The sequence below is a fragment of the Thalassophryne amazonica genome, chromosome 23 (genome assembly GCF_902500255.1).
Source record: "Thalassophryne amazonica chromosome 23, fThaAma1.1, whole genome shotgun sequence".
Taxonomy (NCBI): domain Eukaryota; kingdom Metazoa; phylum Chordata; class Actinopteri; order Batrachoidiformes; family Batrachoididae; genus Thalassophryne; species Thalassophryne amazonica.
The window spans coordinates 19528474-19632457 of record NC_047125.1 but is presented as its reverse complement, the minus strand read 5'-3'; the positions used below and the strand labels follow the sequence as shown (position 1 = coordinate 19632457).

Here is a 103984-nt window from a genome sequence, read left to right as displayed (position 1 = left end):
TTCCAGCTTCACATGCACAAGGAACATTGTAGCATAGGCCATAAAATAATAGCGTAATTAATCCAGCCCCTGGGTTAGCAAATTTGAGATGAGATTAAGTTAATATAAGTGATTGACGGCTCTTCTCATTTTTCAAAGGTGGTTCAATCTATTGCTGATAAAGCAGGCATTAAGATCAAGCAGTTATCAGGAGACTAGTTGCATTAAATTTCCCCCTCGGTGGCCGGACGTTACACAGCAGGCTTTGGAAGCCACTGTATTTTGATCCGTGTATTAAGACATTGGGCTTGTCCATGTAATGTTATCTGAGTGCCAGTTGAAAAGATCTTTTTTTCCTTCCACCATTCCGATCCTCCTTGCTGAGGCCGCTCACGGCCAGCTGGATTTCCCCACAGGACGGTGGGTGGACCTTAGCCACTATGCTAATGCCTAGCATAGAAAGACAAGCATTTCATTGAGCATACAGTCAAGTCCATAAGTACTTGAACAGTGACACATTTTTTATTATTTTATCTCTGTACACCACCACAATGGAACTGAAAAGAAACTGCATTTCACAAGCCAAAAGGTTACTGTAGCAGGTTAATGTACGTAGCTAGCTAACTTGCTGAATACACTTTACCATCAGAGGTTCTGAATTAGATTGTATCAAGTGTTGACAGATGAATAGTGATGGCTAATTTCCACCTTTGGCCTTTAAGTTACAGTTTAAATAACTAATTTATCTAGTGAAAGCTAACATTTACCTTACCTAATATTAGTTAGCTAATAATTAAGACTACAAAGGTAAGAACAGAGATTGTCATTACATAAATCACTTTCTGCTTCATACCAGATTGTAGTTGTAAATGACAGGGCCATGGATTGGACAATTTATTGTTGTTCTTGAATAATTTGTATGGCCACACACATTTTTCACCTTGTTTTGTCTAATAATGTGGTTTATTTGATCAATATCACTTGTTTGTTGTAGTGTTATTTTGTGAAATCTTTCAAACGTAAAAATACGACACAGAACTGTTGCCTACAACGTTCTGGGAAACCTCGGAAGAACTCCAACAGAGGTCTATTACTCCTATTGGGAGAATATCAGCGGAAGGACTCAAATTTATTTTAAGTATTTTTGAGGCTTTTTGACCAGTTTATACTCCAGTGTTGTTTTCCACCATTCTTGACAAATTATCCCAACATTTTCAGCATTTTGTTTAATTTACTCAACTTGGTTATCGGCCTTTACAAAGTGTGGATTTAAAATACAGTCCAGGCGCATTTTTATCTCTGTGTTTCACGCTTTGGGAGAAAGGAAAAAGGGCCAAGGTCATATGACATGCAACTTATTGATTTTAAGGGCAAAATCGATATATTTCTTCATCTTGATTGGATTAACAGTTTCAAGTTCAACTTTTAATTGGATTTCTGCTGTCTATAACAACAGCTTCTTTGAAAATCAATAACCCAATCAATACTTCCATGTTCATAAAGTACAGCTGTTAAAAATTAAGGGAGCAGACATATCCCCTGTTCTGAGTACGAAAAACGCAACATTAAAAAACTACAAATACAAAGTTTGCAAAGAATCTTCAATGAATCAACACTTTTATCTCTGAAAAGTAGTTACTTAAATATTGGGAATGGTTAATCACCCAGTCATGTGCTGAAGACTGAAGATAACATCTACCCCATATGGACAGAAACCTTAAAATAAAATCTGTGCTCCATTTCTAAGACTTAATCCTTGTCTACGCTTTGCAAAAGACAGCAGAACACGCCAAGCCGCTAACTCCAGTCCTAGACAGGTAGACGGCCTGTATCTGAGCAATGACTGCACCCAGCATTGTTTATATCTATCAAGAACATGACTAATTATTTCTTTTGTTGGGCCAGATGTCATAGATTGCAAAAGTAGCAGGTGGTCAATTATTTAATTAGTCCACTTGACCAACCACTACTAGAGATAAGAGCACATTGAACTCAGGCTGCTGTATAGAGTGGTCTTTTTAAACTTAGCCCAAATACCCACACAGACTAATTAGATTTTACCCCCAAGTACAGGCTCAATAAGACATGTCGGTTGTATTGGTCTTGCAAATGTATTTGGTCCCTTGGTACTTCTCGCATTTTAATTTGTTTATACCATTTCAAATACAAAAAGTAAATCAGACTCCTCAATATAAAAATTTCTAAAATTATCTTCCTTAAACACAAACTCAAAGCAAATCTCTGCAATTTGATATAAATTAATTAAAAATCTAAAGGCCAAGATGATGGGTTGCATAAGTAATGAGCCCCTTTGGTATAATACCTGTAAATAAGTTTTATTTCCAGTTTTCTTCAGAAAAGTCAAGGATTGGGACATGAACATTTCCAAGTTACTGAATATGTCTTGGACTTTACATCAATTATGAAGAAATACAAACAGTATGGCACTCTATGGTAAATCAGTGTGGAGTAGACAGTTCTCAAAAACTGAGTGACTGTACATGAAGGAGAAGAGTGAGGAAAGCCACCAAACACCCAGACAACCCAGAAGAAGTTATAGGCTTCTGGGCTGTGATTGGAAAATTGTGCAAAGTGAATGTTTTGCATTTTGCTTCATCAGTTATAGAGCTTCATGATGAAGTGGTACAGAGAAGGATTTTCTAAAGTGTAAGAACCTGCACTCAAAAAGGCTGTGGATGCAATTGTGATACTCACACAGAGGAGCAAAGTGTAAAACTGATTTACTGAAAAATCAGGCAGTGATCGGTATACGGCAAGGCAAGCTAAAAAAATAGCAAAGGTATCCAAATCATGAGACAAAGGTGTGGTCAATAAACAGGCAAAAAGGTTCAGTACAAGGCGATCAAGAACTGGAAACAAAGAACTGGCAAAGAGATGGAGGAAAACAAAGGGTTTAAACAACAGGTGTGATTAGAGACAATGAGACACGTGTGGGAGAGCAGCCAGGAAGAAGGCGTGGCAAATAAAAAACAAGACACACCCAGACCAAGCCCCAAGCACAAGACAAGAGCGTGCAGTCCGACAAACACAAAGCAGACAGAACCTGAATAAAAGATAAATCCAAACATGAATACAAAGAAATGCAAAGATCCACACATGAAATACTCTCCCCGGCCCCCAAACAGAGACAAAAGAGGACCTGAAAGTTCAGCTCCAATTTGCCAGAAGGTACATCTGAGATGCAAAGCTAGATTTGCAAGCCTTAACACCATATTATCATCATACTATAAATATTGTGTCAATAAAATGGGAATATTAGAATGATGATGTTAAAACAATCACAACCATGATTTATGTCAACAAATTAGAATATGGGAACTATGGTGTTGGAAAAAAGAGTCATTGTTCCATCTTAGTAAGCGTACAGTAGTTTCCTGTAAAATGTTAGCCAAGGAATCTATTACTCATTTAATAAAAATAGAACACATTACAACACATAAGCTTTCAAAGTCATTGCAAAGCCCTACAAATAATACGTACATTAAAAAAAAAAGTTTTCCTAAATTTTCTCTGTGAATGAAAAGTACTTCAAGCCTTAAAATCATTGGGTTGCAACAAAGGCGTTACTGAAAAAGAAGCTATGGGCCCAGTCTTTTCCAGAATACACTTTATTAGAATATGAATATCTGCAACTATAACCTCTATGGTCACAACAAATACAATTTTATGTGTTCAAGAAGCGATATATGTAATGCACTTCCTTAACAGAAATAAATTAGCTAACCTATTTAGTACAACATTACTTTATTTCACAAATGTTCCAGTGCATGATATTTCAATGTAAAAGTTAAACTAAACTTATAGTCCCATTTGAATGTGTACCAAAAGCACAACTGAGGTGGCACAAGGGATATATATATATAAATAAAAGATCAAAACAGACACAAAAATTGCTGTAAAGAAGTGCGCACAGCTTTTGTTCAACTCTTGATTAAATGCTAAAAGAGAACATATGGTGAAAAAAGCAAATATAGGAGTATCATGTCTGGCTGAAGTTACTGAGGTTCTTCCAAGTGTTTACTCCAGTCATATCCATAGCAAGAAATGGATGAAATGCAAACATCCGGGGTTTATATTCTCTACGAAACATATCTGATTTGAACTATGCTGAAACATAATGGTTGCATGATGTACAATGATTACTGCTTTTATAAATGCAGATTGTGAATGCAACTTAACTGTAATCCATCTTTTTGTGCCAGTGACATCGGGATATATCATTAATCATGACACAAAACATATCATATAAAGGACCATCAAGAAACCTTAACCAGTTATAAAATCAAATGAGCAATATTACTCGTGCCCACCTATGAATTTTAGCAAGCTTATAAAAAAAACCCCAAACATATCAATTACCTGTATTTTCCAGAGTGTAAGTCGCAGTTTTTTTTTTTTGTTTTTTAAGCATTTGGGAGGCCCTGCTACTTATATTAAAAGAACTGAATTTGTTATTGATGATAATTACAGTCACTATTTAAACAGGTCTTGCGTAGGAATCAAAGCACTAAACAAAATAAACCCCAATAATAAATGAAGAAATACCAACAATGACAAGTACACAATGCACAGAAATCCCAAATTAATGAGCTGGTAATACAGAAAAAGGTGCAACTTACACTCCAGATAACAATAAAAATATCAAGTTCAACAAATATTTACTTGGTTGAAAGAGATTTTGTGCTAATGAAGTCCTCCAATACCAAATCAGTGTGTAAATGCGACCAATCTGGTTTGATAAAGTACAAATTTAAAGGGGTGAAACAAAGATTTAAAAAATTATTGCAACATTTTTGATTCTTTGGCTAGTATTAAAATGAATATTGCGAGACCGAAAAAAAAAAAAAAAAAAAAAAAATCCTTAGGCACTTACATCTACTTGGATATTGTGATATTCCCAACTGGAGTTGCTGACATATTGGTTCAGCAAACCAAAATGACAATCATGTTGAGATCTGATCAAGTAATTCGATAAAAACAAACAAAACAAAATAATTTCAAGTTCACCATTATTCACAATGTTACAAGCCATTTGTTCATGAATCGCGACCTAACTAAAGACAGTGGAAGCACAAAATTTCATAGAAGAGATCTTAACACCATATTATTAAGGACATAAAATGTTGTCAGAATCGACTAAACATAAATTGTAAAGTGACACTCAATATTCTGTATTACTGCTAAAGTTGTATATAGACCTTACAAGAGGATAGAGTAGCTTGAAATTTATTCTCCAGCAACTGGACTTCTTGATGGGCTTCAAGATGTTTCTTCACTCATCCAAGTGACTTCTTTAGTTCTTCTTTAGACACCTTCAAGAACTGAAGAAGTCACTTAAGACCAACAAAAGGCTAGCTGTTGTAAACGTCTTGCCATCATCTATCTGGATGACTAACAACCTTCATCTACAAGTTGTGGTAACTGTAATGTTTGAATGAAAATAATTTGATCAAAAAGCTGCATGTACAGCCCAACTGATCATTTTAATTTCTATTAGATGGCAAAGTCATAAAGGTATCATCCGCAAACATTCGACTAAGTTTTCATAAAACTCTGCAGATTTGATTTTCATAGAGCAGTGCAAAAATAGGAATAGTAACAAAAACAATTAAACATTCATTGATCATCAAATGATTATCAGAGATAACAGATTGGGGTGTCTAAAGCCAGTGCAGAGGATCAAGACCAGGATCAGTTGGGGCAATTGGACCAGAGAACACAGGATCAGATGGTGGCTTCGTAAGACCCAATCGATTGCCAATGCTTTGTTGACTCCATTGATTACAAATAGCAAGCCACCTCAGTAGGCAATAGCATTTGTATTTTCATCTTTCCCTAATTAAAGTACTGCAGCTGCAATTTACACAAGTGGGCTGTTCAATAAACGAAGGGTTGCTGGGTTTGAGCCATAATTGTGGGCAAGTCTTGACATCGAACACCTACACTACTCATGTAGACAAAAATGGTCATATTGGACTCTGACGGGAAGATACCCAACGCTAAAAGACTGACTGCGTTGTAGACCACAATGGGGACCTGCCTATTAGGGGGTGCCTGACCCCGCCCCTAAACAACAGGTATGTCCACATTCAACTTCCCTTTGACAATGTTAAAATTAACCAGACAACATATAACAAAAAAAGCAGCTGCTTAACAAATAAAAACAGCAACATTTAAAAGAAAGAAGGCAACAAACTTCATACAAAACACACAAAAAATGCCTTTCTATTCGACACACCAACATGATCCTTGTTCTGTCTGTAGCGGTTTAAAGGTCAGTAGTAAAAGCTCTTTATTAAAGAAACCTGAGAGGGGTCCATTTCAGTAGCTGCTTTTGAATGAGGTGAAGACTTCCATCCGTCTGACGCAATTAGCCACGAAACGTGCTTCCCAGATGCTAAAAGTAGCAATCACAGTGAGTTTAAAATAAATCATATCATTCCCAATAGGTCTTGAGCTTTTTTAGTGCCAGTCTCGGTTTTGCTGAGAGAAACCGTTTGGGTGTCCACTGACAAACGAGGGATGCTGCAGCACAGAAGAGGACGGTGAAGGCGAGCAGGTGTATGTACAGCGCTGACCGCTACAGCTCAGCTACACATGGGTGCGAAACTGCTGGCCGACTTGGAGCGACTGTCTGCTACGTAGCGGGATGAACCACAGGAGTTTCCAGCGGGTGCCGCACACTTCAGCCAAAGCCCACTGCCATGATCTCTTTGAGCCGTATCTGGAAAGAAACGGGAATCTATTGCCTTTGAAACACACACGTGGGAGAAATATGTTCTGGAGCGAACTCAGACTTAAGAAGACTCACATTTCATTTGAGAACAAGGCCATTTTTTCAATGGTTGTCGTGTCCTGTGACATGGAAACAATAGATAAAGGTCAACGCAGAACAAGTGGACATTATGAAAGAAGGTCCAACAAGAAGAACCCAGGCCACCAGGAATCTTTATATATGTATCTTATACAACCCCTGGCAAAAATTATGGAATCACCGGCCTCGGAGGATGTTCATTCAGTTGTTTAATTTTGTAGAAAAAAAGCAGATCACAGACATGACACAAAACTAAAGTCATTTCAAATGGCAACTTTCTGGCTTTAAGAAACACTATAAGAAATCAAGAAAAAAATATTATGGCAGTCAGTAACAGTTACATTTTTAGACCAAGCAGAGGAAAAAAATATGGAATCACTCAATTCTGAGGAAAAAATTATGGAATCACCCTGTAAATTTTCATCTCCAAAATTAACACCTGCATCAAATCACATCTGCTCGTTGACATTGACCCTGTGCCATGACATTGACCCTACGTGTCTTCTTGCAAGGAATGTTTTTGCAGTTTTTGCTCTATGGCAAGATGCATTATCATCTTGAAAAATGATTTCATCATCCCCAAACATCCTTTCAATTGTCCAAAATATCAACGTAAACTTGTGCATTTATTGATGATGTAATGACAGCCATCTCCCCAGTGCCTTTACCTGACATGCAACCCCATATCATCAATGACTGTGGAAATTTACATGTTCTCTTCAGGCAGTCATCTTTATAAATCTCATTGAAACGGCACCAAACAAAAGTTCCAGCATCATCACCTTGCCCAATGCAGATTCGAGATTCATCACTGAATATGACTTTCATCCAGTCATCCACGATTGCTTTTCTTTAGCTCATTGTAACCTTGTTTTTTCTGTTTAGGTGTTAATGATGCCTTTCGTTTAGCTTTTCTGTATGTAAATCCCATTTCCATTAGGCGGTTTCTTACAGTTCGGTCACAGACGTTGACTCCAGTTTCCTCCCATTCATTCCTCATTTGTTTTGTTGTGCATTTTTCGATTTTTGAGACATATTGCTTTAAGTTTTCTGTCTTGACGCTTTGATGTCTTCCTAGGTCTACCAGTATGTTTGCCTTTAACAACCTTCTCATGTTGTTTGTATTTGGTCCAGAGTTTAGACACAGCTGACTGTGAACAACCAACATCTTTTGCAGCATTGCATGATGATTTACTCTCTTTTAAGAGTTTGATAATCCTCTCCTTTGTTTCAATTGACATATCTTGTGTTGGAGCCATGATTCATGTCAGTCCACTTGGTGCAACAGCTCTCCAAGGTGTGTTCACTCCTTTTTAGATGCAGACTAACGAGCAGATCTGATTTGATGCAGGTGTTACTTTTGGGGATGAAATTTACAGGGTGATTCCATAATTTTTCCTCAGAATTGAGTGATTCCATATTTTTTTCCTCTGCTTGGTCTAAAAAAGTAACCATTACTGACTGCCACAATCTTTTTCTTGATTTCTTATAGTGTTTCTTAAAGCCAGAAAGCTGCCATTTGAAATGACTTTAGTTTTGTGTCATGTCTGTGATCTGCTTTTTTTCTACAAAATTAAACAACTGAATGAACATCCTCCGAGGCCGGTGATTCCATAATTTTTGCCAGGGGTTGTATAATGTATCTTTAACATACAAAATAAAAAGGAGACCGGCCCATCAAGTTGCATGGGAAGGCCACTAGAGGCCACTGTTGCTTTTTTAATGCAAATCCATTTTATAGAATGCCGAACACAATTCATAATCAAGACTTTCCATTATTAATATGTTGCATTTATTTGTTACTTTTGTTTTTTTGTTCATTTTTAATGGCTTGATTTTAAATGTGTGACACATTCACTTTCAAAAATCACAGACTGTAAATGAGATAAGATTAAGTGGTACACCCGCCACAAAATCCGGAACCAAAGCCAAAATAAATATAGAAATATTTTTTTCTAAAATTTTTTTGTAATACTGGTGCAACACTCTTTCATTGATCTTGACATTTAGGTATTCTGACAAAATTTTTCAGGCTACATTTACAGTCCACGATTCACAAATTCCTGACCATTTCTTTCTTGTTTTTTCCATTTTATTTTTATATAAATTGTACATAGGTCTGGGGTGTATTAAAGGCACTAGTTTTCTTGCAAACTTAAATGTCATAGCATTTATCATATTCTTTGTTAGTGACTATGTGCACAATCATACATGCTTAAGTTTCCTGGCACTTCCATTATTTTTAAGCTACCATCAAAATCATACTATATTTTGAAATTGCTTGATAAATCCTTCTTGAAGAGACATTTTTAGCAGAATAAACATTATGCTTTAATTCCTCGATCAGACAGAATATGTACGTACATATATATACACACACATATATACATACATACACACACACAGTCATCTTGTGTTTCTTACATTTTCTAATAATTACATCAACGGTGTTGGCCTTCTCACCAGGCTGCTTGCCTGTTGTCCTGTAGTCCATCCCAACCTTGTGCAGGTCTACAGTTTTGTCCCTGGTGTTCTTAGACAGCTCTATGATTTTGGCCATGGTGGACAGGTTGGAGTGTGATTGACAGAGTGTGTGAACAGGTGTCTTTTATACAGGTAACAAGTTCAAACAGGTGAAATTAACATAGGTAAAGAGTGCAGAATAAGAGGGCTTCTTAAAGAAAAATTAACAGGTCTGTGAGAGTGAGAATTCTTGCTGTTGGTAGGTGATCAAATACTTATTTCATGCAATAAAATGCAAATTAATTATTTAAAAATCATACAATGTGATTTTTTTTAATTTTATTTTAGATTCTGTCTCTCAAGATGAACTGTACCTATGATAAAAATTACAGACCTCTCCATTTTTTTGTAGGTAGGAAACATGCAAAATCAAGTCGATCAAATACTTATTTGCCTCAATGTATGTACAGTAAAACTCGCCTAAACCGTCATCGTATAAACTGGATATTTGCACTCACTGGACAAAAGCAAAAGTCTCAATGCTTTTGTATGGCTTTCCATGTAATAAACACCGTATATAACGGATTTTGTATAACAGATTTTCACTCACATCGGATGAAATGTCCTGTCCGACTTCAATGCATTTCCATTAAAAACCCCTTGCATGTACCAGACAGAGCAGTCTGGATGTGCTCAGGAACAGAGGTACAAAATTAAAGTTCAGCACTGACACTCGATTTTTTTTTTCTCCCCCCAAACTGATGGGACCCGTAGTCTGATGTGCACCTGCTACATCGGACACCGCAAAAGGCTGTGATCACTTTTACATTTCACTCTCTTTTTCAAAGTTTTTGCAGCGTGCAGCTGATTACACCAGCAATTCATGGAGTTAATTATACACCTTACCTTTGATTTGGAGGTTGTAGAAAGAAGAGCTCATTGAGGGACAAATTTTCCAGAAAAAAAAAAACCCAGAAAAATTACATAAAGACGCAACAGAGAACTTTACAACTGTCACGTATGTCGACGTCACTGCACGGCCACGGAGTTACAGAGGATCTGCAGAGGATTTTAAAGTACACTTTGCAATGGACTTCAAAAAAAAGAGTGACTCGACCAAATGTAATATTTTTAATGCATATAATGTCCGCAGGCATTTATTTTTTTCCAGAGGAAGTTTTGACCCAGTCATTAAATGAGGCAGGTCCCAACTCAGGATTCCCCGTAGATCATTCGGGGCCTCCTGACTGTAACTAATCCATTAAATAAACATAATAGATTTTGTCCGTTTTATAAATGTAATGGATTTCGGTTACAACGGACAAAATTCGCCACCTGAGATACATTATATGCAAGTTTTACTGTATGTATCATAAAAATGTCCTTGTCCTGCTCCCAGTGGGCAGCGCAGCTGAGCGGTTTGCATGGCAACACTCTGACATCTGTGTGTGGGTGTAGATAATGCTTTTAAAATTTTACTTCTTGACATGAATTAGTCACATTACCATAAGTACATTTTGCACACCATTGACACGCTCGCATTTAAATGATGACAACAAATGTAGCAGTAAGCAACATGTCATTGGACAGTAAATAATGCCGCAAAAGAAATGGATAATGAATATAATAATGTCATTACTCACAGACAGGATGCCCGTCAATTGAGTGTAAAACAAACTGCTCATGCCACCGAACATGATCACTCCCATGACCGCTGAAATCCGCAGCAGAGCCAGTTCATGGCGAGTTGTAAACTTGGCCTGTCAGGTGCAAACAGAATGGAAACCCATTGGTGTTGGAATCACCACATTTGTATAATTTTTTCATAAATTAATATTTTTAGCTGACTTTTCAATGTCACCAATTCTGTCAGAAGTGCTTCAATGCTACATAATCCATTTAAAGGATAATATTTTGACAAATCACATTTTTTTCTTCATGAGTTTTGGAAAAGCTGAGGTAGGTACCCAGCAAAATGCTCCAAACATGAAAACAATGAATTCTACCATTTTGCAACTCACCAAATTAAAATGGCCATACCATGCAGATGAAGTGAGTAGACTTTGCTTAACTTTGATGCACCAATTCAATAGTAATCCAAGATAATCCAAGTTTGTTTTGTTTATGCAATGCGCCACCTGCTGGCCACGTCTGGGATTGTTGTAGACTTCTCAGGCCTTTTAGATAGCGGCAGAAATGGGTGACAGTAATAATAATTGTTTTCACAATGGGCAAATCAGTTATTGTTTGCATTTAGTCGGTTAGTCTCCAATAAACAAATACATAAGCAAATAAACTAATAGTGGAAAATGTCAATCATAATGTCAACACAGTACGATTGACAATTTGCCCAACAAGAAGTCATAAACCCAAATGCAAACGTGTTTGTTAAGCAGTCGGTAAACTGCACAAACGACTGACTTGTGGTCATTTAAAACACACCTGATCGAGTAGCGTCAGTGGCTGGAAGTAGTAGTACTGACAGAAGTCCAGCGCAAGAGTGAACAAACTGAGCACCTGAGTGTAGAAACAGAGCTGCAGGAAGAGCCAGTGGTTGTCTTCTCCCACGCAGTTATTGATCCTGAAAGGAAAACATCATCCAGCTTCAGTCATTAATGTTTTCCAGATACAAATAAATCTACAGGTTGGGATTTTTCAACTTTACGTGGATATTTTTGTATAACGAAGCTCCAAAGGTCTGCTGTGGGTTTGGAGTTTTACCAAGGACAGTGGTGGTCCATTCTGCGCACACAGTGGCCACAGCGACTGCAGTGGTGGGACCTCTTAGGTCTCATTAAGTTGCACTTGTTGCACAACTCCCAATGCTCTCTCTCTGCAATATACCGTAGATAAATGGGGGGGGGGGGGGGGATCACAGTCAAACATACAAATAAATGGAGAAGTGGTCAAGTCAAAGAGAAGTGATAGTGGCGAGGTGTTTCTCCGTACCAGAGTGAGGTATGTGAGGGTCCACGGGAAGACGGCCGGGATCTGCTGTGGAAGCTCTGAAAAGTGCCACTATGCATAGTGCTGATGCTATGTAATAACCTGAGGGTAGAAAAGATGATGAATTGACTTTCAAACACCTGAAGCACAATCTTGAACACAAATTTCCAAAAACAAGTGAAGTGTAACGATGTATAGTTCTATGTGGACTTGTTGTTTGATCAAGTCTGTCCAAAACTGAACCACTTTATCCTTGACTAATTCATTTTATCCATATGGGTTCCCAACTGTTATGACCCGAGGTCATGTGACCAATAGAAAGATGTATGTTTTCACATTCATGGGTGAATCTTTAACTGATTCCTTAATAATAACCATTCTGAAACACCCTCGCCATATAAGAACTGAACATTTTGATCTGAGTCCATGACCTTGACTTTGACCTGAGTAACAATAATAGTCAGTCTAGTTTTTCCAGTTGTTGTCGTCACATGACCACATGTTCAGTGGTCAATTCCCTATTCACACCTGATCAAACTACCGAACCTCAACAATTACGCAGTGTGATGCCACTGCATCAACTGGCAGCTGGAATAATAGCCACTAGGTTGCCCCAATTTTTCCCCAAATTTACTCTCTGGCCTTGGCCGACTCTCAATTATTCCACCAACAGTGATCCATTTTCGGCCTAAACTGTTTGAGGAACAATACGCTCCATACACTAATACAATACGTACCGGCAACTGTAACCCAGCAGATGTGTCCTTCATTATAATGCGGAAGCAGAATCAGTTTTGGTACAAAGAGGGTGTTGTAGAGCCAGATCGCAAATACCGCGCTTACGCACAGCCAGCCCGTGGGGTCCACCACGAAGTGCAATCGAAACTTCATGGCTCCCGGGTATCTGAAAAGACCAACCGCATACAAACAGAAACATATCTCAACTTGTTGCTTGTATTTGTTGTTTAATTTCTAACACAAATGCCATCAGTTTGCAGTGAAAACAAATTAAATGGTGGAGCTGTTCCAATAAGTTCAGAGAAGACTGTTTGATAATGTGCATTGATGTCATCAAGACACTATGCCTCAGGTTTGACTCAAGTATCAAGACTGAGTCGAGTTCCCATTACTGTACTAAAATTAATAGAGATATCAATATCTTTTACCAAATCACAGTGTTATAGTGTATTATCAAAAAATAAATAAATAAATAAATAATAAAGAAATCAGAGTCCAGTCCTCGAATCTGAGTCTTCAGTACTCCATTCCATGTCAAGGGTACAGAAAATGACAACTTGAGTCAGACTGTAGTCTGAGTTCTGGGCACAAGTACTACAAGTCTGGTTTGAGCTACAAAACTGAAAAAGATCTGGTAGGGCTTTCTTGTTGTAATTGATTTTCCTCAGTAGATGTCACTAAACTAGCTATTAAAGGATGCTTTGCATAAAGCTCCATTTAAAAAAAAACAACAAAAAAAAAACAACAGTTTGTCATCCTTAACATCAGATAAAAGTGATGCGGGAGGGCAGATTTTTATTTATTTTTTTTTTTTTCTTAGAAACAGGTGCATACAACATCATTTCAAACCTGAAAAATGACACATACAGCACCTGCATACCAAGTGAGGCACTGGAAATATCTATTTTTAAAATAAATCTTGCTTCCACATTGAATACAGTCACTGTACTGCACGCTAGTAGTGTGATAAACATGCGTACTGTGTATGAGTGAGACGGAAAACTTGAATGTGTGGCTGTCAATCACAACAAGCAGCAAATTCTGGGCCCAGTTCGGTAAACTTTGGCTGTCTTCGGCTAAAGCATACTCACCACCTAGCGGACGTGAAGGGTCTTGCACCAGCTGTACCGCCAGCAATGAAATTCACCAAAATAATAATAATAATAAAAACAACAAATTGATGCAGGCCGATTTCGGCATGCGGGCGGGGATGATAAACTAATGTTTTTTTTTTTTTTAATGGAGCATAATGGGGTAAAAAAAAAAAAAAAAAAGGCCGTGGCTATTCGCACTGCGGCCGTGTCCATAACTCATTTGGCTATTCGCACGGCAAGACTCTGGTACGTATATTCGCACAGCAAGACTGGTGGCAAAACTTGGAACTACTTGTATAGACACTCATACTGCATTCAAAATGTCATAACTCCTTTAATATTTTTCAATTTTTATTTATTTATTTATTTTTTTTATTCGGCCGTGTCCATAACTCTTATTTCGCTATTCACACGGCAAAGACTCTGGTGGCAAAACGTGGAACTACTTGTATAAACAAACATACTGCATTCAAGATGTCTTAACTCCTTTAATATTTTTCAATTTTTGATTATTTTTTTTTATTCGGCTGTGTCCATAACACTCATTTCACTATTCGCACGGCAAGACTCTGGTGGCAAAATGCAGAAAGTTTGTGTGACCGTAGGACCTTCGTGGCTGGGACAGCGGTGGGATCGAACCCGGACGGTTCGCACTAAAGACCATTCCTCGACCAGGTCAGCCAAAGGGGCCAAGCAGGAACGTCTTTTCAATCAGGACCCGAGACCCTGAGAGTTATGGACACGGCGGTCGTGCAAATAGCCACTTCCAAAAAAAAAAAAAAAAACTACAGACAAGATTGAAACAAAACCTTAATGGCAAATGGAGGATTCCAGTTTACTCTATTCATACACATGCATGGAATTCAATCACGTGTGACACCACCCCCACCCACCGATCCACAAAATGTTAGAACCGCCCCTGTTTACTAGCATTAAATAAGGTGTGGATCTCCTTTCTAGATAACAAAAAAACCACAACACAGGCCTTCGGTCCGACATGGTACATAGCCGTACACAAACCCTTATTAAATGACATTTACAGCCCGAACACGCGCATTCTTTACGAGAACAGGTCGAACAGCACATGTTCGTCCATCATTCTGACTGATTGACAGCCCTAATGGGCGGCTTTACTCTGTTAGCTCAATGCTACAACCCTCATTATAGGCTTAAAGAAAACCCTAATTCCCTCATGTAATTGTACAGGCGAATTTATCACTTGTAAGATTGAAACAAACACCTACTTTTGACGGTGTTATTCAGCCGCCTTTCAATTCACTTCCTCATCTGGCAGGACCAGTCTGTCCACCAACCGCAATACAAGCATCCTTCCGGCAGCTTGCATTTCAAAATAAGTCACGAAGAAAATACAAGCGGAAGTTTGAAGGAAAACAGCAATATGCTTTTCAGCCCAGCCCGCGTTCATAAATAACAAGGAGACGTGAATACTACATAGTTAAATGTATAACTTGAGGCTGTTTTTTTTAATGATATTCAGGAAACACATCAACATATGTAAAAATCTGCAACATGTACAGCACTGTGTCAAAGTTTTAAAAAAAATTAACATTCCTAAGACTTTTAAATATGAAGAAAACGGATATATATATATGTAACGGGGTTGAATTGTACCTGTTAAATTATGGCAAAAAGGTGCAACACCGCCATCTAGTGGCGCAGTGGTGGACTTGGGTAAAGCACAGAAAAAAAGAGGACTTCACTGTGGTAAGACGTTTTTTCTACGGTCCGGGATACTTAATTATTTTCTTTACATTTCAAATGTTTATATTTAACATTTTGCCGCGGCATGTACTCACTGTGACTTAAGCTAACTGCTTTGAGCACTTTCTGTGAGTTATTGGACCAAAAAAAAAAAAAGATGTTTAGAGACGTATTAATGATGCTAAACTAGCTTAAATGTTTTCCCTCGTGGCAGGTGTGTTCAGATTGTCCCGACACTGACGCAATCTTTCCCACACCACTGCGGTGCTATATGCTGTGTTGCAGGTAATATTTTTCGTGCATTTTTTCCTGTAAATGTAACTTTCCCTGATGTTTTATTTTGTTATCAGCCTGTGTGAGCAGCTTTTGTTTGTTCAGTTAAAGGGCTCGCATTTGTTCACATAGTTCTGTATTTAATGTTAATGAGTCACTAGTAAAATATCTCATAGTAGATGTTTATTGTGTTCTTCAAAGATGCTTCATGTCATATAATGATTATGTAAGGATTGTTAATTTAGAATGTTAGAACAACAAAATAATACACTATACGATCACATTAGAATGTATTTTTCTTTTCTTTTGTTTTATGTGAACAGATTTCTGTATTTAATTGCAACAATTGACTTAATTACTGTCCGGCACAGAAAAAAGAGGACTTCACTGTGGTGTGTTCAGATTGTCCCGACACTGACGCAATCTTTCCCACACCACTGCGGTGCTATATGCTGTGTTGCAGCTGTGTTGCAGAGGTGTTGTAATAAAGTACCCCCATAATCCACCTGGTCGTCATCTCTGGAGGCAACAGCAGTGTGGTAGCCTGCGACCCGTCACATTGGTGCCGTGACCTGTCGATCTGTTGCTGGTTCTTCATCCTGGACCGGGATTACCTTGCTGGAGAGCTTCACCTTGCACTTCCAGGTGGACAGAGTATCTGCCAGTCTATAGCATATCTGGTTGTTGCTCCACCAGTTCTTTTGTCTTATTATATTCTTTTCAGTTTTTATTGTGTTTTATGAGATCCTTTTTGAGTGGAGATTTGAATATGCGCTACGTACAAGGGAATGCTAGTACGCCTCCTTTTATTGGTAGAGGTAGGGGTAGGGGTATGGTGTTGCAGTTTGATAGCCCTGTTCAGGGGGGTGGTGTTCATGTGATGGGGGGTGAGCACGTGCTGTCTGGAACCTCTTCAGTCAGTGGGGATGGGGTTCCTTCTCGGAGCTGTCATGCTGTGCCTACACAGAGCACACCGGTTACTGCTACATTCACGCAAAACCCTGCTTCACCTTCTCCTGATGTAGTCATTCAATTGGGCGACATTATCAGGCAGGTTGGACAACAGCTGGCGGATAGCGTAGTTGCACGCCTCAGCCCAATGCATAGTACACCTACACCAAGCCCCCCAAATGTACACGATGCCCCCACTAACTTGTATACACATAGTCAGAATTTGTCACAAGTTCAACTACTGTCTCCTAGGAAGGTGAAAGAGCCTCCAACCTTCACAGGAGATAACTCTGACTCTGTGGATGTGCACGAGTGGGAAGACCTGATGAAGGGTTACATACAGAGGACAAATGTCAAGCCAGAGCAGTGGGAAGACCTGATGAAGGGTTACATACAGAGGACAAATGTCAAGCCAGAGCAGCAGGCTGAGGAGATTCTCATCCACCTCAGAGGTCGAGCTAAAGATGTTGTGAAGTTTGGAATGAGGAACAGCGGCATCGACGTGACTCTAAACCCAGATGCCATTTATGCCCTGCTCCGGAAACATTTTGCTGCTGTCCCCTGTTCCCCTCTTCCTCTGGCAGACTTTTACGCTACACTCCCAAAGAGTAACGAGGATGCGTATGACTACTGGCTGAGGCTCAACCAAGCTGCAGATGTCGCTGCTGACCGCCTCAAAGAACAGGGCAAGGAACTACATTGCCCCAGTCTGGAAGTTACGCGTATGTTTATAAAGAATTGTCCTTGCAAAGAGCTTACTATGACTTTCAGGTCAAAGACAATTGATAAGTGGACTGCGGTGGAGGTTCAGGATGTGTTGGAGGAGTACCATGCTGAGAGAGGTTTGAGAGGTGCTACTGCTGCTGCGAGTGGGAAGCCCAGTGAGAATGTGTATGTGAACAATGTTGAGGTGCTTCACACTGCGGTACCTCCACCTGACTTAACAGACCCTCACACACCCAAGTCATCAGACCTGGCGTCTCTTGAACGTGTCATCAGTATGCTGGAGAAAGTTCTGCTGGGGGGATCTACTCCAACCCAAGCTAATACCACCAGGCAGCCTAGAGTGAGAGCCCCCAGGATTGAGGGTCTGAATGAACTACCTTGTGCTGTCTGTGGCGATGCTAACCATTCTGCACTCACTCATTGCCGTGACAACCTCTGCTTTAAATGTTTCTCAGCCGGTCACTCCAGACGCAGCTGCTCCGGGCAGATGGCATCTGCACAGTTGGGAAACTAGAGGATTTGCATCAAGGGGAGGACGGTGCGGATCCTACTGGTGTTCCTCCCTCAGTTAATATTGAAGACTTTGAGTTAGTCTTTGAGTCGGTCTATTCCAGTGTGCCCTCAAGCAAAACTGTCATATTTCAAGGCACACACAGAATTCAGAAGTCAGACAGCTTGTTCTACACCACCGTCACTGCAGCAGGTGTCTCTCTGAAGGCAATGATGGACAGTGGATCGACAGGGTGCTACTTGCCAATCGGGGAGATAAAGGCAAGAGGAAGGTTGCAGACCGGTGGGATTCAACCCCTTTTGAGGTGGTGTCTGTGAGATCTGGCATTAACGTCTACAGGGTCCGCGATAATGCTACTGGAAAGGTGAAGGTTGTGCACAGAAACTTGCTGCTCCCAGTTGATTTCCTGACATTTCCTGAGCAAGATGGGCCTCAGGCAGTGTCTGGAGAGTCGCAGTCATTTGTGTCAGGTGCCAGTGGCCAAAGCTCTGTTGTTGATGATCAAGAGGACGCTCAATCACGCACTATGTATTGGCTCTTGCAGTCGCCTGTCCGGGCTGAAGCTGGGAGTGGGAGTGTTTCGGAAGGGAGTGACGTTGGTGACACCTCTCTTGTGCACGCATTGGAGACAGGCCAGTCAGGGAAGCTGCCAGACTGTGCACGTGATGGCTTTGAGCATGACCACATCCGTTGTGCACATCTTTCCTCATCCTCAGTCTCGGTGCATGTTACAGGACACACACCTACTGATACGTCTGTTGTCTTGAGTGACTTTCTCTTTCCAGATGGGGTTGAGTTGGAAGAGGTAGTTTGCACACATCCGCTATCCACACCGGCCCCTTCAGTTTTTACGAGATGTGGGCGAGTCAGCAGACGCCCAAATAGGCTTATTTGTGAGATGTTGGACCAGAGATTTGTGCAGAAAACTGAACCTGTGTTGGGGTCCATGTTCGGTCCCGTTGCATCTAATGTGCACATGTCAGTTTGTGTGTAGACCAACTAATGTGACTTTTGTAGCAGGCGATCACTTTTTTTTTTTTTTCTTCTTCTTCTCCTGCTCTTTTCTTTTGGCTAGTGTAGTTGACTTTAGAATTGGGTGTATGTGATTCCTTACACTGTAAGAGCAAAGGTATGTCCATGTTTATGAGATGTAGAAGGCATCTCTGTTAGTCTGTGTTAAGTACAGGTTTTGGTGCCACCCTGTCCTTGCACACTTCTTAGGGAAGAATTTCTGACATTGACTTTTTCGTGCATCACTGCTCGATACCCACAACCCTCTTGTCTCTCTCTCTCTCTCCTTTATTTTTGCTGGATCCATTTTTTTTTCTTCTTTTTTTGTATGTCAGTATTTTGTTTTGTTGTTGTTGGCTTTTATGTTGGAGGTTTGATTGGCGTTGCCCCTATTTAGCATAATTTAAGGGGGGTGTATGTAACGGGGTTGAATTGTACCTGTTAAAAGGTGCAACACCGCCATCTAGTGGCGCAGTGGTGGACTTGGGTAAAGTACAGGAAAAAAGAGGACTTCACTGTGGTAAGACGTCCTTTTCTACGGTCCGGGATACTTAATTATTTTCTTTACATTTCAAATGGTTATATTTAACATTTTGCCGCGGCATGTACTCACTGTGACTTAAGCTAACTGCTTTGAGCACTTTCTGTGAGTTATTGGACCAAAAAAAAAAAGATGTTTAGAGACGTATTAATGATGCTAAACTAGCTTAAATGTTTTCCCTCGTGGCAGGTGTGTTCAGATTGTCCCGACACTGACGCAATCTTTCCCACACCACTGCGGTGCTATATGCTGTGTTGCAGGTAATATTTTTCGTGCATTTTTTCCTGTAAATGTAACTTTCCCTGATGTTTTATTTTGTTATCAGCCTGTGTGAGCAGCTTTTGTTTGTTCAGTTAAAGGGCTCGCATTTGTTCACATAGTTCTGTATTTAATGTTAATGAGTCACTAGTAAAATATCTCATAGTAGATGTTTATTGTGTTCTTCAAAGATGCTTCATGTCATATAATGATTATGTAAGGATTGTTAATTTAGAATGTTAGAACAACAAAATAATACACTATACGATCACAGAATGTAGTTTTCTTTTGTTTTGTTTTATATGAACAGATTTCTGTATTTAATTGCAACAACTGACTTAATTACTGTCCGGCACAGAAAAAAGAGGACTTCACTGTGGTGTGTTCAGATTGTCCCGACACTGACGCAATCTTTCCCACACCACTGCGGTGCTATATGCTGTGTTGTAATAAAGTACCCCCATAATCCACCTGGTCGTCATCTCTGGAGGCAACAGCAGTGTGGTAGCCTGCGACCCGTCACATATATGAATAAGCAATATGTGCGATCACTCTTTAATCTTTAAAAAACTAAAAAGGTCATTTATTTTATGTGATAAAATTACGTTATTTCTTTGAGGTGGTGTCTTCAAAATAAAAAAGGAAACTGGATGAAACTTCAGTAATCTCATTATTGACCAATCAGCAGCCGTTTTGCTGCCACGTACTGGGCAGAACGACAACAATTATTATATTTTAATTTGGTATACAAAATGATTGTTTTCTTAAATAAAAAAAGACAATTTTAATGGTTAAAAATAAAAAAAAAAGTCAAAAATAAAAGTCGTCTCCTCAAAATTAACGGGTTACAGGATTTTTTTGTAACTGGTTACAAAAAATACAGTGTGTCTGTAACCACAGACTGTACCTAAGTTACGATTGCAGTAACTATGGTTACAACATATACAGTGTAACTGCAGGCTGTGCCACAAACAAGGTTCTCTGCTGCCACCTTCTGGTGAAATATAAATGTGTTAATATCTAAAAACTTATTATTTTAGGAATAAAATTAATTTTGTTCATAACTTTTACTTTACAACCAAGCAGCAACTTTTTTCTCCAAGCGGAAACTCAAACGCCAGTAATTTTTCTTGAAATTCCTGAACTGGCCCCAAAACAGCATATTACATTTTTACATTGACATACAAAAATGGAACACAATGCTAAAATACCCTCTGCCATACGAGCATAAAAATAGGAAACAGAATGAGACCTTTTGACTTCTTAAAATAGGTCAAGGTGAGCCGTCTGTTAACTTGTCCAAGGTCTGTGTCCCAATAATGCTCCCTGTGAATTTGAAGACCCTGGAAGTAATAGGAATATAGTTATGCTGAGCACAGAAAAACGGATGGACGGATGCCAAGTCTTTGCAATACCCGATGGCCATATGTTGGCCTCAAGTAATAACAAACAGAGCTACATTTTTAACATCTTTTGGTTACAGTTAGTTATACAACAGTTACAAAAAAGGAAAAAAAAAAAATATGCAAGGGGATCACATTACATATTCAGAATGATGAATCTCCCGGAATGTCATTCATAAAACAATAGTTTCTGTCCTTTAGGTGCTTTCACAAATTTTAAGGATTTCTTGTATAATTCAAAATTTTTAAAGAAAATAAAATTGGTGGGACATGGCTCCTGTGAGTGTGCTGTATGACGCATACTCAAATGTCCTCAAACAACTTAATGTTACGAACTGGATTTGACCTGACTGCTTTACATACAGTCATGATGCACACCCACATCATCATTTGTGTGCAATCTAAACTGATAAACCAAGTGCTACATATCTGCCTGGGACTAACCAGGGCACCTGATGGAATGTTCCATGACTGCTTATCATGCTGATACAAACAAGTTCTCATCACAAATTTTTGATATGACACATGCTGCTTGAACAAACAACACGATCACATCACCCACTTACCACGTCCACACACCAGTATTTGTAACCAATCACATAGCTCCACTGATACACACGGCAGGGCAGAGACCGCTCACCTGGGGGCAGGTCGATTGGAGGAATAAGAACAGCTCAGACCTAATGTCGGGTCTCTCTGTTGCAATGGTGCATGTGACGTTTTGCTTCTGGAAGACCCCAGTGCTGTCTTAGTGACTGTTCTCAGTGCAGGCCTCTCCTACAACATCTGTTTTTTGAAGTCCTCCTCCTGTCAGTTATTGAGTTTGATCACCACATAAAACTACCAGGTGGGGTTCAGGCAAGCAGAAAACCCCCAGCACTCCCATCAACCACATAACTTCCTGCCATCTCTGCTCCACCAACTTCAACCCCACCCACACAGGGAGCCACCCATGCTCCATCCCTTTATGCATTAATTAGTCCATTGTGAATTAGTGCAAGCGGGGCTCTCAACAGTGTTTTTTTTTTTGTTTTTGTTTTTTTGCATTAAAAATATTCCAGTTCACAATCTTTAGTGCAACAGCATTAACAAAGTTTACAATTACACAAAACATAATGATCATTAACAGTAATAACAGAAAAGTTATACATACATATATAAAAACTAATGATACAGCAGACTCCTTAGTAAATGAAAATTATAACCCTTCGGGGAATAATCATTGATATACATTTCTGATTTGGAATTAAGTAAAGAGACTTAAAATAATAAACCTCAATCAGGAACAACTTGAATAATTGAGTTTTGAAATTTCCATTTATGAATATGAAACTTCCCTCATCACCGAGACTTGACAATAGATGTTTCTTTCCATGGAATTCAAAATAAGTAATAATATTCTTTCCTTCAATATTTATTGTATGTTGTTTTGCATAGAATATAATTCTCAAATTCTTTCCAAAATGTACTTGTTGAACTTCGCATTAATTTTTATATTTCAAATGATATTTTAAGACCAACACAAAGCCACAAAAACACAGGAAAGACTTTAAAGAAATCACACTCGACAGGTTTAATCAGGTCACACGCTCATTTATTGCAACTCAGTTACGTGCAGACATTCAATTCCTTTCCACAGGACGGTTAGAGAGCTTTAAACTACATATTTTCTGTACATTCTCTGAGATAAGCTCAATTTACAAAGTCAGTTCATGCTGGAATCCCTGAACAGATTTAGAATGATGGGGGAGGCTGGAAATTCATACAAAAACAGGCAACTATACCATCTGCAATCCAAATGTCAATAATAGAAAAATAAATAAGTAATTTCTGTTTTGAAGGACAAATATTAATGGGGTCATTGTGGCTTTGCACAAACCTCCTGCAATAAGGTCACAAGCTTCCCTTTATTGCATGTTGTTTTACATTAGCGTCACTCACCCGAGTCTCAAAAAGGACGTCCCATTTCTGAACAAGACAAGGCGGCAGAACTGTCACAGTATTTTTCCATTTCAGCATTTAGTGGAATGTCACAGTGTCCGGTTCTTTCTTCCTTGATACAGTGTTAGCGGTACCAAAAAAAAAAAAAGCCCTTTACAAAATTGTGTGTAAACTTGAAAAGTGATCCTGCAAACCAATTTTAATCAGACTCGCTGAACTGTCTAAAGTTACTTTTTTACCCAAAAAGTGATAGTTTATGTAAATAAGTTATAACCTAAGTATGTGAGATACTGTTCTAATCTCTAATAAGGCGTACATTAGTGCTGCTGTTAAAATAACATTAAAAAACACAAACTGGACAACTTCCTGCAATCAGAGACCTTGCAAACATCTACTTGTTTCTCGAGTTGAAGGAATGGAAACCTTCTCTATCTGGTCGCTTCCCAATTCATTGTTTGTTTTTCCCTAAAGCATTGGTTTGAGTGTACAGTGTTCTCTCAAAGTATTTGGCTCCTTGATATTTCACACATTTTAATTTGTTTGCCATTTCCAATATCTATTTCTATTTGTATTCCTTCATAATTGATGTAAATAAAGTCCAAGACACATTCAGTGACTTGGAAATGTTTATGTATCCATCACCTGACTTGTCTGAAGAAAACTGGCAATAAAACTGATTTACAGGTATGATACCAAAGGGGTCCATTACTTATGCAACCCATCATCTTGGCTTTTGTATCTTTATTTAGATCAAGTTGCAGATATTTGCTCTGAGCTTGAATTTAAGGAAGATCATTTTGGAAACATCTATACTAAGTTGCCTGATTTACTTTTTGTATTTGAAATGGCATAAACAAATTCAAATGTGTGTAATACCAAGGGGCCGAATACTTTTGGAGGGCACTGTATATATTAAAGCCTGTTCGTGAAAATCGGTTGCTTTAAGCAACTTTCACACCCCATCACGTTTGGTGCCAAACTGAGCCGAATTCCCCAAGCAAATCTCACACTTGGCCAAGGCTTGCAAAGATTCTTCCCAAGCCGCAACTTGCCACAAGTCGTAGGGAGAGTAGTTAGTCTGCATAGGTCGGTACCCAGTTTGAACTTTTTTCCCCCAAAGTTATCAGGACCTCTGAAATTCCAAAGTAACTCGGATTACTGCATAACCAACTCAGGATAACTGCCAAATGCTGCGTACACTTCGAGTGAACGCATACACAACTTGGGGTAACACTGCCTGTGCACTGTGAAAATTTGACCTGGAGCTAATTTGGAGTGTGTCCAACTTCACTAAAATTGGGAATATGTGCAAACTTGGTTCAAGGTTTTCAGATTTTTGCTAACCTATGTATGTTGTGGAGTTTGCCATGTTTCTCCCCTTCAGTTTATTGGATTTATGCCAGGTCACGGCTTGGGACAACTCAGTGCCAAATTCAGCCAAGTTTAAGACTTCCAACAGCCTCTGAAGACCAGAGCTTTGATTTTGTATGCATTCTGTCGCACAGGAACAATTACAAATACAGCGTATACATCTTCGACATACGAGTATGTCACGGAAGTCTAATACCAGACGTGTGAGGCTTAAATTTGTCTAATAAAGTAATTTCAACAGTTGCAGACAGAACTAAAGGACACTGAGGACTTTTAACATTAAATTCCAAATATACTTAACTTTAAAAAGTCGAAGACAGACAATTTTGCACAATATAACCCCTTTAACGGGCACCTGGAATGTTGTGAAAGAGTTTTCAGTGATTGTCGGCCATCTCCGTCTGCTTCCATTTACACTTGTGCTATGAACACATATTTACACAAAACAGCTCCAAACAAAACCTGTACATTTTCTAATAACTTTAACAAGACATTCATTAAGATCTGGATCACAGAAACAGTCAAAGCTTCAAGAGGAAACCCAGGTTTAAGATTAACCACCAAGTAAAAAAACAAAACAAGATATACATATATGTACACAAAGCAGGTGAACTTGCGTTATCATTTTTAAAAAGTGCACAAAAGAACAGTCAGTCAACACACTCAACAAATTACTCAACTTAGTTAAGAGCAGGCAAGTTAGGGGAGGTGAAAGAGTGGACACGAGTTGACATCTGAGCGACTGATGATACATTCTGTACATCCTCTGTCAAGAAGAAGAAAAAAAAAAAAAAAGCACAGCTAGTCCTAAAATATTCACTGCAGCATTCAACATGCCGTAGCTGCGTCAAAAACCTAAGGACAAAACTAGACTTCAAAAAGAAGGCGTTGTTGGAGTAATATCAGTCAGCAGAGGGGGGCGTTTGCATGCAAAATAGTTTTGCACCACCACCTGACCTCCCCTTCCGTCGCCCTCCTGCGATCAGACAGTATTTGTGTTTTGTCAGACGTTAGATGAATGGGGCTCCAAAGCATTTAAGGCACCACTGGACGCTGGAGGTTGGTGGTCGATCAATGCGTTGCAAAGACTTGAGCTGCTCTGAGCTCAAAGCATCATACGCCGCTTGGTACTCTCTGTCGAAGGCCTCTGGGGACACAAATGTAAAGGTTAGGAAGAAAACTAAGTTGACATCTCCACTGACAGCTGTGCTGACATCATGATGGGTCATTGGAAGGATCCTAACTTTGATCCTTATTCCTTTGATCCTCAAATAAGGATTGCTAATTATTTCAGCTATGAGGATCCAATGACACATTCACCCTTTGATCATCTTTCCTTTAATGCTGACTACAGGATAAAAGCAATGATGAAGACATGACCTCTGATCCTAATTCTCTACTCCAGACTGATGATTTGTTTCAGTGCTGTGGATCAAAAGTCAGGATTCACCCCTTGACTGTTATTCCTTTGATCCTGACTACAGGAAAAGCGTAACCTCCTTGGGGAGTTCAAGTTTGCTCAACAAATACGGCACGCAGAGGACGGGAATCTGAACCCATTTTCAGACCTTTTACCGCTGTCTGAGAAATCCTATATTCACTTACCCACATCGATATTTTCCCTTCCCAGCGCCACCAGCGACAGAAATAATATCTCTCTGTAGATACTCCTGCGAAATACAAAAAGCATTTTCATTCCTCATTCAATTTTTTTTACTCAAACAGAAGCATAAACGATTTTAGGGAAAGCTGAGTTGGACAAGTGTGAGGACCAAGAACTCGGCTGACCTCTGCCGTTTGACATCTTCTGGACGTCTTTTGATCTCTCGGATCAAAAGGTTGATTGGCCCGTAGACGTCATTGGTTTGGATGTTGCGAACAATCGTGTTCAGGAGGGTGCGAATCTCTTGGTGGTCCGTTGGAGCCAGAGTCCCCTTCTTCTCCACTGGAAAGTAACAACACAAGCACCATCAGAAAACCTCTGACACTTTTGAAAACGGTGACCTCCTGTGGCTGACAGCAACATTACAACAAAGAAGTGGCATGTGACTTATTTGTTAAAATGGAAAGTAGCTGCTCTGGTTGGGCGCAAGATGTCTGTAGACTTTTTTCTCCCCAAGACATTGCATAGGAATGACACATGATTAACAAAATCCAACAGCTACTGCCTCAAGTCTTGAGGACATACACTTAAAGAGCTTGAGTGTGTGTGTGCATGGTCTTACACAAAGTCCTCCAGAGCAGGTATAAAGGATCGCCAGGTTCCTGGTGCAGGTTAATGTTGTCCCACAGCAGCTGGACATATACTTGCTTACTGTCCTGTGACAACAGCGTGAGGGGCAGCTGCAAAGACAAACTCTTAACCTTTAAGAACTTTTACAAGAAAACTTTAAATCGAGACAGAAAAGAATGATCAAGGAGGAGTTATCGACTCGTGCCTGTACGCCGTTGTTACAGTGTTCGGAATTAAGAATGAGACCAGGGAGGTGAGTCGGCAGCTCGAGGCGGCGGAAATACCAGACCAGGTTCCAGAAGATGATTGGGTGCTGACTGAGAAACTTGTGGGTGTAGATCACCTGGAGAAAAGGGGTAGAATTAGATTTGAAGCACAAAAATCTGGATTTTGCTTCATGTTTGTCCGTCATATGTGCGCTTTACCTGATCGCCCTCATTCTCCAATAGTGTCTCCAGCTCCTTACGTAGTACTAAGGGGCTGAGGTACGGCACAGAAATGGGTTTGGGATTTGGCCTTTTTGTCCCCATGCCATTCTGACAAACATAAAGGCACAAACGTAAGAAACGTTTTCACTATTTAGTAACAGAAGGCTTAATCTGGACCAGTAGGGGGCACTAACAGACACTTCCAGCAGGCTGCAGGGTAGGCTGGTAGTTGAGACGCCATGCCCAGGGCTCTGCATCCAGTCGAGGCTCTGAAGCGGGCCACCAACACTGTTACTGCGTGTCAGTGATGTCCTCGTACACCTCTGCTGACTCCCTGCTGCCTGGTGCTCAAGGAGGCCCAGTGGGTCGGACTGGACCGGCTCTGGAATCAGGCTGTTGAGAAGACACCCATGAATGACTCATGTTTGGCAGATTTTAGTTGTTGAAGTTGAAAAGAGAAGATCAGACATTATGGTGACAACTGTGTTGGCTGGCAGAGCTTGAACCTGTGTCTCCAGACGTATGTCAGCATTTTCCATTAAAGCACGTGGACTGTTACCTCTTCTGCGCTGTGGGCCGATTATATGAGATCTCACTTTGCTCCTCTTCAGATGACAGTGGGAAAGAGAGGAGGTCCTGGGTCTTAATGTCAGTGGAGCTGCCTGCTGCACCCTGGCCACTGGTGCTGTGTATGCTGTCTCCTGAAGCACTGGGATTCATGTAGAACCTGCAACGGCAAAGGACCTGGTCACCGCTGCAGGATACGAACTATTCCATTCAGTCTCAATAGTTTCAGTAGCCTTTTTTTTTTTAAAATACATTTGTATGAAAAGCCTCTTTGCTTCGGCTGATTCCAATGAAGTGTAGATGCTCAGTCTGGTTATGCAGCATGACATGCACAAATGGAAAAACGAGAAGGCCTAATAGCCTACCAGCACTAATTCAGCCTGGATGGTGGAGAGTTCCAGAAGTATTCAAGGACAAAGTCGGGGTCAATTTGACTAAAAAGATTCTTGACACTAAGCCAACAGCTTATTTAATCTGCCAAATGAATCAATGTCAAAAGTCGCAAATCGACTCAAATATTTGTGGGCACAACTAAGAGACTAAAGGATTCTGAAAATGTTGATGAATTGTGTTATTTTTGGTGCCATGTGCCCTGAGAAATTAAGTCAAAAACATGGAGAATTTAAACTGATTTCACCTGCTGCTGATATCAACTCTCAGAAACATGAACCTGTGAGGAATGTGGACTTTGATGACATCATGTAGGGTAACGCCGCTCCAGGCTCTTTATTGAAATGAATGGGAAAACCAAATTTTTTTACAGTGAGAAATCAGTGTTTTTTGTGGACTTTGATTCCAAAGATAATATTTTGAGGAGGAAAGTCTGAGATTTTTTTATTTTTATTAATTTTTTTTTTTTTTTTTTTTTGAGTGCCTCTGGGACAGACTGCAGAAGTGAAGCCCAGCACAGCGTGAGAATGGTTTTTAAAACACGGACCTAACCACGAATTCTAATCTTTCCATTTGTGGACACAGGTGGAGTGACTCTCAGACAGGTAACAGCCTGTGACTGACGTTACATCATGATTATGAATCAAAATAGCTGTCAATCTGTTGTGCATTTTGCAGATGCACTCTGGCTTATTTTACTTTTATCAGTTTTATCAGGACACGCACAAGTTAATCCTCTCCCTCACAACTCTTCTGTACTTTGCTGCACGGTGAAACCATCTGATAAGACCGATAATTAAGTTGTGCACATATTCATCACAGAACCTACTGTGGACAAACTGTATCTGCATGAATTACCGACCAATTCCCATTTAAGTCAAAATGAGAGCCTTGCTACTGTCAAGACATGAAGTTTGTAAAATGTGTAAGGAAAATTATAATTTTGCCCGGGAGGAAAATGATTAAAGAGTTGCAAGTAATGATTTATAACCTGGTATATAATTTTTTAAAAGATAGTGTTGACTGGAGTGAGATATGCCCTTTAAACTGCTCGTCCTTATACTCCACAAGAACTGTAACTGCAAGCTTGAAAAGTCACTGCCAAACAGTATTTTTGGAAATCCTAAGACACTGGACACCTACGCAGCTGTTGTGCGCAAGTCATGAAACTCTATGTGCAACAATGGGAGAAAGGCTGTGCGGCAAAATGGGCAGTTGGTGTTGAGGTTGGAGTCATCAGCTGTCCAGCCTGACATGATCTCCTCATCATACACCAGGGCTTCACAGGAGCGGCACTGGGAGCAACTGGACATCAGCACCTATCAGCAGAAACGTATATCAAACCAGCTGCACCCCAAAATACGTCAGAAGTAAACAGGTATTATTTGTAGGCTTCAATCTCACCTCCAGAGCACAGTTCTGATAGATGCTGGAGGTGGAAGCATGATGGAAAGAGTTCTGCTCAGAGTCCAGACCTCTTCCTGCTCGTCCCACAGTTAGATCTGCAAATAGAAATGAGATGAAATTATGCATGGCATCGCAGCAGGGTGCAGTCAAGGATCGAATAAATTTTTTTTTTTAAACCAAGCAGAATTGTTAAAAATAAAATTACAGATTACTCAACAAAGAAAAATTGTTTGCATCTTCTTGTCCTCAGGTTGATTAATGACAAGGACAGGCAAGTTTTGTCTTCAATGTGAGGCCCAACTTCTAAATACAAGGTGACGTATGTTGGTATATGGCACACCATTATCCCAGGAATTGTCGTATTTTATAATTTATAATTAATACTTTTAAAATACATGCATGACAAGGAAGTGAAAGCACTTATTTCCATTGTGATCCATTTAAAATCAAATGACAAAATAAAAGTATTAATAAAATAATAATAATACTGATGATAATAATATTAAAAGTGTATATGATAACAAGACCCTAAACAATTTATAAACACATTAAGACAGTAAATTAACATAAAAACATCACTTAATTAACAGGAAAATAAGGGTCGAGTTCTTCTAAACACTGCTGAGGTCTAAGGTTCTAAAAACATTCTGGACTCACACACCATTTCAACTCATTATAGAAACGTTGCATAATTTATAACCACGCTAGAAAAATGTCAGTGACCTATTTTATAAACACTACTCAACCTAGAGCCTGCAATCCAAAGAGAGAGCAGATATTGCAGCACACAAAGTTCTTCTCATTTTAGGCTTTGGCTGCTGATGTCTCTTACTTTGATATTAATAATTGTATGAATGTTATAGAATTTAGAATAGAACAGAATGCCCATTATTGTCATTATACAAAATGTACAATAAGATTGGAGAGAGCTTCTCCTTTGTCAGTGCAAACAGATAAAGTAAAAACAAACAAACAAACCAAAATGCATAAATTGCTATAACATCCGACGGGACAGTGCAATGAAAAGTTCTATGTACAAATATAAGATAAAAATATATCATAATATATATGAGTACAAATATGTATTTACATGCAATTTACATTTTTCCTCATAACCAGGTATAGCAATGTTGTGATGACCTTCATCTCAGGCATTACTACATTGTTGGCAGTTTCCTCGCTTGCGAGGATAGTGGGAAGGCCTTTTTTTTTTTCTTCTTTCTTTTTTAGTTTATTTTCTACAAGCCCTCTGGTGGCTGAAAAGTCTGACGCGGGATGCACAAGACCTGTTACACTTGGGGCAAATGAACACTTGAGTAGGCTGGGCTTGTGCTGCTGCCCGCTCTGTCTGACGCTTCTGGCGTGAGGCCTCACTTCTTTCTGCCTCAAACTTCAGGCTGGCGGATTTGATGCTGGAACGCCAGCTGAGTCTATCTGTAGCTAGATGCTGCCATGACTGATGCTGAATGCCTGCAATGGAGAGCTGTTTCTTCACCTGGTCCTTATAGCGCTTTTTGGGGGCCCCTTGGTTTCGTCTCCCTTCCTTGAGCTCGCCAAAGAGAATTAATTTCGGCATGCGTGTATCATCCATCCTGGCTACGTGACCTGCCCAACGAAGCTGTTGTTCGAGTATAATAGACTCCATGCTGGGCAATTTGGCTCTGGTAAGGATGTCCTCATTTGAGATGGAGTCCTGCCACTTGATCCCGAAGATGTTTCGGAGACAACGCTGATGTAAGCGTTCCAGTAATCTGATCTGCTGGTGATATAGAACCCAGGTTTCAGCTCCATACAGGAGGGTAGGGACCACAATGGCTCTGTAGACCTGCACTTTTGTGGAAAGGCACAGTGCATGATTCTGCCAGACTTTCTTTGAGAGTCGACCAAAAGAACTGCTGGCCTTGGCAAGGCGACTGTCTAGGTCCTTGGCAACAGATGCGTCATTTGAGATAACACTACCGAGATACGTGAAGTGCTCTACTGCATTCAGGCTGGTACCCTCGATGTTGATTTGGGGTGGGGTATATGCTGTATGGGGGACCAGTTGATATAGCACTTCTGTCTTTCTCAGGCTGATGGTGAGGCCGAAGGCTCTTGCTGCTTCAGCAAAACAGTTGACAATGTGCTGTAAGGCTTGCTCCATATGGGCGACGAGGGCACAGTCATCTGCAAAGAGCAGCTCCATGATTAGCTGTTCTGTGAACTTAGTGTGGGACAGAAGGCGCCGCAAGTTAAACAGACTTCCGTCGGTTCTGAAGCGGATATAGATGCCGTCTGTCAAGTCTTCTTTGGCCTCACGAAGCATCATGCTGAAGAAGATGGAGAACAGAATGGGTGCGAGGATGCAACCTTGTTTGACGCCATTTGAGATGGGGAAGCTGCCGGACAGAATCCCGTTGTACTTCACTTGTCCCATCTGGCCTTCATGCAGCTGGCGGATGATGGTGAGGAGCTTTGGAGGGCAGCCAAGGCGTGCAAGAATCTTCCACAAACCCTCACGACTGACTGACCATGTCAAAAGCCTTGGTTAGGTCTATGAAGGCTGCATAAAGGGCCATGTTCTGTTCTCTGCACTTCTCCTGGATCTGTCTCAGGACGAAGATCATGTCGGTGGTTCCCCTGTTGGCCCGAAATCCGCACTGACTCTCGGGAGTATTTTCATGCGCTATGGTAGGGGTAAGCCTGTTGAGCAGCACTCGAGCCAAAATCTTACCTGCTACTGAGAGGAGAGTGATGCCCCAGTAATTAGAACAGTCAGACTTGTTGCCCTTGTTCTTGTACAGGGAGACAATGACCGCATCCCAAAGGTCATGTGGAACCATTTCCTTTTCCCAGCAACTGGAGAAGAGAATCTGAAGCTTGTCGAGGACTGCCTCACCTCCATTTTGGTAAACCTCTGCTGGGATGCCATCTATGGCAGGAGACATCCCTGGATTCAGCTGCGTGGTGGCCTTTCGGATCTCTAAGTGTTGGGGGGTCATCAAGTTCCCATTTCACCTCCACCTGGGGAATCTTCTCGATTGATGACTCTTGCACAGTGCACTTGTCACTGAAGAGGTTTTCAAAGTGTTCTGACCAACGCTGCATAATGGTTTCCTTGTCCGTCAGAAGGGTGGAGCCGTCTGAGGAGCGCAGGGGTGCTTGCACTTGATGTGCTGGCCCATGGATGGTCTTAAGGGCTTCATAAAAGGAGCGCATGTCTCTGGTATCGGCATGTTGTTGTGTCTTTTCCGCAAAAGCTAGCCACCAGTCATTCTGCAGTATGTGGAGCTTGCTTTGCAGTGTGGAGGAGGGATTTCTGTAAGCTGTCTTGGCAGAGTGGTCATCAGGTTTAACTAAAAGAGTCTTGTGGCATGCACGTTTCTTTTCTAGTAGTTCCTGTCTATTTTTCCTGGCTGAGAAGCCCACTACTTCTGCTGCCGTCTCCTGAAGGATGGTCTTTAATCTCATCCACTGTTGTTCAGGGTTGTCAGGCAGGCCTTCTTCTCCACCCAGTCTCTCCTCTAGTTTGGCCTGGAACTCCATTTTTGTGTCTATGTCTTGCAGCTTGTGGACTTGTAGCTTCTTAAACTGTGGGCCTTTCTTCTAGGAGGGGGCTTGAAAGTGAAAGCAATCTTGGAACGGACCAAGCGATGATCCGTATAGCAATCCGCGCTAGGCATCACCCTGGTATGTAGTACGTCTCTTCTATCACGCTGTCGCGTCAGAACGTAGTCCAGAAGGTGCCAGTGTTTGGAGCGTGGGTGTCTCCAGGTTGCTTTGAATCTCTCTTTCTGTTGGAACAGGCTGTTGGTGATCGTCAAGTCATGTGCAGAGCAGAACTCCAGCAGCAGGTGGCCATTGTCGTTACAGTTGCCTATGCCATGTTTCCCTAGCACGTCCTTCCATACATCAGAGTCGCGGCCCACTCTGGCGTTGAAATCTCCCATGATGAGGAGCTTGTCCTGGGTGTCGACACGCTGTAGAAGGTTGTGCAGATCACTATAGAAAGCCTCCTTAACTCCGATGTCGGCCTGCATGGTTGGGGCATACACACTAACAATAGTGGCAAAATCCTTGTTGATGGGGAGCCGGAGTGACATGAGTCGGTCAGAATGTCCAACTGGCAAACTGTGTAACCTATGTGCTATGGCGCTCTTAATCATGAACCTGACCCCTGAGAGTCGACGATCTTCTTTAGCCTTCCCTGACCAGAACAGTGTGTAGCCTGTGCCTTCCTCGGTGAGTGACCCTTGGTCTGCAAAGCGCACCTCGCTGAGTGCAGCAATGTCTATGTCAAGCTTTGCTAGCTCTTTGGCGGCTAAGGCTGAGCGTCTTCGAGGATGATCGCTATTGTCTGAGTCCATCATTGTGCGTACATTCCAGCACGCAATTTTCAGGTTCTTTGTTTTTCTTTTCGCACCGCGTGTAGTGATGCCCGTTGGCAGCGGTGAGCCAACCGGGTCTTGTGAGACAAGCCATGTTTAGACCACCTTTTCTAGGTCTGTCTCCATGTGGAGCAAGCAGGGCTATCCCTAAACAGGGCTGCTTGGTCACCCAGGGCTCTGCCGGATGATGCTGTTGTCTCGGGTCAGCAATCAAACGACCATAGTTACTGAGCCGCCTGCATGCAGGATCGAGACTGCAGCTCCCAGTGCCATCATGCACCTGCTGTTTTCGCCTCTTCCCATCGCTGCAGGGCTTTCCTTCCCGCCTGCGCTCGTTGCTTAAAGTGGGGATCAGCTCGCGCACACCAATTCCACTCTTTAGGCAAGGTGGCACTCCACAGTGGCACAGACAAGCTGAGATGGCTGTGGCGACCACCAGGCTGTAGGTTTTACATCAGAGTGACCTTCTCCTAGCCTCTGGCAAAAGAACCTTCCTCGGAGGCACGGGGGCAGTAACCCAGGCTGGGGGTTTAACATCAGGGTTTTCCTTCCCCTAGGTGGACCGCCTTAACAGGGCTAATGAGTCCCATCTACCCACTGCTATAACCCAGTCAGCTGGGAGGCTCGTGATGGCGGGAGCGCCTAGATCCCGTATAAGTCATGGACCTACCACTGCCATACTTGAATAAACAATATCTGTGTTGTAAAACAACAACAAAAAAAAACACAAAGCCAACCTAGTCAAAACCAAAGTGAGTGCAGCTCCAGGAAAACCTACCTGAAACAATCTAAAACTGACTGAAAATAAATCTGACTCGATCTAAACCGAAAACAATTCATCTAGCGCAATGTAACTATAGCTTGTAAGCTAACAAACGGAATATCAAATCAAATTTATTTATTTATTTATATAGCGCCAAGTCACAACAAACAGTCGCCCCAAGGCGCTTTATACTGTAAGGCAAGAGGCATACAACAATTACAGAAAAACCCCAACGGTCAAAATGAAATGTAGTAACGGTCAAACTACGCTGGGTAAGCGCATTTATGATGACGTCAACCATAAACATTATCCCTGCACCATCAAGCCGATAGTGTTTCTACATACAGAAAACATCTCTACTTCCTCTCCGTCTTTTCCGCCATCTTGCCTGCTTAAGACACGCTTGGCCATCTTAAAAGTCCTCCTCCCTACTCTCAACGGTTTGGCACAATGACCAACTTTCATCTTACCAAGGGAAAATTCTAAGAAATGTCTAAGAATTGTCGGAATTCTAAGATTTTTCTTTGAATAATGTCACTGGGAGCTACTTTTAGCCTTAGGATGCTTCGTGGATATGGGCCCTGATCACCAATGAAATCACCAGCTAAAGTGATTGGTAATGAGGAAAACCTGCACGGTCTTGGCCCTTCATGGCACAACTGCCCCCCTCCTATGGTGTCAGAAAAAAAGACCTTGACATTTTTAAAAGGGGGGTGGGAGACAAAACTCAAATGGACTGTATATTCCCCCTGGTGTTTGACTGGGGATATTAAAGCAAAGAGCTGATGTTGCCATTGTTTTTCCCCTTTTTGATTCTCTAAAATAAGAAAGAATTGCTTGCATGCTTACGTGTCTGGTGGGTGGCTCGGCCTATGTCACTGCTGCCGCTGCTGCTACCCAGGCTGGTGCAGCTTTGATTTAGACCATTGGCCACCAAACCTGGGATGGTCCGCCTCTCAGTCGGACTCTCATTTCCATCACGCTCAGCCAACAAGTGCTCATCCAGATGGGCTGGAAAGCCACCGCCGCCACCGCCCCCCGCACCACTACCCTGAGCCGGTTCCTCCTGCAGGAAGATTTTTAACAAAAAAAAATTCTCACTATTGCATCTGCAACGACCCAATCTGGTATTAGAAAATAAATAAGGATGTTCACCTCGTCATCCGAATAGGTATAAGCTGAAGCAACTGCTCCCCACACTTTGCTTGCAACATTTGCCGCCTGCTTCATACTTGACTTGAATACATCCAGTTTTGGACCTGAGAGGAGGGTGTCCATCTTGATTCCTGAAATGGTGTTTATGACTGAACCCAAAGACCCTCCCTGGGAGGACTTGACCAAAGCCGTCAGTGAGGATGATCTGGGACCTGGACTTGTAGTACTACCAGAGCCTCTCGTCTTTGCAGCAAAGGTTTTGGAACGTGCCACAGTATTAGGGCTGCATTTAGGTGTATTGTCTGGGGAGATGGTAGGTGTTTTAACAGGAGGCACAGGAAGGCTGGACCTCCGCTCCAGAGGCTGTTTAGCCTGTGGGGCACTGGTGTTGTCTACCTTACCCTGCTGGAGTTCCATACTGGAGGACTTAACTCCCAGAGGGCTTTGCTGGTTCATGTACATTTCTATTTCCTCAGCCAGGTTTCGCGACACCACAGTAGGCAATGAGCGAGACTGGTCCTGACTGTTAACAGAAGCAGATTCTTCGCTTTCTGACACCAAACGAGAGAGTGGATCTGCACCCACCTCTACATCCGCCCTCTCCAGGCTCATTATCCTTAGCCCAACCTCCTCGTCTTGTGCTTCAGTGTGCTCCTGGTCCTGTTCCTCCAATCCGATGTCAGTCCCCTCCACCTCTTTACCAAGTCCTTTCTCTTCTTCAGGTGACTGGATATTGACGCTCAACCCCTCTTCTTGTGGTCGGTTTCCAAGTGTCGAGTCCCGATCCCCTTCAGGCTCTTCCTTCAGGTCTTTGAAAAGTGCTTTGGGAACACTGTCAGGAGGTGGGCTTCTGCTTGCACACAAAGCTGCAGCCAGGATACGGGCATCAGCACCCATTTGGCTTGCCATGTGATCCACACCTTGTTCCAAGAGCATTCCGGCACGGGTTTCAGCGCTGAAGCTACAGCTACGTTCAGAAAAGGCTTTCTGCCGTTGTTGAGACAGAGAAGCGGCATTTTCAGTTTTGCTGTGCCGCCTGAACAGTTTCCCACCACCTGTAGCAGAGATACAAATTTATTTTTACTCAGTCAAGTTCAAGATGGTGTTCAAGAGTTTCTTAGCTTTTGGTGCACCTTCAAAAACATAGAACGCTACAGCTCCCCTGCATTTTAGGGTTATCTAACGAAACGAGTGCTTCAATACCAAATAAGAACTATGGACTAGCAAGGGAAACATCATGTGGTGTTAGAGTTCAGAGCAGATTTAAAAAGGCTTATGACAGAACCTCGTTGTGTTGGCATCTAACTACCGTATTTTCCGCACCATAAGGCGCACCTAAAAGCCTTAAATTTTCACAAAAATCGGCCGTGCACCCTATAATCCAGTGCGCCTTATGTGCGCACTGAATTCCAAAATCTGTAAAAACGACCAACGTTGTCTTTGACCATCGGATTATCGGACCATTTCCCGCTGACACAAGGACGTAATACATGAAGTATGTACGCTAACGGCAGCGATAAACCAATTGGAGAACATTACATAATACGTAAAGTATGTACGCTGGTAGCGTAGAGTACGTACGCTGCCAGTGATAAATCAGTCAGAGAACAGTCCGTGAGTCCGTGGTACGTAACTTACCTCCGCCACTCCTTCGGTAGTTACTGTATACTACAGGTATCCTGCAAAACAACATTTGTTTGTCTAAGGACCCCCGAAAATGGCGCCAGCGAAGAGACATGCTTACGAGGCAAACTGCAGGCTATCAGTTACGCGGTTGTTCATGGGAATAGAGCAGCTGCGAGAGGAAACAAGAAAATGAACTGCGCCAAGTTAAAAAGACGGAGTTTCCGCAGAAACAAAGCGAGGTGGCCACAGCTAGAAGACCAGCTGTTCAATTCAGACACAGAAGATGAAGACTTCGATGGATTTGTGACAGAACCATAATAAAAAATAATGTGAGTACCATATTGTTAAATACCGGCAGTTCAAAGTTATTAAAAAGTTCAAATAAACTCATCGTTTTGCTTCCGTGACCTTTTTTTTGTTGTTGTTTGTTTGTTTGTAGACTATATGTTTTAGCGTGCGCCTTTTGTAAGGGTTAAGTACCCGCTAATTGAGGCCGCGCCTTATAATCCGGTCGGTGCGCCTTATGGTGCAGAAAATACGGTACATCACTACCTCATCACCCTCCTCACCTGTGTCCATCTCAGTGGTCAAACCTCCTGTTGATGGCTTCACAATACTATGGACAGGCAACGACAGGTCAACAGATCTTGGGGGCTCTGCTACTGCGCTATCCACTGAGCCGGCCATGTCGCTCCCTGGTGATGAATCAAAAAATACACAGCAAGGACTCCGTGAAATCCTCTGGCACAGGCAGCTCCTTTTAGTCAAAGTAGGTTTTCTTACCAGCATGCTGTGCTTCGACACCGCTTCCATTTTCGGCAGAAAGAACAGTTGAATGTGAGGATTCTGAAAGTTCCCGATGCAACTCATCTTTGGAGCCATAGCCTTGATCAGACTGCTGTCCTGTGGATCCCAGTAAAACACAGCGATAACTCCACACCTACACCTTGAAAAATTGATTTATTTTCATCATGAGGGGGGCTTAGATGGAAATCAGTACCTGTACTACAGTGGTTGTCTGTCGAGTCTCCCATGTTCTCGCTGTGGGCAAACAAACCGCGATCCTCACCGTTGACTTCACTTGAGCTATCGCCACTTCCGTGACTCAAACGGTCAGTGTCTTTGAGAGCTGACCCACCAACTGATGCAGCGAAACAAAGACAAGACGAGAATAAATCCATTAATTAATTAATTAAGAAACATCGGGGGGGAAAAAAGCCCCATCTTCCACCTGGGCACAAACCAGCACACCTCTAAATAGCATAGTAATGTTGGACACACCCCAAAATCTGCTTGAGGTGGATTGTTCAAAGGTGACCCCACATTGGTGCATTTATCGACAAAAATTACCCTGTTTAATTTAGCAATGTAAAGACACCACAGCTGTTTTAGCCCCACCTGGGGTTGTCACTGTGGATTCCTTCTTCGATGATGTACGGTGCAGCGCTTGCTTGAACTGAGCCACTCCGCGAAGCACATTGCGCAGTTTGGTCCACATAAAGAGCCCGCTGTAGTTTCGGCTCGGCCACGGGCTCTCCAAGACTGCCTGCAGAAAGAACAGAAAGCAAGCATACAAACTGTTGCTACCACAAACCCATAAATTAGTTGATTAAAAAAAAAAAAATAAAAAAAAAGTGCAAAAGGTTTCTGCTGCCAGCAGGCTGGAATATGACCTTGTTGTAGTAGCCATATGTGATGGCGTTCGGAAGTACTCCAGCTTTCTTCATCTCAACAAGGACTCGCACAGCCACAACAGGAAGACCCCACACACCACAGAGCTGCATCACCACTCGGTAACACACCTGGAAGCCATAAATAACTTGTTAAAAGCATCCTCACACTGTGTTAATGAAAACCCCAAATGTAGCAATGCGACCCAAACTATAAAGTACATGGTGATATAATAAAAATGAACCAAAGATGAGCTAAAGTTCAGTAAACTTCTAGATCTCTCCAAGCTCAATGACTGCGATCCTGCATTGACACACAGACTTTACTCTGTTCTTTGACACTTGGAGCTACACCTCGTTGTTATTTATATAATTATGTTATTCTGCATTTGTGCACGATGGCCTGTGTCTGGTCATCTCTGTTGCAAATCCATATCAGTTTTGTTTTGTGCACTGTGTTCGGTCAAGATGGAATGGCCACAGCAGATGGTCACCCCACTGAGTTTGCACTGTGTTCAGTCAAGATGGAATGGCCACAGCAGATGGTCACCCCACTGAGTTTGGTCTGCTAGAAGTTTCTTCCTGTAAAGTAACTACACTGCATAAAGAAATTCAAATAACTTGCTGAACTTATGGGCAAAACTGGCTGAAATCCCCTGCAACCACCACCATCGCCAACTCCAAACATAAACCAAAATGAATAGGCTCTAGGACAGCACCTTGGATAACGCCTGTGTGGGAGCTTGACAGGGGGGGGAAAAAAAAAAAAAAAAAAAATTGCTGCTCGACATCTACATCAGCAAATAAATTAACTCATATGCATCATGTGACTGTACCTCATCCAACACCTCCACTTCAGTGGTCTTCATCTTCAGGAGGATGTTGTATGCTTGCTGCATGGCGCAGTCTTTTGATTTCGCCAAACGCACCGCTGCTGGCAGACAGATGAACCACAAGCTATAGCAGTGACTGAACAGACAGCGGGCCCACAGCGGTGGATTGGAGTAGAAACGCTTGGCCATTTTGTATGCCAGCTTAACCTCCTGCAGGATTAAACAAAAACACTTTGATGAACTTCAAGACCTTCAGCACACTGAGTGTTTTACAAACCATTGAAGCAGAGATACTCTGCACACGCCTCGATGTGCAGCAGGCGTGGCCGGAACGTGTCTCTCATTGTTCTAAAACCAAAATGCAACGTGTGTAACGGCTAATTATGCAAAGTTGAGTCTGTGTGTGCACCTGTTTGGTCCTCTTGGCGAGTAGTGCGGGGCTGTTGGACAGACTGCCCCCTACTGCTCGGCTGTTAAGTGCAGGACGTAACTCCCTGGGACGGTCAAACAGCTCCAGCCTGAGTCTGGGAAAACCTTTATAGCTGCAGGATGACAAACAAGAATCAGCAGCTATAGGTCAGAAAAAAAAAAAAAATACAGCTTTTTTTCACACAAAAAAAAACAAAAACAAAAAAAAACCCACCTGTATCGGGGGGAGGGTTCAGGCCCGTCGTCAGGTGGCGGTTCGGGAGGCATGACAAAGACAGTGTGCTCGCTCTTCTGGGACTCATCCAGCTCCAACAGTCTCGTGTCCTCTGATGACTCGCCTTCAACCTGCAGCGAGGATCACGAAACAATGCTGCATTTTTTTTTTTTTTTTTTTAAACATTCTGGTGCCGTCTGCACACTGCAGGCTGTTATTTCAGGCAGTTACACTTTTTAAACAATAAGCAGATCTGATCAGGTTCTTTTCTGAATGGTGATCAGAATTTCAGGATCAAAAAGCAAGAATGTTTACTCCCCTTGGCATTATCAAGTGAGGGAAATGTTTCCTTAATTTGTGTGGTATTGTTCAGCACACACAACAAAACGAGGTGAAATCTGATTACAGTGTCAGTGATTACCTTCGTGCTTTTGTCGGTGATTTTATCAGAGGGAAAAAGCTGCAAGAAGAGGAAAGAGAGCAACGGGAAGAGAATGAATCATAGGAAATTTTAGCCTTCCTTCATCTCCCAGCAGATGAATGTCATTTTGCCAATAAAACTACATAACACAAAGGCCTTTTCACAGATGGAAGGTTCCATGTGGGGAAAAAAACAAACAAAAACAAAACAATGATTGCTGTGCAGATCTGAGAGCGGAATAAAGCTGACGTGCCAGTCACCTTCTCGATGCAGTCGTCAAAAAAGGCCAGTCCAGTGTCCTTGTCACTGACAAAGGAGCATTCCTCAATGAAGCGGATGAATATCTGCGTCTTGGTGAGCTGTGAGTAGAACTTCTGGTGGGTGCGGTCTCGACTTTTTAGGAAGGCTGCAAAGAAGGGTTTGACGTTTAAGATTGACCAAAAATGCACATTTCTATCGGATTTCTAGGCAAGAATCTTCTCAAAAGGTTTTTAAATATGAACTCAAATTGTGATTGATGAGATATTTGTCAGTTTACAGTATATATAGTGTCTTTGTATATCAGCAAAAGTATAATGTAATCAGTTAATCTAGACCTATGATCTAAAGATCAAGCATTTACCTTGTGTTTTTACCATGTTATTGAATTTACAACACACAGAGACTCAAAAATATTACAAAATGCCCCACATACTGCACATAATGTGGCATAACACAACTGTCCAAATATGATCAAGACTTTCTTTGCCCTTCACTCTATTTGTATCAACATTGATCTGCGAGACTGAACTCAAAGTGTATGTAGCCACTTTCCCAGAAACAGGCATTAGCCCACTCTTTTTATAGCTGCTGTCAAAGGTGATTGATTTTGAGCGTTAGCTCGGGCGACAGCTCAGGCGGCCCAGCAAACAAAAGTGCCAATAAAAAGAAGCCCTTGATGAAGCAGTGCTGAGTTAAGGCTGTAAATTATGGATGGGCTGCACAGTCATGAAGAGGATGGACACTGGTCAGCAACAAATTCACATTGAGATGCATTAGGCGTCCACGAAACAATCATTACCTCCAAATCAATTCCGACACCTTATCACTTCACTCTCTCGTCTTTAATTGCAAATTCATTCTCTGTGTTCTGCTTTTGGAAAGTGAAGGTAAATGGTGGATAACAGGTCCCTCCCTACCTTGCAAATCATAGAGTGAGTCTGCAGCTGTAGCCTTCTCAGACGGGGCCTGGGTGATGGGTTTGAGGTAGGAGCGGTAACCCTTCAGTATGGAGGCCATAAAGCGGAGGAACGACTCCTGGACTTCCATCTCCAGGGCCGTCTTCTTCTTGTGCCACGTGAAGTCAGCCTCAATTGGGGTCATCTGCACTGCCGAGCCTTGCTGTTCTGCTGCTGTTTGACGCACTAGAACTAAAACAAAAACAAATTAATTGTCAAAAACACCATCAAATGTTACTCACGCTAGGCCCTTAATAATAAAACGAGAGTGCCAAGGACTCTCTGGGTTACCAGCTCAATTAAAGCCCAAGGCAAAATGGCCATTTCTGGCATAAAAATGGCCGCCATTTCCAAATCAACGAATCTACACAAATACTTTTGGGATGGGAACAATGTCAATGACCAATATCGTGCGCTGTTGTTAAATTAAAAGAAAAATTATTGGACAGTTTTTGAGAAAATTGGGTCCAAAAACCCAAATTGGCTGGTTTTGGCATAAAAATGGCCACCATTTCCAAATGAACGAATCTATGATTATAATTTTTTGACGTGAAATATGTCAACAACCAATATTTCGACCCTGAAAAAAGTTAGTTTTTGAGAATTGCCTTTAAGTGCTCAAAATGACTATTCTTGGCATAAAAATGGCCACCATTCCTAAATGAACAAATCTACAAATATAGATGGGAACAATGTCAATGACCCATATGACGGCCTTGCCAAATTAGAACAAAAAAAAAAAAAAAAAAAGGTTTTGAGATATTGCAATACACAGATGAAGATGCCAATGACTACAACAGACGCCGTGCCACAACATAGGGTTAGCAGCCTATCGGCCGGTAAACTTACTCCCCCCCAAAAAAAGTTCTTTAAGATACACGCTCTCAGCATAAAGCCTTCTTGGGTTACAGATGTTGGAATTATTTATGCAAAGCCCAGTTCCCACATTTTATGTGCCATCTTGTATACCACAACATATTTTGAATATAATGTCTTGATCTTAAAACATTCAAGAAATGTTGGTTCACAAAAAAGAATCACTAAACTATATCAGGGAACATGTTCACTTGATTATCCTTATAAGCATGTAAATATATGCACCAAACAACCCAAAACTACACTCACCTGATGTACTCTGCAGAGGGTATAGCTATACTATAATCAATTAATCCTGATTAACGCGGAAATATCTGTACCAAACAACCCTAAAATCTAATTGGCTCATTTATAGTATAAGCATCAAGGAGTCTAATTTATATTGTCAGAGTTATCCACACACAAAGTTTTTTTTTGGTTAACAGTTGGCGTAGCAGTCGATGTGAAAATTCCGTGCCATCTTAAATTAATCTACTTTACATTATCGGAACAGAAGTTTACGAAATGTCATTTTGCTATCAGAGTATTTAATCATGTTGTATTTGACATGTTGTATTTGTTCCTAATATTTTGTCATTGTGATGCAGCAACAAACTGAGTTGCAGTTCGTACCGGTGGCCAGCTGGTGGTGCAAGTTGCTCAGTGAGTTAATGAGACTCTTGCAGGGTTTCTTCGGGAGGTTTCTTCCAGTTGCTGTGCCGCTTCTCGTCAGACCTGAAGCACATAATATCACAGGTTGAAGGGTTGCAGATGCAGGACAAGTAGGTAGTGAGTCAGTAGATTTTAAAGTATCTGAAGCGCAGCATACAGGTAGATGGTGTTGGTGTCGAGATCCACACACACAACATCAGGCGGCGGGTCGTAAAGGTCAAAGTAGCGCGAGTCCACCCCGACTATAAACGGTAACGGTGCATTGAGGACGCCCGCGAGTGAGAGAGGACACAAGGGGATGTATGGACACTGCCACTGAAAAGGGAAGATCATCTGTGGAAGGACGGGAGAAAAACAACTGTCACAGCAAATTGAGCAAACAAGAACAGACGTAACGTCAGGACGTTTAGTGATGCCAAAGGTCTTTGTGCCTGGAATGGTGCATCCCTCTTTATACACCGATCTCACTCCACATGCTGCAAGGCATGCAGGGAGTTTTCAAGTCCCAAGTATACCTCACTGCCTTGACCTCGTGAGCAGCCTGAACAGTTCCAGAAAGTGGTTGCTCATCTCTCAGGATGAAACATTTTCACAACTTGACCGATAGCTGACATTGCCAACGGCAACAGCAATGTGGACATTGAGCAAGAGGACAAATATTTATAAACTGATTTCCTGACAATGTGACAAGGCTTCATGTTTGAAGCAATCCCAGCAAAAATGGCTTCTACAAAAAAAAAAATAAATAAATAAATAATAATAATAAAAAATTCAGAGGTGAAGCTTTTATAAAGATCTTCACGAGAAATCATCACAGATTTAGTGCTCATCACCAGCTCTACTTACCATCATCGTAAAAATGAATGAAAGACTTGTGTTAGATAGCTTGTTATCGTTTATCTATTTTCGAGACTACAAGTTTGTTTTTTGTTGTTTTACTGGTTTCAGTTTTCCGGCAGCTTAAATACTGAAAATGTGTTTGTTAATAACAAAAATTCCAAAAATAAAAGGTGCACTACAACAATGCACAAACACCCAAAATGAAAGAGCTGATTAAAAACAATAAATAATCAAGTGGACTTACTTTTTTTTGCAGTGTTTCTAATGCTGTGGTTCAGCAAGCTGTTTTCATCTGCGTCAAATAACATTCAGTGTTGTCCATCACATGTTTATTTGCCCATTTTGCTTTTTTTTTTTTGGAATTTAAAAGTCCTTCTGTTAAGTGACAGCACATCATGTGGTGTGCACAAGTGCTACTGTCCGTTGTTCAACTCAGCCCTCAGGGAAGCACAGCGCTAAAAGGGGAGTTCCGCATACAGAAAAAAAGATGCAACTTACACTCCAGAAAATAAATGACAATCACGTGGCTTGAAAAATAAGCCTTGGTTCAAATGCACCAACAAGACTATAGTCATTTATATTTTAAATGATGCATGCTTGATGGGTATTTGTACTATTTAAATTTTTTGCAATTTGAAGACGCCAGCTTAGGCAACCTAGACAATTATTGTTCATTCCCACACGAGCCGCACACTGAGGTCATTTGTTTCATTTCCACAGTTTCGCTTAAGGACATCTCAAGACAGACAGAGATATCCACACGTGCACCCAAGGAGGATTCCATCTTGCCTGCTAAACTGAACTATGGCAAAGCCTACTCACAGCCACCACAGCCTCGGCCACTCCCGTGAGCACAGCGGGCCGGAGCGAGTGCAGCAGGATCTTGCTCTCCAGTAGAAGAAAATGTAGCAGTGTGGCGCAGTTTTCAGAGCCCAGATTCATCAGCAGAGTAGCGTAGTCGGCACCACTGAGAGGGAGGGACAGCAGAGAGGAAATCAAAAAAAGAGTTAGAAACAAAACTAGAGTGACAAGAGTCCTGTGGATTACCGGTTTAATTAAAGTCCAAGGCAAAATGGCTATTTTCTGCATAAAAATTGGTGCCATTTCCAAGTGAATGAATCTACGTAAATAATTTTGGAACAGGAAAAATGTCAATGACCGATGTTGTCCCATTGTTAAATTAAAAGAAAAGTTACTGGACAGTTTTGGAGAAAATTGGCTCCAAATTTCCTAACTGACTGTGTCCGGCATAAAAATGGCCGCCATTTCCAAACAAACGAATCCATGAACTATATCAACAACCATATTATGCCCTTGACCAATTAGGAAAAAAAAAGAAAAAAAAAAAAAGACAGTTTTTGAGTAAACTGCCTTTTCGGCATAAAAATGTCCGTTGTTTCCAGACGATCAAATCTACAAATATGATTTTTAGACGGGAACAAAGTCAATGACCCATATTACACCCTTGCTAAATTAGAAAAAAGTTAGACAGTTTTTGAGATATAAATGGATGGAAACCTAAAGGGAGGAGAGGAGCACCATAGTAAAGTGAGGGAATCGTTGGGCTGAAGGAGGAAGATTTGAAAAACTAATGCAATAACTTAAAAAGAAGAAAAAAAATCTACATCAAGACCAAGGTATATACACTCTATAAGAAATGAAAACACCAAAGGTATATTTGAAGAAGTATTATGTTGGGTTTGGCAACACTAAACCCACTGTACCTGAGGGGTAAGGGTGTGCACACAGGCTGGGACAGGATCAAGGTGTCATGTGCCGAAAGCTGAAAGACAAATTTGATAAAGTCAATAAAATGAAGGCACCAAAAAAAGAAAGAACTGATACAGAACTGAAATGAAGTCCCACCTGGACTAAAATTCTGGGTCTTTGAGGAGAAGGAAAAGACACACTGTGCATGAAGTGTGAAATGTGCCTGTTAGGAGAATTATACAAAATTAATAATAAACCTGCTGATCAACCTGCTCCCAAAATGTTTAATGCTTATAACATGAATTCAGCCAAACAAGAGCACTTTGAGGTTTGTAGCAACTCAAACGAATGCACCTCATGCAGTGATGTGTTTCGAGGTGGCTCTTACTTTTCAATGGGCAGCGGGTGTGGCCCTGAGACGGACAGCTTGTAGAGGAACATCAGGAACTTGCGGAAGGACTCGAAGAACGGCCAGCGGGAGAGCAGACAGATACACTTGTTGGTGTTCACGGGGCGGTTGGTGATCATCTTCTTCTCCACAGTGGTCAGCAACCCCAACTGGACCTTCTGCTTCTCACTCAGCAGGTCCACAGGATAAGGCTCGTAGAACTGGATGGCTGATCCGTACACCTGACGTCGGGGTCGGACAAACGCAGCGAGTCAGACTTCGGCAAACGGGTGATGCTGGTTTTTCAAAAACCTGGTTCAGAAATCACTGTAGCACAGATGGATTCAGAGAAACTGAACCAAACTGTTAACGTTCCTACACTACGGGGTAGACATTTTAGCACTGGTACATCTACGTTGTTGGGAATTTGGGGCAATGAAGTTGATAATTCACTGGACCAGTGGGTCAACAGAGTTTTACGATGCCACTTTGGGACTGTGACAGTCAAAACAATTAATGGCAAAAGACACGACTTTATTTGCTTAGGCAAAATCGTGTTTTTTTGAATGCTTGGACGTAACGCAATTTGGATACATATGAAGGCAGTTTAAAGCAACTGTTGTCCTAGTAGATAAAGTGCATACCACAACGTGTGCTCTGGAACATGCCTGGTTTGATTCCTGAGCCTCATAATATCTACCTTTGGTAACAATTCGGAGCAGGTTGTCTGTAAAAGGAACCTCCCTTAATGCGTCAATATCAGGTGTTTGGTTGCTGAGGCTCACCTTTTCGCCTGAGGATATGGTTAAAACAAACGTGGAGAAGACTGGTAGAGGATCACGTGTGTCTGGTGCCCAACACTCTATCTTCGCCCCCATGGGCAAACAAAAGAGAGGAACAGACTCCGACAGGGGAAACGACTCATAGTCGTCTTCTGGGTAACGAAATATAAGGCCTGGAAAAGCAAGAAAATTTAATCACAAATGAACCAATACATTTACATCCAAATCAGTCTGCAGACACACAAATAATGACAGAAGCAGGAAGTGATATCGTCAAAGATGAACATGGAACCACCTCACAGGAAGAATGCCGGACCAGAGATAACCAGACTGCATGTGTGTCTACACGGGTGTGTGCGTGGACATTTAAGTGAATCATGTGTGTGTTATAAGGAAGTGCCCCAAAGGCCACACCATTACAGAAGCATTAACGAGAGGAAATGTCACACACACACAACACTTTGTGACTACAAAATCTAAGATCCTTTGGTATCATCACAAAGTTTATCGCTCTTCGTTTCGAGTGGTCACCGCGACTGATTGCAGCACATTGCGTTGTATAACACGGCTGCAGAGTTACGCAAGCAAACACTTCTGATTGGTATTATTTCCTTAACTACCGTTTGTTTCCGGAGACAAATTGTACTCGGCACGCAAAATATTGTTTGCTTTTCCTAGTTTGGGTACTGAAGCCTCTCTGCATCACATTTACAAAAGATCTGGGTTTGATTTTTTTCTGGTCATGTTTAAAAATTTCAAATATCTATCCCACCGCGTAATAACGTATTAACAGTATGTCAATGTTATGCCATAAAAACAAAATTCAATGAAGAATGTACTGTAAAATTTGATAAATGTCATTTTTGCAAATCATCAATTAGCATACCCAAGTCCGTCAAAACTACACATGCTGAATGTTTGTCTGTTTTCAAGAATTCCACAGTTATGGCTGTTGAACCAATTTATACTCATTAAAACACCCAAATTCCTATATTTGTATGTTTTCCCCTTTGCATTTCCATAATATTCACCCAAATTCCTATATTTGTATGTTTTCCCCTTTGCATTTCCATAATATTCACCCAAATTCCTATATTTGTATGTTTTCCCCTTTGCATTTCCATAATATTCACACTCGGAAAAACAAAGTACAAATAACATTCTTGGGTAACAGTATTAAAAAAATAAATAAAAAATAACACTTCGTCCTCGCCAACATATAAATATGTGGACCAAACTACCATAAATTAAACCAGCTCATTTATTTACTAAGGGATACGTATGGTATAAGTATCAAGTGTTTATCACATATGGTAATGAGTGACAATCTGTTGGGGAAACCTATTGTGTAAGTATTAAGTGTCTACCACAAGACAAATCGCTTAACCTCCATTAGCACGTACATATACATCAAAAAACTAAAAAATGAAATTAAGCATTTTAAATGTGAAGGAATCAAGAAAAATAAGACTGTTGGGCAATATAATTTTTTTCAATTTTCTTTTAATAACTTTTAAGTCTGTTGCTATTCTCTGATTAATTTTGATTTTGCAATGTTCTGCAAAATACATCCATAGAAGTGAGACAAAAGAATAATCAATAAAGTTGGAAAAGGAGTTGAAAATGATCAAAGCACACTCAAGTGAAAGAAAAAGATGATTTTGGTTGGAAATGTGCTGGGAGTGGGACACTAACTCACCAGCATTATAACTGATCGAATTTGATGAAGACACTGATTTCTTGTAACAAAAGAAGACGTTGGAGCCCCACTGAAAATTCAAAACAAAGATAAATTACAACACTGCTCCTGATGATGTTGGATCCTTAAGACTGGAAGGTGAAATGCTGCAGTAGAAATGGTGGGAAACCAGACTTGCCATTCCACAGTTGAGGTTCTTATCCACCTTACAGAAGGTGTGAGGCGGTGTCTCGCCCTTGCTGGTAATAATGACGCAGATATCGGTCACAGCCAAGGAATTCTGAGGCTGGATGAGCGGTGCGCGGCGGAAGGTGATGAAGATCCGCTGGGATGCAGCGGAGCTGTTGTTGACGTTGGCGCAGCGGCCATACGGTGTCGCCTGGATGACCTCACAGCCCTGGATCAGGCGCTCCTTGCCCTCATACAGCACACTGGGAATCAACACCAACAACAAAATGCATTTGACTGGTTTTCATTCAATGCTTTTTTGACAAAAATTAAGAGTGTGATTGTTTAGAATTGTGTAGGAATTAAGATGGCAGCTGTGCACATATGAATGACAAAGCACTTGAAGTGAGTGCTGGATGCCGGGGTGTTTCATACCTGGCTTTTATTTCTCAAACATGATACAACAGTTTGCACTGAAGGGGGGTGGAGGGGGGGAACTGGGAACCAAATTTCCAGCAATTCATGTCAAGAAAATAAATAAATAAATAAAAAGGAAGAAGAACAGAGCATTATTTAAAAAGAACATGGAACCTGATTCATCAGTCATCTAATGCAGCTATGCTTTACTCACATTTTCTGACAGATATGGTGCATCCGGATTCACAGTGCTTCACTTTTTCCACATTTTATGTTATAGCCTTATTCCAAAATGGATGAAATTCATTTTTCCTCAAAATTCTACACACAACACCCCATAATGACAACATGAAAAAAGGTTGTTTTCTTTTGCATGTTTAGTAGAAATAAAAAACTAAGAAACCCCAAGTTTTTAGTTTTTTTTTTATTGTTAATAATTTTGCAAACATCCCCCCCCCAAAAAAAAAAAATTCATGTTGTCATTATGGGGTGTTGTGTGTAGTACTTATAATAATAATGATAATAATAATAATAATTTATATAGCACCAAATCATGACTAATCGCCTCAAGGCGCTTCACAAACATAATTTAAAAAAAAAGAATAAAATTAAATAAGCTTAAAACACAATTTAAAAAAATAACAGAGGAAAAAATTAATTTCATCCATTTTGTTATGAATAAGGCTGTAATATGACAAAATGTGGAAAAAGTGAAGTGCTGCAAAAACTTTCTGGATGCACTGTATGTAAAAACCTGAGGGCCGCCTTCAGCAAGCTGACACAGGTGACGCAACCAGAAATAAACCTGCTTTCAAATCTGAAAGAAAAGGACCTGGTGAAGAGTATACAAGTGCCTTTGTGAGTTTTCTCCCAAACACACACACACCCCTGTTGTAATTCATACATATTTGCCCTGTGACTCATGAAATCCCAGACAGCAAAGGGAAATTTCACCCCCCACCCCTTGAAGCATCTTGTATCCAAGGTAGCACAAAATACTGTAATTTAAAATAATAATGCCATGTTTTGTGTAATTTGCAGGCAGGAAAGCAGTTGCACTTTTGACTACAGGGCTTGCTGGATGCCCTCCTTTCCTATCTGGATAACAGCATCAGGGAGGCTGAAGGATTTTATTGGTGCCTTCTTTAAAAAAAAAAAAAAAGATAAGCCGTGCATTTTTTTTTATTTTTTATTTTTAATAAGTAATCCTGTCTCGGCCACAGAACAGACAGCCAAGGAATCATCGATGGAAGAATGAACGATTGACAATTTGCTAGTTTTCACACATTCATTCAGAAGGCCTCACCTGACTTGGGGGACAGCAATGAGAAACCTAATTATCTCAAACTATAAAACCGACCAAGTGCATCAACCATATAGGATTTTTCTACACTCCTGTCTGCTTGCATGGATTGAATAACTTCTTGAGGAAAAAAAACAAGACCTGACATCCAATGTTTAGTTTCTGCCTGCAGCGCTGAGCATTTCATGCGGGTTGCACAGAATTCCACTTGAAAGACGGGAAAACTGCAACACAAAGTCAAAAACTGGTGGACCAACATTCAAAGTTTTGTGAATCGACAGACTGCAGGACCTGTTCAAGAAATCTTTCAAAGACTTTTACAGAGGAAAAGGTGAGTAAGAGTGTCGACTCTTATAACTGGAATCTCCAGTTTTAGCCCGGCTTTAGACAAAAAGCCCCTCTGGTCTTTACGCCATTGTTGAATAAAAGATTGCAAAATGCGTTTGGATTTGCAGGATTGGTCTGATTCCTCTTTGTGTTTGAAAAGGATGTGACAGGCTGCAGAAAGTGCAACGCTGTCACACCCAACTGGGTGAGTAAGTGGGAGGAGCAGCAAGCTAAAGCCAAATGCACGAAAAGAAAAATGCATGAATGGTTACGAGCCAAGAGGCTGCATGACGAAACACGGGAGAGTGAATAGAGTCGTCAACACACCTGCTTCCTTTCATGCCGTTAAAGCGCTGATAGTGCCATTACGCAACAACTCTTAAGCAACTGCCAGTGATGCCGCTGACAGATCCGTTTCTGCTGCAGGCACATACTGACTTCAAAACCCAGATAAAAATACACCACTTGCTCACCCGATGTCGATGAGAGGAGGCTTTCCGCGACCCCGCTTGTAGCACAAGAAGAGCTCGGGGCTCTTGAGGCTGCCGTGGTTCAGGTTCGCCGGCTGCCCACTGTAGGTGCTGTCGATGCAGGTGAAACCCTCAGGAACGGATTCGCCCGCTGACCTGTTGATGACAGCCAAGTCCGTGATGGGTGCCTTGGGTCCGCTCGACTTGGCCTCCGACAGGTCCTGCTCCAAGGGTGTGGACTTGTCCGTCAGTCCGGCCACCACAAAGTAGTCGGTCACACGGTGGCCTTTGTCCTCGATCATGGCTGGCCGGGTCTACCTGCCAAATCAGAAAAACAAAGACTGCAGATTCAGTTATGATGACCTTTTAATATCTGAGGGAGTGGAACTGTAACAAACGATTATTTGGATCATCGATGAATCTGATGGGGTTTCAACACGATTAATCGATTAGGGGGGAATTTTTTAAAAATGTGCCAGGGAAACAATTTTTCTCTCCTTCCATCACTTTATTTAACAACAGAACATTATTTGAAAACTTAAAATACTTGAAAATCAACAAATCGTCAAATGTCCCTTGGCTGTTGAAATATAAAATAATAAAGAACAGTTTATAATAAAGAACAAAAATTATTATTTCAAATGACATTGCTTTATCAAAGTGCTGAGTTGCCAGAAAACATTGAAACATATAAATGTTATATAAATGAGCAATTAGCATAACCAGTTAACCATAAAACCTAAATCAAAAACTGTAGCCTGACTCATTACATGTGCAACATTCTCTGTATAACTTGTAAACTATGTGGTCATTTCACAACGACACGTGACTCATGTCTCTTTCTCTAAAATTGTATTGTAGCATTATTAGTTATTATTACTATTATTATTGTTGCTATTATTATTAATATATAAATAAAAATAAATTAAAAAATTTTATAATTTGTGATTTGTAGCCATTAATTATTATACAGAAAACAAATGCACAAACATGCTGAAATGCCAGCAGCTTAATGCTAACTTTAACATTGAAAACGCCATAGACATGCTAACGCGACAGCATCGGCATTAGCATAAAATACATCTATCAACTGTTTCAGAAGACCATAACAGGTCAGTTTAACATAGAAAAGGTAAATATTCCTCACAGACATATGCTCTTTAGGGTTTTAGTGGGGAAACATTAAGATAAAGCAAAATAAAACAAATGAAACCAATGAAACAGCAGCTCGAAGCACTCCTTCATTGGTTCAAGATTCAAAGCAAAGCTCGGTGGATTATATGGAAGAAATGAAACATTTGCGGTAAAACAAAGTTATTTAGCAACTAATCAATTAACTAATAAATTAGTTGACAACTATTTTAATCGATTAACTCGATTAGTTGTTTCAGCTCTCTTGTCAAATGCACAATAAATCTTTCAGTATTGCAGCAGACGGTGTCGTAGAAAGAACTTTCACATGGCACCAAAATCACAAAAATCCAGTGAATAAATGCTTAAACTGTGCATGTGAAAGAGGAAAAGGGTATCTTTTAAAATTCATTGGGCTGTGGTTACAAGGGCAGAACATTTTTTTAAAGCATATTGCCTTACAAAAACTTTAAAACACACTCAAAGTGCCTTTTTACTTTTGCACAGTGCTGGAAAATAGACAAAAACATGCAATGTGAAATGTATGTCCACCATTCAGGTTTAAAAATATATAATTTACTATGGTGGTAACAGTTGCACACAATCTTTTAGGTGAAACCTGACATACAAAAACAGAATACGTCTGAGTCGGTGTCAGCTTGTAAATAGAGAACGGATCCCCGAGGAGACATTACTGCAGTAACACCATGATAACGAAATATCTATTATTGTCATCTTAATTATTATTGGCTGTATTCAGTGAAACAACATCATTTATGAACCTTATCATGCAAACAGGTGAGCCTGTATTCCTCGAGGGGGGAGACATATTTCAGGGAAACCACATTCTATATGACATCACATTTTTGCAAGTGCAGAAGAAATGGGACAATTATGTCCCAACAAACAGGACTCTGATTGGAAGTCAGTCATTGAAAAAGGATATAAAAAAGGACATTTAATATATTCATGTTTTCTAAAAAAAAAAAATAGGATGCAATTACTTCAATTTGGCATATTGTGGTCTACGCTGAAACAATGTATACTGCAACAAGAGTGCTTCATTTGATGAAGGTCAGTTGATACTCCAATGCACAACACGTGAACCGTATTTCATCTCCAATCGAGAACAGTCCCGGAGAAAACACACTTGTATCCATTTGTTTGCTTGTCATCAATTTGGGACTATACAGGAGATGCAAGCAGACACCAAACGCAAAACAATCCTGCGGCCAAGTAAATAAAAGGCTCACATCAATGCAGCTACACCACAATCAGGCAAACAAAGTGAGGAATCACGGCGCTGTAACCATCGTTTGTCACAGCGCTGCTCTGAACATGTGGCATGAGTTAAAGATGGGACGAGTGCGGAGAGCAGGCGAGACCAGAGGCATGCTCGGAAAACACCACCATGTGCGCTGATCAGGCAGATACCAAATACTTTAAAAGAAAATAATATGATAAAATAAATCTGCAACTGCAGACAGAGTGCAGGAAATTCAATTTATTTTTGACAGTTTATATATATATATATATATATATAAAGAAATAGAGAAAAAAAACTCCATTTGGTGTTCCCAATAAAGTGCAGCTTTATAAGTTTAACACACTACCACTGCTCGTTTAACTCTATAAATAATCATTTCATCAATCTCAACTGCAAAAGACCTCAAAAATAGTGAAAAGGAAAGCAAATACGGTGCGTTCAGAAAGATCTTGAGGTCACATTTTCTTGCAGTGACTCAGCTGTGGCATGACAGAAAAAAGAAGCAGACTATTGATTTTAAAAATGTGTGTGCACATGTAGTCCTGTTGCTGTGAAGCTACAACACATGAAATCTACAGAGCTGTTGCTGTTTAAAACACACACAAAAAAAACACTGCTTTCCACAACGTCAGAATGTTTTGCTTTTTTTGATGACTCAGAATGAGATTGTAATTGTACACTCTGCATATGAAAGGAAACTTCACTGTTTCACACACTGACCCTGTCTTTCCCCTATAGTATTATAGGCTTGGCAGCCCACCAGGCCAACAATTTTTTAGAAAAAATAATATTAATTTGGGTGTCAATATTTTCAAGAAAATATTGCACCCTCAGATCAGCCAGTGATGACGGAGGGGATTCTGACAACAAATGCACATATTACATTTTGCTTTTTAATCCAAAAGGTATTGCTTGCAACCATGCAGTTGGGCAGAAGGATGTTAGTGATGCACCAAGTCTCAAGTTTTGGGCAAGGGTATAAATGGTTTCTGCACTTTTCTTGCCAAACAATCCCCTTCACCATTCTGGACTAAGTCTCAGATTTTATTTGTTCCTGTTAATAAATTTGACAAGCACCAGTGAGTCCAGAAGTGGCTCTTTGCAATACTGCAATGCCATTTGCCACATTCATTGATACACCACTGTAGCTTTGACTTTGATTTCACAATGATGTACGACAGCAGTGCAGAGACAAAGCTGATGGACATATTGCTCTGAAGAGATTGGCTGAACTGTATCCATGGTTACATCTCACTGATCAAAGCCCTATTCAATAGCAGAAGTCTCTTTTCAAATTACATGCACTTTTATGAACCACACAGTTAAATGTGGTGGGCGGCAAATGGACTTCAGTGGTTTCATTCAAGACTGTGGATATTACACGAGCAGCGAACTGTTTATTTGTAACTAAAACAACATGATGTTTGACATGTTAATTTCAGAGTATCAATTAAATTATTTTTTATGCATCTGAGTTGGTTGGACTTAGAAGGTTACTATTTATTAGAGATGTTTCAATCCAGTCTGAAAGATGATTACCACAGGTCCAATAAAAGCATATTTGGGATTATCAGAATCTGGGGTCCGTTTTATAAGAAATGTGTCAGAGCTGACAGCCACTGTGCCATTCAATGCTCACCAGTAGAGTGGCAGCTCTTTAAAAAAAAAAAAAAAACATATCTACATTTTGCTTTGCTGTCTATCACATCCCATTTTTAATGTACGATGCATAATGCATTCAAAAAAGAAAAAAAAAAAGCGTGAAATCCCGGCGTCACAGTCGAAAGAGTAATACAATGTTAAAGTTCGCTTCCCAATTAGTAACTTTAACAAACAACAACCTTTCAAGATTCTCCACTGAAGGTGTTTCTACTGTCTGTCGCACGGTTCAAGAAATTCCCCAGGCTACCTCTACAAAATAAAACTAATTTTAGGCTCATAATAATCCAGTCAAACATGTCCCAGAACAGACATGTGATCATTGTGAAATAAACTATAATGCAGTTCAACAGGCATTTAAATAAATAAATACGTTTTAAGAACATCCAGGAATGGATGAAACCTTGACAACCAAGGGCAAGCCCAGGCCAGAATAATAGCTAGCAAATATTTCTCAGTGAAAGAATACCAATCAGTTATTTGGAAGAATTTTAAGTACCGGCTACTGGGATAGGCTGCAGCCCCCCATGACCCTTAACTGGAGTAAGCAGTTGAAGATAGGTGAGTGAATTTTAAGTGCTGTGCCCTCTACCACAATAACGTCGAACTTTCACGTCAGGTCCAAGAGCATTAAGGTTTAAGTGTTCGCTCATTTTATATAAACTCATTGCAGCAGCATCCAAAGATTATCTGGAGAGACCTCCGAGCAAAGACATCCAGCCGCCTTCAGTCACTGGTTTGAGAAAGTAAATTCTGAAATATCAAAATTATCTCTCAATTTACTCTCGGAGTACAGCTCTTCAAAACTTTGTAACAAAATTGAGTTGATGCCATGAAAGCAAAAATAAGCTCAGTAATCCGTCTTTCAAAGTTGATCCATTATTTTGGGGTGCCAAATATTGTAAATACCAAATTTGAGCTTTATGCTTCCAGTCAGAGCTGATATATTGCTTTCTGCGTGGTCACACTCATGAGGCTGAAACAGTTTGCACCGCCCCTCCACAAAACAACAGATTTTCCTTTGTGACAGAGCATGACAAACTCAGACGCTGCCATGACAATCACCAAACCACAATAACGTGAGGCCGCGGGCCCCCAGAGTTACTCTCAAACTGAGGAAACCGATCTCCACGTCATTCAAGGGCACATTTCCTAGAGTCGAGGTGGACCGCTGTGCTTTTGCACGAAGCAAGAAAATTCCAAACTGTATCTACAGTTTCCTACAACACTCCTGTTTTATTGCCCACTTTAACGTCCGTCAGGAAAATAAAACATTGCGGTGGCCATAAATGGCGACGGTGTTAACAGGAGAGTCGACTTAAAAGCCTCAAAGTTTTTGTAGACAGAACTTTAGGGATTTTCATGGCATGGAAAACATAAAAAAAAACAAAAAACCTTTCCTCAAAATGCTGATGAATCATGGACCAGAAGGTTTCACTGTCAAACCAGCAAACCAACCTGCCCCTTAAATTTTCATTGTGTTCACCTTTATGCAGTAACCCGAGCCCCCGTCTCTTTCACATCCAGAAACCTGTTCCTCTCTTACTCCTGAGTCCTGGTGATCACGCTGTTTGTCTACACACTGTTCAAAGAAAACTACAACCATAACTGCAAAATGAGGCAAAGATTTTGCACTGCCGTACTTTGAGACCGGTTTCTGAGATCAGTCTATGAATAAATTCTGAAGGACCCGTCAGGCTCATCTTATGGTGTTTTAAATGGGGACCAAATATCTTGGCGTTTCAATTTACTGAGGTGTATGCTGGCATACCTTCAGATCCTGCTCGTACAATCAACATTAAAGACAAATAACCATTTCATAGAGAGTAGCAATAATTAACTCAATTATTTGTCAACTATTACATTGACAATTAATTTGAAAATTGATTAATCAGTCTTTTTTTTAAATGCAAATTCTGATTTCAGCTTCTTAAATGTGAACCTGGTTTTAGTATTTTGCATTGACATTTTCTACAATTTCTGACGTTGTAGGGCCCAACAGCTAATCAATTAAGAAAACGATCTTCAACGCGGCCGTAATTTCATGTCCATTTGTTCAAACTGTGGTCCACCAAGTGACAATAAAGTACACCAATAATGTCAACTTTGGCTACCATAGTGGTCACCATGTTGGACCCTGCCAAAGATTATTCTGGTGCAATAGCGAGAATATGTTGTATACTGGCCCTGAAGCCCATGGGGTTGGTAGATATCCTCAGAAGTGGATGCTAGTATAATCAGAATCAAATTTATTGCCAAGTAAGTTCGCATATACAAGGAATTTGATCTGGTGTTATTGGTGCATAAACAATAAGAAAAAGAAAAGAAAAAACACTTCTGTAAGTAGTAAAAGAGTTAGGCAATATTACATTCACCGTTAAATAAATATAACGTAGTGCAATGGGACTGTGCAAAAACAGGTGATTGCAGTACAGGAGTATAGGTAAATTTCATTGAACGATCTTCCAAACTAAAAACTGTGACTTACACTCCAGAAAATACAGTACTTGAGTCTTGAAATACAGTGGTCCCTCACTATAACGCGGTTCACCTTTTGCGGCCTCGCAGTTTCGCGGACTTTAGTCCAATTTTGCATGCTTTTTTTTTTTTTTTACAGTGCATTGTGTTCTGCGTCCTCATCAAGCAGGCCGGTCGCGGCACCGCGAAGGGAGAGTACGTGCATTGTATTCTGCGTGTTTGTTTACGAGAATCTTCTCGCGCAGAAGAAAAAAGAGCGCAAACAACTAACCATAACTGTTCTTCACTCTGAAAAATACACCTGCACCGAGGTGTGACTCAGTGGAAAAAGACGTGACAGCGGAGCGGCGCCACAACGAAGAGGCGCAATCAGAGGAACTGTGAAATGCTGGTGAGTCACTATTAATAATTTCTTATGTGTCCAACGTCGTAGGTTGATCGTTAAAATTAAATTTGTTAGTTCTAAAAGCCATCATAATTATTTATAGGAAAACGTTCTATTTTTATTTCTCAAACAAATGTTTGGGTCTGAAAACAGGTTGGTCTTCTTTGAGAGTGTTTACACAGGAGAGAAAAGTGAGAAAATGTTAATGCCTGTTTGAGAAAAGTGTATAAAATGTGTAGTGAGGGGTTTTACAGCCTTAAAACGTCTATAATTGTAAAAAATAACGCTGTCTACTTTGCGGATTTCGCCTATTGCGGGCTATTTTTAGAACGTAACTCCCACGATAAATGAGAGACCACGGTATACGCGAAGCAAGGTCTACGAATCAATGAGCTGATATTCTTTCTGCGCCTGGTCTTTATCCGATGGAAATTGGGCTCCATGTTCCTGTACAGCCACCCGGGAACTCGAGATGGTGCTATTGGATAAACGCTATTTAACCTACAGCTATCCAGAAAATACTGTGCGTCTGTTTTAATGCCGTTACCTAAACAAACTAAATCTATTCTGAAGGTACACAGTGGGAAGTCCCATCAAGAGCCAAGAGAGTGCAGGACTATGCTCCAAATAATCCCCTCAGGAGGTAATTTCAACTGTATTCAAATTAAAACACGATCACGTCAGTGAAGCAAGAGTCAGGCCAAAGACGTACACGGTGTTGACTCTTCTTGACATGTTTAGCCAACCCTTAGATAAGCTTGCACAGCCCATTAATGTTGATGTTGTCTGCAATGTTTTCTCCTGTTTACTTTCTTTGGTTGTGGGAAAGAGATGTGCAGACTGTTGTTTATAATCAAATCGGACCCTCCAGTATTTTTTTTTTTTTTAAATCAAGAGAAAAAAAATGGGAAGAAGGAACCTCAATCTAGATGTGTGAAGATAAGGCTTTTGGCATGTGATCTTATTAAAAATAAAATAAGAACACCAGACCCAGTGAATCTGATACCAATATGAGCTCTATAAGCCCAACTGGACTTCTCCTTGAAGCAAGAATTTTCTAGTGTACTACACAGTCTTGTTTCTAGGTCTTAATTTGTGAATTATGTGCCAAACGTTGGCCTTGTAGCTCCTGAAACACCTTTAAGGCCTGCCATAAATAATACAGCAGAAATTGCAAGGTACCAGACTCAGTTCTACCACATCTTGAAGGGACGGGAAGATGAAGAGAAAGACATCATTGCTCAATAGACACACCCCTCCCTCCCCAGACTCCATCGCCCCATGGTCTACCCCAGAATGAGCTCATCTCTTTCACACAAAAGATCCTGAAGGCTTTAGTCCCCAGGAGTGTAAGGAGTGTGTAATGTTGGACAACAGACAGAGCTGTGTCTGTCTCCGTTATCTTTGCAGAAGTCCTTCCATTCACACACTCTCACTCGCTGCTTGCCTCAAGCAACAGCTGAGCGTGACTTACACACAATCACGAAGAAAGCTCATGTTCTGACATCCAGGAAGGCAAATCAAACAACAAGCGAAACCATGAAGGGATTATCTTTGCAACAGTATGCAAGTTATGTGGATTTCGCCAGGGGCTTCCAACAGTGCCCGTGAAGATTAATGCTTCCACATGTGAACAAAGTAACTCCAACAATTTTAATCCAATTTGGACCAAATTTCCTTGAATGATTTAAGGTAAATCAATAAACAAATGGTTTGAATTTGGGGGAACATTTAAAAGTCAAGATCCCACTTTGCACCCAATGCTTCCACAGACAGGATACTTAAAATAGCTATTTTTTTTAAGTTAGATATGGCTATAGGTACTACAATACACAAAATAAAGTCACATGACCTTTATGTTTGGATGACCCTGTAAGGTCAAACTCAAGTTCATAAACATTTAAACAGTCTGAAGCAAATATGGATTAAACAGTTTAAGGGCTGTGTGCTCAAATAATAGCACCGTCCCCGCCCAGATACTTCTCTTCGTCTTTTATGCTGCCACGGACATTAAGAGAAAATATTGACTGGTTGGCATTGTAGACCCTTTTTGAAAGTGTCTGACAACATCAAACATGGTGATGGTGCAACATTCCTGCTTTTGTCTGCATCTGCAAGCTGTCAGAAAATGGACCTAAATAGGGTTGTATTTCACGAACTCGGCCTAAAAAGATAACAGTCAATTTTTTTTTTTCAAAATTCATTGTATAAAGTTTACACATTTATCCTTTTCAAATGCAACCTTCTGGATTTAATTATTCCATTTAGTTTTAGAGAAAAAGCCAATTTATGTGACATAAATGTTAATTGTAATGGAATTCAAAAAGTTTGTTGATTTTCTCGGAACTGACCTTTTTTTAGCACAAAAATCTATGGAACTAGTGTCAAAATGTTCTGAAGAACCTGTTCTTTCATAATATACCATATTTAAAGACATCTGGGCAAAAAATGACTATGAAAGGTTGCTTGGAAAATTACCATCAAAAGAATGTTGAAAAACTTCACCGAAATTGCCAAATGAGATTCAGAGTTAAATCAGAAGCCTGTTTTGGAGCAAAAGTCAACAAGTACCTAACATCTGAGCAGAAACACAAAGAGCTACAAGAATAGCAAAATTACCAACACATTCCCATGTCCAGTTAGCTAGAATTCTCCAATGTAGCACATAATATCTTCATGGTCCACTGCACTAAATAAGAATCTGTCCCCTGACTGAGCAAGTTCAAATCCAACATATAGGATACTCTCAGCAGGGATTAGGACTTCCTGACCACTATTTACTTTGAACAGAATGCCAGACCTGTCTGTTTTTTGAAGTTCACAGTAATAGCCTTTGATGACTTGATTACTAAGCTGTATGACACCTGACGATGTCACATGAACAAGAAAGTAGTCACTTAGGGACTCTGAGTTTGGCTTCACAACCACAACAGTTGGCAGAATCAAAAAACTAACAAGAATGAGAAATATGTTAGCAATTCATATGTTTATTGAATCACCACCGCCGAGTCCACCCCTGACAAAATTATTTCAAGAGACCAGAAGTTCCTTGATTTATGTTCAGAAACATATCACTGGAAAGAGAACATCCTAAACTTTAAAATGACACCAGGATTGTCTTGATAGGTCTTCTCTTCTCCAAGAAATTACATCTGATGTTCAGAAAAATTAACCAGAGCATTCCAAGTCCACTCCTTTTGATAGAAAATATATGAAATTCGACCAAAAGGCTCTGTCCATATCCATATTTAACATGAAGCAAAAACTAGCCCATTGTTTAATTTTGGACACGGATTACAATGATGCTCAATGGACACACTGCATGGCTTGGTGGTCCAACTTTGGTGAATTGTAAACTTTAATTGTCCAGGTTTCCCCATTGTAAAAGAGATTTTGATCTCAATGGGACTAACCTGGTTTGATAAAGGTTAAATTAGTTTATCTCAGCACAGAACTGAGGCTGCCTTGTGGTGTTTTGCACTGCATGAAACCTGCTCCACCAGATTCAACGCACCCGTTTTGGTTTTCTGCTGGCCAAACCTGGTACCTCGTCATGTTCTTGGTATCACTTCTGTCATGACGCCAAGCAAACTGAAGCGATACCAAATGGTGATGTAAAAACACTCCAGATTACTGACTTGTAAGACAGAAGAGTCTGTCACCGTGTCAAACAGGAGACAAAATTAATGTCCCATAAACCAAAATCTAAACTACATATTCATGATTAGTGTGTGTCACATTCGTCTTTTGAATATAACATCATGGCAGTTTCATGCAGCGTCGCTCTGACAACGTAGCAGTACTACAGTCAGCAGCGCAAAAGGAAGCACTCGGTACAAAGAGGAAGCAGAACTTAGTGGAAGTCAAGCTGAACTTGGCTGGTACCATCCGGCGGAAGGAATCGCCATCAGCTGATGACAGCTGTCTTGCCGCTCTGATACCAACAACTGAGTTAAAGTGTGTCGGTTTCAAGGGTTCCGGTATCTGTCTTAAGTGCCACTCAATGCGTCTGGCCTTGCAGGATTTAAAAAAAAGACAAAGTGGACGTCCCTGCTGCCTGTCAGCAAAACAAGTGGCTGGTGGTATTCAACAGGCTGATCCAAGGTGCCAAAGAGGTGACAAGCCCTCTGGTTTACAAAGTGGAGACCATAAAAAACCCCAACATTTTATGTCGTTTCTGAAGCAGAATGGGACTTTGAAAGCAAAATAAGGAATGAAATCAGACCTGCTTAAGTACAGTCTGTAAATCTCTCACCTTGCTAATTAAGTTCAACAATCTTCTGTGAAGGGATTAACAGACGTGCTTGATAAGTAAAGCACACACAGAGCCACCTTTGCTGTTAATACCGACAAAATCCTGACAGGAAGAAAACTGACCCATTCAGTATTTACCATTTGGCAAATTGAAGGTGGCGTATTTGGCCGTGCTGCAATCTGGCCGGCGTTATCGTCGCCACGTGTTGATGAAATCTGCCTGGCTCTGGTCGGCCTGAATCAAAGCGCTGAACTCTGCTCCTCAGCTATGTTTGTTTTACACTGGCAGCTGTTCGTTACACAGAGGCGGCCGCGCAAAATCCACTTTCACAGAGACGCTGCTGTGTGTCATCAACCTGCTTCTCAGAACTGGTGTCTGACCACCAAACCACAACAAGGACACATGGCCCGGAGCATGTCTGCAATCTTGATTCTTACAACTGACACAATATGTACCACAAAGAAGCCAAAAAAAAAAAAAAAAAAAAAGCCAGAATTTTTGACTCCTCAACTGTAGCAGGACACTGGTCTCACCTCACACAACCTCAGATATTGCCAGATTTTCGATCAATGTTGTTGCATGTGAAAATCATTCGTTGCTCTGAAAAACATAAGCAACATCAACAGTTAAATAATCTACTTACTATGCTCTATAAAACATTACAAAATCAGAATTTGCCATTCACAAAAAGTGCCACGTTTTTCTTAGACAGGCAGGGTGAAATTTATAAATCATACAATATAAAACGTACGCATAACTACTTGTTTTTGACATTTCACAGACAGAGAAAGTGAGGAGCAAAGCTAAATCCAAACGTCACAAGACTGCCTCCCTCCTGGAGCGTGACAGCGGATATGGAGCATTCTTTCCACTGTAAAGAAAGGGGAAAGAGGGCAAACTCATTGCCATTACTAACCCTGACTTGCACCCAGCCTCATTGAATAAAGACCAGACAACGTGAGGTGTTGACCCACATTACGAGATCATTGGACCTCTTTTGCAGGAAATAATGATCTGAAGTTAATGCACCTCACGATGTGCAAAGACACAGTTTTCATGACAGCAAGTCCCTACTAACAGGTATTTTGTTACACAAAATGATACTTCATCCGCTCCCAGAACTATCTCAGCCGCAGCAGAGTTGCAAAATTTCTGCAAGCTGATTGTTGATTTTCCTGAACAATGGGCAGCACGGTGGGTCAAGAAGTTCACGGACTTGCCTCCCAAATACAAGACGCCCAGATTAGATTGAAGTGGCAGGTGGCTGCCGATATCAGAATAAGCAGCATGGTTTTCACTAGGGCTGGGAATCGATCCGAATTTCCAGGATCGATTCGATTCCGATTCATAAGGTCACGATCCGATTCGATCCACGATTCGATCTATTTACATATTGCTGGATTGTCACTTTAAAAAAAATCACTGCTCTATTCTAAGTAAGAAAATGTGAATAAAATCAGACAAGTATATTAAAAAACTATAGACTAATGCATTTCAATGCTACTACTACACAGCCATGTTAAATGAACATACCTTGAGTTCAAGTTATGAACTGCTGTTTTGAGCTCCTTAATCACAAAAGAGTCTTCAGTAGTACATGTCATCTGACTCAGAAGCCGAAACTGCAGTGGTGCAACCATGGACATAGTTGGAGATGCCTCCTCGGAGATGGAGGGCGTGGCCGTCTTCATTGGCCCTAGGCATTTCACCACGTCCTCTGCGGTGGTGATGTCTGTCTCCGTTAAAGTGAATATATCACTTTCCCTCCTGCGGACGTCAGGTGACAGCAGCGCTGCAGAGATGGCTGGCTGCTGCTCGAGGAAACGTCCCAGCATATCCAGGGAGCTGTTCCACCTGGTCGTGACGTCCACAATGAGCTTGTGTTGTGGCAATTGAAGGAGCTGCTGCTTCTCTTTTAGTGTGTGGCTCGCAGTGGGGCTTCGGTGAAAAAACGCCACAATTCGCCTTACCCGCCCCAGTAAGCGTGCGATAGCAGGAGTTTTTAGTCCTGCTTGGGATGCCAAGTTGATGAGATGCGCAAAACAGCCCATGTGAAAATGGCCCATTAATTGCACCGCTCTCACGATGTTGGCTGCATTATCCGTAACAATTGCGGGGTTTTTGTCAGTGATTCCCCACTCCTGTATGGCTTCGGTGAGCAGATCAGCGAGATTACTTGCAGTGTGGCTCGTTTCAACTGCTCTGGTCTGTAGAACACTAGAAGCTAGCCTCCATTCCTCGTCAATGTGATGGCACGTAATAGTCAGATAAGACACGGTATTTCTGGAGGTCCAGCAGTCGCAGGTAGGTGCCACTCTCTCGGCAGATTTCAGCGAATGTGCAAGGGTATCTTTTGATTTCGCATACATTTGTGGAATTACCGTTTCGCTCAGATGTTTGTGACTGGGCAGGACATAGCATGGTTCTAGTCTCTTGATCAGTAGTTTGAATCCAGCATTTTCTACCACACTGTAGGGTCGTAGGTCTTTACTAATAAATATTCCGAGACCCTCGGTTATGCTCAAGGCACGCTTAGAATTCGAGGGAAATTTAACACCAAATGCCTTTTCCAGTGCTGTTTGGTTCGCGACAGGTTTAGCTGTGTCGGCGTGGTGCCTGGATAAGTGGTTGCGGAGATTGGTGGTATTGCCACTATATTTTACCTCTATTTGGCACAGTTTGCACACTGCTTTTGTTCTGTCTAGTTCGTCTTCGTCCTCGTAACGTTTGAATCCAAAGTATTGCCAAACATCAGCTTTCATTCCAGGTGGTGATTTTAGCTCTGCAGCTTCGGCCATCTTGCTTTCTTAAGTTTTGGTTTCGTTTAGCCGGCACCCGCTTTTTATTTTGCTCCTTCCGCGTCAAAGAAAATAGTCCCTATAGCCACCTGGAAAAGATCGATCCACATATTTTTGGATCGATATCTTATTTTTTGAGCGTGAATCGATTATCGGATCGTGGATCGATATTTTGAACACAGCACTGGTTTTCACTGCCAGGACACAGCACCTGAGCATCCAACCCCCCAACAAAATCTATGCCAAATGAAGAGGGGAGGGAAAGACAAAAACAAAAACACCCCAAAATAATTCAATAAATCATATGAAGACACTTAATATTCATAATATTGCTGCCATCTCTCTCTGCATCGAGTGTGTCATCAGAGACATTTCAGATGAATGTACACAGCAAAATATTACACAGCAGTAACAGGCGTTTTTCCCTGACAACTGTGCAGTTCAAACCAAAAAGTTTAAAACAGGAAGTCCAACTTGGAAACTGCACTCGACAGCTCTGCTGATTTGGCAACATTGAATAAGAAACACGAACATGGACAAGCAGTTATACTGACTTTTTAAAAACCTTTACCTATGTAATGGACACTATGCAAAATGGACTAGAGCCCGACCGATATATCGGCCGGCTGATATTATCGGCCAATATAAGCCCTTTTCAAAGTACTCACTATCGGCCGAAATTTTGCCGATAGAACGCCAATAATTTCTCATAAACAGAACAATTACTGAAATAATGTTTGTGTCGGCAATGTAAAATGTCCTTGCACCAATTGTACAGTAGATGGAGTTCTGACTCCATTCAACTGAGAGCTGCTTACACGTGTTCATCACTGGCCCCCATAGTTCGCCGTCACACTGCACTGATCGGCTGACAAAAGCATACAAGTAAGTTTATAAGGATCTATATCCTTATCCTGAACCTATATCTAAGTTGCAGCAACAAGAGGTACAAGATCAGATGTATTTCACAACTCTTTTTAAGGATATGTATTTGCTAATTTCACAAACGTTTAATTCTTGATTGCATTTTTTGAAGTTGAAAATTCTTCTCTGTTATAAAGTTAATCAATATGAGGACAAAGCTTCAGCTTTTAGCTCATACCTTTTTTGTTAAGGGTCCAAAAAAGAACATTTTATTCATAAAAAAAAAAAAAATCAGCTGATTTATCAGCTATCAGCAAATCAGCCAATTTATCGATTATCTGCATTTTTTTCATCCAAATATCATTATCGGCATCTGCCTTAAAAAATCCGTATTGGTCGGGCTCTAAAATGGACACAAACACTGTTTTCAAAGTGTGTCTATTCATTTTATTCAGGCAGTCAGGGTGGGTGGCTCCATTCTGTCAAGCAACTTACGGTTTGCCACTGCATCTGATGATTAGCTACGTGGGAACACAGTACACTAGATGTGTCCGAACATGAGCAGCATTAATTGTTCAGTTCATGGGTGCCACAACTGCAAAAAGAGGAAACTATCGCTTTCAGAACGATGTTTTGAACATGGAAAGGAGAGATCTGAGTGCTGTGGACCAGCATTTAACTTGTTCCCTCCTCCATCGAAAGACAAGGATCCCCGGTGCTGGCTAAAGTTGCTGAATTTGAAAAATCCACCCAAACGTCCCTATGAGTGTTCATTTCATTTTGTGGAGAAAAAAACCCACACCACTGCATCCTTACCCAGAGAAATGGTTGGACTACAACAACACTCCATTGAAGAAGCCATGGCAGTGAGACAAACGGGTAAGGTGCGTTTGTAGCATTAGCTGCTATCTAATTTACTCATTTTCTGGCGTTTGATACAACCAAGCACTGCATGACATAACACCATACGTATATTAACGTTACGTAATCTTGGCATTACGGTGATACTACTTGTCGGGTTGTATTTTAACTTGATTGAAGGAGATATTGATAGACTTCGGTGCTTCTATAGTTCCTCAAAGCCAAACCGTCCACACAAAGTAGTGAAAAATATCGGCATACATAATCGAGGGCCTCTTTTTCATGTCATCTTCCCACTCTGTTATGACCCGTGGGTGAGCCAGAGTCATTCCCTTTGAGCTTTTCAAAAAGGTTTTTGTTTCTACCCATGTAATATCTTCCATTTTTCTATATTGAAAACACCGCTTCACCGGAAGTCCGAAGCCAAAATGGAAATGCCTCTGTTCCAAAAGTGGGTGGGGCTGAATAAGGTGAATAAACCACCCAAAATGAAAAAAAAAAAAAAACCTCTCCACCTTTCCAAAAACCGCCACTCACACAAGACGATTGGAGATTCTCCAGAGATGACGTCATGTAAACTTGTGGAAAACGAGTAAAATATGTGAACTTGAGTGCTATTTTTTGTTAACAGGACCTCAAAGTTAATTTTATTTGTCGTTTATTGATCTGTTTATCCCCACAATCCAATTCCAATGTCTCAATATTCTTAAGAGCTAAAAGTTCACGACCGTGTGAAATATAATGCGCTAGATTTGTGGAGGTGCCTTCATTTCATCAGTCACTGGCGGCTTTCCCGTTATCCAGCTGAATGCTGTAGTTGCCTCATCCCGTTTGTCTATTTGAGAACAAGTGTTCCCAAACTGTGGCAGCATCCAAAAACATTTGTGACAGGCAAGGGTCACGACAGATAGCAACAAAATAATGTATTCTGCAATCGCAGATGACTGTTTCGACTTCCAGGAGCTGAGGTATAGCTACACTCCACCCGCTCCCAAGTAGATTCTGGTGGCCTGATCCCAAAACCGCAATCCTCCAAAAATCCGTAAGTGATTAATTTACTTCATTATTTACCCAACAGAGCCTTTTGGAAGACCAGCAATGACGACAAAGTGTAAGTTTAAAGTGCATACACATGACCTACTTTGCACTCGCTGTAACCATAACAGGCAGCATAACCCCCCCCCGCCACGACCTTTTCTGGCAGCTTGGTAGGCCAAGTCAAGGTCACAAAAGATTATCCTGCTTCTTGTTTTTTTCCCCTCAATGTGTTAGCCAATCACTCATGATCCTGGATTACTCTTCTCAGGCTTTCACATTCTTACTGTCGTCTCAGGTGCTAAACTAAAATACGAGGGCTGTCAAAGTATAGGTCCTTTTTATTTTTTTCAAAAACTATATGGATTTAATTCATATGTTTTACGTCAGACATGCTTAAACCCTCGTGCGCATGCGTGAGTTTTTCCACGCCTGTCGGTGACGTCATCCACCTGTGAGCACTCCTTGTGGGAGGAGTCGTCCAGCCCCTCGTCGGAATTCCTTTGTCTGAGAAGTTGCTGAGAGACTGGCGCTTTGTTTGATCAAAATTTTTTCTAAACCTGTGAGACACATCGAAGTGGACACGGTTCGAAAAATTAAGCTGGTCCTGTTAACAAAAAATAGCACTCAAGTTCTCAGGCGCCATCGTCAGCCTGTTTCAAGCTGAAAACCTCCACATTTCAGGCTCTATTGATCCAGGACGTCGTGAGAGAACAGAGAAGTTTCAGAAGAAGTCGGTTTCAGCATTTTATCTGGATATTCCACTGTTAAAAGGAGATTTTTTTAATGAAAGACATGCGGACGGGTCAGCGCGTCGGGACGCAGCCGGCGCAGTGCGGCGGCACAGGAAAAACACCTCCGTGTTGATAACCATTTGTAAAATCCAGGCAGCTTTTGATGGCTTTCAGTGGAGTGAGTATATGAGAAATTGTTTAACAGCTGGACATGTTCCAACTTGTCCTTAAAGCTTCCAACAGAGGTGTTTTTCCTGTGGCGGAGCGTCGTGGCGGCTCGCAGCTGCCACGACGCAATCCACCCGCACGTCTTTCATTAAAAAAAAATAAAATCTCCTTTAACAGTGGAATATCTGGATAAAATGCTGAAACCGACTTCTTCTGAAACTTCTCTGTTCTCTCACGACGTCCTGGATCAATAGAGCCTGAAATGTGGAGGTTTTCAGCTTGAAACAGGCTGACAACGGCGCCTGAGAGCGCTGCACGACATCTCGCTCCGTGGGAAGTCCTTAAAGCGACAGTATCACCTCAAAATCTCTCATCAGCCGTTAAAATTTTCACCGAAAACCAGCTTAATTTTTCGAACCGTGTCCACTTCGATGTGTCTCACAGGTTTAGAAAAAATTTTGATCAAACAAAGTGCCAGTCTCTCAGCAACTTCCCAGACAAAGGAATTCCGACGAGGGGCTGGACGACTCCTCCCGCAAGGAGTGCTCACAGGCGAATGACGTCACTGACAGGCGTGGAAAAACTCACGCATGCGCACGAGGGTTCAAGCATGTCTGACGTAAAAACATATGAATGAAATCCATATAGTTTTTGAAAAAAATAAAAAGGACCTATACTTTGACAGCCCTCGTATGCACTCTCAACAGGAAGTAATATGGGTGTCACGCTCTGTGCATCACCAAATGGGGATGGGGAAACTGGAGCTGGGAGAAATCCACTACCCTTAGAGTCTACGCTGCTGCTTGTTGGCAAACACACAGAAGCTGAGGTACAGATATGTGAGCGGTCTGGGCAATGCATTCAGCAGTATTTGTGCACTCAGGCATTTTATGCAACTCCTCTTAGCCAAGGGTCACGCAGACACACACAAGGCACGTATAAAAGCAGACACAAGGTGACTTGTGACGTCAAAAACCAAAGATGGAAGAAGTTATGTGATTTTCCCCTGACAACAGCATGCAACAGCACTCTTGGTTAAAGGACTCCAGTAGAGTTCAACATATAATTTACAAGCCAAACTGCAACTCTGCCCAGAAAGAAGAAAACTGGGTTTAAAGACAAGAAGCAAAAGATTAACCTGACTTTCCAAGACTTTGATGTGAAAGACACATAAACAAACCCAGTGTTTCCCCTACAGTGTTATAGGCCTGGCAGGCCACCAGGCCAATAACAAGCCCTGCAGAGTTACTTTAGATAGATACCAATACACATTACATCACAGCTTCTGTTTCTATAATAAAATACCGTATTTATAGCTTAGCCTACTAACTATAATTTAATTTTACTACTAGTCTACATACTAAATTATCTATACTACAATCTTCTCCTGTATTAATATTTAGATACTCCTGTATATTATATAGTACCATATTTATTGAATATGTTGTTTATTACCCTTAATATTTAAGTTATATATATATATATATATATATATATATATATATATATATATGATGTCTTATCTTTCTTATGTCTTATATATATATATATATATATACACACACACACACACCTTTTTTCTTGAGCCGCTTGGGTGGGTAGGGAGAGTTCCCATGGGATAAAAAAAGCTTTTCAACCTACCATCCCTGGTTCTCAAGACCAGGCACCTAAGTGGCTCTACTCTACTCTTATTTTACTCTTCCTTTTTAGATATTTAAATATACCTTAGTATACTAGCATAGTTCTACCTTAGAATTGGAATATAATATATAAGATATACCTTACTGAATTTTCATGTTGTATGTGCACCTTTGTTTTAACATGCCAGTAAAGATTATAATATCATTTGTATAGTCTCATTTAGAAATAAAAATAATGAAATAAATAAAAATGAAAAAAGTTGACAAATCAATAAAAGATTTAAATTAAAAAATCTTGACTTTTTAGAAAATAATGTACTTTTTTTTTATACCAGCCATGCTCATTGGTAAAACTGACAAGTGAAACGCAGGGTTTGTTTTAACCAATGATCAAGCTTTGCAGGTCTTGTTTTTCCCCACACAAGGCAAATCACCACTGAAGGGAAACTCTGCAAACTTGCTCCAAGAACTCCTGACAGCACGCTGATGACCTCACCTTCATTAAGAAGGTGGAGGCAGCATTAATTAGCCCGGCCAGGCTGCCCCACATGATTGATTCGATTGGAAGGGCAGTGTCAGCTCAGTCGGCAGGTGTCAACCGCACGTTGGAATCCATCTCGGGGAGAATGGCTGCACTGGAAAACCGCTTTGATCATCTGTAAGACCACATCTCTCCTCTATTCAGATGTATTTGGGAGCCACTCTGAAGTTTCAGACTGTGGATTCTGCCAGGCGTCTGTTAATCTGGATATCTATTTGGTTCCCAAAGACCAGCTGTCCTTCAAGGCCGCTGGGATAAAATCCTCCCCCCGAAGAACACTCCTGATAGCCTCGCTCCTCGTCTCCCCCGCCTCGTCTTTCATTGCCTCCCTCCCTTCCCAGTCCTGAGATGTTGACTGTGGGACCTTGAGACTCTGGTGGACTGATTCAGGACTGGGATCCCCCCCTTCAGGATGGACGGATAAGGCCTGATGGCGCCTCAAGGGTGGCCTTTCTGGGCTGTCTGTCTGGACACTGGACACATCCAAGTCTCGGCTGTTGTCTGTCGTCTATTGTGTTTTTCTTTTATGACTATTTTCTGTGCTATGGGTTTTTTTTTTTTGCTCTCCAGTCGTGCTGCGGGTTCAACGCAGCAGCAATGGAGGTTTTTCTTCCCAATTCTTTCCTTGTGTGTGCGTTTGTGTGTGTTCATGTACCGGACTGGCTTATGTGTGTTGTTTGTTAAGTGTGTCATGAGGCCGGTCAAAGTTTGCTCAGCCCTGCTCGTGACCTAGGCAGGGATACACATCTGCAGCTGGTCCTCAGGTGCCAAAAAGGCGACCTCTGCTCCTAACTGGCAATTAGGATGGGTAAAATGCAGTAAACACATTTCATTGTGCAGGGAACATGTTCCTATGTGCATATGACAAACTTCTTTTGAATCCTTTGGAAAGTGCATCATTTTGCTAAAACCTACAGCAATTATATACACTGAATAACACATATTTTTTATGAGATTTAAAAGTAGGTTTTAGGATTGAGAACTTTGATTTGATTAACGAAACACAAAATTAGACAAAAAAAAAGTCTAATAAAGAGAAAACAATATTTGAACATTGTGAAATTGGGTATTTTGTGATGTCTGTTTCGCCTTTTTGTAGAAGTCAACTGCTCACATTGCCTGATAATTCTACCTGTGTGTACTCTTGAAATCACACACAGATTTCTTTTCTTTCATCACTTTCCATATCATTGCAACACTGGCGTTCCTTTTGTTAAAAAGAAAGCCTTGTGACGTCACGTCGGCAAAACACATACCCTCCTCTGGCCTTTCTTGCGTCATTAGCGCGCTGAAGAAAAAAAAGGAGTTAACCTTTTTTTCTTGTTTTGAGCGCACTTTAGTGAGTAGACTGTAAAAACAGACGTATGTAACATACGTCTTTGTTTTTACAACTTGTGGTCGAGACACCTGTGAGGTTCGGCAGTGTGGTTATATGACGTCACAGAGAGGAGGGGAGGGGAGGGGTGTCAGATTCCCAACTGTTGCATCCGAGCTACAACTAGGTCAACAACTTTCATGCAGTAAATTCAACATCAGTGACAGAAGAAAAGACACTGCGCTCAAAATGTTGCCGCGGAACACCATAAAAAACTAAAAAGCAACAACAGCTACGTCACCCACAGCAGTTTAAACGACACATTTGTGAGTTTGAAAGTAAATGGTGAGCGCTCACCAGCTGTTCACGCTGCAGCGGAAGATTATGTTGACATGAAAGCAACTTGCTGCCTTTATCCGTTCGATATATTCCAGACTGCGACTTCGGCGAAGAGAATGGCGCTTAAAAAAAAAAACGGAATGAGGCGCAGAGGAAGCACTCGGAGACAGTCCCGTCAAAGTTCTAAGCGACACTTCTGTCGGCAGGCGCCATGTTTGTCTGCGCTGCTGATAGTTGTTAGTTGTTTCTTCCTAAACGTCGCGTTCATACTGGACACGCCCCGAGCAACAGCACCGCTGTCAAGTCAGCCGGTGTGGGAGGAGCACATCCGGTCTGCCTTTACAAAATAAAATGCTTCATGGAAACACTGGAAGTCGTAGTTTGTTTTTAGGAAAATCAACTTGTGGTTGTTTTTTTTCTAAATCATTTATCCAGCAGTATACCTTGAGAAAGTTTTGCTTTGCAAGCTGTGACTATATTAATCAAAATGGTATATCGTGTGTTATTAAACAAACATTTAATACATTTTTGGCAAATTCAATAAATGTTACATCTGCAGATGTTTTGATTGCTGGAGCAATTACTAATTTCTTCTTGACCCACTGAGGTGGTAAAATTCTACAGTACCAAAAACATTCTCATGAAGAGAAAAATAAAGTAGCTTTCTTTTATTAACCATATTGAAGCTGCAATTTTTTTTTCATAAATCTAGATCCCAGCTTTCATTGCGAAGGCGAGGATGTTTAACTTCCACCTTTTAATATCGGGTTTGACTTTGCTGCTTTCGACAAACAGTTTGGTTGTTTCTAACGCCCCCTAGCTTTAAACAAGCAAAACGTGACATCAAAGCAACAGGTGCATGTTATCATACAAATAAAATTAAAAAACAGAACATTTCAGATAAAATACTGAATCCCAATATCAGATTTTTGCATTTTATTAATCAATGCATAAAGGACAAGTTACCACAAAACAACTCTTTTCACTTCAGATTATTGGTGTATTGAGTGCAAGTATTACAAAAAGATTGAGAAAATCAAATAACTATTAAAGTTCAAATCGAGAAAGTTTCATGTTTTTACAGTCGCATTTCATTTTAAAACTATCAAAGTTAGTGCGCTGTACAAACAGCATCTGCTCAGAAAATACAAATGAAGTATAAAAGAAGGCCAGGAGTTATGTTGTGTTTGTGGATTTAGAGAACTTATGACATGGTGCCAAGAAGAGTTGTGGTATCGTACGAGGAAGTCTAAAGTGTCAGATAAGTATGTAAGGATAGTGCGACAGTGGTGCGATGCACAGTAGGTATGACAGTCATTCTAGGTGGAAATGTTACACCAAGGATCAGCTCAGAGTCCTTTCCTGTTTGCAATGTTGATGGACAAATTGACTGATGAGACCAGACAGGCATCTCCATGGACTACGACATTTGCAGACATTGTGATCTGTAGCGAGAGTACAGAGCAGGTTGAATCTAGCCTGGAAAGGTGGAGATATGCTCTGGAGAGAAGGGGAATGAAAGTCAGTAGGAGCAAGACTGAGTACATGTGTGAATGAGAGTGAGCCCAGTGGAATAGTGCAATTACAAGGAGAAGTGGTGAAAGTAGACGAGTTTAAATACTTGGGGTCAACTGTCCAAAGTAATGGAGCATATGGTAGAGGTGAAGAGAGTGCAAGCAGGGTGGAGAAAGGTAGCAGGAGTGACCTAAGAGTATGTGCAAAAGGGTAATTTGTCAGTTGTGAGACCAGCTATGTTGTGCGGCTAAGAGACTATGACACACAAAAAGAGACGAGGAAGAACTGGAGGTGGCAAAGATGAGGTTGTGATTCTCTTTGGGAGAGACAAGTATATACAGGATTAGGAATGAATATAGAGGGACAGCTCAGGTAGGTGGGACGCTTTAGAGACAGCGAGATTGAGATGGTTTGGACATGTGCAGAGGAAGGACCCAAGGTATATAGGGAGAAGGATGCTGAGGACGGGGCCAGCAGGCAGAAGGGAGGCCAAAGAGGTTTATGGATGTGGTGAGAGAACACACACACATGGCTGGTGTGACAGTAAGTTGAGAACAGGGTAAGATGGAAACGACTTATCTGCTGTGGCGACCCCTAATGGGAGCAGCCAAAAGAAGAAGAAAGTCTGCAGCACGTTAATTTTAATTAACATACTTCATGACTCAATTAAAAGTGATGCATTTTGGCAGAGAAAATTTGACAGCAGCATGTTATTTTGCATCTTTATACACAGTTTTATTTAAAAAGAAAAAAGAAAAAAGCAGCAGACATTGCGAGTCAGTCAACACTCAAATCTTTTCTACGTGGGAGCTCGGACTACATGTCCTCTATCAGGGAGATTCTGAGGAGTCTGGGGAAGCTGTACTTTTGCTTCTCCCGGGACGATGGGCTCTCCAGCGTGTCTAGATCGAGTGTAAAGACCTTCCCGACGGCTTCTGCTGATGTTTCAGGCTTCGTTAGCCAGTCTGTGTCCAGCTCAGGGACCTCGCTGCGTGGGGACAGCACCTGTTCACCGGTTCCAGCGAAGACGTTGTCACACTGACGGGTTGTGAGCGGTAACTGCTGAGTCTTCGGGGAACAGACTGGAGGAGTCAGAAGCTCATCTTCATCCGTCATCAAATCCGCGGCTTCATTGTCGATGCTCAGCAGGCTGTCGCTGCTCAGAATTTCAGGAAGAGTTTCATGATTCAGGCTGAACTGGACCTCGCTGCTGATGCCAGTGTCACTCAGGCTCAGGGGACTCTCTGCCATGGAGATGTCCCACAGCGGAGCGCAACTGAGCAAGACCCCCTGCTGGCAGATAGGGGGACTCCTGCGACAGGCCATGTTGGGGGTGTCTGAGGAGCAGCCTTGCTGAGGGGCCACGCCGGGGTTCTGCTGGACTTGCTGTGGCTCGTCAAGAGGAGTGAGCTGCTTCACGATGTCGCTTTGCTTGGCTTTCTCAGCTTCATTTTCTTCAACTGCCTTCCGCCAGGAGCTCTTCACATCTAAAACTTACAAAATTCAGTGTCCCAGGTCACGCTCATCGTTTTCAAATGATTCCGACGTAACTCTGGTCAAACACGACTTACTCAGGCTCTCAGGTGTACGTGCCAACTGCTTCTTTGCCGAAAAAGGATCTCTACGTAGAGTGCAGAGAAGGTCCTCCAGGCCCAAATCTTTGACCGTGCTATCCACAGGACTTGTCATGACAGCTTCTGCAAACTGACAAGTGCGTGCACACTTAAACCAGGAAGCAGCCAAGTGCCATCAATCTGTTCCTCTCCTGTGTGCATTTTAACATCTGACACCTAACAGCTGCCAAAACAATCATTTTGGAACATGTGCTGCAAAATTGTGACTGATGTTGAAACTCATCACGGTACCTGATTGGCGAGATTGTCACATTCCAACTCAAAGATCTGTGTCTTGCACTTCGTAGGAGCGGTTTTCAGATGAGCACGGCTCGTCTTCCTCACACTGGCCTACACAAGCACAGGTATGTTAATCCACACTGGTGTGAAGAGCTCAGACTATACTATCACACGTGGGAAGTAATCCAGTACACGAGACTTTTGACTCACATGAACCGCCGTGGCTGCCTGAGGCGACGGCAGCGGTAAAGGAGTCATCACACAACGGGACGGCAGCGAGTCAAAGAGCCAATCGAGAGAAGTGTTTGGTCTTGCTGTTGCCTCTGTAGGGGCTGCTGGACTCTCGGCCATCTCAAAACAAGAGCTACATAAAAACACAACTCAAAACAATTAATGGGTTTTCAAAATAGTTGTCGATGCCATTTTTTTTCTTTTTTTTTAACAATCATTAAGTCCATACAGGTTTGCTGTAAATGAGAACAGGACCATTGGCTTTGCAGGCTTGACTTTTTAGGTTTGCAGAAAAAAAAAAAAAAAAGAAAAAAACTCAAAAATCCTGCACTAGAACTTTCAGTAATGTGACATCCTGAGTCAGAGATGGAAGACAGTGAAACCACCTCAACTCAACGGAATACATAAAAGCATTTCCACAAACCCTTCATCCAAATAAATTAAATTGTTTCCATTTAGTTTTCCTGATTTGCTCAAAGATAAAATCTAAATCCTTCATAATTTTTTTTTTTTTTTGCCACAAAAAGACGTGTCTGCCCCGTATCTGTCCGGGGCGATTTCACTCAATTCGCCACGGTCATCAGAGAGCAAGGATGCTGTCGGGAGGACTAGTGATGGACAGACCGCTGCTCAAGACTGCCCAAGTATCTGCCTCCCTTTAAAGCTTACACACAATAATTTTGCACAAGCAAACAAATAAAAGGAAGAATGAGAAAAGCAGCCATGCAGTCGTCTTTCCCTGAAAAACTTCAATTACCTCTCAAGGTTTGATTTCGGTTCCTCTTCTTGTGTTGTCATCTTGGCAGGTGTTTCCTCTGAAAAAGTTTGTTAAAGGTGGAATAAGAAATGGAGGTGACAAATCAGTCTTAAAATAGTGACTGATGGATGTAATCTCACCACCAAGCCGAGCAGGGAAGAGGGAGAAAACGTCGCTTTTGTGAAGTGTCTCTGGTGATGGTTCAAAGGACAATGGAGCCATTGGTGAGAGGAGATCCAGAGCCTAGCAACAGAATTACAAACATTTAGATTTCCAGCAACAACAAACAGTCTTGCAAACCTGGAATCTGAACATTCAGGTGTTGTCAGAACAGTGGTACCGGAAACAGACCATGTTCAGGTGCATGAGAATTCCACACACATTTAATTCCATGTAGTTCTCCATTTTTCTGCATTGAGAAACCAACATTTCTTGGCGTTGCACCCAGTGAATCAAAACGTCACATTCCAGAAATCTTGGTTTCTCAGAATGCAAAAGAATGAAAGACGGAGAAACACGCCCCTACTTTTTCTGAGTCAGACTCAAAACTTCTCAATCGCCTCAAGCTGTCACCACACTGACTCCCTGATGAGTTTGTAGTGATTGATAAGGAACAAAGGGAGAATTTAACAGAGTTTGGAGTCAACTGATAATGGATTTTTTTAAGGGCTGAAACCTATAATTAACAAGGTCTGGAGGCCGATACAGATATTTGAGGCAGGTATTTACCTGCAGTACAAAGTGTGAAAAAGGTGTCAAAATTCAGTATAACAGTCTTTAAAATGTTTTGCAGCATGTGTAATTCACAGAAGCTTTCAACATGACCATAACACAAAAAGTAAAAGAAGCTACAAATATCATGAAGTTCAACAAATGGTCGTGTACTTAAGTGTTGGGCTTCAAATCAGAGGATCCTCTGTTCAAAACCCAGCCAGGCCAGAAAAATCTAATTAAGGGCCCTTAAGCAAGGTCCTTCACTGTGTGTCGTGAGGGCCTTGCACGGCAGCACCCGAGGCATAATTCTAAAATGCTTTGAGCTTCTGATGCAAATGGAAAAGCACTATATAAATGCAGTCCATTTACCATTTGTTACAAACTAGAAAGCAGTGATTCATATTTTAAACCCATGATATAGGCTAATAGCCCTTCAGTGCCTGAAGTCAGGGGCCATTGGTTTCATATGATGGACCATTCTCACACATCAGTGGGCAGAATAAATTAAAGATTTGTTTGTAATCTACTGTAAAGGACAACTTGAGGCAATTTATATTAAATATTTGTTATATTTCATGTTATTTCCTGTTATGCTAGGTCATAAATAATGTTTAAAAGGTTAAAAACACATTCATATTTGATGAACATAGCATTTGCTTTAACGCAGTGAGAGAGAGCTGCTTTAGACGATTTAACAGCGTAAGACAGAGTGTAAATGTAAACTTCCACACAATAGCTTTAATCCAGGGAGTATTGTCAGGCATTTTTTTTTCCCCTTTCACCATTTTTGAGTGGGATTACATTACTTTGCACTTTTTGGAACAATATAGCCCCTTTAATAATTGCCTTATTTGAACAAGAGCTGAACCTGGACCGACTTCATTGTAAAGGATAAAACCTGAATGAAAATCTTTCTGAATGATAGTTTTTCCCCACACTTTTCCATTCCACAATGTGAGGCTGTGTGCTGAAGATGATCATATATGACACGTTAAACTGCTGCTTTAATGAGCGTTGAGCACTAAAATCCGCTGTTCACATAAATGATCATGTGATTGTGTACAGTTTGTAGGCAGTTGCAATGAAAACTACTGACACTTGTTCTGATGTTAAAATGAGTGAACCCCCCCCCCCCCCCCCTTTCCTCTCACTCAAGCTGTGGCCTCACAGAATGCTAAAGTCACTGACTGGCATTCTGTTTTTAAAAAAGGGAGGCAGGAAGGCGGAACTTGGCAACCAGTGAGTCACTACATGCAGCACTGCAAAAATAAACTGTCATATGGGCTGATATAAATGCATGGAGTTCTTCAAAGAATGAGTAATTTGGGGCTGCTGAATCCAAATCTGGTGTTAGTTTTTGCCAATCACATCCTGTTTTTGAGATATGAAAACATATTTATCGTATCAAGCACTGAAGCAAAAGCTGCAGTCTTGCACACATCTTCGGCGGCATAAACAACATTACAGCTCTTGCTCACATTTGCAAACCTGGTTTAAAAACTATGCTTTTGTGCATGATTAGTGGCATCAAACTCATGAGTGAATGAGCAACGTTTTACATAATCCATTAATACCAAACACGCAGATTGCCAAAAAAAAAAAAAAGCAGCTCAGATTCGGATTCAGCACCCCCAAATTACCCTAAATCAGTTCTCAAAGTCCATGGAAGGGGAAAAAACAAAAAACAAAAACAAAGTTGACCACTTAATTGTTCAACCCTAGTACAGTCTACCTCAATGTCATCAAATTGTACCCCTTTGAAATTAATAATAAACAATGATCACAAATTCAGAAGCTACTTACATGATCTTCATTCAGACAAGACATTAGAGGTGTGTCTTTTATAGCATCCATCCATCTCTTGTCCCACTCCACCTCCAAATCCCTGATGACACTCCTGACCTCAGGGATGTCTCCTTTTGCAATCTTCTGCCTAAGGCGGAAAAAGAACTGATAAATTAAGATGCCCATTTCAGTGGATGTAAAGCCCCGGTCACAACCCACCATGCGTTTTTTTTTTTTTCGCTGTACGTTTTCTGCAGATGCCACGGCCCCCATGTTTTTGTGAAAATGGGGGGAGGCAGTAGCAAGTGCAAGGAGGGAGTACGTCAACGCACGCCCCCCGTACTACTGGTGACTCCGCAGCTCGACCGTAGCGAAAGTTCTGCATGCACTAAAACCTCTGCGGCGTGTCTGCGTGCTCCCCAAACCACAAGGAGGCAGTACTTACAACGTACGGATCTCCAGATTTTGTCCACGTTTGTGCAAGTAGACTGCACGCACGTGCAAGTACGGCGGGTTGTGACCACGGCTTAAAGAGCATGTCCAAAATTTTTTCTTTGTTTGTAGCAGACATCCGGTATAACAGTGATGATGCTTCACCTCAAGCAGCGGAGGTCCTGTAGCACACGAGCCACCTGTTGACATTTGTCTTGCAGCTGCTCAGAGCTTAGGTGGAGGCTTGAATTTTGAGAAACACGTCGATGCTCCTCCCGCAGGAGATGAAACGAGTGGTTCGCCAGCTCCAGTACACACAGGAGATTCAGCTGATCCGCCTCATACACATGTCCTCCACTCAGCTAGAAGACACAAATATATGCACAGGCCATCGTAACAGTTGTACTCACCCTGCTGTTGGTGTTTGACCACATGGAGCTGCTGTGAGCTTCCATCTCTCACCTGATGTGGGAGTTGCTCAATTCTCTTCTGCAAACTGGGAGGAACCTTGAGAACCCGGTCCGTCCCATCCAAAACACACTGCTTCATGTCACCCTTCAGGACACTTTCCACCACCTGCTGCTCCTCTTTGGTAGACGAAAGCATTCCGTCGATGGCTGACCACAAGCAGCGTACCTTCGGACCAACAAGTGGTTTTGTTACGTTTTCACAAAAATAAAGGAGGTGCATAGCCCACATATTCCGTCTTTAAAGAAAACATTAAATACCTTTTGGATCTGCACAGCCTGAGACATTCCCTCCTGCGCTGCATCTCTGTTATAACCCCTAAACAAATGGAGAGACAAACTCGGCAAAGGACCGAGGACGGTTTTCAGAAATGCTGAAGAAAACATCATACGTACTTGAGTAAGCCATCGTACTTGGTGCCCTCTGCTCTGACGTCTCTCATACACTTCATTATGTGCCTTCAAAGCAGAAAGAAAGGGGGTCCCAATTGCAGGAATTAAACTGCAATGTTGCACACTAAACTCTGCCAAGAACTTACTGGGCTCGTCTCTGGTACTCCTGGAGTAATTGGTCCTGCTCCACGGCAGCTTTCAGAAACCTGGCTTTGATGAGTCTGAGTCTCTTCTGTGCCATATCCAAGGAGGACACAGGTGCAGCTGCAACCTCAGGAACCCAGCTGTCATCTAAAAACAAAATTCAGGATGCAAAATTCAGGGGGTGCACTTTAGGAACGTCAAATTCATGAGAAACATGAGAAAATGTTTACCTGTGATGAATGTTTTCATTTCGTGCAGCATGACGTGACTGGCTAAATGAAGAATCAAACTGACAAATTTGGGTCCTCCAGGTGAGAGAAACAGTGATGCAACCACTCTGGAGCCTGCATTTGCAGTTTCATCCTATGAGGAAAAAGTCACATTTGTTGTAAATATTCACCGATTAATCATGTCAACTCGAGACTGTTGCCATCTTATCTGGCAGAAGATTAGGACTTTATTCGACTGCTTCGGTACACTGTGGACAACAGTTATATGGAAGAGTCTTGCAATCAACAATATCGGGCATCAAACACATTGCCTGTTCAGAAATGATGAAATCCACGAATTGGAACACTAGCTTTCAATTATGCAAATGAAAGCCAATTAACAGCACAATGCTCTCTTGAATTTTGTCATGAGGTCTTGAAAGCTTCTCTTCCAAGTTCACACACACATCTTCAACCACTTAGTCCAATTAAGGGAGCCTATCCCAGCAGTCATAGAGCGTGAGGTGGGGTACACCCAGGACAGGAGGCCAGTCTGTCACAGGGCCACAAACAGACAAACAAACACATCCACACCCACTCGCACACCTACGGACAATTTAAAGATTCCAATTCACCTAACCCGCACGTCTTTGGATGTGGGAGGAAACCCACACAAACACGGGGAGAACATGCAAACTCCACAGGCGGGAATTGAACCATAACCTTCTCGCTGTGAGGCCACAGTGCTAACCACTAAGCCACCGTGCTGCTCTTCCAAGTTCATTTCTTGCACAATCACTCTGTTTTTAAAAATGGCCTATTCCTAACTGATTTACCATGTAGTACTATAAAGTCTGCAACGTTTGAGGCCGAGTGTGAAGTGACTGGGATGAGAATCAGCAGAGTCTGAAAATTGACAGATCAATCAATCATAGCAATACCACTAGTTGCAACGACCACATATATATTTCGATCTACAGAAAGACTGGCTGTGAAAGTTCGCCATTATGCCAAATACCTGTGCAGATATTCTGTGGTGAGGTTTTGTTTATTTCTCAGAATTTTTTTTTTTTTTTTGTGCTATTCAACAACTTTAGATGTTTCATTAAACATTCTGATAAGACAGAATTGGTTCATTTGCATTTCCTATATTTCTTAAAATATATTTTAAATTCTATATTTTAAACAAAGTGGTGCTAATGACAGATCAGGACAGTAGTTGGTGTATATTTTCAATTAGTGAGATGATATATTTATGATTAAATGTGTTTTTTTTTGTGTCTCACCATTATTTCTCGAAGCCAAGCACAGGTGACTTTTCTGAACTCGGCATCTGCTTTGGGGTTCAACACAGGCCAGCAATACCTACACAGAACATCGTGTTAGAAAACCAAGAAATTATTTCGAGATTTAAATTCGAAATGCAAATGTTTGTTTCATTTTTTACCTGTAGGCTTCGTGGAATCTTGTAGGGTTTAGTTTCTTCAAAAGAAAATGGGTCACGACGTAGAAGGCATCCTTGTTTGGTTTGTCAAACATAGTCCTGTTGGTCATAAAATTACAAACATCTTAGCATTTAAAAAAAAATGTGAAAAGCATGTTAACACATTACACACATAATATATTCATTTGAGTAAATAAGACTCACGGTCCCAAGTTGATTTTGATCGCTACATTATCCGGCTGAAATCCAAGCCCAAGAAGAGTAAACCACAAATATTTACCGTTCTTTTTTTGTAACCAAACTGGGTTTGTCATTGTAGAATGTATAAAAATGAAGTTAGACGAATATTAAACCGCTAATCGACTTAGCTCGCACGGTTAGCTACAACCTTTACCATTAGCTAACTTAGCTTTCGAACTCGTTTCGTGTTTGTAAGCCTCATTTATCAAACTGCAGAGGACCAAAATCAAATTTCACATCGCGCGTATTGTGCTTGTTCGGTTTTAGTTTCACATTTAAACTTGTTAGCAGAAATTCTACTCATTTATGGTTCAGAAACATAAACCGCCAAATTTTCCAACCACACCAAAAGTTCTTATTTTTTGGTGGGTTGCAATCAAAACCAATACTGCCATCTGCTGTCCCGGCGTTTCACCGGATGACATCGTCTGAAATTTTTTTTTTTTTAATAATTAAAAATAAATAAATCTTATCACTTTCACTAGAAATATGCAGGAATGTAAATCAATACAAATGGAACAAGTGTACTGAACAAGAGCAATCAGAGATTTCTGACATACGCCAATTTGATTGAAGCATCTTTTGACTCCTGTGTAATTGATCAATTGACCCCGACCTGGCTGCCTATTGAAAACTGAAGTAGTCAGTTTTTTCAAAAGCATAATGTCTAAGGAGTATTTGTGCCAAATTTGGTGCTTCCATCACCATTTCCAGAATTGTTTCAGTTATCTGCTGGCCTATTTTCACTGATGTGAAAGAAGCCAAAATCTGGATAATAAAATAGAAATGCTTGCTGGGGGGGGAGGTGAGGTTACTCTTGTGAAGAGCATTGGATTGAAATGACTGCATAATTAACCTGCAAATAGGAACCAAATGTTGTTTTTTTAAGTTTATACCTGAAATAGTCACACTATGAAGCTATCTTTGCTCAAGCAGTTAACTTGCATAACTTACCCAATGGAAATTTCAGTTTACTTGTTGATTGATTTTCTCCATTAAACCAATAGTACATATTTAAATGTCAAAAATGCGCTTGTTTTGATGTTATTCATTTGAAATACCTACAAATGTGTGCAACATCAGTTTGTGTGTACATCATCAAGCGTACGTGAATATTTTAGACATTTGTCTGAGAGATAAAATAAAACCCTTTCATCCATGTGGCAGTACTGCCTCGTAAATCTACATAAAACCATTCAAATAATCTTTTCTCTCAACAAGTTAAAAGACCTGATCATCTCTACTTATGCCAGTCATTCTTTTGTGAATGTGCATGGTTGACAAAGCTATCTTGAAAAATCTATTAATAATTTGCATGGTTAGCTTATGCATTGAGGGAAACTGTCAATGATGTTATGTTTTCTTTAAACCGGGCCGTTAATGGTCAACTGCGTTGTCAGCATCAGCGACTCAGCCTTGATAAGTGCCATTTATTGTACATCTGCACAGTGTTTATGTAAAGAAAGATTAAAAAAAAAAAAAAAAAAACACCCTACACATAAAGATGTCATTTGTTTTTGTTTTTTTATTGCAGTATCTACAATTATTTCCAGCAGACCAGAAGTGTAGAAGAAAAAAAGTTCATTTATCTTCATTCTAATCATTGTAGTTGTTCTAAAAGTAGCTGGCAACACTCGCCCACCTTCAGCGGTTCAGACATGGTGGAGTATTTTGATATCTGGGCGTTGACTCCGAGGGAGCGAGCCAAGTCCTGAGCCATCTGATCTGATGCCACGGTGGTGCCCAGAGCCACCAAGAGCCTGAACACAGCCTCCTTGTCCTGCACACACTCCAGAGCCCTGCTGGCCACGGACAGGCACTGCGCCTTGGCCTCCAGGTCGGGCTGGATGTGCAGGCAGCCGGCGTAGTTCAGCACCAGCGTGGCCAGGGCGACATGGATGTTCTTGTTGCAGACAGAGGCCAATTCAGCAGCACGTGACAGCACCTTGTCTCGCTGGCCCATGAGGAGGGCGCGGCCGTGCCTGCCGCTGAAGCAGTTACACAGAGTCCGCAGCGCCAGCATTTGGTTAGCGGGGCGTCCGTCGGGCCTCATCAGGTTCAGCAGGTGGTTGCACAGCTGGACTCCCTCCGCCTCCCCGCACAGGCTCTCATTAACCTGCGGATGGCGCACTGACAGCCTCATGATGTCCAGTACAGGAAAAACAATATCTGACATGCAGAGGGAAGGAGAAGAAAAGCTTGAGGAGAAACAAAAACCGCAAAAATGTTAAATATTAAACAGCGTCATCCTGTCAGAATTACCTTCAGGCCAGTGAGACGCTTTCCACAGGAGAGCGATCTGTTGGATAGTTGGCGGATGCTCTGAGTTTTGGGACCCACAGACACACAAAAGCAGCTTCTCCAGGCAATCCACGATGTCCTCAGAGAGCTTGTGCTCCTGTGGAGCTCCTCCATTCAACTCCTTCAGCTTGGCTGGAGGGTGGGGTGGGGTACATATCCACAGTTGGCATAGAAGCTTAAAAACACGTGATGACTGAGCTTTCTGAGTCTTTTCCGAAAATGCTCACCGATGATCTGTGAAGCACTGGCTTGTTCAAATGTCACACCGTCAGTCTTTGGGAAGTAAATGTTTGTCTTCTTGATGGCTGCTGAAGAGTAGGCACCTCCACCTACAGAAGTACAAAAACAGCACGGCATCATTAAAAGACCAAATCAACAGCATCCCATAGCTTTGGATGGCTGGGCAGAATCGTTCTTTTCTTTATCGCTTCTGGATGAAATGGTAAATGGACTGCATTTATGTAGCACTTTTCCATCTGAATCCGATGAGCAAAGTGCTTTACAATGATGCCTCGCATTCACCCATTCACACAAGTACACCAATGTCATGCAAGGCCCTCACTACACACCAGGAGTAACTTGGGGATTAAGGACCTTGCCTAAGGGTCCTTAACGATTTTCCCCGCCTGACGGGGGTTTGAACAGAAGATCCTCTGGTCTCAAGCCCACCGCTTACCACTAGACAATCACCTCCACAATGGTGAATCAGTTGTTGCTTCATCTGCTAAAGTTAGCTTACTGGAGGACCCTGCTGCAGAATACAACTATTTGTTCAAGAGCCAATAGTAAGTTGACCAACTTGTTAATGAGCAAAGGAGAAGAACTGTCGGTATTAATTTGAATCCACTCTGTCTACTTAAGTGCCTGTTTACACTGACTAGATCAAACAAAGCTAAGGCGGGAATGAAATTCTGATATGTTGGTCACAATACCCCAGCTTTTCAACAGTTTTGCCTTCTTGTATCATGGACTTGGTTAAACATTTCAACTGTGTTGGAGTTCTGACCTGTAAATGGATCCGCCACACCTACAGAAGTTGCTGGCTTCAAACCTGATCCAGGGATGTAGCGACCTGAACCTGGGAAGGAAGAAATATGAATAGCTCTTAACCAAAACACAACAGTAGGGAGCGCTCATGCTACAGAAAATGCTCAACATACCCGTGAAGGGATCCTCTGCAGAGCCTGGGCCATTATCGGAGGACCCAGGGATGTACCGAGCCGACCCTATCAAAGGAGGACAGAAAACCGGTTCAAGAAGGAAGTATTGATGTGAACCAAAAATGTAATAAAAAAAAAATTCTGTTTTTAAAAAGCAGAAAAAACAAAGCTCAAGTATCTCAGGATTCTTCGACCTCACCAGTGAATGGATCAATGCTGGTCCGCTGGGCGGGTCCCAACACATGGCCTTTACTGTTCTCAATGATAAAATTGGCCACCTGGTCGAGGAACATCGGACTGAGGTCGTTCTTCTGCAGGAAGTTGTGCGCTGTCAACCAGGGGTCGTCGGACACATTGTAAGGCAGCTTCATGGACGGCCCTCCCTCATTCACGTCGATGGTGAAGACGTAGTCATACTCCTGCGGGGGCTCCATAAGTTTTAACGACCGCTCTCGTGCATGCAGCTTACTCAGATTTGCATGGACATGACTTACCTTGCCTTCAAACATCACATTTTTGGATGTCTGTTGGTTTGAGCCGCTAACAACGTCACCTATTTTCACCCACCGGTCGTCGCTGACACTCCATTGGTACGCTTCCACATTCTGCCCATTTTTAATCATACGTGTCTGTCCATCACGATTTCCTGGAAGGACAATCACACAATGCATTACCATCTCTTGACTTCCGGCTGTTTGTTTTTTTAAATAAAAACTACTTATATTTAATGACCAGGCTCGTTAAGGTGTTCTCTTCCAGGCAGGTCTTCGATTTTGATGTCTCCGAGGTCGCCAGTCTTGGGATCGATCGTGGCTTTGGAGAGCTCGTCCTCAAAAGCCTGTATGTCTTCTGCATTGGCCGTGCGGTCCTCGGCTTCAGTAAACACACGGATGATACCATCACTGTGGGAAGAACAACCAAATCTGGATTAGAGAAAAAAAAACAGTCAGCCTTTAGCCTCTTTTAGGCAAAAAACAAAAATGTTGACCTTGCACCAACAGCTATGTCCCCATTCTGCAGAATACAGCAGCACCACACAGACTGAGAAGGCAGGCGGATGGTCTGAGAACATTCACCGTTTCTCCATATCCTCAGTGTCCGGTCCTCTCCAGTGCTTATGAAATCTGCTGCGAAAAACGCCTGCGGTGAGCAAATTATCACCATACTGCAAAAACTGAAAGGGTGCTGGCTTGATAAATAAAGCAGCACCATATCAATGAATAAATCTCTGTGTGAAGACAAACCTCGGCTGTTCGGGAAGACGGCTATGCTGTATATGTAACTGGTGTGGCTGTGATAGACTTGGACACATTCACCCGTCAGCATCCACCTTCTTATACTAGTGTCATTGCTGCAAGAGAAGAACTCAGTTCTGCTGATTACTGCTAACCCTCGGACACAGTCCTCGTGACCTAAAGTAGAAGACAAAACAAGGAGCTGTGAGCCTCGTGTCTACCATCAGCCCATCATAGCTGTTGAGAAATATGGAGGATTTACATGCAAAGCCTCAATATCCAACAAAAACAACTATCCAACAACCACTGATTACAAGTTTGCACAAACAAAAACAAGGATAACTGCTTTTTTTTTTAAGTTGTGGTTGAGCTTTGAGTTGCTCACCTGTAAAAGTCTTCTCACATCGCCCGGCTTTCCAAAGCTTTATTGTCTTATCTGCCGATCCAGACAGCATTAGACCTTGTTCGGGTAAGATTACGACAGCCCATACTGCTGCAGAGTGGCCCTGTGGCACAATCAGCAAATGCAGACTTTGCAGTTTTTGCTCAGTAATGCTATATGTTTATTGAACCACAGATGTCTATCAGGACCGGTCCAATTGGATTGGACTCACCACTTACCTGCAAGGTCATCATGCATTTGTCTTTGAGCCACACTTTGGCTGTCGTGTCCCATGATCCGCTCAAAAGTGTGCCAAACTTCCCAGAGGACAGACTGCAAACTGTGAAGGTTAAAGATCAGAGTTCAGCTCTGAGGTTTGACCTTAAACAGGAATGTGCACACATCCTTAGTGAGCAAAACTCACCTGTATTTTTGTGACCTCTGAGAATGAACAGTGGCTGTGGTTGGTCAAGCGAGAAAATGCAAATATTATTGTCATTTCCACCCGTGGCAATAAGTCCCCGTGGGTATGTTTCGCTGGGCCCAATGATGCACACACAGGATACGAAATTGGAGTGTCCAGACATACAATGCATCTCTGTGAAGTCTGTACCTAGGCTGTAAATCAGAGGGAAATAAGTCAAAAGAGTTTAAATTAAAGGGTTCATCCCTTTACATTTTGCACAAAATTGATATAATTTACTTTGTACTGAACTCTAGTTATCATAAAGTACTTTTATTTCTGTGGTATAATCACAAAATTATAGCAAATTTACTTTGTGTTGTCGACATTTAACCGGGTGTCTAAAAGTGCAGAAAGCTGTCAAACAAAGCTATTGTTCAAATTTCCAATCTTTCTATGCATTTCAGAAAAACTAAAACTTAACCTTACCCCAAACCATTTGCACTGAGGGCACTGTGACACCTGAAGTGCACAGTGCCCTCCCAGAAATTATTGTCAATTTCAGAAGCACAAAAAATAAATAAAAGAAAATAAAAAAAAATCTGAGTTCATCCCGGACAGTTTACAGAGTGTGTGGAACATCATCAAGGTGAATCTTGGTACACAAGGTCTTCTCCAATACCTCACACAAGTTCATCGTTGGGTGCGTTTTGATTCTGTCTGTGGCCAGAGGGCAGAGTCTCTGACAGCTGGTGAACTTGATGAAACCACAAGAACTTCATGAATTTTTGATCACTATGGCTTGTGCAAGTTGTTCTCATTGCCCTTGTTGTCAATACATTATTTCTACTTAAATATCTACTCACATTTAAAGTGGAAGTTTAAATTGTTTACAGCAGGGGTCACCAACACCCCTCCTGGAGATCACCTGTCTTACATGTTTTCCTAGATGTTCCTTCACACACCACGAATTAAGTCAACCAAACACGAACTTGTAAAAAAAAACTAGAGCCTAACAGATACGAGGTCTATTAGAAAAGAAACCAACCTTTTTATTTTTTTCAAAAACTATATGGATTTGAATCATGTGCGATTACATCAGTCAAGCTTGAACCCTCGTGTGCATGCGTGACTTTTTTCACGCCTGTCGGTTGCGTCATTCGCCTGTGGGCAAGCTTTGAGTGAGCACTGGTCCACCCCTCCCGTCGGAATTCCTTTGTCTGACTACTTGCTGAGAGACTGGCGCTTTGCTTGATCAAAATTTTTTCAGAAACTGTAAGGCACATCCAAGTAGACACCATTCAAGAAATTCAGATGGTTTTCGGTGAAAATTTTAATGGCTGATGAGAGATTAAGGAGTGTTACTATTGCTTTAAGGACAGCCCACGGCGCCTGACGGCGCCCCGAGCCGCCGTCGTCAGCCTGTTTTGAGCTGAAAACTTCCAAATTTAAGCCTGTGTTGACCTAGGACGTCGTGAGAGAACAGAGAACTTTCAGAAGAGGTCGGATTCAGCAGTTTATCCGGACATTCCACTGTTAAAGGAGATTTTGTAATGAAAGACGTGCGGACGGATTCGCGCGTCGGCACGCAGCTGCTCATCGCACGGCACCACAGAAAAACACCTCCGTGTCGATAACCATTCGTAAGATTCAGGCGGTTTTCGATGGCTTTCAGTCGAGTGAGTATCCGAGAAATTGTTTAACAGCTGGGCATGTTCAAACTTGTCCTGTAAGGGTTCCAACGGAGGTGTTTTGCTGTGGCGCCGTGTCATGAGCGGCTGGGTGCCGACGCGCGAATCCGTCCGCACGTCTTTCATTACAAAATCTCCTTTAACAGTGGAATGTCCGGATAAACTGCTGATCCCGACCTCGTATATTGGTTGGCCAATAATATCAACCAATATGGGCCTTCCACAAACCTATTCGTATCTGCGTTACTTTGGCAAAATTAAAATTCTTAGTCAGTCCCTTCGGCTGCTCCCTTGTTTTTCCACTCGGGGTCGCCACAGCAAATCCGAGGTGGATCTGCATTTGAATTGGTACAAGTTTTACGTTGGATGCCCTTCCTGACGCAACTTCACATTACATGGAGAAATTTGGCAGGGGTGGGGTTTGAACCAGGAACCTCCCGCACTGAAACCAAGTGTTCTAACTACTTAGCCCTGCCAATTATACCCAATTATGAAAACAGGCTAATGGAGGGGAGCAGGCAGAACTTTCTGTGGCTAAGTAAGGGGGTGCTAGTGTGCTGAGAGAGCAAATTGGGGGGAAACAATAAGCATAAACATATGCACACATATAAACACTCATGACTGTCAAAATTAAAACTATTACTTTACCAAAAAAATAATGCAGAAAAACACTTTGGCTGCTGGAAATGGTGTCATGATACATTTATTCCCAGCAGAGGGCACTCCAACCGCATACAAGTATGGCTAGAACCCCATCACCCCTTGGTCACATTTGCTACATGAGACAGGCAAAGTGACAAGCTGCTATGCATTTTCCATCAGAGTGACCGTTTTACAGCAACAGAAGACATCCTCCAATAAGGAGTTATGTCAAAAACTTGTGCCAAATCAACAGGCGAATCAATGTGCATATTTATGTATTTATTTTTATTTGCCTGTATCATATCACCTCCCAACAAAATTCATATCGGTTGGACTGTAGACAAGAAACAAATTTGACAAATCAGCTGCGACTGCAGCAGGTCTGTCTTTCTTAATGTTTAAAGTCATTTCTTTTTTCTTTTCCATTTCTTTCCTTCCTTTTTTGAAATATATAAAAAAAAGCTCTTTTACTCGATCCGTGGTTACAGAGAAAATGAATGACACAGCTAATTTGAGCAGCAGATAGAACTTGGCTGACTCAGTGCTAGGCTTTAAACACAAACTCATGTCTGCGAAAGAAATTGTGCTTTGTTAAATAATTGACATGTTTATGTGCGTTTTGACTCGCTCCACCCTTTAGTTACATCTGATCACCTATTACAGTTAGCATTCCGGGAGCTAGCTGCGGCTAAGTACCTTGTGTTCGGGACCCAGACTCTTCCTGTTCGGTCTCTAGACACAGATACAAAGGCTCCCTCTGGGAAAACAGCAGCTGTCAGACCTCTAACGTCCATTTCGTGGCCCGGAATGGAGCACCTGAGTTTATACGAGCTACATGATGCCATTTCGCTCCTTAGCCAAACTTCTTTATCCGAAAGAAACACCTGCGGACAGTTTTAGCGGAAGCTGTATGACGCACTTCCTTCAAAGTCTGACGTCACTTCCAGTAACGTTTTGTAAACATAGACCACTGAACTCTTGAGTTCAGTGACAGACTGGACAGAGCCCGAGTAACATCACCCATTGGTGCTCAGCCGAAATGACCCCATTTTCCGGATAGTAATAACATCTTTGTTAACTTTGTGTGGAAGAATAAGTGCCATCATCTGAAGAAAGCCTTACTTTGTGGATCTAAAGCCAAAAGTGGCTTGGTTCATAGTGACTGCGAATTCACCCCAGTTGAAGTCACCCCAATGTGTTTTGAGTGAAGTCACCCCACTGCGAATTCGCACTAGTTGAATTCACCCCACTGCGAACTCGCCCCAGTTGAAGTCACCCCAATGTGTTTTGAGTGAAGTCACCCCACTGCGAATTCGCACTAGTTGAATTCACCCCACTGCGAACTCGTCCCAGTTGAAGTCACCCAAGTGTGTTTTGAGTGAAGTCACCCCACTGCGAATTTACACTAGTTGAATTCACCCCACTGCGAACTCGCCCCAGTTGAAGTCACCTCAATGTGTTTTGAGTGAAGTCACCCCACTGCCAATTCGCACTAGTTAAATTCACCCCACTGCGAACTCGCCCCAGTTGAAGTCACCCCAATGTGTTTTGAGTGAAGTCACCCCACTGCCAATTTACACTAGTTGAATTCACCCCACTGCGAACTCGCCCCAGTTGAAGTCACCCCAATGTGTTTTGAGTGAAGTCACCCCACTGCCAATTCGCACTAGTTGAATTCACCCCACTGCAAACTCGCCCCAGTTGAAGTCACCCTAGTGTGTTTTGAGTGAAGTCACCCCACTGCGAATTCGCACTAGTTGAATTCACCCCACTGCAAACTCGCCCCAATTGAAGTCACCCCAGTGTGTTTTGAGAGTCACCCCACTGCGAATTCACACTAGTTGAATTCACCCCACTGCAAACTCGCCCCAATTGAAGTCACCCCAGTGTGTTTTAAGAGTCACCCCACTGCGAATTCGCACTAGTTGAATTCACCCCACTGCGAACTCGCCCCAGTTGAAGTCACCCCAGTGTGTTTTGAGTGAAGTCACCCCACTGCGAATCTGCACTAGTTGAATTCACCCCACTGCGAACTCGCCCCAGTTGAAGTCACCCCAGTGCGCTTTGAGTGAAGTCACCCCACTGCGAATCTGCACTAGTTGAATTCACCCCACTGCGAACTCGCCCCAGTTGAAGTCACCCCACTGTGTTTTGAGTGAAGTCACCCCACTGCCAATTTGCACTAGTTGAATTCACCCCACTGCGAACTCGCCCCAGTTGAAGTCACCCCAGTGTGCTTTGAGTGAAGTCACCCCACTGCGAATCTGCACTAGTTGAATTCACCCCACTGCGAACTCGCCCCAGTTGAAGTCACCCCAGTGTGTTTTGAGTGAAGTCACCCCACTGCCAATTTGCACTAGTTGAATTCACCCCACTGCGAACTCGCCCCAGTTGAAGTCACCCCAGTGTGTTTTGAGTGAAGTCACCCCACTGCCAATTTGCACTAGTTGAATTCACCCCACTGCGAACTCGCCCCAGTTGAAGTCACCCCAGCGTGTTTTGAGTGAAGTCACCCCACTCTAGTAACTCAATATTTCAAATTTGATATGTTCATGTACTAAATTATTAATATACACTAGTGACATAATACACTATTCTTACTCAAGTTTTGTTCCTGAGATGATGTTTTAAGGTAGAGAAATGTAATTGTCCGGTAAAAAGCCCATTGATGGGAGAAGCAGGAGTACTGCCCAGTTCTATATATCACACTGGCAGGTCCCTAACTTTAAAGCATTGATAGCTGGAGTGGGGTGACTTCACCTGGGGCGAGTTTGCAGTGGAGTGACTTCACTTGCTACCGTTTTGATTTACTGGACTTCATTGTTCCTTTATATTATTTGTTTTTAAGGGTTTACACTTTTTATGGACCTTGTGTCTAAGATAAAGCTACAAGTGTTAGCATGAGCAAATTCACTGCAATCTGGGATTGAACCTATATCGACCCTTTGCTTTGGGGGCAGCTCCTTTATCTGGAACCTATATGTTAACATCTGCGAGGAAGAGGTGACCGAGCCATGGATTTTGAAATAAACATCAGGTGCTGATTGATAACATTCTTTGCTGAACAACAGACATTAAACAAACATGCACAAACGTTGCAATGTTGCTGGTTGTGCTGCCACCCAGAAAGAAGAACTGTGGCCTTAAATTGATATTAAAAGTCACAATGAATAAATGTTTGAGGCCTTTTATTGTGATTGTCGTTAGGCATTTGTGGGTTTCCAAATAGAGTTATGTCCCAGATCAAAGTTCTTTGTTCACAAGGAAAAAAAGAAACAAACAAGCAACAACAACATTAACAAAAACAAACAACCAAACAAAAAACCCAAACAAATATGGCCGGGAACTTCCCACCAGTCCTAGGGTCCACTCGTCCTAGTATTATGGAGAGCATGTTGAAGTTTTTACATTCATGGTAGGCAATATGTTGCACTAAAGTAGGTTAAGTAATGTTACAAAAGTGTGACAATTAAAATAAAAAACAGTTATGGTGAAATACCGTTATTTGTTGATTTTCAATTCAACAGATTTATAGACAACAGTACAATTGGGTGATTATGGTGTAGGTCAACACAATCATTTTTGTAAATTGAACAAAACTGGATCTGGTTTGTTAGCTATTTGAAAATATGACATTTATTTGTGAACTTTAAAGTCAGTTTGGGGTTGCATTTTACACCATCAAATAATATAAAGAGGTTAGGACCACTGGACCACTGGACCCTAGGACCAGTGAACTCTCGTCAATATGGCTGACCATAAGCAAGTAAGTAAGCGGAGATGGCTTGATAATACTCATTGATGCATCACGACAGAAGACCTGTCCAAACCCAGCTACCATCAATGGAACTGAGGTGGACATCGTGGACTACTACAAGAACCTGGGTGTCCACATAGACAACAAACTGGACTGGCAATACTGGCTCTGTCCTGGGGGTTGAGCTGGAGTCTGTGGTGGAAGTGTCAGAGAGGAGGATGTTGAGGAAACTGCTCAGCATCCTGGACAACACCTCCCACCCCCTGCATGCCACACTGATGTCCTGTCAGAGCACCTTCAGCAATAGACTAAGACCACAAAGTTGCACCATAGAACACCACAGGAAGTCTTTCCTATCTGCAGCAATCAGACTATAATTCCTCCCCCTTCTGCAGGATTACTACATAATGAAGAGAGCTATTCACAGTTATTCAGTTCCTCAGAATTATGTGCAATATTGTCGAACATCATGTGCAATTGTCTTCCAGTCATTTCATGTAAATTTGTTGTACTTATTTTTTTAAAAAAATTGCTCACTGTTAACTGTTTCGGTAACCTGGGAAATAATTTCCTTCAGAATAAATAAAGTTGATCTTATCCTTGGAAAATATCCAATGTCAAATCTGAGCAAAACTTTACATTAAAATTTTGTGCAGAAAATATTTTTTTCTTAGCAACAAAGCCGTACCTGATGAAAAAAAAAAATCAGTCGACACGTGTTGCACTTTTTGTGTATAATTCGTATTTCTCTGAGTTCACATGGCATTTTCATTAAGATTTTAGAAATATCATATTTCCGAGTTATCACGAATTCAGCATAATGATATTCGGCTCTTTTAAAAGCCTGATTGGCTGCAGGTGCTGCTTTTACGGACCGGCTGCGGTGACAGTAAAACCCAAATATGTCACGGAGGAGAGCAAAAACTTCAGCAAATGCCCCGACTAAGGAGCAGGTCTGCTTTGAAAAGCGACAAAGCGGATTGTCTCTTTTCATTAAGCAATTTGAGAAAGAAGGTTGGGAAATTTTACATCGTGGTTTATGTGTTTTTGGTGAAGTTCACGCTAAAACGCACTTGAATTTCTTTCTGAACAGCACGACAGCGCATGAACGAGCTCGAGGCTAAGACCGACGACATGCTAGCAACGGTGGATAAAGTTTTTAAAATAGAGCTGATGAAAAAGCCTTCTTCCCTTCTAAACACACTCATAGGGGATCTAATTAAAGGTGAGTCGGTGTGTTACCTTGATAATGGATGTATGTTCTGCAACACAACTCGCCTAACTTGATTAATTTTTAATCAGAGGAGGGGATTTCCTCAAGTGAGGTCTCAATTCTGGCCACAAAAGTGAGTATTGTCATTGGGCCATACGAAAATACGAAATGGAGCAGAGTGAACCAGACTGACTCCAAATTATTACCTTTATTGAATTGTTTAGCTTTTGTTTTTTTGTGAGATGCGCTCAGTAAATGTAGTCGGGGTAGGTGCGCCATCTGGCGTTCAAGAGATGAAACTTCAGTCAATAGGTCAGTTTACTCTATTTCGTTACGTTTTTTTTTTTTACCCCAATTTAGTTATAGTGCAGCAGATAACTGAAACAATCATGCAAATGGTGATAAAAGCATCAAATTAAGCAGAAATACTCCTCAGACAATCCTCTTTTGAAAAAACAGATTGGCCACTTGACTTTTCAATCGGTGGACAGGTAGGGGTCAATTGAAGAATTACACAGAGGTCAAAATTAAAAGATGCTCCAATCATATTGAAAAATATTCCACATCATTTGCCTGATCATAAAGATTCCAAAAAGGTATAGTTTAGACTATCTGTGACTGAATTCTATGGAGTTACGGGATAAAAACAGCAAGAATGGTAACAAAGGTCAGTGTCATTCTGTAGTTAAAGTTGCTCCAATTTTGGTAAAAAGTGATGCAAATTATTGGTTGAGCTAATAGGATTAATAAATGGAATAGTGTTGACAGTGTTGAATGATTGGTCTCCAAAGTAAAGGTCAAACAAGGTCTACGTCTATTGGATTCTATGACATGTGACATGTTACCCCGTAACATGATAAGTAACGATGATACATGATCCAAACTATTCCTTTTTAAAACTGCATTAACTCAACTAGTAATTTGCATCATGTTTTACCAAAATTGGAGCAACTTTAACTTTTGACCCCTGTACAAAATGAAACTGACCTTTGTTACCATTCTTGCTGTTTTTATCCTGTAACTCCATAGAATTCAATCACAGATAGTCCAAACTATACCTTTTTGCAATCTTTATGATCAGGCAAATAATGTGGAATATTTTTCAATGTGATTAGAGCATCTTTTAATATTAACCTCTATGTAATTCTTCAAGCGGCCAATCGTTTTATTCAAGAGTACTGTCTGAGAAGTATTTCTGCTGAATTTGATGCTTTTATCACCATTTGCAGGATTCCCCTCTGAATATTCTCTTATCTGCTGCACTATTATCAGTCTCCATTTCATCCTATTTCGCTAAAAAAAGTTAATAAAAGTACTTAATTGAATCATATTTGGAGTCAGTCTGCTTCATTTCGTTATGTTTAACCCCTGTTTAATTATCAGTCCATATTTCGCTTAAAAAATTTAAATAAAAGTAATTAAGTGAATCATATTTAATCAATTTTGGATTATTAGGCTCCATTTCGCATTTTAGTATAGCTGATTGTCATTTATTTTTCATAGAGTATACTGCCATTTAAAGGTCCGATTATTATTATACTTTTTTGCAGCAGGAGTTTCCAGAGATGAAACGGTCGCTGACAAGAACACTCAGCAAAAAAGGTGGATAAAGCCTGAAAAAAAGACTCTGAAGCAGCTCAAAATCAGTTTGAAATAAAACTTTAACAATGTTTCAAAACTAATGTAGTGAAAGAAAATGATGCTGCATCTACCCAACCAGCTCTGAGATCATCAACCAGGACAACAAAGGTAGGTGATGTTTGTAAGCTTGAAAAAAAAAGATGGGGTGGGGGGGTTTGATCCACGCAATGCGAAAGCAGACATATTCAGAAGTTTTTTGCAATTCCCAAAACTGCCCACCACTTCCGGAAGGATGCTGCTGCTTCTGGATTTGGAATGAGGCTCTTCAGCGGGCATCACAGTTGCCTAGCAACCTTGTAAAATTACTTAGGTGGGATAAGATTACATTTTGCTGAAATGCACAGTCTTAAATATTGTGCAGCAGTTTTGAGTACTAATTTAAATCTTATGCAGCAGCATATTTTCTGTACGGTTTGTCTTTATCATCCCAGCTTTTTTGCAAAAGCCCAGCATGTACATGATGCAAAGTGCAGAGGTGGCTTTCACTTTGCACAGTATCTGTAGCAGCTTTAGTAATTTGCTGTTGGGCGTAAAGTACGACAACATAAAAGCGGCGTGACTATGGATTTCTAAATGTTCAGACTAAATATTATGTAAGATTGGAGGTGTTTTCTGTTTCAGGTGTGCTGAGCAGACATCTAGGGTTTGGAAGATTTCCAAAACTCTCCTCAGAGACTCTGAATACCCCAATACTGGCTCAGTGAGAGGAGTATACTACAGACTCAGCCTGAAAAAGACCTGATTTCCTATCAAATGATTTTAATTTTATTGGGTTAATGTCACGCAGTCTTAACTCCACCCTGTAAAAAGATGGTCTTTTTTGACTGACTGTGTCGTTTATTTCTTAATCTGAACTTTGACTGCTGACTGGTTGAGCGCACCGACATTATCGCAGGTGGAAAACCCTGGGTTCAGATAGTAAAAGTCCGACCACACTTGTGTTTTATCCAGCAGTTTTAAGACTTATTTTATTAAGATGGCGCTTAAGATCTGCTCATATAGTAGATTTGTAACTTTTTTTTTTTTCTCTGCCTGACTGCTACTTCTTCTGAAAGATTTGCATGAGGTTTGTTGTCCATTCATGAAGACTTGATGGTTCTTTGGACTGTTATCACTGTTTAAAACTGAAAACGGTGCCCTCTGGAGTTTGCTTAGCATTTTATATCAGAAATTTTGCACATTTGAGGTCATTTCCATTGTTACTGTAACAATCTTGTGCTTTGACTTGTAAAAATTGTTTTTCATAGTCTGCTTATATCTGTTTAGGGAGTTGCAGGATCAAAAAGAGCGCGGACACTGGTCGCCAGTAGTAGTGCTGGGAATCTTGGGTAAGTATAGATCATCTCATTTGGTGCATTTCTTGTTGTCCTCCGTATGGAGACCTTGACGTTGTTGGTTTCTTCAGGGGGACCTCAGTCACAGTCAAAAGGACCCAAAGTCGCCTGGCTAAGCCCACTGAGGAGAACAAGGCTAAACTAAGGTTTGTTGGTTTAATTGTGGTTTGTGGCTGCGTTCAGGTAGAATGTAAAATCTGTTTGTTGCAGGTCTGTGGTCTCTGCCGGTGATCTGCACTGTTCCATGGCAGGATCCTGTGCACATATCACAGTCACCACGGCACAGGGACAGGTACTTTGCATTTTGGCGAGCGTGCACCCTGTGTTGCATTCATAAAGCATTTTGCATGTCCCCCCCCACCCCCCCAGACTTTATCTTTCTCCGACGAGACGAAGGACAAGATTAATTTGGAGTTGCTGGATGATGTGGCCTGGTGTCAGATTCAACGGCTGACGGTAACACCACCTTTTGGTTTTTGGTGTGAGTGTAGTTGGTTTTGTGACATCCAAAATTAAAATGTCAAATTTTCAGAGGTTAATGGAACATCTTTCAAGACGAAATCAGTGCCAGCAGTGAGAAATGTCTCCTACCTGCTGACCAGCTCTCTTCTTTAAACAGTGATTCTGTCTGTCTCTTACCTTTTTTTGTTTTAACAAAATAAATCTTATTTTTAATCATCCCTTGTTTATTTTATCAACTGTTTTGGTCTAACATGCATTAAGTGTAAATGAGTGTGTACATCTTAAACTGACTCCTATGTTGGACTTAAATTCCTAATATTTAAATGAGCCAAATGTCATGTAGCTAATCAAACAGAACTTGGTCTGAGCCCGATGCACAGTTTGGACAAACGTGAGCATAAACACAGGAGGAAAACTTAACTATTGTCATTAGTTGCAATTAAACACTGTTGATTTGTAACTAGAATGTCTGTCTGCATCACTGCTGCCATTGTCTCATATAGTACTTGTCTTGCAGAAACTTATGAGTCTACTTTAGTGGTACCATGACTGGATGGACCATGGCTTCAGTCTTCATCATAGTGGTGATAAAACATCAGCACAAGGTTTGGTTTGTCACTAAACTTAAAATCTACAGTTCTTCAGGAAGCAGCACTTCTGCTTTATTTTTATAGTTTCAGCCAAAAGTTGTGATTCAACCTCTGGCAAACACTTTAATGACGGCACTGACTTGACAACATGCTGTTTAAGCTCGGTACGGTTACAATGTCAAAACTTAAAAAAAAAAAAAAAAAAAAGCACAAGAACAGCAAATATTTAGAATGGCTATAATGGATCACAGTTGAGTATTCAGGGACTCCATCTCAACTTCCTCTGGCTGTTTCTGGGGGTTGGGATCACGGGACTTTGGGGTCACGGTACTGCTGGTAGCTAAGTCTCTGTGTTGATTTGGCATGGAGTTCATCCGCGGGTAGAAAGGACCCACCAGCCAGTTGAGCGGCGTATTGTTGACCAGGTAATCCATGATGTGGTCCAGGGTACTGATCATTCTTCCAAGCTGGACTCTGCTGCTGGTCAGCACACTGCCTGGTAACTCCCCGAGGCCGTTAGTCTGACGGAAGCTAGTGTAGACCTGTGAGGCAGAGTGGCTCAGGGAGCGCGCCTCCTGCTGGATGTGACTGGGAAGACCCTGGAGGCCAGACGCCAAAACAAAACACGTTGTCTGGAGCTGCTGGGTTAGGGAGCGTGCCAGAGCCAAAGTACGAGACTCTATTACCTAAAACAGGAGAGACTTGGTTAACTCCAGACCACTGATCTGAGCATTCAGATAAGCTCCAGTATGTGGAAACTTCCACTGATATCTTTGTACACATGTATCTCTTCACCTCCGCCTCATGATCAGTCTGGTTTGGGCTACTGGACTTCCACCCCACTAAAGAGTTCAACTTGTTGTTGACCATCTGGTTAGCCCCGTCAATGTTCCTCCTGCCGTATTCAATCTACAACAAATTCAACTTGAGCTTCAGTGAAGTCCAGTATTTTAATGAAAATGGTCTGAATATGAAACATCTATTATTGTGCAGTGACGGTTCAATACTCACCAAATCAACAGCGTTGTTGAGCTGAGAAATTAATTCTCGGCTACGTTGCTTCCCATCACGGATTTTTGCCACAGTGCTACTATACGCCCTTTTTCGGAGTTTGGTGGAGAGGGAGCCCAGACGGACATAATAGCTTGGCGCTTTCTCGTCGAAGCCTTTCACAGTTTTGGCTTCCAGCTCTACCTCAAAAAAAGGGGGAGGGGGATTTATTTCAATAAGACTATAACCACCTCATACCTATGACAACTTACTGCATGTTTAGCATACGATGAAGCCAGTCATTTTTTGGCAGTGTGACGCCAATCTTTGGATTGAACATTTCATTCTGATTTCCTGGTATGAGCCATACTTACCCAGCTCTTCTTCGCTTAACGGGAGATACTGTTCCACCAGGTTCTCAGAGGTACTCAGGGCTGTGTCCATGCCACTGCTGACCAGTCGAGCCACACGGCTTTCCAACACCGTGCTGACACTCCCACCAACTGTAGCTTTGGTCCTCTCCATCCCATCCTGCACCACTCCCCTAGTCTTTGCCACAACACTGTTCAGGGTATCTGAGACCGTATCCTTGGCGTTGGACACAGTGACAGTCACAGAATCTTTAGCGCTAGTTACTGCATCCTTGGCACTGGAAACAATCTAGGAAGGGATAGAATGATCTTAAGATGAAGAAATGGCAGCAGAGCAAGCCTCCGCCAGGAACCTTCTGGAATTTGGCAGAGGATTGGAGCTATCACAAAGTGGTACCTGCTCAGAAGGTTGGTGAAGAATTGGTAGTTTTCTCTCAAGTTTGTCCAGACCTTTACAGGCTAGATCATTAGCAATGGTGACTGCAAACAAGAGGATGTAGGGAATTGGAAAATAGAGTCAATATTGAAAGCTGCAACAGAAAAGTCAGTCATAGAGAAAGTGAGGAAGACAAAACTGGGTGAAGGGCCAGAATGACTAAGCCGGCTAACTCGAGCTTCCGGTTTCAGAACATGACTCATCTGATCAGCACCTCAGTGTCCACACAGTTAAAATTGTTTTGTTAAATTGTTATATTGGTTATTTGTGATATCTAAAGATTCTCACTTTGAGGTTCCAGCTTTTCGATGATGGGGGACGCAGTGGTGAAGGCGACGGAGGTGATGGCCCGTACGCCGTGTTCGGCGGCCTCACACACACACCGGATGTAAGGGTAGGTGTCCTTTGTGTTGGAATACACACTGGACACCAAACCGTAGGTTGAGCTCACCAGAGGGAGGCTGGTCACTCTCTCCACCACATTCTGTGGACATTTAGAAGAAACAATCTCTGTGGTACTCAAATTTACAACAAAGAATTTCTGTGGTTCGACAGTGTCCAAACATTTGACTGGTATTTTTTGTGTGTGTGTGTGTGTGTGTGTAAAATCTGTTTCAATCCTCGTGTATAATGAACCAGCTTCTAACAAGTCTGAACCAACAGCAAACTGGTTATATACATTTAATTCAATAAAAAAAAAAAAAAATTAGAACAGAGGAAATCTTGTGAATGTAAATTAAATTCTCAAAAATTTAACCTGACAATTTCCAGAATGAATAGGTCGGGAAAGTGAGATATATTCCACTCTTGCAATGTATTTGAAGTCAAATAAAAACACCCTTTAACAAACTTACCTGTGAGACGATTTCAACTGCTGCCATGTCAGCGAAGATCCCTGTAAATATGATAATAATAAGCAATAACAAAAAATTCGAATGTCAGGCTTTTTAATCGAAATTAAGTGCGCACTTTAACTTCCGGACTACAGTAACCAGTCAAAAAAAAAAAAAGGCACTAACGTTACGTTATTTATAAAGGTAGAGGCGAGCTTTTACGTTGTTTTTTTTTTTTTTAATTAAAAAAAAATATACAACTCACCCGTCGATATAAACAGAAAAAGGCGCTCAGTCAGCTGACTAATACGGGACCTCACGCGACTCCAGTTGAATTTATATTCTCCAAATATCGCGAGATGAAGCCAGACTGTGACGTGGAGAATTTTCTGGGGCAAAGGTAAAGGGATTAAAGTTCATCGCCACGCTGACGCAGAATCAGGGCAGGATGCAAGATATAAAACTTACCACGTTCAAATGCCGATTTTTAGAATCAGATCACTGTTTACACATAAATACACATTTTTGATTGTTCCTGCTGCAAACCAGGGGCGCATCCGGACGCAAATTGTGTGTGTGTGTGTGTGTGTGTGTGTGTGTGTGTGTGTGTGTGTGTGTGTGTGTGTGTGTGTGTGTGTGTGTGTGTGTGTGTGTGTGTGTGTGTGTGTGTGTGTGTGTGTTAAAAGGACCACTTCTGAAGACCTTTTTCATACTTATACTACTTATCATTATTTTAAGAACTAAAATGTTTAAATCAATATTCATCTGGGTCTAA

The 103984-nt window shown here is 41.4% G+C and overlaps 6 protein-coding genes and 1 non-coding gene across 9 annotated transcripts; 1 reads left to right on the top strand and 6 right to left on the bottom strand.

Annotated features, from left to right (window-relative positions):
- Positions 1–3585: 3585 nt before the first annotated feature.
- On the bottom strand, positions 3586–15379 carry zdhhc21 (zinc finger DHHC-type palmitoyltransferase 21). The gene is made up of 8 exons (XM_034164722.1): positions 15300–15379; positions 12961–13127; positions 12227–12325; positions 11999–12110; positions 11720–11858; positions 10921–11037; positions 6812–6855; positions 3586–6724 (listed from the first exon to the last, which is right to left on the bottom strand). Exons 2-8 carry the CDS (start codon positions 13112–13114, stop codon positions 6592–6594), a joined length of 798 nt encoding a protein of 265 aa, XP_034020613.1. The 5' UTR covers positions 13115–13127; positions 15300–15379; the 3' UTR covers positions 3586–6591.
- Positions 15380–23028: 7649 nt separating this feature from the next.
- On the bottom strand, positions 23029–73854 carry dennd4c (DENN/MADD domain containing 4C). The gene is given in 35 exon segments (XM_034163970.1): positions 23029–25910; positions 26369–26433; positions 26552–26708; positions 26989–27106; positions 27202–27339; positions 27422–27532; positions 27619–27817; positions 27984–28151; positions 29525–29700; positions 29786–29883; positions 35768–35984; positions 36074–37128; positions 38269–38394; positions 38483–38602; positions 38700–38840; positions 39098–39245; positions 39373–39501; positions 40206–40412; positions 40612–40744; positions 40846–40976; positions 41267–41305; positions 41527–41672; positions 42445–42675; positions 43972–44041; positions 44043–44073; positions 44168–44343; positions 45673–45817; positions 46575–46633; positions 46717–46783; positions 46949–47190; positions 47734–47903; positions 49430–49499; positions 49608–49860; positions 52118–52432; positions 73603–73854. Coding segments are annotated over 34 exon segments (5772 nt in total). The 5' UTR covers positions 52417–52432; positions 73603–73854; the 3' UTR covers positions 23029–25773.
- A 1672-nt stretch (positions 73855–75526) lies between these two features.
- On the bottom strand, positions 75527–84119 carry haus6 (HAUS augmin-like complex, subunit 6). 2 transcript variants are annotated; one of them, XM_034164844.1, is made up of 16 exons: positions 83733–84119; positions 83532–83627; positions 83371–83449; positions 82106–82238; positions 81878–82022; positions 81735–81797; positions 81600–81657; positions 81334–81507; positions 81037–81233; positions 80458–80587; positions 78081–78183; positions 77941–77998; positions 77163–77316; positions 76965–77063; positions 76671–76803; positions 75527–76592 (listed from the first exon to the last, which is right to left on the bottom strand). In XM_034164844.1, the coding sequence occupies exons 1-16, from the start codon at positions 83840–83842 to the stop codon at positions 75916–75918; spliced, it is 2409 nt and encodes an 802-aa protein (XP_034020735.1). In that variant the 5' UTR covers positions 83843–84119; the 3' UTR covers positions 75527–75915. The 2 variants fall into 2 exon arrangements, with proteins under 2 accessions (XP_034020735.1, XP_034020736.1); XM_034164845.1 differs by having other exon boundaries at positions 75527–76586.
- LOC117505571 lies at positions 77711–77841 on the bottom strand. Its single transcript, XR_004559154.1, has one exon.
- A 1154-nt stretch (positions 84120–85273) lies between the features above and the next one.
- On the bottom strand, positions 85274–92482 carry plaa (phospholipase A2-activating protein). The gene is made up of 14 exons (XM_034164721.1): positions 92279–92482; positions 89271–89464; positions 89086–89186; positions 88850–88970; positions 88474–88641; positions 88218–88353; positions 87962–88131; positions 87724–87875; positions 87429–87648; positions 87230–87295; positions 87076–87147; positions 86297–86398; positions 86031–86201; positions 85274–85937 (listed from the first exon to the last, which is right to left on the bottom strand). Exons 1-14 carry the CDS (start codon positions 92425–92427, stop codon positions 85369–85371), a joined length of 2391 nt encoding a protein of 796 aa, XP_034020612.1. The 5' UTR covers positions 92428–92482; the 3' UTR covers positions 85274–85368.
- A 3759-nt stretch (positions 92483–96241) lies between these two features.
- On the top strand, positions 96242–100769 carry cdca9 (cell division cycle associated 9). Its single transcript, XM_034165038.1, has 10 exons — positions 96242–96353; positions 96433–96564; positions 96642–96685; positions 98103–98154; positions 98240–98301; positions 99460–99521; positions 99599–99673; positions 99738–99819; positions 99897–99983; positions 100060–100769. The coding sequence occupies exons 1-10, from the start codon at positions 96242–96244 to the stop codon at positions 100102–100104; spliced, it is 753 nt and encodes a 250-aa protein (XP_034020929.1). The 3' UTR covers positions 100105–100769.
- A 10-nt stretch (positions 100770–100779) lies between these two features.
- plin2 (perilipin 2) lies at positions 100780–103618 on the bottom strand. Of its 2 annotated transcripts, none has more exons than XM_034164767.1 (8): positions 103475–103618; positions 103231–103271; positions 102665–102860; positions 102338–102420; positions 101944–102229; positions 101591–101769; positions 101375–101488; positions 100780–101265 (listed from the first exon to the last, which is right to left on the bottom strand). In XM_034164767.1, the coding sequence occupies exons 2-8, from the start codon at positions 103255–103257 to the stop codon at positions 100825–100827; spliced, it is 1326 nt and encodes a 441-aa protein (XP_034020658.1). In that variant the 5' UTR covers positions 103258–103271; positions 103475–103618; the 3' UTR covers positions 100780–100824. The 2 variants fall into 2 exon arrangements, with proteins under 2 accessions (XP_034020658.1, XP_034020657.1); XM_034164766.1 differs by having other exon boundaries at positions 103231–103268; positions 103473–103574.
- Between the last annotated feature and the right edge of the window lie 366 nt (positions 103619–103984).

Coding starts and splice junctions, on each gene's coding strand:
- cdca9 (XM_034165038.1), top strand. CDS start 96,242: ATGTCACGGAGGAGAGCAAAAACTTCAGCAAATGCCCCGACTAAGGAG. Junction 98,155..98,239: donor AAGAACACTCAGCAAAAAAG/GTGGATAAAGCC, acceptor AAACTAATGTAG/TGAAAGAAAATGATGCTGCA. Junction 99,522..99,598: donor AGTAGTGCTGGGAATCTTGG/GTAAGTATAGAT, acceptor TGGTTTCTTCAG/GGGGACCTCAGTCACAGTCA.
- zdhhc21 (XM_034164722.1), bottom strand. CDS start 13,114: ATGAAGTTTCGATTGCACTTCGTGGTGGACCCCACGGGCTGGCTGTGC. Junction 12,326..12,960: donor CTGCTGGGTTACAGTTGCCG/GTACGTATTGTA, acceptor TTCTACCCTCAG/GTTATTACATAGCATCAGCA. Junction 11,038..11,719: donor CACTGACGCTACTCGATCAG/GTGTGTTTTAAA, acceptor TGCACCTGACAG/GCCAAGTTTACAACTCGCCA.
- haus6 (XM_034164844.1), bottom strand. CDS start 83,842: ATGACAAACCCAGTTTGGTTACAAAAAAAGAACGGTAAATATTTGTGG. Junction 81,658..81,734: donor AAGTACGATGGCTTACTCAA/GTACGTATGATG, acceptor CCATTTGTTTAG/GGGTTATAACAGAGATGCAG. Junction 81,234..81,333: donor TTGAGCAACTCCCACATCAG/GTGAGAGATGGA, acceptor TGTGTCTTCTAG/CTGAGTGGAGGACATGTGTA.
- plaa (XM_034164721.1), bottom strand. CDS start 92,427: ATGGCATCATGTAGCTCGTATAAACTCAGGTGCTCCATTCCGGGCCAC. Junction 87,876..87,961: donor AGAACACCTTAACGAGCCTG/GTCATTAAATAT, acceptor TTGTCCTTCCAG/GAAATCGTGATGGACAGACA. Junction 87,148..87,229: donor TGCAGAGGATCCCTTCACGG/GTATGTTGAGCA, acceptor CTTCCTTCCCAG/GTTCAGGTCGCTACATCCCT.
- plin2 (XM_034164767.1), bottom strand. CDS start 103,257: ATGGCAGCAGTTGAAATCGTCTCACAG. Junction 102,230..102,337: donor TTCACCAACCTTCTGAGCAG/GTACCACTTTGT, acceptor ATCCCTTCCTAG/ATTGTTTCCAGTGCCAAGGA. Junction 101,770..101,943: donor GTTAAGCGAAGAAGAGCTGG/GTAAGTATGGCT, acceptor TTTTTGAGGTAG/AGCTGGAAGCCAAAACTGTG.